Source organism: Porites lutea, chromosome 6, assembly GCF_958299795.1.
Source record: "Porites lutea chromosome 6, jaPorLute2.1, whole genome shotgun sequence".
Lineage (NCBI taxonomy): Eukaryota > Metazoa > Cnidaria > Anthozoa > Scleractinia > Poritidae > Porites > Porites lutea.
Window position 1 is genome coordinate 7,976,203 of NC_133206.1, and position 143,144 is coordinate 8,119,346.

Sequence of the window (143,144 nt, forward strand, 5' to 3'; positions counted from 1 at the left end):
AACGAAAAAAACACGTCAAACGTGATTTCAAATAACACGTGACATCGCTTCGTCAATGACGTCACAAAACACGTTTTCCTAAAAGGGGAAGGGTTGCAAACCTTAATCTTAGGAATTTTCACTACCAAAATGTTACATAAACAGTGTAAATCGTAAATCTGCCTTGAATGATTGGAAATGTTTTTTATCCTATTAGCTATTTAACTAATTAATAAGTCACGTAACCCTTTTCCCTTTATTTACCGATTCCTGTATAACGTAAACACACATACAAGGCGAATTTATAAGAACCTTTTTAATAGCCTCTGAAATGTACCTAAGAGAACTTTTTGCTCTTTCATTATCCTTTCCCCATTTTAGAGCAGATACTTTGCCCGTCAATTCTCAATTATCAGTCACGTGACGAAAATTTGATCTTCTAAAATGCTCTCATATTGCTAAGGCCATTAAGCTACATTTGTAGTTCAATTTTCAGGATCTTTGATAAAAGTAAACCGTTCTAAATAGCATTTTATCAAAATATGCATATTTAATTAATAGATAGTCATGCCTTAAGTGGCCTGAGTACAAGGAATGCATGCAGATTTGCACAATCATGCAACTAGGAGAAGCAACGACCTGCACCCACCAAAGCCTAAACGTAACATGGGCAAAAGAACTTTTAAGTATGCGGGGGCTATTTATTTCAATTCTTTACCCAATTATGTTAAAAGTGCCACGTCTGTAAATAGTTTTAGAAAGATGCTGATTGAGTATTTTACCTTATAATTTAATTTCTTATCATATTGACCCAGCTAGATTTTTTACAGTATTATTGTTTATTTTAATCATGTATATACCTAGGAATTTTAAATAGTATACTGTTTATTTCTCAGGGCCCCTATGGATACCAGCCTCGATGCTGAACGGGCTACCCTGATTAAATTAAGTTACTTACTTACTAGGCTGCAGAGAAAAAAAAAGAAAGAAAATTGGTCCAAAAGTGTTCGGAAAACAATTCAAGAGGCTTTCACGCGCGTCGATAATTTAAGCCTCTAAAACGATTGAAACTGAAACGCCACCGGACTGCATATATGCATTTCCCGACCTCCTTTCCGGGTAAACACTTGAACTAAGCACGAAAGTTGTCATACCAACTATGAATATCCGTGAACAATACAGAGAAAATCTCCACGCCCAAGAGTCCTCCTGTCAAGCTTAAACATCTGTCATGTTTTTGCTTATTTTTGCTTTCTTTCTTTCTATTGGCTCGTAAATCTCGCTTTCGGTCATATGATCGCTGCATGACGACATACAATTAATGTTTTCCGTCAAACCTGTCTAGAGCAGCCGTTGAAATTAGAGCTATGGTATTGGACCAGGAGCTCATCAATGATTAAACTGAAATGCATGGGCACCTGTACTGACCGAGATTGTCAGAAAAGAATTTGGGCTAACGCTTGTGCTGATGAGGTAAGTGCAATGTTCAACATGTATGTCGGGTATTTTCATACAGTTTTGTTTATATAACACTAGGGTACGTTACACTAGTATAGGTCCAGTAGATACGATCTAAACTAAACTTTTTAAGCTTTCTCGCAATCTTGTTAAACTGTTAAATTCACATTTTAGTATCATACCGAATGAACTCAATTAGGTACATGTTAATAATTAATTCGTTGAAATATTTTGTAGCAAATATATATTAACCGAAGACTCGTCGAAAAGCGAATACATTTCAGAGTTAATGCCAATTTATCGAAAGATCGTAGTTCTCTAAAGTAATAATTTCTAAATCTTGGCCAACGCTAATCATGACAGCAATAGAATTCCATATCTTAAATTGTTATGACCCAGTATTTTGCCATCACCGCAGTGAAATAGCGGTGGATATCATCGAGAAAGCTTGATTCAACTTTTTGTTTTGCACGTGCTGATGTTTTACTTTCGAAAGCGGATTCAATTCGAATATTTTAGCGCTATGAAAAAAAATGAAGTCAGTTTCTGTTAAAGTAAAAATGTCTATATTATCTTTGAAACAAACTAGTTTAGGAATCAGTTACTATGTTTGTACAATGAGTTTGCAAAAAATCATTGCAGAAGAGATGACTCAAACCGATTTAAAATTGTGTTTCAACAAGCAATGGAATACCTTATTTTGCAATTGGGTAAAAATCTAAACGGCAATACTAGAGATATCACTGGTCAAAGCTTAATTGAAAAGGTACAAGGTATGAATCTAACACCCCCAAGGTAGCAAGGTATCAGAAAAAAATATGCTTAGCGGAACACTTGGTAGTCAAGTGAAAAAAAATTCAACAATCTCTTGATATAAATGTACAGCGAGTTTGTGACGAGCGTCTTGACAAATCAAACACTGAATATAAAGTCGCCACCGTGATTCGAAACTCTGTACCTTGAAGGAAATAATTGCTAAATATGGCTCTTAGGTTGCTTCTCCGGCCAGTGTTTGGTATACTGTTAGGATAAGCAGTGACAGGAATTTTCGAAAACTTGATTAAAAACGACACTTATATCGGTTCATTGATTCGCTCCTTAACTTGTTTGCAGTGCGAAACAAAGCTCGTTGCTTTTGTCTTTGGCTGTATTCTGTATTAGTAAAATCCAGCTAGTGGTCTATTATCAATGCTTCGTTCTGACTGGTTGCTACTGCTAGGCTATATGTTATAGCCCACTAGTAGCGAAAAGCGAGGGCTTTTTGGCTGCAAAAAAGGATTAAAGTCTAGCTTTAACTAGCTAAAAGTTTTTTATTCTCGATATTTTTGATCGACTAGTTGGGTTTTTTTCGGCCTTCGGCCTCATGTGCTATTGACTCCGAGCCCATTCGGGCTCGAGGAATAATTGTTAAGTATACGCAAAACAAAAGTCGATCCAAAACAACTGGCCTAATTTTTGCGTTTGGTCTAAAAACGATTAGTAACATCTTTTAGGTGATGACCAAAGTGTGCATGGCGCGAAATACTTCGTGGCCTGCCTCGTGAGCAGACGTCTCTCTGTCTCTCTCTCGATGAAAATTTGCCCGCAAATGAAGGCGAGAAGGGAGGAAACGGGCTTCGCCTCTCCTCTTCCTCCTTCCCATGGTCCCTTGCGCTTCGTTACCAGTCACGCCCGTCTAGCGCTCGCCTTTGTGCGAAATACGAAGCGCCCACGAAGCAAATTCGTGACACATTCGTGTTACCTCGTGGCCTCTCTGGACACGTGGTAAAATGGCTGACCTCGTTATTTCGAATTTTCCCCATTTCAAAAAGCATCTTGAGGATGGCCTTCATAGTGTCAGACCAGGCGAAAATGTTGAGGCCCTTCTTAAAAACAATGCAATCTTTAACAAAGAGAATTTGCCGTTGAGGTGGAAAACGTGCTTCCTAAAACCGACAGAAGGAGGCCTCTATGGTTATACGCCAGTATGGGAAAATGATGGAGAATTGCTTCGTTTGATTCAGGATACTGTTTTGTTCGGTCATAACATTCTTCAAGACACGGGCCGGGTTGAAGCTACTTATAACTTTGAGAGATGCATTGGTGTCTATTCCTCCTTTAGAAATGGAATTGATGCGACTGAAGGCTTCAAAATAAAACCAATTTATACAATAAAAATGGTCTACATCCCGACGGAGAGTGAAGATACTATCATTGGAATATCAGCTTATCCTTCGTTCGATCCCAGGCAACAAAACCGCTGAAATGACTTTACGATAATTGCAACTTTGTAGCTTTGCAAACACAACGTTAGACTGTCAATGTTGACTTTCTGCCTGGGAGAAACAGCGTAAGAACCAATTTGCATAATGCACAGGATATCCTAAAAATAAGAGGAAAAGGAAAGAAATAAGAGTATGCTCGTTGCTAGATCCAAATGCTTAGCTGTTACATCTTATTGTAGATGAATGGAAAGCATTGTGTAGTAATTTGTTGTAATCAGAAACAGTTGTAGCTTAATATTGTCTGTAGTCCTTTCAAGATTAAGATTGTTAAGAACAGCTTGCCTATAAACCAGGCTGAAAATCCCTTCTGGCTTACTTTACTGTATCCGTTATGTAAAATGCTAGGGAGGTAAACTGAGCATCTAATAGATCCATGAATTTCGTAGGAAAAACATTATTCAAGCCTTCAAGAAATCAGTACAAGAAACCAGTGTTTTAAACCTAAGGAATGCTGCCCCTACAAATGCAATGCTCGAACCACTTGATAACTGTTAAAAATCTTTTGACACTTCATGAATAAAGTAGATGTAGTATATGTATGTAGGTTTCAACTATCAATTTCGATTCTGCAGTGTCCACATTGATTTATTCGGGGTCTTGTAAGTGGTTAGTAGGGCAATCCAATTTAGCTTATTCTGAGGTACAAATTATCGTCTGTTCAAGTAAGGTGATCAAATGCAGAGTGAGATGGTTAGCTTGCTATAATAACAAAAAAGATGGCACGATCATGATCTGGTGCATGAATACTTCCGGGAAATAAGCTGTAAGGATATTTTGCAGGTCCTTCAAACTGAAATAAAATAAATAGACAGGTTAAAATGATTTCACAACAAGTGTTACAAAATGTATATTGCAAGGGCCACATATTTGTATACTGTCATTCAATTATTATGAGACTTTCCTGCAGTTAATCATTCTTTTGAAATGCTTAAAAGAGGGCATATTACCTTCATCGGCTAGTCAGTTCAAATCACAACAATAGACTTAAGTAACCGTTGGAGTTTTTGCAATATTTCAGCATACTGTATTTCGGGAGGTCAAAGTCTGAATTTCGTTGGATGACAGTAGTGCCTTAGGTAATAATTTCTCTGGAAGGTGTTCACAAGATAGCCTGGTACAATTTGGCAGTTTACTTCATATATTAAGATGTGTATGTTAAAGAAATACTGCCAGATCATAACTTTTTATCTGACAAAAAGTTTCTTATCCACTGGCAATGTAAATAGGCAAGTTGGGAACATTGAACAGAAAGAAGTGTTGAAATTATCTGCAATATCAGTAGACAGTGAATTAGATTTTTGCAATCGTTTTAATTGTGTAAATGAGGAAGATGATTAACGAGTGATGTACTATCCCCCTTAAATAATCTTGTACCTGTTCCAACTAAGCTCATAATGTTTTAAGGGGCTTTGTGAAGAGGATATTGAAGTTTGAGGTCAATTCTGTGCTGAAGTCACTACTTAGTTCACTTTCCTCGCAAAACGTCCCTGAAGAGATATCAAGAAGATATCAAACAAATTTAAGCAAAGAGCACTCACCATATTTTCTTTTGGTTAATTTTGCAGGCATGTAGTATTACAATTAGAGTCAGAGTTGGCCAAACTTTTTTCAGTTTCAACCTATGTCCATCATTGCCATCCGTAGCAACAGACGCGACAAGAAAAAAGTTCCGATGCTTAAATAGTCTTAAGTATTAAAACTGGATCATTTTCTTGGTATTCAGTTGATGCAAAGACATGTTTCAACAGTATTTTAAAACATAGCAAGTGGCGTGACATACGGGTCTACAGGGTTCACTTCAGTAAAACTCGCTTTACAAGTTTGATTCACTGGCTATTCTTTTCAGACCCAAAAATAATAGCCACACTTTTAAATTCCACTTGCTAATTTATTTACCAACTGACCCTTGAGCCCAGTTTTTCGAAGGCCTATTAGTGCTTAACCTGGGGTTAAAATTAAGCCTGATTTCTTTTTCTTATTTCAAAAGCATTTTCTCGAATAATTTTCTCTGTTGTTTTTAGAACTTCCAGTCATCAACTTGTAGACAAAAAGAATTAAAACAGAAATACTTTTTAAGCTTTCAAATCTGAATTCAAATCTCGCACTAACCCCCAGCTAGGCCTTTCTCGATTATGCTGGTAAATGCTACTTGAAATTCTCGCATAAAGCCAAAAAAATACTAAAATAATGCCTGATTTCTTTAAAAAATGCCACTTGAATTCCAAAAAATGCTTTGTTTTATTTCAAACAAAACGTACAAACTCTTACATTATATGCTCATATCAACAACAGGTGATACTTAATAATTGTTTTTCATAAAACTTGGGGTCAGAATTAAAACTTTTCCAGCCAACAGCCACTAAACAGTCATATTTGAAGCACTACCATGCGCTGGGTACACACAACCTAGACGAGCAGAATTCTGTTCAACTTCTAACTCATATAAAACGTTTACGTTTCAGTATACTGTAAGCAGTTGCAAACGCTTATCGCTTGTTGTATTGTGCCATCACACTGGCTTGAATGTAATCGACGAGAGCGCAATCTTGCTGCTCATTGAATGAGGCTTTCAGGATTGAAAACACCCTTCTGAGTGCTGAAATCTGGATCACAGTCATGAAAAATGACAGAAAATGCTAGCAATTCTTTTTCAAGAAAAAACGAAAACAAAATGCTCGTTTTCCTAAAAAATGCCGAAAAATATGCTAGTATAATCGAGAAAGGCCGACGCCCAGCTTCGAACAACTCGGCCCTGGTAGTGCTATGCCAGTCCATGCCAAATGCCAGTGTGGCCTGCAAGCCACGTGGTGATCTTCCCATCGATCTATGCGGGTGTAACCGTGCCCTAGTCCACCGCTTTATCATGGCGGATGATGTAAACAATGTTGAAAAATTCAGTGAAAAATTCACTGGTTTGTTGTTCATTTTAAACGCCTGCTTGGCATAATTCGTTGTAGGCTTATTGGTTTCTTTATGTTCTTATAAGCTGGGAACATAATGACTTTTTTGTCGTAGAGGACTTGATCTCTGGTAAGGTACTGTGTAACTTATTTAACCACCAAACTTGCAAACCTTAGTTGTACATGTTTGCTTTAAGCTTAGATCAGTTGAAATTGATATGACTTATATTTAGATATGCTTTGTATCCATGGTCGTTTTGTTGCAGGAGTGGCTGTATCTGAGCACTAATTTATGTTCTTCTGAAGATGATCTGACTGAAATTTCCCTGAAAGTGTCTAGTTTTTCTAGACACGCGTTCAGAGATCGCTCGAAAGAAACTTGAATAGGGCAAGCAGCTCTTGACTAACATTTTGCTTACCCGACCAGGGCCACTTCTTGCTCGTCTTAGTTGATGACTTTGTTAGAGGATGACTTTCCTGGACCCTCTCCCATTGGGTAAGAAGGCTATGAAAGTTACTTGCTCGGCACGAAAATCTAGCTATGAATTTGTCCCGGACTATCAGACGGGACTTTTTTTGGGCACAGCGTTACACTCGGACCTCGCACTGGAATGAACGTGTTTAATGTCCTGATCCAGTGAGTCCCTCATGCTTCACACTAGTTTTTCACCATTGTACGGATTTTTGTCCACACCGGTGAAATGCTGGGAGATGGAGTAGAAATACTATCGAAACAGGTAGACTGTTTTTTTGCAGACACGCAAAACAGTTGCCTCTGCAGAGAAACATATTTGAATTAAGCCCACATGATCTATCCCTGATGCCTCAAATGCAAGCATACGTGATCGCATTCCTTCATATTCCTGAGAATTAAACAATGGCAGGCTTCTTCATAAACAAATTTCACAATTCTTCATCAGGAATAAATTATAAACACTCTAATTTATTCCTTACGATTCGCATGAGATCATCGAAGGTAGACACCTCATTTTCGTCCGCTGTAATTAGTTCACATCAATCTTCCAGAAAAGAAATATCATAGAACACTTTTAGCTGGATCATGTTGTATTACTAAACGAAAGCAGCTAAGCGACGATAGACAGCACAAGCAAAGAATTGAGAACGAATGTTTTCATGTGCGTTTGCCCTTGGAGATAACATCTCTTTAGACAAGTGACCAAAAACGATCACCTTTGTTGCTAACGGCAACTGTTATGTATGTCTGCGAAAAAAAAGTCTACCTGTTTCGGTAGTTGGCAGTCATTTTTTCTCCACAACTACAATAAGATGTAGTCGCTATTTGGCACTGTTTCCACCAATCCCCACTTTAGTCTGACAGTGAGGGCACTTTTTCATTTTCAGTCACATGGCAAACTTTTGCCTCTTCATTCCCACAAGCTTTTGAGATGTTGTGACAGCAACAACACGATAGAAATAGAAACCAATCTTTTCGATACAAAGTTGTTTCAATACAAATTCGATACGAACTCAACCAGTGAAACTGTACAACAATTGCCATTACTTCAAGTATAGTTTGTGTCAAATGAAGAATGATCCTTGCAGTTGTGAATGCAATTTATGCAACTGCATGTGAAGCCTGAAAAAACTCAGGACTTCACCTGGATTTAAACCCGTGACCTAGCTTATAATACCGCTGCAACGCTCTAACCAACTAAGCTATGAAGCCACTGATGTTGGGAGCAAGTCAATTATGTGTTCATATGTTCCTGTGAAAGAGATGAATGTGACAAATGCATGTTAATTGAATCATGTATGAGGTGTGTTAAACTATTTACACCCTGACTGAATCAACTTGTATCAAAACTACTTGTAGCAAAATGACTTTGTATCAAAAAGACCAATAACGATAGACAAAGTGCATGCAACAAGGGATTCACACTCTGCAGTGCTGCTGATGATGTTTGCATAACCACTGTGAGCTTGTCTTGATTGTGTCTTTTAGTTGTGACCAGCTTTCAGCTTTTTGCATTCTATGCAGTTTCTACTCCTGGAGTTCAAATTACTAACTATGTCCCATACAAGGGTTTTTAAACTCCATTCAATAGTTCACTTGGAATTTGAATGTATATTCCAGGCAGCCTGTACTCTAATTTTTACTTTTAATATTTTCATTGTCGTAACTTATTTTTGAGCATGAGCGAGTACAAATAAAGATTGTTGTTGTTGTAGCCTACACTAATGATGTCTTTTTGTCAGTTATGGCAGTTTTTGTCAGTTATGTCGTGTCTAAATAAGACCCCTCTGCTAAATATGAAGCACAGTATGCATAGAAGTAGGAGCTTACTGCAGCATCATATGTTAATTAACTCAATCCTCTAAATAAAGCAAAGAGTTCAAGCACTATGAAATTACAACTAATGTGTTCACATAAATTTTGGGAAGGCTGTGGTTATGTAACAACCACTGTATTATTTATCTTTTATTAACTAATTTATTTATTTATTTACCAATACTGCAACCCCTCGAAAAGAGGATCATTAGCCGGTGTGGTCAAACAACAAACAAAAACAAAACACAAACACATAAGTAACAAGTAACTAGTTGATTAGTAATTAGTAGCTCAATTCCGAAACAATGTGTCCAGAATCACTTCAACTGCTGATCGATGGGTGATTCTAGACACACTGGCCCAGAACTGAGCAGGATTAGCAGAAAGAGTAGACACAAGGTCAAAGTAGGGAGTTCCACTGAACTATAGTTCTAGGATAGAGAGACTGTAAATAAATCTAAAATTTTTAGCACTTAATTACCTTCATCATCGTTTCCTTCACAGGGCAATTGCATCTTATAAAATAATAAATATGTAAATAATATAAATATATAAATAATTATTATTTAGATATACACCACGATATGTGATGTGCTCCATATGTATAACATCTTGAGTCTTAATTCATTCAAGATATCCGTTTTGATGAATCTGGGTTTTCAGTGTCTGAATTCTTGAGGTCGTGAGTTTAGAAGATACCCAATAATGTTTCCCCAGGAACAGGGACACTTCCCAATGGCCCAAATGGGGGAGTGCCACTAAACAGGGTATGGTTTTGTTAGGATCTGGAATCTTAAACAGGGTATGCAATTTCACTATTTACATGTAGTGTCTGTCTAGAACAGGGATTCTTTCTGGATCGGAAGCCAAAGGGGGTGCGGTGAACATTGGCAGTAGCACGTGGTCCACATGTGTTGTAAACTTTCCATTAGTGCCATACCTCCCCCCTCCCCCCTACAGGTAGTGCTAAATATTGAGGTTTGCATTATTTTTTATCACCCAGCCTTTTTTATTAAAATCATATAATGTAATGCACTCTCTTTCAGATTAAGTTGCTTAAACCAGCACTTGCAGATGTTTCAAGCCTTTGTCAAGGCATCTTGGTTAATGTATGACAAATTTCAAAAGCATTACTGAAATTTGTTGTAATCATGACACAGCAGGTATTTTATCATCATTTTTTCTGCTCAAAATCTAACTACAGCCAGAGGGTGCTTCCTTCAAAGTTTAACTAAATCACATGTTTTTGAAAGATAAGGATTGTCAGAATTGAATTATAACAGAAAAGAAGTGTTGATGTATTAATATAAATGTAGTGAAAATAAAAATAAGAAAAGGAGCATTTCTTTGTTGTATTCTTTGTGATAAGGAAAATTTCAGTGGGTAAAGGAGGAGCTTTGTCAAATGGAGCCCTATTCACTAGTCTGACCAAGGGGGTAGGTGCTCTATCGGCCTGGGGAGCAAGGGTGGTGCAGTGCTGAGAGCACTCAATTTTCACCTCCGTGGCCCAGGCTCGAATCCATTGGCTATTTTATTAGTATGCACAGTCCGAAACATCTGTGTACCAAATCCAACTAAAAATAATAATAACTAAACTCCAACTAAATAATATCGGTGAACTGTGACCAACTTTTGCTTTTTCTAAAAAAAATGTAATAATAATTAATGATATATTAATAATAATGATAAGTAAATATCACTCTATGCATAAGACAAAGTTAAAGCAAGGGGCACACATAAACCAACCTACGGCATGGGTTGGTGTATGTGTGCCGAAGTTTGTCTTATGCATAGATTGATATGTTGGCCTGGCCAGTACCTCACGCATGCGCACAGCCGTATCACCCGGGCAGTCGCAGCCATTGGACAGTTGTTTCGCCCTTATTGGGGCTCATCAGCATGGCATAGCCGTTGGGTCAATGAACAGGGAAAATCCCCGTGTATCAAAGACCCTGGGGCCCGTTTCTCGAAAGTCCCGATAATTAACGGGCCCGGTAAGCTGTCTCCGTTTACATTAAAGATCGAGGTTTCAATAGTTTTGCATCTAGCATGATAAAACTATCAGTTAGTCAAACAAAATGGAGTAGTTTGTTAGCCAGTACCCGCGCTCTTATTCTTTATATTTCGATGTGAATATTTGATTTCGGGCCCGAAAAGTTACCGGGACTTTCGAGAAACGGGCCCCTGGCCAGGGCGCGGGTTGGTGTATGTGTGCCCCTTTTGCTTTATATTCCCCGAACCAAAATAAAGCCGTTTAAGATCGCATGTTCGGCTTTCCCAACGCTGACAACAAAACAGACCTTGTCACGGTTTTCGACGCCGTCTTGACGAGTAGGCAAATGTGTGAGAAATTGCACTGTTTGTATGAGAATCTAATGTCGAATAATTTCCGTAAAACGGCTGTTCTGAAAAAGATATCAATGGTAAACTGAAGCTACAAAGCGAAGGATTGTCCTAAAAAATTTGGGGGCGTACCTGTGCTTAAATTTCCCAGAGGCTTGCTTTAGAGTTTCCATGATTTGTCTGTAATTTTCCCGGGACTTTCTTCCAGACAAATGTACAGAAAATTTTAAAAAGTGGTTCTAGGTGTTCTAGCGCATGTAGCGCCCTCAATTTTTTTCAGGAGAATCCTTAGGAGTGAAGCTTTAGTTTACAAATCATATTTTTTCAGAACAGCCGTTCTACGGAAATTATTCGACATTAGATTCTCATACAATGACTGTAATTTCTCACGCGTTTGCCTACTCGTCACGCAAGATGGCGTCGAAAACCGTGATAAGGTGTATTAAATAGCTTCAAGTTGCTATCACATTAGTCCCCTATAATCTCTATCCCACGCTAAACTCCCTTACCACGAAGAAAAAAAAGAAATAGAGAGTTTTAAACCCATCAAAGTAATAACTTTTTTCACCCTCCGATCGCTGTGAATCCAGACTACCCTTGATGCTGGGAGGGCATGCTCACCGCCATTGTTCTCTTTTCTCGCCCCAGACTTGCCGTCTTACCTCTCAAGCTCAACTCGCCGCTCTGTGAAATATTGAAAATTGTCCGAAATATAGTCATTTGTTCGTTGAAAGAGCGGCATAGCGAAGAAAATGTAACCAAATACAAGCTATTCTCCGGTCGTAAGCATTGTCAAACCCCTTGTAATGTTTATATACTTAAAATTTACCTCATACAGACGTGGGTGGCCTGTTGGTCTAGTGGCATGATTCTCGCTTAGGGTGCGAGAGGTCCCGGGTTCGACTCCCGGACAGGCCCCTTTTTTTCGGCTATATTTTTCTTTGTTTTTTTTTATTTTGTTTGTTTGTTTATTTGTTTTGCTTTTTGTTTTCGCTTAGCGTCGAATGCGTTTCCTGATATTGGGTCGGTCGGTCGGATAGAAAAAAAATAGTACTTTATAGTACTTTTTACGAGCTAAAAAGGGAAGCGGTGCGCGGGCGCTGGAACAAAGAGGACTGGGTAAAAATTAGTTTTGGTCGCGATGGCAAGCATTCATGCATGGTTCAATTTGACCTGTTACCAACCCCCCCCCCCCCCCCCGGGGAACCCCCGGGACAAGTCCAGCCGGGGGTGGGGAATTGTTTGAAGCGGTCCTGTCTTCTCTTGCTAGACTGTGAACAGCCCAGGGGCCCCACTCACATATTTTACTGACGGGGGGGTCCGACAGAGGTTCATATTTTATACCCCAAAAAATCCCAACTTCAGGATTTGTCTACCCAAAAAAATCCCTACTCTTTTTAGCATACCCGAAAAAAATCCCTCAGTGTTTTTGCATCAGCAAATTTTATTATTTATCTTCTGGAAAGCTAAAACATGCCAACTTCAACTTTGGTTTTGGTCAAAAACCAAAACTATAAGTTGCGCCTATGTTATTTTTGATTTGAGCTGATGAAAAATACAATACCCAAAAAAATCCCTCTGTTGTTTTCGTGACCAAAAAAATCCCGGCGTCTTTCTTAGACCCCAAAAAATCCCTTTTGGCCAAAATGTCAGACCCAAAAAAATCCTTCGGACCCCCCCGTCATTAAAATATGTGAGTGGGGCCCCTGGGGTGAACAGGCCCTCTGTTTGGGGAACTGTTCGCAGGCTACATGGCTGCGGACCTCAAGAGTACGTATTTTTTTAAAAAAACGCAGGAATTTGTCGGAGAGTGGCCGGTTGGTGAGGAATAACTAATCAAAATTAAACTCTATATTTGAAGGTTTTAAAAGAAACGGATATGAGGTCGATCAGGAGCTCGGGGGTAGGGAATTGTTAATTTCTGCGTGCCCGGGGTGGGGAATAGAACTCAAAGAAAGAAAAAAAATACAAATCCCCGGGGGTATGCCCGGGGGGGCATGGTTACAAGTCAAATTAAACCATTGATGACACTACTAACTATGCACTCGATAAGCTCTCTCCTCCGCAGAAGCTCCCGTTAGGTATCCCTATAAAAACAGCAATAATCGAAAAAATAGAAAGCGCGCGGGGAACGATGGGAAGAGGGAAAAGGGGGGAGCCTCTGTAAGATGTCAGATCTCTGACAAAGATATCATGTGAGATCACTTTAAAAAACACACGAATGCGAACCATTTTCAAGCACGGGGCTCCTCCGCCGTACTTGGAAACTTTCTTCACGCATTTTCTTCCGACCCGACTGACTGTCCCTGCAGGGTCTCGATTCGCCCGCGAGGATGGGCGGCTTACTACTATAACAAAATCCCTTTTGTCTAAATTGAATCCAGTTCGAAAATCTCAGCTGAATTCATAATAAACGTTTGAGTGACCTGGGGTAACTTATTTTGACAAAATACAAAAGAAAAGAAACGAAAGAAAAGTAGGAGTCCATGGGAGGATTCGTTGTGGCTTGACCCCAGTTTTCCTCATGGATAGTAGAGCGAGCGAAACGGGAGCCCGCGTGAAAATCACCCCACGCGAGCAACGCGCTCGCGTCTCGCTCGCTTTACTTTCCCTGAGGAAAAAAGGGGAGTACTCAGGAGGGAGTCATAAACTCGTGAGCGCGGCTGTCCGATGTGCCTGGCCATCGTGACGTCACAGCAAAGTGAAGCGTGCGACGAGCAGAATTTTCGAAAATGGCGGTGTTATTGTTTTTCATGTGAACACTTTGAGCTTATTTTTTCCCGTGTCATGAAGCAGCAATGTGGTTTCTCTTTTGATCGAGGATACCATTACCTTATATTCCAACGGAAGAGGTAAGTGCATTTTGATTACTACGTGAAAATTCTGCAAAAAAGGTTTCTGAAGGGTTTAGGTGAGTCTCCAAGTTAGGAAAATTATGTGAGTGCGGTGCGACCTTTCGCTCGACAAAAACCCGTTTTTCCCTGGATAAAAAGCATGAGAAAACTTGTAGCTTCGCTCCAAAGTAGTTTATATCTCACAGAATCCATATAGCATATAATAAATGTCAGGGAATGAACCACAAAAATGATCAGTGTATTTATTCGAATCAGTTTCCTCCGTTATAATTTTGCAATCTTGTTGAAGTGAGGTTGGTTACGAAAATTTGTTATAAATGAGCTGTTTTGTAGTTATTTCGGTTCTTCAGTAAGACGTATAGAAGTATACTGAGTTGTTAAGCTTATTATGACCTCGTAAAAGCGCGATCGTGAAGAAGTTCACTCTTTTTGAGGCACTACGTACCATATTTAATCTAAATATTTGTTTAGCCCTTGTAAATTTTGAAAGTTAAATTATATATTAGGAAAGCCCCGGCGGTGGGGGGTAACACTCTTGAAACAAGAGACCAACAGGATAATTTTAAACCGCACTATCAAGCCTGCATGTGTACACGTATGTACACTGTATTTCACTTTCAATACCCTCTCAACATCTGGTAGTATAATGCATCAGTCAATTGAAACCCCGGCCTCCTGATCCTTGAGACTTAGCGGGGAATTTAACATTAACACCACTAATTTTTTTCCTTTCCCGGGCCAAGTAGTTTGTTAAAAGCACCTTATGGCAGGGAATTAGTAGTTGTAGTTCTAGGTTTGATTTAAACCGCTCTCTTCCGTCTAGTACTCTGTATTTATTAATTTTATTTTCAAACCAATGGACCTGTTAAAAGAAACTCTTAACGGCATTCCATCAAATTCATGAGAAATGTCATCCACTAGCTGAACTTTGTAATTGCTAACAGTGCTTCCAACTGTCGGTTAGCCTGAGATCATGCCCTCTCCCTATTATCCCTTTATGTCTCTCACGGGAAGATGGCATGATACATTTCTTTGTCGGATCACATGTAAAAAAGCCAGAATCTGGACTTTTTTCTGATTGGATAGGAAACAATGCGGATGATTTGCACTGCTCCAATTGGCCAAAATGCCGCCATCCGTTAGTTGTGGTTGATTTCAGTCTGCATTTTTGCTTGCGTAATGAGCAGTGAATTCACACGCGAGTTTGTTATAAAATTTCTGCCAGCTCAGTTTTCTTGAATTTGAAGAATGCGTAAATAGAAATTTCATATTTTCCATCTCATCGTATACTAAAAAGTTGCCGTCAAAAATTCACTGATGATTTGAATGCAATTTGATACCGGCTACAAGTTACAGAAACGACAAATGGGTTCACTTTTCAAATAATCAATTCATGAATGGAATCTTGACCTTGATTGACTGTAATTCCTCCTTCAGAAACCTGCGAATTATTCTGAGTGATCTTCGCTTTCACAACACCTTTCAGTTCGTAAAATATGGTGCGTCAGCCTAATTTTTTTTTCACTGCTTTTGAAGTCAACGAGCTTTAACCTGTAAATTCTTTATTATTTGTAGCTGTTAAATAAAGGTACGGTAGCTCCAGCTAGCAGTATTTCATCACAAAAACAACACATTTAAAAATTTTTTTTAGGAAGCACCATCTGAACATGGACGTACTTAAAAATGTTCTTTTCCCTAAAATTTATTTCAAAAGAGACATTAAAATATGATTCCCGTATGGTAAACGCTTATTGGCTAATAACATGACAGGTCAAGAAGACGTTACATTATGTAAATTAGGGGGCGGTTAACAGCTTGTTAAATGAATGCATCAGGTGTTATTTTTTTTCCCTCTCGAGCCAAAGAAACAAAGAAGCAAAAAAAAAATAACGCCTGATCTCAGGTTATCTGCCAGTTTACTTTCGTTTTGCAGTGTGCTTTTACATTTTAGCAGTGGGCAATTGGTTTCTCTGCTAGTCCTGACGATTAACTTCATTCTGGGTTTTCTTTTGTAGAGTAACGGCAACTCCTTGCTTTTGATTCTAATTTTGAGTGACAATTCCTGATTGCCTAGTCTAGACTAAAATCTTCAACCAATTGATCAGTTTCCTGGAATACAAACTCTCCTTATACCCTATCCTAGAGTAAAGTGCTTGAAAACCATACCCTTCAGAGTGGAACATACCTATATAGCCCATATATGGCACAACCCCCTCTCCCCTGGAGGAAACAAGGGCTTCTAAGTCACTCATATTAAATCCCCCTCTCTCTGTCCCTGCTTCCAAAAATGCATAAATTATGCACTGTTAAATCCCTGCCCATGAGCTGGCTCAAGCAGGAATTTTGTTAATTCCACTGCACACAGGGCCAGTACGTTGTTAAATATGTGTTAAATCCTGACATTGGCTGCATTAAATCCCCGCTATGTGCCAGAGGTTTGGGGGGAGGGGGAGAAGGGTTTCAATTGACTGATGCATTTAAACACTGCAACCTTTACTCGCTTACTTTGTCACTAAGAGTAATTAATCAGTCTATCTAACTATACAAAACAGTATATAAATCTTAAACAGGTTTTCAGTAGTATCTATGGTGGTATGGACTAGAAAGGTGTATTGGTAATGCTAATCATTTTCTGTTTTTTCTACAGGATTAACACTACTTAGACCAACGACGTTTCCAAGCTTACATCTGTTACATGTAAACAGAATTGGAGACTAGACTGGCAGGCCTCTCATTATTACTTATTCTCTTGGCCTCTACATCATCGTTCGATCAAAACATTTATGGTCACTCCAGAACATATCATTTGATCATCTACTTGTTCTTTTTTTTGTTATTGACAATGTGATGAGGATTTATACCTAGAAATTATTTTGGTGAAACTGCTCACAGACAGGATTTTAGAAGAAAAATAATGAATAATGTGTTTTAACCGCCATAGCCTTCAAGTCAATTCATCACTGAAAGCTTTAGCCTGAGAATGCAGACAGATTTCCAGTTGTATTTTTTAGTGACGTGAAACTACAACCCAAAATGTTTTGTTTAATTTGATTATTTTTGTCCAGCTCTAGTGCTTCTTGTACTGTCTTAAGTAATATGACCTGTCTAGACATTTTTCCTGACCTTTTCTTTTATTTAGTAAGATTATCTTGCATAGTTCCATGGAAAGTAAAGAAAAAGTGTTAATAAAAGATTTACACTATAAGTATTTTGTTGCTGGGATACTTGGGTATCAGCTCTAGAAGCATAATTTCAAGTGAGGTAGATATACTCCCACATAACAACAGACTTGGGAAATAGTTTCCTTATATACTTACCTCTGAGGAGCAAATGGAGCAATTATTATTTACCAACGAAAAACTTACACCCGAATAGATTCGGCAATCCAAGCATGTACAGTGTAGTTTAGGTGAAATGCTTGAATCTGCACTGATAGTTGGAATATGCGGACCCCCATGGAAACAGTTACTCCAGATTTCGAGCGTTTATTGACCAGTTTTAAAGGCGTCCTTATTACCATTTTTTGGGGGGGAAGATTGAACGGTATAGCTGAACCTTGACAGAATATTTGTCCTCTCATTGATAAGCGATTTGGTACCTTCAAGAACTGTCTCTTCAGGTCGTAAGCCGTTTTCAAGTAAGCTTCAATGTCGCTGTTCGGGTTCGAAGTGAAAATGTTCAAATCGCCGAGTCACTAACCTTAGCGTTCTGTTCCCAATTCTGAGATATTTTCCACCTATTTATAAACGCCATTGTTTTGATTCTGATTTTTTCTTGAAGGTATTGTTTTCAGTGGAAGGCTCCTCTAGAATCTTGCGTCAGCCCAACTGGCTATAAACGTAGTATGGGTGTAACATATTTCTTAGGCAATTTGTAGACTTAAACTGTATTCAAGCCCCTCTCAAGTCCAAACATTGACATAAAAAGATACCCTCGAATTAATCGTATTACTCGTTTCAATTCGAGAGCTTTATTGTTGGATTAACTGGCTTATTTCTCTTGCCCTTCGCGGCTGACTCGCAAGGTACCTGCGGAAAGTAGTGTTTAAAGCCACTGATCATTTTTATGAAATTGTTATGAAATTTAATTTTTCAAAAATGAGAAAGAGTTTTGACCTATGTAACTTATGTTTTTGTCCCCAAGCGCAGTATTGTGGCGTTTCTGAGTTACAGGCCATTAAAGATGATCTTGGTGATGATTTTTATCGATCTGTAGGAGCGTTTGTCAACACTTTTGAGTCTTGTCGCCAGTCTGTTTTTTGTTTTCAGGTTAGAATTGCGTTATTGATACTTTATATGATAACATCTACAGCTTCGCTTTAGTTGTTTAAATGATTTGCTCTACTGTTACTGAGAAATTGGACCGTGAACTTTTCTCGACAATCACTTTGTTTACCGTCTTTCAAACCTTCCCGGCCGGCTTGAACGTGACGTCACGATGGCCAGACACATCGGATTTTCATTCGCCAATATCTGCTCTAGTGCCCAGGCCTTAGTTTATGACTCCCTCCTGGGAGTACTCGTAGTCTAGTTGTGGCTCGGTCTCAGCTGACCAGCCTGCGTTGCAGCCGGCTCAGGCCCCAAGCCTCGTCTAGAGCACTGGTAAATACGGGTCACAGGTTTTCAGTGTCTGCGAAGCAGGCTAGGTTTCAACACATGCTGCCGGTTTTCTGAGGCCTATTTTTGTCATCAGCAGTGTTGCTCGTTCCCTGGCAGCTATTTTTGTCTGACTTTGGGCGACCTCCGAAGATTTTAAGGCTGACATTTCCTCGGATTTTTTGCCCCTATATTTAGCAGACTGATCGTTTCATCGCCTAATCATAATCCTTTCCAGGGCCAGTTACCGTCCTTTTTCTCAGGAACCATCGTATCATTTATCATCATCATATCTTGGACAAATGTTTGCCACTCCCAGGAGCCCATGAGTCATAGGCTCCTGTCACTCTCGCTTTTTTATTCGTCACCAGTACGGAGATAGTGTTACAAGTGATGTTTTTGTTTGTACAGGTATTTTAAAACAGAAACAGACTACGTAACTCTTCGGTGTCGTCAACAACCAAAATTGTACGTCGGCATACTGACCGAGTAACTTAAAACTAAACTGTAGCAGGAGCCCCTTGTTATGGGGCGCCTGATTATGCTTAAGACGTTTATCAGCTGCAGGTAAATGCTTTTACAAAGCGTAAGGAAACAAACGGCGTTACAACTCAATTTCACTCAACTGACTATTAAAAACTTCATGCAGAGAAAATCCCTTAGCTACTAAACACACCTCTTGAAAATTAAGTTTCGATGTACAAATTAAAACTAACTCATTCAACACTTCCGATGTTTTAGCAATACATAGCTTTTAAGCACTGAATCCTGTTATATATGTTGTAGTTATTTTTTTTACCTCAGGCAATTTTATTTTCCTTTGTTTCAACTTCATTAGCATAGATTACCATACCATTACCTAACTTAACATATAATGAGCATATTGTTTCTACTGTATCCTCATGCATGTCACGTTTGGGTCAAATTAACCGCGTTAAGCATATTTTTAATAAACACGCGCTAATTATTACTATAAATGCCTTAGTTTTTAGTAAATTATTCTATTGCTCTTCTGTTTGGAGCAATACTACTCAAACTAATCTGGACAAGCTCCAAGCAGTACAGAATTTCGCTTGTCGTATTTTGAGCGGCGCTAAAAAATTCGATCACATAACTCCTTTGCTAAAAGACTTACGCTGGCTACCAATCAGGCAACAACTTTATTTTCGTTTTGCTGTTCTGGTTTTTAAGTGCATGACGAGTTGTGCTCCGGAGTATTTGACATCAAAGCTCGTTGGAAGATCCGCCGTCTCGACAAGGAATACGAGAAATTCTCAACTTTTGAACATACCACTCTTCCGCACTGCCAGCGGCCAAAGGACCTTTCAATATAGAGCAACCTCTCTCTGGAATGAGTTGCAGCCTGCGCTCAAACTTAGCCCATCCGTGACGGAATTCAAGTGTTTACTCAGGCAAAAGCTTCTTAATGACTGCTTTATTTAATTAATTTAATTAATTTTATTGACCTTTGTCTTCTTTTATCATTGTTATATTCTTATTGTCATGTACTTGGTTTATAATTTTGTAATGTAAAATTGACTCTGAAAAGCCCCGTGGGGACGAGCCAATAAAGTATGTATGTATGTATGTATGTATTACCATACCCAAAAACAAAAGAAAAACAAAAATTACCTGAGATAAAAAATTAACTACAACATATATCTACCTTTTCCAAATATGGAGGCACATTTTGTTATTCCTCTCCCTCATGATATATAATTGACCCGCGACGCCTTGTTTCAAGGTAAAATTCTTTTGAATTCGGCAGGTGCAATCAAGGAAAAAGTGGCTAATTACCACAATCAATATAAAACAATATTGTTGCCATTTTGGCCTTAAGTAGCCTCCCACGCAGGCGTTTTTAGGGGAGCTCGTATTTCGTCTCCCTAAAATAAAAACGCCTAAAAATGCCTGCGTGGGAGGCTAGGAATTAAGTGCATAGGTTTTAAGTTTTTAACTGTTCAATTTGTTCGTAAGATACGCGTTAAATGATAGTAAATAACTCAATGTTGACAATTGTCCTGTGTGATACTAAAGACTGACAGTCAGATGTGATATTGAACCTGGGCGCTGGATGCCCCGAGTGCTCTCATGGTCGCCAAACCCGCGTTTCAGTCATGCCATCAAAGCTGCTAGTCTTACTTCTGTGCGAATAATAAGCGGCGTCAGCTGGAGGATTAGGGAGCCGTTTCCCTTCTTTGTCTCTTGGACAAACAACTTTGGTCCATGACACGGGCTGTGAAAAGGATTCCAAAATTATAATAAATATTAACAAAACTACGTTAGAGTGTATTGAAAAAAAGAATTTTTTTTTTCTAGAAAATACCGTGAGTACCTTGCTTGATTTCCTAGTTTGGTGGATCAATAGTTCGGTCTTAACTCTTCTGTAGGTGAGATTCAGTTGTTTTATCTCATTTACTAACAAATGCCTGCCTCACCTGTCCATTTGGCTTGCAAAGGATTGTGGTACATTTTGGTCCAGTCCTCCACTGATGGCGATCTCTGTTCACGAATTCTGATGGTGGATTGTGATTTGATAAGCTTGACGCGGACCATACCTATAGGAAAAACAAAAACACTCTCTTGTCTCACACAATTTACATCACTGGTCAAGAGAAAATGCCTTCTTTTTGTTTGTGTACTAAAGAAGAGACAAGTAAAGATAACGATGCTGAAAAGCGCAGGGATAGTAGAGAAGTAGTAGACGATCGAGAAGAAGTTTGCATCACAGAAATAAAAAGCCTTACTTGCCATATATCATATGGCAGTGAGAATTGCTGTCAAGTTTTGAAAAACCATGCGCCTCGGACGCTTATTCGATTGTCGCTCCATTTACCAGGCTAACAAAATTTAATATTATACTGGAGGCGTGCAAAGGACAGGCTGTCAAAAATTTAATTTTGTATCGATCTTTACCGTTGTATAGGTTTGAGTCTTGAGAAGAGTTTCCGGAGGAAAACGGAACAAACTAACAGGCCTGCCAGCTACATTCTGTCGAATAATAAATCCACCAATCTCTTCATCCTGTAACGAAATAATTAAAAATACATGTCACATGATGAGAAGCGGGATGTCGTCGGAAATACGTAATATGATTGATCGAAAGCTGATAAACTCTAATGCAAATAAAGGAAGTCGCAGTATTCCTGTGGCAAATTAAGGCTTTGACTCGGAAAATTTTTGTGTTTGGGAGAAGTGGGCGCTTATGGGATTGAGGTGGTCGCTCATATGAGAGATGGTCGCAAATGGAGTTTCGACTGTATTCGCTTTTAATTGAACGTTATTATCATTATCATCATCTTTACCATTAGATTAATTTTAGACTGTAAAAACCAAGATATGAAAGAATAAAACTCTTACGTGAAACAATCGGTTCTAGTTCCAGAGACCTACATAAACTATTCTCATAAAAATCCGTAAGGGATGGTTAGAAGACAAGACTAGCTTCTTGTGTACTTTACTCTAGAAGGTTGGCGCTAGTGAGTAATTATAAACACCTTTTATGTAGCTTAAGCAATTATATTTCTCTTTCTCACCATGAGGAGTTCAAGTAAAAAAAGAACACCTCTTTCTTCCGATTCTTTAAAATAAATACTGAATAAAAGTGACAAAACTGCGGAAAATAACTGTTCTGCTTGAACTCACTTTGAACTCTGAATTGTTGAAGACACGCACAAAGTCACCGTCCGGATGAACTTCTAAGGTCAAAAAATCTTCCCTCTGGCTGAATTAGCAAAAAGAGAATCAAATCTTTACCATTAGATCGAGAAATGTCACGAAGCGTTATATTCTGTTATTGGGAACATAACTGAAGGAGACATAACCGTGTGTCAAAACTGTTATTAACCTGCCACTGGTATGTGTTAAGCTAGGGTAAAACAGGCCAAAACAACGTGCAACTTGTTTTGCAACATGCCGGCATGGCGCAGAACGTGTCGAATGTAGCAATGTTGCACGTTTTACCACCCTTACGTTCAAATCTGTCTTTCAACGAATAAAGGTTGCTGCAAGATGCATGAATACTGACTTCTGACTGGACTAAATTACGCAGGAGTTGCGTCACTCGCTGCGAAACAAGCTTGCCTTGGGCCGGTAAAACGAGCAACAGGTACACAAAAATATTAATTACACTTTTGACATCAGTCACTGTAAGTCTCCACTGAAGTTCAAAAAATGTAAAGGAGTAAGGAACAAAAGATGAGGCTTTGCTTTCCTTTTTTTGCTGATGATGTCCACTGGAATAGTACTAGTATACTTCCCTCGGGAATGAATGGTATAGCCCCTCCCTGTCCTTAACTATCTCATAAGTATCTTTATTATATACATACTGAGAAATACTCACCAAAAAGCTATGTCGTAAATTTTCGAACGCAAATTAGTTCTAGCCAATCAGAGGAGCGAACGATGGTTTTCACACGTGAAAAAAATTATACGTCCAATCAGAATCGCGAACGATGTTTTTTCATGTTTTTTTGTGACCCATCCCTGCAATGGGAGTGAAATTTGCTAACCCTCCCTTTGACCTTGGCCTAAAACATCATAACCCTCCCCCTCTTGTATAAATGATAAAATCTAGTTCTTGCAATACACTAGGGTGAGTAAGTATTATGAAAGCTCAAAATATATTTCTAATCTGTTCTTTGTAATGCCATATACATACATTTTAGATGACAGCATTAAGAGTCCGACTCTGTTTCTAACAGCTGATCACTCAACTCTCCAATTTCTCCCAGTATTTTTACACAATAAAGAACTTCTTTTTTCTTCTGTGGGTGAACCTCTACATGATCACTGAAACATATTTGCATGACCCTCCCCCTTTTAACGGCCCATTTTTCATGACCCCTCCCGTTTCTGCAGTCTCAAAAAGTTGTGACCCTCCCTCTGTTTCCACCCCCCTTCCCCCCTGCTAATTTCTGACAAGTCCCTTACTCAAAGAGTTTTTCTCGCTAAAAAAGTGAAAAACTTTTGGAAATGGAGTGGAATAGTTTCGTTTGATTCACTGTCGACAAAGAAAACTGTAGAGAGCCGGCGAAACAACAGCGGCAAGGGAAAAACAGAACGAGACGTAAGCTTTTGTTGTGCTTTTCGTCGAAGCTACTTTGCCTTTCATTTAAGCTTAAGCTTATATTGAACCGGCCATTTTACTTCAATTCACTCATTTTCAATTGTGCTTTGAGAACATACAGTTAAGATTACTCATAGTTCTTGGATTACCTCATATCCTTACCGTCATTTACGTTTTTAACAAACGTTTTTACTAAAAAGCTGATACTTCGTACTTACTTGCGGTAAGTGTGTTGCGGCAAATTTTAGCATTTTTGAAAGATTTAAAATAAAAAGGCCGCCAAAATGATGAATGTCTCAGTATGCATGTAATAAACACAATACCACATGGAAAGTGCTTTGTACGGTATTTACGCACTCGTTGTTTTTGTATCAGAAATCTTATTCGTTCGCTAAGCTCACTCGTTCGATTTCTGATACGTCAACGACTCGAGCGTAAATACCGTACGCCAGCACTTTCCATGAAGTATTCTCTATATCTATATACCTGGGGGGAGGGCAAAACTTTTCGAAATTAAGAATCACTACCGAGATATCCAGGGTAAGAATACACTGGCAAAGAAAAATTTTTCCAGAAGAGACTGCGAAGACGATATCAACGTGCAACTAAGAACTGAAAGTCTCCACTATGAGTAATAAAAACCTTAAAATGAACGTTACCTTAAAGAAAAATGGCTGGGATTTTCCAAGATTAGACTTGAACTGGTTACGGGTTGTATTGCATGCTTCACGTTTGTCACAGACGATTCACCATCTACAGCTATCAAAAGATATGGTTACAATTTTATAGATATATATAAGTCATGTATACATAATTGCTTTCAGAAGTGAGTGCACTGAGATTTGAAATCTAAGTTTAACTAATCCCTTTGTTTTACTGTGGAAATTGGTAAAATGATTATTCATAGGCATTCCCGCAAGTTGGTGATCACTTTTCTTTGTGAGTTGGCCCAACAAATTTACACTGACTCCCCACAGTAAAAACGAAACTAGCCGGCTGTCCCAGGGCCCAGATAGTAGTGCAGCAGAATATAGTAGTGCAGTTGTACAGTAAAAACTCGCGGGGGCTTCCTCAGATCGCGCGCGTCTTATTTTCGCTAGGCTTGTTTTATTCTATCCTGTTTCTTTCGCGTCTTCCCCGCTATCTGAGAGCCTGGAACAGGCTAGTTTTATTTTTTGCCACGTCCCTACTTTCTGAGAGCCTGGAATAGGCTGAAACGAAAAAGACTGCGTACATATTGAGCTCAGAGTCACGTGACACGTGACCGTGACGGCGTTCTTGAGATAAGGACGTAACCCGGAAGTAGACTTTTTGCATCATTGGGCAGTGGTTTGGTTGAAACGCTCGGGTAAATTGTCTTTATCAGAGAAAAGAAACTCAACAATGGTTTCGCTTCCGGTTGACGAGCGTTGCACAAAACGTCTTTGCTTAACCTGACCTTAAAATGCAATGATCGACACAAGTCACCATTACTTGTTAAACATGTAGTATGAGTATAAGTACGACAGGGGTAAGAGAGACGGAATCCCATTATCCTCTCTTGATAGGGGTTATCACTAAAAGCAAGGTCATCTCATCATCCCATGGAACTGAAGGCAAATCAGGCCGGTTTCCGAAATCTGGAAATCTTTTGCTTGTGAAATCTGGACACCTGGGCTTTGACATCCGGAATACAGCTCAAGCGATCCGGAATCCCGCTAACAATTGGAATCCGGAATGCAAGTTCCAATGACAAGCAATCAGAAATCCAGTAATTGGAATTCGGAATCCAGTGTGGAATTCAGAATCTAAGAATGTCTTGGACTCCCCTCACCCCATGGGGCGAATCTCCCGTTTCATTCACGTCTTGACAACTCCCTATAATTATCCTTATATATTATAGGAAATGCAGTCAGTAACGTTTCACCTGATGTGGAGTTGACTTCCGTCACAGTTTGCTTGATCGCCGTACTTGTAACTGCTTGATGATGATGCGCATGCATTGCACCATGCCGGTTCGTGGATGAACCTTTCCGCATCTGACCATTGGGATGACAGAGTTGACAACGAACAGATCCAGTGGCACGCTTGTTCTCCACGGACAGATTAAGCCTTAAGAAACAGAAGTTTCACACTATATATATGTAAACAAACAAACAATAACAAAACTTTTTTATTTACGTAGAGTACAGCACAAAAGCCTTCGCCCTGAATAGCGCAAAATGCTATCATGTGCTGGTTAAAGAAGGGAAAAGCCCATTCAATTATTAGGGACCAGTCATAATTTGAGTTGCAGGGGGGGGGGGGGGGGGGGGGGTGGAGGAGAAATTGTTTTTTTATTCCAAATTTTTTCCAGACCCCCACTAATAGCACCCATGTTTTTAGGTACCTCTCCCACCCCCTCAATCATGTTAAAAGATGTAAGGGCCCCTCTTTCTTATACATAATACCAAATGGTAATAACAAATAACATTTTCTTTACTTTACCGTTCTTACTCACTGTCACTTCCGAAAGTGCCAACTAACAACAGAGAAGCACTTCCACTAAACTGAGAAAGAGATTTCACCTACAGCCTCTCAAACAGCTTATAGAGCAAGGATATATCAGTGATTGTGTTATAATTGAGATAAGACAAGCCATCGAAAGGTGAGAGGCCGACAGGACCGCTTCAAGGAAGAAAGAAGATAATCAGCCAAAGCTTACTGCTTTTTATATGAGCAGTGCATGCTCTAATCATAGCAAAAAACTTGACGGTGACACAGACAGTGAGTCCACATCAACCTCATCTACAAGTAATGATTCAGATAGTGAGATTGCATAACATGACTTTATGCATGTAATCATTTGTTAAAATGCCGATGAAATTGTTTCAGTGTTATACAATAATGGATGTTGTGTTGATGCACCTACTATTTGAGCATTAAATCTTTTTGTCAAAATGCTGATTAAATTGTTTTAGTGTTACACAATATAGGACTTTGTGTAAAACTGAATCAAAATCAGGTCCTTTAATACTCAAGCATCATGCTGCTCAGTAGGGATGCTACTTAAAGAAACTTGAAGACCCCCCCAAGCTCATCTTTTGGCATTTTATGGCCCCCCATATTCCATCCAAAAAAACTGAAGGCCCCCCAGATTCTCCTCCACCCCCCCCCCCCCCCCCGCTCCAACTTCAATTATGAATGGTCCCTTATAAGTAATGTAATGGTAAAATAACACACTAAATTACTGTTGGTCTGAACTTGTAAATATTGACCGGGAGTTTTCAGTAATTTTAAGTTTACCTATCACTGGTTTGATCAAATGCTGGGGAAAATTATTTTCTGAATCTTCAGTGTTTTTCAGTTTCAGGAGACCTTTCCAGCTCAATTCATGAGATAGTGTTGTAATTGTATATGGGAAGTTTATGAGAATGTACAAGTAGGTTTCACGAGAAGTCATCCTCGGAGACCCAGGGGCAGATCGTACTTTTCTTCGAGCCATATTTTTCCCCCCGTTTAGACTTTCCTTCGCCCCCACTATCAGCCCCTCGGTCTCCGAGGATGACGAGAAGTAAGCTGATGTTGAGAATTTCTGATCACAAAAATTTTTACTCGGTGGCAATCATTACACTAACACAGACTCGGAGACGTAAGGCCAGGAGCATATATGCTCGTTATAAGGGTCAATACTGTCGGGATCGATAAAGAAAGCTCATAAAAAGACGAGATCTGATGCGCAAACTATTATTACAAGTCACATCTTGCAGACTTATACTTTTCAACTAAATTTCAGTCTATGTATTGGTACCTGCGGAAGTCGTTTTGGTAGCGCTTTTTTCATCAAATCGTCCGTTTTTCAACGAAATCATCACATATCAAGCAACCACGACGGCGACAGAAACGAAAAAACAACAAAAACAACGATAACAAGGTCTAATAAGCAAAATCGATTTCCTTGCCTTCATCCCACGACTAAGATGAATGATCGTTTCGATCATCCGAAAAAAAATAGCGATCGTCGCGACTTCATTTTTATCAGAAATAGACATAGAGACTCTCCACGTTACTCTACCTTTTTTCCTCGGCTTCCAGTAAAGTAGCGAAGGCCTCTACCTCTAGATTCACAGGATGACGAGTCTTAAATGTGACACCAAATTGTCGCACTTGATCCATCAGGGCTTTGTCAGCTTCTCGCAGCTTGATCTCAAGATTCTTTATCATGCTTGCTGCCTGCTGTCGCTCCAACTTCAGATTTTTAAACAGCTCTGCTTTCTGAGCTTCTAGGCTGGCGCACTTAATTAAGTAACAACAAAAGGGCTTTTAGAGACCTGTTAAGTCAGTTTTACATTTTTCAGTGCAAAAATAGTTTAGTACGTTATTCCTCAATAATCATCATCACCATCACTTTAAGAATCGCCATCATTTAATTTTTCAACACTGCTGTTGTCATATCATACCGTCTCAAGCTTATTTGTCTAATCATCGCCCAAGATCGAGAAAACGTTCATCTCTATATATAATCCTTTCACACATAGGTTTATTACTACTGGAATAATTTAATGACACGTTTTCTTACAGCTTACCAACTTAGGCCAAATTCGACCTTGGCACAGGCCGGGGAACTCCCTACAAGGGTCATTACGACGAGGCCCCGTACGAAAAGGGTATCTTTTTCAGGCTTCGGATATATGAGAGGGTATGGATTTTACCCTGTTGAAATATATGGAAAAATTAGGGGAATCTGTCATTTCGGTCTGTAAAAGGGCCCAGAAGGGGCTAACAGATGCATTTAATGGTTGTGAAAAAGTGGAGAACACACTTTTTGATTTATTTATATTTTAAAAGACAGTGCATTTACATCAAATAAAGAGTTCTAAACAAGGTATGTGAAAGGGGTGCCATTTGTCAATAGACTCAAGGGCGGATCTAGGGGAGGGTGTAGTGGGTGCGCACCCCCCCCCCCCCCCCTGAGATGACCTGCGGTTTTCTTATACAACTGGTATTCTGCAAAAAAAACTATGTGGTTTATTGGTGTTGAAGTAGAGCAAGAGACGAGTGCACCCCCTCTAAAAAAAATCCTGGATCCGCCCCTGAGACTGTATATGAAAGGGGTACGTTTTCTGTCAAAAATGGTAAATAAAAGGGTAAGGGAGAAGTTAAGGGGGGTTGAACTTTGGAGCGGAGCCTTCCCGTATATTACTTTGTTGAGTTTCCCCCGGGGTTTGACGTACCTTGGCTCCGAGGTTGATAACTTTGGCATTTAATGCTTCAGCCTCAGCCTTAAGATAAACGTTGTCATCTCTGGCAGTTTCAAGGCTCAGGAATGCATCATCCAGCTGGATTCTAATCTGCCTTATCTATGGCAAAAAAAATTATTGTATTTCGACTGTTTTTAGCTACTCTGAAGAGAATAAAAAACGTTTTCATTTATGTTTTTCACCACTTTCCAGTCGCGGTTTGGTTGAGCTCATTCGTCCCTAATGTCCCTTGAGAAAATTTTCAGTTTCGTGACTTTCCTTGGTATTCTTAAAAATATATTTCCAAACTGATATTGAAATATATGCTAGCGTTTTGCAGGATGAAATGCACTGAAACTAGCACTATCCACAAAAAAGTGAAACTAGATTGGACCATTTTGTCGCGTAATGCCTCAAAAGGTAGCTAAGCTAGCGCTCACTTATCGCACGCCCATAATAAGTCGCAATTTTTTGCAGTTGCATGAGAAAACCAAAAGTATCGTTGTCGTCGAAAACGCATGAATCGATTCGCGTCCGCACTACCGTTATGCGTCTTCGACTGTCCACACTAAAACGTTCAAGAACCATAAAATTGCACGTTTTGGCGTAAGTTGAACTCAATGCGCATGTTACAAACAAACGCGCCTGCCATATTTTCGGTCATTGTTTTCATTTCGATGCGTTTTCGACTGTTTTCGACGGGTAGTGACTAGAATGGATACCTCAAAATCAGGTTGGAGACCTTATGTTTATTAACAACGCTATACTCTATACCACGTACTACTATATTTAGGCGAATTTACTGGGCACGAGAACTTTAAGAAAAGCTGGGAAATCAGAGTAAGAGACAGTTGTGCACCGGAAAGAGTTGAATACAGGGTTTAGCACCGAAGTACAGTGATTACGGTTATGCACGGTTTTAAAAACAGTTAGCTTTCAATAACGTAATGATCAACGCCATGCAAAGTACGTTAAAATTAATCAGTCTCGGCAGTTAGCCCTTGATGGTGTAGTGGATACGGATGTGGATTATACCGTCAAATGACGCGGGTTCGAGTCCTACATATCATCTACTGTTTTCTTCTGTTTTCTTTCTTCTCTTATTTACTACTTAAAGTTAAGACTCCTATCATGTATTTTGAGTGGAGATGACAATCTGACTTTGGGGTGTCCATTACAGTCACAACCGTTTTCGACGGTGGCCGAAGGCCTAAACGTATCGAAATGTTAGTGTGGACGGGGTCTGAGACTAGACTAAAAGTTGAAGAAAGCCCTGGGATTGTAGCATAAAAGGGGAACACTTGATGATCAATGCCTTCTTTTTGAAATATTTTACCCTAGAATAATACCAGGGATAATAGTAATAGAACAATTCTGTACCCCGTTTTCGTAGGCGGCCTCCGACTCTTCCTTAAACTTTTGAAACTCCGTTTCATGCCGGTTTTTAATTTTTGCTAACATGGCTGAAATTTTTTCTTCACTGGAATCATATTCCTGAGTCCTCCTTTCTACCAATTCAATGCTCTTGTTTGCTTCGTCCAGGCTACAACGCATCTCGCTCAATTCCTATCATTCGAAATAAAAATACAAATAGTTAATGAATTATTATAGAGAGTCGGATATTTTGAAGAAAAGTTCAATTTTGTCTGAATGTTGGATGCATGAATAGCAGTCTGTATGATATACAGCAACGAAAATATTATCTGTACATGTATTTTAGGTGACGCACATCAACGCAGATGGCTTCAGAATCATGAGCTTAAGAAAGACTAAATAGTACGCTGTTGCCCCATATGGAATTTTTGCAAGTGGAATCCGGATTTCTGGGCTTTGAAAATCCGGAACTCAGCTGAAGGAATTTGGAAGACAAGTTCCACTGACAAGGAATCCCTCGGATTACTTTACATCGGGCGATCAGGACCTTGTGAGGATTATAACAAACGCCGCAGTGCATCAATAAATAAAAAGGACAATGTTTTCTGTCTGTTCCACCATCCTTTTTCGTCATGATGATTTACCTTCTCAGAAAGCTGTTGCTGAAAATGGAACTTTTCCTTAAGCTCATTTGCTAGATTTTGCAATTCATCTTTTGCCGCCATTTCCACCTCTAAAGCTTGCTGAGTTCGTGTCAGAGTAGCCAGAAGACCATCTCTATCTTGTTTGGTCTCAATGTGAGCATTCTCCCGTTGGGCAGCTTCATTTCGTGCATCTTGCAAGAGAGCTTCCTTGTCTGCGATAGCTCGTTGGGCATCTTTCAAAGCTTCTTCCAGCTTTTTCCGGATATTCGCCTCCTTCTCAAGCCTTAAAGTGTTCATATACATGTATAGTAAGAAGAAGTAATTTCCGCGATACCGTCAAATGAGTACAATTACCCCAGAACACATACCGGATCAGACCCAATTTAATTTTAGCAGCTGTCACATTACTAAATTTTCTCTTTCGCCTGGGAATTCCGGAATTTGACTTACCAAGCGAACGGAAAATAGATCCTGATCTCAGGTCAAATTTTGAATTCATAGATCTGATTACTGAGAGCGTCAACACGAAATGCTTTTATTCTAGTAAGGTTTAATTTGTCGTCGAAGGTTCGTACTTGTTTTAAAGCTGTGTATCCTTTTAAATATTAACTTGATTTTTGAAGAAGATCAAATATCTAAACTAAACTGGATAACTATGCTTAAAACTGTACCAAAGTCAAAAAGGCCCAATATCGCTATGAGTAGCAAGTCATGATCTATTGTCTAGAAAATGTGTTGTATCTGAGATGCGAAGTTATTCGTGCCTACCAATTCCGGTCGCTTGGATGATAGCTGCGCTAAGGAAAAGAACGTCTTGCCAACGAATTAATGTTGAGATTTTCATGGAAAACTGAGCTGTAATTGTTACCGGGGGATATAAATGAGTTAACTGAACTTTTGTACAGTAAAACCTCGAACGGTCAGTTGCTGTTTAATACACGCTTGACTGGAAACCAGCTAAGACAAATTACGATGGCAACAAAGCGAAATAGCCAACACACGACAAACTGACCTCAAAGTGTTTCTACCTCTTCTTGTGCCAAATAAAAAGGAAAAAAAATACAAGATCACTAAACGCCGTGCAGACACAGTGTATCTATTAAACTTTTAAAAATGGTGCATCGCGACAAAGTGAACGTTTAATAGAGTTGAAGAGAAAAATAATGTGACCTCGGACCGTTTATTTTGGTTTATAATGGTGACCGGTTAATTCAGAGCAGTTTACAGAAATTAGGGAGATGATTCCCGCGACCCCTTAACATAGCAATTCACGATCTGGAGGGTGAACGCTTAACAAAGCTTCGCTAAAAGTTTGTTTGTTGTCTACTCACCGGGTCTGTAGCTCGGTTATCAAACCAGTATTCTTGGTGGTAGCCAGCTGAAGCTGGGTTCTATCGCGAGTAATTTCTCCCAATTTGGTCCTAAGTTCTTCAAGCTGACGCTCATACATGGTTTTTAATGCAGTGATCTGATTTTCTTGTATCTTCACAGTTGACGTGTTTGCAAGGCTAACGCTATAAAGGCTACTACTCTCTCCTGCTCCACTGCCGCTTAGACTCCGCAATTGTCGCACCCGAGAAACGTACGACGCAAACCGCTTATTGAGGCTTTGAATATATTCCTTCTCCATGCACGCACACCGCGGTTCTTCTTCAAGGTGTGGGGGGCTCTCGGAAGACATGTTTTTATAGACACTTCTTGGCGGAAGACCTTTGAGCACCTAAGAAACAAGCGATCTTTGAGGATGTAAACGTAACACTCGAAATCATGAAAATTAGGGAACTTTGAACTCAGTGCAGGTTAATATACTGGGACGAGAAGCTTATAAGGAGACGATTTACAAGTTCTAAAAGCAATAATATAAAATGATATGGATGACAAAAAAAGGCCTTCACCATGTAAAGCTGGCAATCAGTATTTTCTTCTGTGGCACTCCCAGGACAAGACACGGATTTTGGCAAGACAAGAACATTTTTTCTTAGTTCTTTCATGAGAATTTCCGAGAGTTGATATATTTATTAGTCTGAAGAAAGTGAATGTATTTTTACAGAGGATTTCAAGCATGAAGTAAGTGAGACCTCTATACCCGATATTTAAGTACTCAATTCACCTGTAGTCTCAGCGGAAACTAACAGTTTTACATCTTCTTAGTTTACTAAGGAAAGTGTGAGCGAATTAATAAGTTTTTCTGGAAGCAAAGTCAAACTATCTCGTCAGGGAAATTAAAGGGAATAGACCCAAGTCACAGTTATGGTACGAAATTTGTTGCTTAATGGTTGATTTGATATGGCCAGCACAAAGAGTTTTATATCAATGTGCAGAAACAATGCAGAATAAAAGTTGGCTATGGATTTAAGTTAAAAGTGAAATTCTTGATAGCTAACTACAGCTTACCTCTATTTGTATTTACGCAGTGTTGCTACCGTTTGATTGTCAAATAAATCCAGGTGGTTAGGGAAATTAATACTGACCATATGCATTCGAGCATACAAAGTTGCCAAGAAACAAAGTTACAGACTACCATCAAAAAAGCCATAAACACGGTCGGGAGAGCAAACAAGTCTTTCCTGTTTCTACTTCGTCATGGCAACATGCATACCGCCGAATGGGAGTCAATTTCTTCTTTCCTGAAGAATTATTATAATGCCACTGGATACGCGCACACTACAAAGAACAGCGCGCTGCCTACTGGACGAAAAAATGGATTTGCACAAATTTCAAATATGTCGCAAAAATGTGAAAACCGAGGAATACATATGGAGTAAAGATGGTAAACGCCACAAATGTAGCATTTACCATATTTGCCCCAGATTTGCTCTCCAGTTTTCAGAAATTTGCGACATATTTACCCGGAGCAAATTAATGCAAATCCATTTTTTCGTCCACATAGATTTTCTGGATTTAGTTGTTTCTAATACTGCGAATTTTTCCGCGTTGCCTTTTCCAGCGTTCTTTACCACGACCCATTTGATAATTGTGGACAAGTAATATATTTGAGGATATTTGTAAATTTGAGCATTATTTTATCACACAATAGTTTGTACTCCGTAGTTGAGGGTTTTTATTTCATCAACTAAAAAACAGCCAAACGAAGCTTCAGGATCCATATATTTGCAGTGGAAAAAGAGTTTAGATCGCGGGAGCCGGGAAATTTAACAGAAACATTCAGGCTGCGGTGACAAAATTCACTGTATATTATTCATAGGATTGCACGAAATTAGGCCATGTTATAATCTATTTCTTGCTGATAAGTTTCGAGTTAAACGAGTTAAAAAAACTAGCAACGAAACAATTGAGCCTCTTTTGACGGGTGATAACTAAATTACGTTTCTAAAAGCGGCTTGTCTCTTCCGGAACAGAATGAAACAATTGGAAGTGGAAGAGAGGAAGAGGAAGGAACAGGCTACGTCATTAGGACGCTTTAAAAAAGGCGATTTGAGCTAAGCACGTCAACCGTCAGTGTGAATCCTTTTCTCTTTTAATATGCCTTTACGCTGTCAAATTTGTATTCCTATAAAGTGTTTTTTCTCCCTGATTCATAGAGATGCTTTGCCCGAAATATTGGCCAATATTGCCAAAAAGTCCACTTCCGGTTGACTTACTCCGCGTAAGACTGGGAACGAGTTTGCTGAAAAGCAAAAATGGAAAAATGGCGGTTTGCGAGGATGAACGAAAAGTTGTACCGAGTTCATCGCCATCAAAGACAGTTCAGTCGGTTAACCAAAGAGCTTTAATTGGAAAGCTTAAACGGTTTGGTGGTGGAATGCGCCGTCTCTTCGAGCTGGCTTTACTGCCACCGGATTCTAGTCAAAACCTCTTCGGAGCCTTTACCAGTGAACCTCTAGATCGCCGTGAAATCCAAACTTATTGTGAATGGAAGGTACAAACTTGCTTTAGGAACTTAAACAGAGGTCAGAGAAAGCGATCCAAACGAAGAATTATATACATTTTACCAATAGGACCCTTTCCGGAAGCATTATTGGAACCATTTCCAGAAATGGACATGACTTTGTTTGAGTTGATAGCCAACTTCGTGGGAATATTTTTCCAAGGGATGAAAGCAAAGTTAATGGACAAGGTAAATTTCATCGACATAAACTGCAGACAAAGGATTCACGCTGTCACTGGAAAACTGCAACTGTTGGTATCAGGTTAGCAAGTTGGTCTTGTTTTCTTTTATGATACATTAAATGATTATATTATGAACTGAAGAATACAGTGGAACCTCTCCTTTGGGGCACCTCTGTTCAAGGGACACCTCCTTTCAGGGGACACAAAATTTGGAAAAATCTTCCCGGAAAAATTCCCCACATAATCTTTGTATCTGTTACCTCTGTTGAAGGGACACCTCTATTCAGGGGAAATGGACAGTTTTTCTGGGTTACAAAACCCAGGTTTAACCTCCACTTAGGGGACACCTTAGTACAGTTAACTCTCACCTTGCCGACACCCTGCTACAATGGACATCCCGATAATATGGACAACAGCTAAATCCCAGGCAAAAAATAAATTACAGAAGTTTGACTGAAATAAACGCCCGCTATTAAGGACTCTGGCTAATGAGGAGACTAACTCAAGGTCCCTGCAGTGTCTGATATATAGGGAGCTTTCACAACATAAAAAATCTCACTTAAATTGATGTACTACACTTATGGGAATTTAACACCCAATATCGTAGACTAAAGTTAATCAAGATTTTTGATGCATTATCTTGCTACTTGAAATAATGACTGCAAAAGATTCCGAGGCAGAAATGGTGAATAAAAAAAAAATTACTATAACAAACATCAACCGAACCTGTGCAGTTCTCATATACTTCAATTTTCCCTTTTCACTCTGTCATGCCATTAAAAATGAAAATGCAAACCATTCAATCGAGGAAGTCCAGAATCTGGGAAATGAAAGAAGATGAATATACAAAAAGCCTTGCCAAGAATCAGGTCTGCACGATACTTCATATGCTAGATATTTGGAAAAGTGTTTTACCCAAATTTATAAAGCTTTGTATAGAGACACCATGTTGGTGTCCCTTTGGTGTACGAAATATGTCTGCCGCAGCATGCAAAGAAAGTTGTGTCCGATAGCCCGGGGCTAGTGGATTTTGGTTTCGGGCTAGTGAATTCTGTTCTTAACTTGCCTGATGGGCAAGTGAATTTTATTGGGAAATTCAAATTACAGACGGATTGTAATCAATCCTGCTAATCAAAAAGGGTTTTGGGGCTAGTTGAAATGACTCGTGGGCTAGTACATGCTAGCTACAGCTTACCCGAATGGCAGGCTGTAAAACTGACTTTTTTTGTACCCTGCTGCCGGAAACAAGGAAAAACATCTGTCTTTGAATTTTTGTACAAACGCGTGAATTCATTTCTTGAGGAACTCATAGAGATTAAAGTAATATTTATTCTGAGACATGTTTAGATACCAAAATCTCCAAAACTGGGTAATGTTTTAACCCACATAAGAGCTTTCTTGCAGCCATCTGAATGCCACATCATGCAAAAACATGGAAATTCGGGGTGTCCTAACACACATTAGTGTACTAATACTTTATTATTCTTTGATAAACTTTCAGATGTGCTATATTACTTGAAGACCTGTCTTCCTAGTGATGGTTTCTGTGTTGTTGGTCTTACCTGGGTTGACTTGTATCCAAGTGAAGAATGGAACTTTGTTCTCGGTGAATCATCCTGTTTAGATGGCTGTGCTGTAATGAGTTTTGGACATTTTGAGCCACAATCATATAGCATTAACAAGCTAAATGAAGTTCAACTTTACAGAAAAGATTTGACTTTGCTGTTCAATGGCACTGATTTTGATGATCAAAGTGGATCTGTATACATTGAGAGTGATCATAACATCAGTGCTAACTTAAGAGACTTTGCAGGCATCAAATGTGTTGATAAGCAAAAAATCTGGAGGCTTCTTCGAGTAAGTATATTCTGTAGTCCCCGCTAGTTGGTGGTAGATTGCAACATATGATTGAAAAATTGTTGATTTATGTATTTATAAGAAATAATATATAATGTAGCAATTTGAAGAGAAAGTTTGCAAAATTTATTTACAGTACTGTTTGCTTTTGTTTAAAAGTAGAGGTTATTATTAATTTTTTGACATTAATTTTTAGACACAAAATTAACTCAAACTGAAAACCATTTTTTTAAACAAATTGTTTTAACTGTGCCTCGCATGGTGGACATTAAATTGCTATTCACATTTTAATAAATACTTTTCTGCAAAGAATGATTCCCCGCTGCAGGGGCACCCCTTAGTGACTTTTCATTAAACATTAGTTTTCTAGTTTCTCATTTGAAATTACCCTGTGTTATCTTGTGACACAACTAATGTAGAGAATTTGAAATGTGGTCCAGAGACACTTACATGTAGGGCCTTCTTCTACACCCTTTATTATTTATATCAGGTGTCTCCTGCGCAGATGCTCCCACTAGGTATCCCAATGAAAATACAGTGAAACCTCTATTAAGCGGACCCCCAATTATGTGGACACCCTCTATTAAGCAGACACTAAGCTGGGTCCGGAAATTAAGCTCTTATATTTCCCTTTATAACGAACCCCTATTCAGCAGACACCTCTATTAAGTGGATGCAAACACTAAAATAAAACGTATTTGGCTAATTTCTATTGTTAAAAACCTCTTTTAAGCGGACACTGGACTGAATTGTGCCTGAGCTATAAGACATGAGACATGAGACTTTAATAAATTTCATTGTTATTATTATTATGTCAGCAATATTGGATTGCATCCTTGAAATACGTACTGTAGTGTATTAATGGTGATAAATCAGTACATTTAGCAACAGCTGTCAATAAACTGTAGATTAGACTGATATCTGGCCATATAAGTTTCATCCACGATCAAAGTTCACTTAAAAATCTTGCACAAAGTACAGCACAGCTTCCTTAGCTTCGTTAACAACATGGAACTTGATCACTGTATGTACAGAGTAACCGTTGTGTGTTAACAAAACAGTAACAAACATTGCACAATTTCTACAACCTTGATTAAGCAGACACCCTCTATTAAGCAGACACTTGGGAAGGTCCCGAAGGTGTCTGCTAAATAGAGGTTTCAGTGTAGTAATAATGGAAAAATTAAGTGCACAGGCCCCACGTGCTTAATTTCTCCTTTTCCCCAGCCTTTCTACAACACAAAGAGGTCTCTGCAGAGGAGAGAGATTTATATCTGCGATTTTGGACGATGTAGAAATAAATTAAAAAGAACTCCCCCCCCTCCTCCCTTGTCTTCACCCAATCACCCTACGTGACATCAAGGAGGATGTCAGGTAGCCTTAAGGCATGGCCTCTAATGTTATGTTGTGATGTCCTTTTGCACCTTTGGTCTTAAGACACATAATGGTCTCATAATCCATACAAAATCCCTTATTCCTTAAAAATGTGCGTAATCTGCACCAAACAACAATTTTGCAATGCTCTTTTAAGGCTATTTAGCTTTGGAAATAATACAGAGCCTCTGTAATGTTCTATTAAATTGTGATGTGAATCCTGCGAAGGTTAATGAAAGAGAAATGTGTATAATTTGCTGCATAAGAGACCTCCCAAAAATTCTGCATTATTGCCTAGCATTTTTTGCTCACTATTAAAAGATCTGTTTGCAGGGGATGGAGTAGGGGTGGGTTTTGTTCTCCATTTATTTAGAGCTCCATTTTTATTGTTGACCATCCCCTGTCAAAGTGAGGATAATAATGATGATCAGCATTTGATTGTGACATCCTTTGTTTTATTTTCAGGTGACAAGTCATGAAATCTGCCATCTTTTTGGAATGTCTCACTGTGCCTATTTTGCCTGTGCCATGAATGAAAGTAAGTCCATCCTTCAAGCAGAAAATCAACCTTTATTTCTTTGTCCTGTTTGCTTGCGTAAACTTCAAAAAGCCCTGGGCTTTGATGTTGTGGAGAGGTACAAAGATCTTTGCAGCTTTTTGAACTCTTTCATCTCTCTAAATGACTGTGGCAAGGAAACTTTAGATGGGAAATTTATGTCTGCCATTCATTGGCTTAACACCATGATGATGTTTATTGAAGATAAAAGGTGACTAAAAAAAAGTTTTCAAAACTGAATCATTTTTATGTAGGTCAGTTAATCTTTTAGGATTTATAAAAATAAGGAAGGATTTAATAAAGCGACTCAAAGCCTGAAGGTTTGCCAAACCAGATTCCTGTAAACTTTTCCTAAAAAATTTATAGCTCGTATAGTAAGCAATTCCTTGCGAGTTTGCTGAGAATAACAGAATTACTTGAGCAGAATTAACTGCTACAGAATGATTTGTTTCCAAGCTTGGTCTTATCATGTTTATGAGAAAAGATAAATCATGATTTAAAAATAATTTTCACTCCCAGCCGGCCTGAAACAAAATCTTTTTGTTCTCGATCCAAATTTCTTTAAATCTTGTAGTTCTGTTCCATTCCAATTTTCTCCTTGAATGCATCTTAATTATTCTTAATTAATTTTATCTTGGATCAATCACAATGTAGTTGACATGTAAATAAAAAATAAACATCCTGTTAAAAGATATCAAAGAATGAAATCTGTCATCAACGAAGCCTACGCATGCGTTTGTCTTTATTTACACAAGATTTCGTGGGCACAATCGGACAGAAAGCATGTTTTCAATAGTGTCGGTTATTTGGCAAAATAGAGCGCTCTTCAAAAATCAAGATTTACGCCGTTAATCTCCTGGTTTTTGTGGCGGAACAGAGCCGATCGCACGACCGACGGATAGATTCAAGCATGAAACGAACGCAATTTCACATTTGCAGTGAAATCAACCTTCCACATCATGAACACAGATTTATAATTTTAGGATGACCTTTGGCGGAAAGCGAGTTGTTTAATGCAACGATGGGCGATTTTCAAGTATGGGTCGACGGAGTGGAGCGTGTTGTTCGAGGCGCTAATGAGGAAACTACTTGTGAAAATATCTTGCTTGCTCTTGCCAGCGCCACAGGAAAGCTAGGAAGATTTGCCTTGGTGGAAAAATGGCGGGATCTAGAGAGGATTTTACCGCGAGAAGCGAAACCTCTCAAATGCCTTCAAATGTGGGGAAAACAAGCCAGTGAAGTTAAGTTTGTTTTGAAATTAATGAAAGACAAATCAACGGGTATTTTAGGCGGAGTGGCCGTTAAACAACTCGGTGAAAGTGAAGAAGAAAATTTATTCCACAAAGATGAGAACTTCCGCGGCAATTTCGATGGGAAGTATTTGGAAAGAGTTGTTGCAAATCAGACGAACAAACTCAAACGTCTTGCACGCGACTTGGAGATTTTACAATTGAGAATAGACTGTTCTGTCGAAGACGAGGAAAACTACTTGTATTTTACCGAAGAGGAAATAACTGACGACCGAATAACTAGGCTCGGACAGGTCTTGAAATTGCAAGCTAAAGAGTTAGAGATACAGGAAACATGTGCCTTCGAACTCGCAGAGGAACGTACGCGACAAGAAAAACTTCAGTTCGAACTTAAAGAGCATCGAAGTAAACTTAAAAATTTAGACGTTCACATTTCGGATTTAGAAAACGTTGGTAGTAAGATATATTCAATGCGTGCTCCACAAGACATAAAATCAGACAGTGTTCCGAGCTTAAGTGGTGATGACAGATCTGAACTGGATGAACTTGCCCAAGAAATAATGGTTACGCGAGAAGAATTGTCAAAGCAGAGGGACCTCGCTGAGCGCCAAATTGAAGAGGTTAAGGTCATGAAAAGGTCTTTTGCGGAACTAGAAATTCTCTCTCAGCAAAAATCAGTGGAGTTGCTCTCTTTGAAAGGAGAATCTTCGCCGGATCCAAGCGTATACTACGATTTGGACAAGAATCTAAATTTAGACACGGAGCACGACTTGTCAGCAAGCTATGTCACTGGAAATCTCGATTTGCGTCGCGATAAACCCAAAATGGTGATCCCTGATGTCTATCAATCATCATCCAATGGTGGGATACCCAGAGATCTTTCATCCCCTGGTGCTTCAAGGTCACGTAAATCTGAAGCGAGACAAAAATTTTTAGTTGATGGGCTTGATGGCATGGATGATCCTGGAGTGTTTGTCTGAGGAATTAGTGAGGTACGTAGGTCTTTCCAGTTTAACTGTTGAAATGATTGCAGATATTGAAGTAAAAAAAAAATCTTAAATTTCTCCGACGGAAATTTCTGAAAAGGATGAAGCATCAGTAAATAAAATCGTTTTTTGACAGTAGGCTCTATTTTCACTTTGATTCTTTTGTTTATTTCACTTCAAACTTAAGAATAAGTCCACTAAAGATGAGCTTTGCCTCGGGGAGTTTGGGTAATTAAATTACTCGATCCGTTTTCTTTTGATTTTATAAACTTTATTAGTAAATGCATGAATGGTTTCCCAAAGCGGATAACCTTGTTTTAGGGAGACAAAAAGTGGGATAAACTAGTACTGTTTTGTCGTAAGCAACAATAGAAACCAGGGCGGATGGGGTATATTTTGTTGCTCAATTTTATCCTTTGTTTAAATTTTGTTTCCTTTGTTTTGCTGAGGCTGAAGTAGAAGAAAACCATAAATTTAATTTAGGATAAAATTTAACTCAACATATTTATTCATAAAAAAATTGTAGGTTAAACTTGTAGAACATCTCCCAATATCACACCTTTTAGTTTCCCTTCTGCACAGTAATGCATTATTGTCTGGTCTATCTATGGGACAGGATACCCCTGTACAATGAGAATCTAAGGTTGGTCCCTTTTGCTCTTCAGTCATAAATTTAACTCTGTACAAGGTGGGTATCCTTCTATAATATAGGCAGTTAGTGTGAGAGAGTTAACTGTAGTAAATACAAGTTTAGTTAGTGGCATAGCCAGCCATAGACCTGTAGACCCACGCCTACAAATGTTTGGTAATAATTATAGGTTGTTGGGGTGAGCTAAAAAAAGGGGAGTGTGTACTAGTCCTGAAGGCAATTTCCAGGATAAGTGAAAGTCAGACAGGCCCACAACTAATCGAAAAGCTGGCTACGCAGCATGCAAAGAAAGTAGTGTCCGATAGCCTGGGGCCAGTGGATTTTGCTATTGGGCTGGTGAATTCTGTTCTTAACTTGCCTGTTGGGCAAGTGAAGTATTTTGAGGAATTCAAATTACAGAAGAACTGTGAAATCAATTCTGCTCATCAAAAAGTTTTTGGGACTAGTTGAAATGACATTTGGGCTTGTATATGCTAGTCTCAGCTTGCCCAAATGGCAAGCTGTAAAAATGACTTTCTTTGCACCCTGCTATGCCCCTGTTAGTCCTATAGTTGGTTCCTCTATCCTTCAGACATTAAATTTAACTCTCCACAAGGTGGACACTTTTCTTTAATACAGGCACTTAATACAAGTTAAGTCGTGATCAGTTTATTTCTTATAACAGATGTTAATGTAAGTCACATGGATTATTTTGTTACTGTTACAGATCAAAGACAGGATTCTCTCATTGATACACTGTATGTTCAACAAGTTTTGGACTTCTGATGAGAGGCATACAAAATCATGCAAGTTAATATTTTTTAACACATTTTTGGTATGTGTCATTGTTTACTTTAATGTTTACACAATCAGGCAACAGTTGTTTGAACATTGGATAGTGCTATTCACCAGATAAATTACTATGCAGCATCTAAGTATAAGCAAAACTGTTTCTGTTATCCACATTTTGAACAAAGACCAGCAGGAGGTCATTTTTAAATGCAGTGGAACCCTGCCTTACAGCCACCATGGTAATATGGTCATTTCTTATTACGATCGTTTTTTTTTTTTCAGCCCAGCTAAATGGCCATACATTTCCTTATAAAAAGCTCCGTGAATGCGGTCACTCGTTAAAATCCCAAAAACTAGCATCTCTTATAATTTCACCCTGTTAATACAATTTAGAAAATTAAAAAGCCTGTGACATGTCCATTTTATTGACCTAGTAATCTGAACTTATTCTTGTACTGTTTTTAGACTACAGTACACTTGAAATGCACTTGTGGTGATATAAAACCAAATTTTAAAAGAGTTCCATGTACTGAAGGAAACTTTATGAGATTATTCAACTACTGTACGCAATATCTACATTCCGGTTAATTATTAATGAGAACAGTACGGTGAATGTTATGTAAGGTGTATTTGTCATTACAGACCTCAAGTCATTAAATTTGAGCCTGCCCTGGTAATATGGCCACCCCGTTTATACGGGCCTATTAGTGACCATATTCACAGCGTTCCACTGTACCATACCATTTGTGAAATACTTTGTTTACTAAGGGTTGATGGCTGTAATCTTGATAATTGTTACTTGCTAAAACATTAATTATTCGTGAAGCGTTTTCTTGCAAATGCAGGTTGTTGCAGTTGGTGATCAGAAGCTAACTTGTCATCACCACCCTGATCACCCTTAACACCAGTGCACCCTGTTTTATCGGTCATCCTCTTACAAAGAGATTCCTTGTGATCCAGCATCACTGTGTTTCAGAAGGCCAAAAGGCCCTGGTGGCACCTATCTGCTCTCAAGGTTATGGGGATGAATGACTGTTGGTTCTTTAGGAGCTCATCATCCCTTTTACCAATTTTGTCAGGATTGTAAATTTTAAGTGCCCTAATCTCCGATGACACCTGATGATTCTTATTATTGTAAAAAAATCTGCAGGTAGCTAGAAAGTCAGCCTCAAAAGCAAAGTAATGCGTTACATTTTTCTCGTTTCCTTTCTAAAAGTGAAATCTATTTTCTCTTTTAGGGGAAAAGTACCACTGGAGAGGCCCAATAGTACTTGAGGGAAGAAAACTGCGAAAGAGTTAGATTGTCTAATCGTTAAAGCTGACTTTTCAAAGGAGATTTTTGGCTTTTATAAGTGCATCATGTAGTGAATAATATTATTACTACTGCATAATTTGGTTAATTTACTAATGTACTCTGCTGTTATTGAAGCAATTTTATCTCCTCAAGAATCCTGGCAGTTATACAGTGTCTTCTTGTCTTCATGATTGTTCATGACATAGTTGCCAAATACGGTAAACACCAGCATACAAAAACAAGTAGTGGATTATAAGAACATCAGGCTGAAATTTGGCCAATAGAGCATATAATAATATTATATTAGAACCAAATCAGGCTGATAAATAAAACATGTTCGTACAGGAAAAAGAAAGAGAAAGCCAGAACAAGAAAACAACTCATATGTTTAGTTATATTTGCAATTACAAACAGTTTTCATCTATTTTTAATTTGAGATTTATTTTAAGAACATTTTCATGCTGATTTCTCACTAAGGACCCAGTAAATAAGAACGTAAAAATTCTGAACCCCGAAATCATAGGGTCTTATAATCGATGCGGGCGTTTACTTTTATGACGTGTGTGCACATGTTGTATGAAAGCCAACTTTCTTCTTATTAAATATCTGAATCTGTCACTTTTTCTATGTAAACATTCAGTTAAAATGTCCCACTTTTGCATAATTTCTAACTCGCAGTTTTTAAATTTTATCTTATTTTAATTTTGATACTACTTTTGCCTGGTTAATCTATGCAAGAAATAGATATTATAATAGTCCCAGAACGATATCTGTAAAAGTTTAACTTTGCCTGTAGCTCCCTAACCAACCTTACCTGCTATAAAGCACTTATAGCGCATAACGAATAGTGACAAAAAGTGCACATGCTGGTTAGAAGTCGCTACTTTTGTGACTGTCTTGAAGAATGATTTTGTTTTGCAAGCATGTGGTTTTGAACTTTCATTGCCAGTAAGCTCATGTCCTCTCAGAGGACTATTTGTATTTTTTCTCCCTGAGTGTGCACATGCGTCCTCGAAATTTCTCCCTTCACCCTAAAACACTGGAACCTGCTACGTAGGTGTACATGTGCATCTAGATGACCACCATTAAAGGTGATGCAGTGTCTTTTAGATAGTAGTGAGAACTATAAATGTTATTGTCACCTAGATGACCCATGTAAATGCTAATTAAAAGTTGTCAGTGTTAGTGAATTTGTTTTTTTAGAACTTGTCCCTTTTAGGCTTGAGTGACATTTCGGCTTGATAGCTTCAATCCTTTGTGCGAGTTTGACTATTTTTCTATTTATTGAGTGGCAAATGAACATTAATAACAGGTTTTATTTTCAACCAAAAAGTTATTTGAAGATTGTTGAAATAAGAGAGTGATATGTAACGTTAAATTATTGAAATTAAGTTTAATTTATGGTATTGAATAACAATATTTGAGATGTTTATTAAGAAAAAAATCCAGAGCCTGGAGCATGCAAAAAGATAACAAATGTTATTTATGTTTTGAAGTAATTTATAATAAGTTATTGTTACTCATAATAAGATGTATGCTTGTTTTAATAATAAAAGTTTAAAAGCCAATATTGTGTAAGCTGAGTTTAACTCCGTAAAAACCGACTTAGTTTTAGATCAATGTGAGCGAGGAGAAGTGGCTGTATTTGCAGATTAAAATAAAACTATACCTGCGTTGAATCCAGTTTTTGGAGGCCCTTGTTGTTCTAATTTGAAGAATTACGAAAAGCAGTTCTTCTTGACAGAGAAGACAAATTCCCTATACCCCGTAAGCAAGCTCTTGGCAGGGGGTGGGAGTGGGGGTAGTGTTTTTGGAAGGAAACAGAGTGTTCTCTCCTCATCACTTAGATCCATTTGAGGTAGGACGGTTTTGGTCCCCTGAATCGTCCTCTTCCTGAATTTTAATTGCTCATATTTGTATTTATTGGTGTTATTTGGGAGAGGGGAACAGCATAGAAACGGCTGTAAGTTCTCGGCATTTTTTAAGAATATTTCTTCGTAAGATTTATTGAAAGTCTAAATGAAGTCGAAAAATACCCAAAGTTCAAGAATTTCACTCGGCTCACTTTCTAGCCGGTAGCCAAGATTTTAGTCCAGAAAAAATTCCCAGCCTCCAACCGAAACTGCAGTTTTTCATTTTTTAGGTGGATAAAGAATTGTGATTGTAGGTTGCAAAGTAATTTTTTGCGGCATTATTTTCTATTGACCCCTACTGGATCACAACAATGACTTCACGCTTTGTTAGTTGTGTGTGAAATTTGCACTTTTTAGCAAAGCTGGTTTGTGATTGGTCGTGTAAATATGAAAGGTATTGACATTCTGACTTCCCATGTGCTTTAGCAGTCATTGCCTAGAAACCGTTTCGACGCCAAATGCCACAACATTTGGGAGTCCAGACATTTTGCATGTAGATTTGAATGCCAAATGTGATTCTTCTAAGCCGGGAACATGGTTGGAAACTCTGGTAATGATTTTGCTTCCGTTCACGCGCTGATGTAAAGTGAAATTCCATCACTGGCGAGCGGAGAGGTACCATTGAGTTGCCGAGCACTTGACGGGAGGTTGAACTCTTGCACTCTCCATTGAATTGCCACGAAGCAATCTGCAGTGAAGATTCGTCGATTCATTGGAAATCTACTGAGAGCTTTAAACAAGTGGTGAAAACGGTACAAGAAAGACAAAGAGTATTAAAAGTCGCTCGTTGTTAAGTTTTAACATTCCATAGCGACGACTTTTGGCGCAATTGCGGATAATCATATCACCTACGGGTTACAAATTGTCGAATGGTAAAAGCTTTAGTTATTTACAGCACAAACACGCGAAATCATCTAATGTGGAAGCGATCAAATTGTCCTAACTTCGCTGGGATTTTATAAGCCGGGCGATCGCAAACTGGATACAAAGCGTGCGAGTGCAAACAGCGGTTAATTAATGTTATTTTATGCAGGGATTCCGCCGTTGTTAACAATCGTCTTTAATTATTAAATTTGTTTACTCGGGAGATCCTTGGTTTATTTAACGACTTGAGTACTTTAACCATTCAGTTGCCAAGACACCAAAGAGTTAAGTACAAAAGATGACTTCAAGAAGTTCTCCAATACTTATACCTCGCTACATGGAGAAAGACTACCTCCAAAGTCTCAATGATCGATTCGCTTCTTATGTTTCTCGCGTGCGGCAAATGCGAGAACAGAGCGGTCGAATGGAGACAGCAAATCTCATTAACACGACCAAGATTCTAGAAGACGAGATCATTGCTTTAAAAGCCATGTACGAGCGGCAGCTTGAAGAGTTGAGGAACAAACTTGAAGAAATGGCACGCGAAAGAACCCAACATCAACTGGCTGCGGCGAAGAATTCTGCTTCTGTGGCTGAGCTGCAGGACAAGTGAGTTAACATAATTATAAACTTTTTAAGAATGATTTTTCTCCCTATTTCTCTTTGTTTTTGCCCTTATGTAAAAACTTAAGAGAAGGAACAGAGAATTTATTTTCATTCTGATCTGTCACCAAATTCCCACTACCAGTAAGCATAGGGTATCAATTTTAATGATTAACTTTTGACTAGTTGACCCAAAAGTTCTTCATAGGACAGCTAATCCCTGCTTCAATTAATTTCCAAGAAACACTGTAAAAGTACTGTATTTAAGACTTGCTAACAAGCAGTCCCTACAATGTACTGTTCTTGCACCTCCACCCCCACCACTGCCTGTGTCAGAATCAGATTACAAGATTTAAGAGTTATTCGTGACTGTTTATGGCCTAAATTATAATTGTTCTTAATTCCATCAGACTTGCAGAGGAGACAAGTGTGCGTAAAAAGACAGAGAATGCTCTGGCAGATGCCCAGCGAGTTATTGCAGACAAGGAAGCTCTCCTGCAAGATGCCAGAGTCACAGCCACCCAACACCAAAATGCCCACATGGACACCAAGCGAGACAGAGATGGACTCCAGGCTGCTCTGACCCAAACTCAGCAAGCTCTAGATGTGGAAGTGGCGGCAAAAGCTGATCTGCAGACACTGGCTAATCAGCTTAAAGAGAAGCTTGCCTTTCAGCAACAGCTTCATGAAAAGGTGCATTGTATAAACTGTGCAGAGAAAATTTTTGTTAGATTAGTGCATGGTTTCACCCACAACTGAATAGTTTATGCATGTTTCTTTGGGTGAGCTAGTTAGTAGACAAAGGAATTGTGACCTTAAACCTGGTGACAATTACCATAAAATTCCAAAAATAATCCCCGGGGCTTATATTTTGAAAGGCCCTTTTTTGAGGGGCTTATTTTTGGAGGGGCTTATCTACGGAGGGAAATTTGTCTTTCAAAATGGATTGGGCTAGCCGTATAGTTGGAAAAAAAATTTACCGTTTTTGCTTTGTGTTACTTGGTATTTGAGGGCAATTTTCCAAGTACAAGCCCCCTGTGGGCTTATATTTGGAGGGACGATTTAACAGAGGGTTTTTTGCGTTACCAGTTTGAGGGGCTTATATTTGGAAGTGCTTATTTTCGGAATTTTATGGTAATTACAGCAATTGCTATAGCCTGTGTCACAGACTTAATTTAACCTCAGTAACATCTGTGAAGCAGCACTGATATCCTTGTTCTAGGCCTCCAACAGACTCAACGAATTACTGGAAGAACATTCCAGGTAGGAGCCCAGAACAAGGATTTGGCGCTGTTTCACAGACCGACTTAATAACCAAAGTTAAGTTTAGTCTGTGGTTCAGGCTACAATTGCTATGACTGTCTCTCCACTGGAGGCATCTGAGGGCTTGCCTGGGAATATTTTTGATTTGGGGAGCCCTGAAAAGGGAATTTCTGTGCATTTAATTTACACAAACAGGGAAATTATTTTTGGGCCATTAGGAAGAAGTGCTGTGAAACAAATACAACAAATTTATTATCCTGCATTAATAAATAAATAAAAAATACCTCATTTTCTCTGAGTGGCTGGTACTTCCATTAAGGCTAGACAGCAATTTTAGCCAGTCGCCAGAGCTTCTGGAGAACCCAGGGATACATTACCTCATAATTTGTTCTTAGGTCATGGCCAGCCGCTAAAAAATACACTGTCTGAATCCCATTATTTGGGAGTCAGATTTAATTCTAAATTTATGATCTCCTATTTTACCTCCCATTTTTTGTTAATTGTTCTTCAGGAGCTGTATGAGATGCGTTGTCGCCTGGATGAAGCTGACAGGACAATTCTGTTGGCCGAAGAGAGGCTGCATGAACACAACATCATTGATGAAAATTTGTCTGCCATGTTAGCCAAAGTAAAGATGCACAGTGAAGCAGAGCTAAGAAGGTTCAAGGAAGAGTCAGAGATCTCCTATCAAAATGGGGTTAGTTATCATATTTTTGCGAGTGCTCAGTACCAGCCTCTTTTGGAAGAGTCAATACAAGCACTTGCATATCTGACAAAGTCATCTAGACTTGCTGAAAATCAGAGCTTATTATTAATTGTTATTTCAGTCTGTTTTCCTAACTGGGATTATACTCCTCTCTGTAATAATAATGGGTAATCATACCAGTTTGAGTTCAGTTTGGAATTTATTTTACTGCATTTTTCAGAAAGTATCAATATTAATTATGGCCAAATGCAATTTGAGCTTTTTTCCAAATTGAAAAAAAGGCTTATATGATTATTGTATAACAAAATTACCCTAACAGTCCCGCCCTGTCAAGCGTACCCCATTATTTGAAAAATGAATCCGTCAGTCGTTGGCGCAACCGGTATCTTGGGGGGGTACACTTGACCTCAGTGGCTTGACTGCAATAATATGCATGGAATTATTTACACGCATGGCTTTCTTTTGACACTTTCCCTAAAATATAAGGCTCGTAGAACAGTTGTATCCTTTGTCTTTCAAATGCCTGTCCAAATGTGTCATCATATATAACTTTAAGAATATCTAGCTTGTAATTATCCCCTAGCCTTGCTTGTTTATAAACTCAGCGTAGAAGTACTTTCAACAGTTTGTTGAGATCTGCAGGCTTGTAACTCGCAGTTTACTAAGAAACAGATTGAACAATCATTGCACAATAATGCTGAATTTCTCCAATAATTATTAATGTTGATGGCTCAATGATTCCCCCAACCACTTAACGCTGGGAACTTTAAGTTTAATCAGTATAATTATTTTTTTTCCCTCTTGACAGATGAATCAAATTAGGGTGCAGTTGGATAACGAATCTCGTAATCTTGCTGCTGCAACAGATGATAACATTCGATTGAAAGCTCAAGTAGAAGCCTTGCACTCCAAAAACATCAATCTTGAAGCTAAGGCAAGTGTCTTTTTTGTTTGTCAGAGCAGTTTCCTTTTTGAAGGGTATACCTAGGAAAATTGTCGAAAATCAGTTTATAAAGAAAAATAACATTTGTTGGCTGACTAGGTAGACAGTTGCTGACATGATTGTGAAAACCTTTTGTATACCCTATAGTGTTCCAGTCTGGAATCCCAGAATGCAGGATTGATTCAGAATCTGGAGATGGAGCGTCAGCAAGCTGCAAACAGCATAAAGAACCTTGAGGCCAAATTACGTGAACTCCAAGAGGCTCTGATGGCAAAAGTGCGAGAGCTTGGCCTTGCATACAATGCTCACTTACCCCTGGACCTAGAGCTGGATGCCTTTGCTACTTTGTTGGAGGCAGAAGAAAGAAGGTGAAGTTTTTACCCAAGATTTATCTTAATTTACATGTTTTTTCTTTCCTCTAGCTGAGGCTTCAATGACTGTTATAAAAAATACTGGTTATATGTTGATGTAGCATGTGATGGCATCATGTGTCTCTCTTTAAAAAAATTGACAAAAAAATTGTTTCTGAAGAAATAAAAAAATCGAAGGACCCCTCTAGATCTAAGGTCTTCAGTTGTCCAAAGGACATGTGACTAGTCTAGGGTCTCTCTCTGTCTCTTTCTTACTCTGTGGTACGAGTGGGAAAGGACCCTGGGAAGAGTTGCTTTTGGAATAAATTATGAATTAATGTCTCATCAAAGTCCTAAGCTTTACATACTCTGTGGTACAAGTGGCAAAGGACCCTGGTAAGGGTTGCGTTTGGAATAAATTATGAATTAATGTCTCATCAAAGTCCTAAGCTTTACATACTCTGTGGTACAAGTGGCAAAGGACCCTGGTAAGGGTTGCGTTTGGAATAAATTATGAATTAATGTCTCATCAAAGTCCTAAGCTTTACATAAGGTCTGTCATTAACAGCTGGGGCCAGGGATTTTCCCTGCCTATTATGAACGTGAGCCCCGCCTACTTTAATAGGAAAATAGAAGAAAGTAAAACCAAACAAAATCCCCAGCTGTTGGATTCCCCACCTACCTGCAGGGACCGCGGAGGGGGAGGGGCTGGTAGGGCCACGGCCCCACCACTTTTTTGCGCCCCCGCCCCCACTTTTGGTAAATCACATACTATGATTTTATTCCTTTTTTCGATTTTCAATATGAAAAAATTATTTTCAATTGTCAGCCCTCCCACTTTTCACCTTGTTCCGCGGTCCCTGACCTGTATCATTAGCTTGGCAACTTGAAATTTTAATGACAGCCCTGTTACATTTTGATGCTCTGATTGATGAAAACAGCAACTTTTAATGATCAAATTCAAAATGTTACTATTGTATTTGTTCTTTTTCTCTGTGAACTTGAAAATCATCCAGCAGGCAATTGTGAATTAATAACAAAGTGCAAGGGCTTGTTCATTTTAATCACTCCAAGACAGATAAACAAAATGGGACAATTTCAAATAAAAAAAATAAATAAACAAAAACAAAACAAAATAAACAAATAAACAAAATTGGACAATTTCAAACTAATTCATAAAAGATTCAACATCTCCAGTGATGACAGCAAATGACAGACAAGGCTCTGCTCTAAGAAAAACTCAAAGGAGCCTAGTGCTCTGAACCTGTGAAATCCAGGGTGCCCAGCATATGATTTCTAGGTGGCTAGGAGCAAAAGTTAGACCCCAGTATTGTCATCTTTCCCTAAAATGGATGCTGTAAAGTCAAAGAGGTATTCATCTTATAAATAGAGGTGTCTCCTTTAGGGATTGAAAGTTTTTTTGTCTTAAGGTTTTCACAGAGGAGAGTCAACTATAGCTCTGCATCACACAAACTTGTTTGACTGTGAGAAGGGGTTAAACATAAGTTCAGCAATATTCTCAAGACAGAGGTGACAAATTATTCTGAGAAACAGTTGTTGTTAATGAAGTGTGGGCATGTAACAGTTGGTCTTGTCCCATCTTTGTTATCAATATTGACTAGTTTTCCCATGTTGAGAGACTTAGAATTTTTAGGTGTGTGCTAAATCTCTCATAAGCCCTTAAACACACTTTGTTTTATATTTAGCCCAAGAAGCATTCAGTCTCTTATAATAGCCTCTTTTGTCATTGTGTGGTTTACTTCTTCATACCATTGTTCAGTGAAAGAAATTTTTGTTTTAACTTGCATTGTTAAGATTAAACCTCGCTATGGAGAGCAAACTGCCAATAGGGCCTGTCCGTTCTCGGACTTGGCATCCCACCACCTCTGAGAAGCTCATTACTCCAACAGTGAAACGTCCAGCAACCACCCTGGGTATCACACACCCACCTGTTATTACCAGCACAGTGATACAACGGCCACTGACACGACCAAAGACCACCACAGGTAACAAGAATTGATCAGTCAGCTCAGTCTTAAATTATTCTTTCACTGATAAATGTAGTATCTTGTGGTAATGTATATTGTCGCTATGAGCGCACGTGAACAGCTTTAGGTAATTGCTTGATTTTAGAGTTTTCTTATGCCATACATCTTTTATTGTATTTCGTCTCTTTCTTTTGCCATTAGTACAATTTTATTACAAATAAGATGCCAGATCTCTTGTTGGTTGTCAAACCAGTAACTGATTGAAGAAATTTAATTTCTTTTGGTCAACTTCCATAAATCATAAACTTTTTGCCAAAACTTAAGTACAGAAATTAATGGTTAGATAATCAATATGCAACTAACAGATTTTGTTGAAAATAAACCCGTTTGAATATTTTTTGTTGGCATTGTACAATAGTCATGTAACCGTTTTATAAAAATTTATGTTATAAGCTGTTCAATGGTTTTAGTACATTATGGATTATATTTTTTGGTTACAAAAGCCAGGCAGGTCACTTCTCAACTATTTTCTTTCTGCCAACAGGTACCTTGGCTGCCAGTAAAATAAAACCTGTGGTTGAGCCCATAACCACTGTCAGTCCATACAGACACACCTGGTCATATGTTCCAAACTTTGTAGACTACCACAGCCCTACTTCAAGGTAATAACACAGAAATGCACAATTATTTGTTTTTTCAAGCACATCACAGTAGGGGTAGTTCTATGTTTAGGAATTTGAATCTAATGGGTAATTTGCAGTAAGTGTTTACTTTTAAAATATACACAAATATTGAACAAGTGGCAATGGATCTAAACAGAAGTAAAGAATATACACTTAGTGTCAGATCCTGGGGAAACAGTTAGTTTTGTTCTCCCGAGAGTCCTGATGTTTCCCGAGACAAAGTTGAGGGAAACATCAGGACTCAGGGGAAAGCAAAACTAACTGGTTTCCCTGAGAGACCTTAAGGGACATCAAGTGTTTTGTTATATTCTAGACTTTCACTTTAACAGCGACAAAAGAATACGCTTAAGTGCAGCGAATCAAAACAGGCGACTCGGTACTTATAAGAACACAAATTTAATTCTCAAAACCACTGAATGAATGATTTACAAAGTACTTTCCTTATATTATCTGCCTCGTTTTCCACCACTAGCTGCTGTCTCTCTTCTGGGATAACATTGAAAATCGTTGCTTTTTAGCTTGTTTGTGTTGTTGTGTTCATTCATGAAAAAGAAAACTGGCAGTGTTTTTCCCTTCTTCTGTCACTTCACTTTCCACCATGCTTTGATCACGTGCCATGATGTATCCCGAGCGGGTACATTGCGTAATGTATCATGATCAGGATACATCATGATTTTAGTCAAGGCCATGTGGCCAAGAATCAGCCAATGGCTGTCCCTGTTTAGTTGAGTGAAAGTCTTGAAATATAACAATTATTATGCTTATTTATTTAGGGGGACTTGTCAATATTAATGCATTGTTTTTTTTCTCCATGTGCTTGACTGTGACTTCCTTTAATGAAACAACTTTGTTGTTTTCAATGTAACGTCTAGCTTTGACAAGTTGCTCTGTTTTTCTGACTGATAGGTTGAAATAAAATATTGAATTCTTCAATAGCCTTTTGACTTAATATACACATTATTCACCTAACAATTTTTTATTCCTTCGGTAATGTTTCACTTATCGTAAAAAAAATGCCAAACTGAACACTACTCATTTCCCTGAACATTTTATGCATGTAATTCTAGCATTTCATTGCAGCTGTTTAAGAGAAGACTGTCTTTAAAACTATTTTATTTTGACAGGGTCCTCCTGATCAATGTATGCTTTAAAAAAAAGTGAAATTAATAAAATTTTAGGCCTCTCAATGTCATTTTAAATCTATTGAAAAATCAATTCTCAGCGATAATGACTGAATCAAATATAAAGTTTTGGTCTTTCTAACCTTGCAGTTAGCCATTTTTTAATTACATGGCACTGAATGTAATGGAACACACACTGCTAATACTTTTTCCATTCTGGGCCAGTATTCAGAAGGTTGTGAATTGTATAGGCATTTGTAATATGGATCAGTAATCTTCCATTAAAATGTCTGATTCTTATGATGTATTGACTTATTCACCAAAAGAAACATTTAAATTGGAAATGTTTTCAACTGGTAACATTTGCTGTTGACATCAGTGGATCGTTTTAAGCTGGGAAAATCTTCTTGTTAATGAAAACAAGTAAAAGACCTTGATTGTCATTTTGCCCAAACCAAATAAATAGGGAAAGAAAAACGAGAAAATTCCGTGCATTTTCCTCTAGCATTTATCAAATAGAGGAACTGTTTTCCTTCAGTATTCCAATTTTTCCGCATAACATTGAAAATCAACTTATATGTTACTATAGCTTCTGCATAAAATGATTTCACTTGTTGCATTGAAATTGGTGAGTTCAGAACGAAGTGTTACTTGGGGAAATCTGCAATAAAACTAATATTATCTTTAAAATTGTATGGAAAAAAAAGAACATGAAAATTTTAGTTGAAATCTGACTCTGGTTTTTCTGTTTCTTTTGGAGGTATCGCTTTCTTCGAAGCCTTCCACGTACACTGGCCCAGTATAACTACTTCAAGGTTTATCCCTGAGAAACTAAACAGCAAAGCTTCCTCTTTCTAAATTACTTGCTAATGTAGATGTAATTTTTACCTATTTCTTTTTATTCATGGTTTTAATGAGCAAATTAACATTTAACACACCAAGAAAGAATTACCAAACGAGCAACAGTTCTATTACTGAGTAGGAAACTTTCTCATGGATTGTAGGTTCTAAGCTGAGATTTACAGGAAATAATTATTTAGAAAATTATCTTGTCATAAATACAGTAAGTGCAGATTTATGTTATACAGTCAAATGGAAAGCAAGTTTTATAAGTTATTTGAATTTAAATGATTCTTTTATTATAGAGTCTTTTTACTGTCAAATTATTGTGAGAAATATTACACATAGTTGGTCACAGAGAAACCAGTTGTGCAAATTGATGAAGTTAATTATAATTGAAGCATAGTCTATTCACATTTGTCATTCGTAAAGTTTTATTCATTGTTGAATTATCATAGGAAATGTTAAAATAATTTTATCCACAAAAGTTGATTGCAAAGAAATTATTTTAGAGGTTTATATTTGATTCATTCATAATTACTTTACTGATTCAAATATTCATTTATAATTCTATAACTGATTCAAATTTGTTGTAACCATTATAGCACACATCTGCTTTTCATTATTTTTTTTCTTTGTTGAGTAATTGAAGGAACTGGGACATTTAGTCAGTTGGGGACCAAGGAATTTGTTTTACATGATTCAGATTTATCATTGTCATATATAATCCATTCAATTTAATTATTAATATAATTTTAGCCCTTGATTTTACCTCTATCATTCCAGGCTTTATTTATTATTTAATTTTCATGTAATTATAAGAAATGAAAGAAAGATGATATTTATGCAGTTGATTACCAACTTAATAATGTATTGCTGTTATGATGTGAAGTATATGAAAATAATTAATTGTTAATCAGTTATCAAAGCATATATACCAGAGAATGACTATTCGGGATAGGATAGGACGTGATTGTCACTGCAAGTGACTGAGTCAAATAATTATCGATTTATTAAAAACGTTGATGAAGGTTAGGATGATTGACTTTTTTTAATTTCGTAGATGACGAAAATGAACAGTTCTGGTATCACACATTATGTAGTCACGTTTTTTATCACTTAATGCACAGTAATAACAAATCCGTTATCTTGTGATTAACTGGATGGATGCTTGCAAATATTGGCCAATTTTTTCCATTTTTTAAAACTGTTTCGTTTTACTCTAATTTTCTTTTCACAAGATGAAAATATAAGTGGATTCGAATCATTTGCTCCCTTACAAACCTTAATTTTAGACTACGGCGTTGAATTGCTGAAATATACGAAATACAGATGAATGAAGGGATCAAGGAGAGAGAAATGCAAAGATTTAGTTTTATCAAATGAGTTGTAAGCGCCTGTTTACATGGAGGTGGGGGACCCCAGGAAAGCTGCTGGAACGTGAGACAACCCGCTTATGAGGGGTAACCCACCTATCTCATTTCAAATTGAACACGTTTACATGATAGGTGGGGTGGTCATATCAGAGATTACATGGACAGGCGGTTTATCCCACCTAAGATACGGGTAATGTTTAAAATTTGGCACAACTATTTCTCGTAAATGATCCTACTTTTGCAAGATAAAAACGTTTGTTATATATTCAAACTTACCGTTCTCTTTTGCAATTTGCAGAATGTTTTAATAACTTTTTTAATGAAAATAATTATCTCAGTTAAGTGTCCTATAAATGTCTTAGTCGTCGACATATTTTGGTTGGTGATTACAGCGTAAATAGCAATACTCAAACTTTGGGCATGTTGTTACCCAGAATGTTCTAAATTGCATGATGTTCGCTTTGAAAAACCTTTTTTTTGTTGTTGTCACTTTAATAATATTAATGAACACACTAGCTTTTCCAACTTAATCTTTAATCACATAAACTATAATTAATAAATCTTTTGTAAACTTTATGGTACTTTCGTAAGCAAATCACATCAATAAAATCATTTTTTAACTTTGCCTAACTTTTTCTTTGGTTTACGGCCTGGCTGTGCCTCGAATGTTCGAGGCATTATCTTTTTCCTCCTTTTTTGGACACCTTTTCCAGTTTAAAAAACTGTTTGGAAAATACAAGAAGTATGCACAAGTTTATGATGGCAAAGAAAGTTTGTCAGTATGTTCTAGGCTAAAGAAAACATGTCAGTTTCTGAAACCTTGTATCTATGGTTAGTTTTAAAACTGTTGACAAATATAACAACAGCGTCCAAAAAATAACAGCTATACCACTTTTACACCTAACAAACCACGCAACGCTGTTGTTTCACATAAACAGCAATAAGCATTTAGGGCTCTCAGCTCAAATAGCAACATACCAGATTATCTTGAAATTAGAGAAACCACAAAACATGACCTTGTTAAAAGAAGTCGTAAAATAGGAAACACTAATGTGCTAAGAGTAAAGTAGTGTAAAGAATGATCAACAATCTATTTTATACACTCTGGTTGTCTCCCCACCCCCCCTCCCCCGTAATTTTTTGTTGCTTACGTTATTGTTTTCAAATACTCTTGGAAATATTTATTCCTCCTAGGAACATTTGAAAACAATGGCTTATGCAAAATATGGGGGGCATATGGGTACTGGGTAACAGAGAATGGAGGAAATTCTCTTTATTAACAATTGAAATTCATGCACCATTTTTGGTGGAATTTTTCAAGATGCAGAAACAGTGGTGTGCTTTGTTTACTTAGGCAGCATTGACCCTACACTGCACGTCATCGCAGAGCTACAAATAAGTCACCATTTTTGGTGGAACAAATTAAATGTGTTCGGACTCAATCCAGGACGCATTATGCGTCGTAAAGGAAATTGCGCATGGCCTTAGGCGCGAAATTCGGAGGAAGACTACTGCATTGTCAATATGTCGTTGGTACGACAATTCTCATGCGCTCAAAAATGAGGCTTCGTTTAAAACTTTGTCGAGACATCATGGCCAGCCTCAGGTAATATAAGATCATGTAGGACATTGTCTGATGATCGACTTCTATTTGCAGCTCTGCCATCGTGTACGTAGCTGTAGAGGAAGCGACACAATTATTCTAAGTTATATCATTCTATACCCTTTCTTCAGTCATACAGGTAATGTTCGAATCTTGGAGGTTAATCCTGATGGTAACTATGTCAGAGTCTTCAACACTTCAAGCTTTAAAGTAAGTTAAATTGTTTAAATGGATAGTGGAGATCCGTCTCGTTCAAAGCAAAAAAAGCTATTTTTGTTTATGTATAAGTTTAAAAATCCATGGTAGGGACGGTTTTCTTTATATGTGGACAGCTAACATGTAGCGGTTTGACGCATCGATAACAAAGACGGAATAAATTGCAATTTAAAATATTTTGTGGACAAAGTGATGTTCAAGTTCAGTGCTTCTAGTCTAGTATTTGGGTCGGTAGGTTTCATAAGAGAAAGAATAAGAAAAGTTGTTAAATATATTTACCAAAATGACTGTAACTTGTTTCCTTGTGTATGCCCTTTTTTAACGCAGTGAGGTAAACCAAAACATGAAGCTTTTTTACCTGAATCTTCCTATCCATACTCAACATGACCTGCTCGCCATTTTGCCTTGAATTCTATTAGGATGAAGAGATTGGTGGATTTATGATCCAACAGAATGTAGCTGGCAGGCCTGTTACAGTGTTCCGTTTTCCACCAAGGACTAGGCTTAAGGCTTTGACCCATGCGACAGTAAGTTTACTGTACTGTGTTTCAACAACCTAAATACTGCGAAGAAGGTCACGGAAACTACCTACTTAACTTCAGAGACCATGCATGGGGGACAGATGTCTCGTAACTGCATGTACTTTCTAGCTTGTTTATCCATTTTCGGGCTTAGCTTTAACTTTTATTATTTTATTTGAAATTAGGAAGGCGGAATAATTGCTGTAAAGTTGTTTCAGTCGACCTCCTGAAAATTCGCGAAGTGACCTCAAATTTGACGACTTCTCAAGATCAAACTAGTCGACAAATAATACTGACTGTTATTTATAGGTTTGGTCTGCACAAAGCCTAGCAAGACACAACCCTCCTTCAGACTTTTTGTGGAAAGATCAGCATAAGTGGGGGACTGGACCTGAGTGCACCACAATCCTTTGCAAGCCTAATGGACAGGTGGGTTCCTGTATGGATTCTCTTGGATCTTCTATGTTTCAACGTAAACACTGTCACATATCCGCGCTTATTTCAGTGTTCAAAGTCCAATTTGTCTTCTACTCTCTGGTCAACATTCGCGGGTAACTCGCTGACGACATAGTTTTTGCAATGTCGCTCTCTCAGAGATTTTCGGCGGGGAACACTTTTAGTGCTAAAAGCTAAGTGACCCGAAGTAGCCAATGAGAGCACATGCCGTTGAGGAAAAAATCGTGATGCACAACTCAGGGCTGTCACTAAGAGCCGGGTCCGGGGATTTTCCTCGGTTACTATGAGCGAGAGCCCCGGTTACTTTCATAGGAAACAAAAGGAAAACAGAACCCAAAGAACTTCCTAACTGTCCAATTCCCCTCCTACTATTTGCATATACCCGGCAACTTGAAGTTTAAGTGGCAGTCCTGCACAACTACAATAAAATATACGGTGTAAGACACCGCTATAACGTGCCCGTATTATTTACCTCTCCTTCGGCACTTGATGATATCCATGCAGGCTCTATAGTAACCTTGGACCGCTGGAGCTTTTATTTCAACTTTGCATGTGAGGCACCAGTTTCTAGTTAGCAGCCCGTTACCCAGTTCTAGTCATAGCATTGTGCTCGTCGGAACTGATACTTTTATCGTTTTCGAAAATCGGGAAATTTTGTCCTGCTGTTATCACATAGCCTGTGTTGCAGCCCAGCCACGCATAGTCGAAACTATTGGTATACTCTATACAGGCGGTTTGGAATGTCTGCGATGGTATTAAGACACGATGTTAATTTTAATCATTTACTTCACCGCGCTTTAGGCTGTGGCATGGACCACCGCTGCTTACCCATTCGGTGTACCAAACCAAATTCCCACACGAGACACCGGACCAGTTGTCCCTCCAGACGGGGGACTGGAAAGAGAACGTGTCAAGGAGAGGACGTCCCCTCGCTCTCCTAGGTAAGAAACTCTAAAATCTGAGCACTACAGTATATCGTCGTTGTCACTTTCTCTCACGGAGTAAATGATGCATTCGTGAGAGGAAGTTTTAACTTCTGAGACTGTGGACGAAATTTTGCAATGTGACCATTCAAATGAAACCTCTTCAGCAATACTTTCACATGGTACTATTTATTTAGTATGTAGTTCTAACTTTTGATTCTGTGGATGAAATCCAATGGTGTGACCATTCAAATGAAACCTCTTCAGCAGTACTTTCACAAGGTACTATTTATTTAGTATGTAGTTCTAACTTTTGAGTCTGTGGATGAAATCCTAAGGTGTAACCATTCGAAGTAAACCTCTTCAACAGTACTTTGACATAGTTTTATTTGTTTACAGATTTTGTAAAATTTTACTTCTGGCCTCTTTTGGAGGGGTTTCAAAATAAGGATACTTATAGGATAGATCCAAGTGTGTAACGTGAAGGGGAAAAGGAAACCAACCTTTGTCATCACGAACCCACTTTCCCCATCCCTTTTCTGCTGCTTGTTACGTTAACTAGTTTTTATTTCTTGAAAGAGTATCTTGGTCTGCTTAATTCTTTGCTTTTGCAAAGGGATGGGGGTATGGTATGATTAATTTCGTAGAAAAACAAACTGCATCCGTTGTTGACAGATTTTTTCCTTTGTCATTCTAACTCTCTCAGATCGAAAATCCCAGACCCTATACCGAGGGAGATAGAAGGGAAACCTTTCTCTAATCCCCCAACTGATCCTCTTCATCCGCACACTGTTCAAACCAGGACCAAGATCGGCGGCCATGATTCCATGAGCATGCACCCTCAAGCGAGGTCACAAAGTGAAAGGCCGGATCCTGCTGGGGCCAGTCGAACTGGAGGAGCTCCCTTAAGAAAGTTCACGGGGACTTCTTTGCCCAATAGCAAGGTTAGTGACAGGTTGATCAATGGCCGTGATATTCCTAAATTTGCAATAGGCCATTTGCACGATGGCGTCATTTTACTACTACAACCAGAATCCTTTTCGTTTTTCTTTTCATATTCAAATTTGGTAATCCCAGCGAGATTTAAATGACAAAAGCCGTAATTTGCAAAAGAAAGGAAAACCCCGGAAGTATTCTGGTCGTAGTAGTAAATGATGTCATCGTGTAAATGGCCCATTCTGTATCGTTTTCTGGGCATCAGAAATAATGATAGTGATAATGATAATAATTGGCTTAATCAAAGAAACACAATTACTGGTAACCGAGCAGTTTACATTGTGGCCCACAAATAATATAAGAAAAAGGAATTGATAGAAATGAACATGACAAGTATGACTCCCAACTGGCCAACGGGCTTCCGGTTTGGATTATTCGCGCGGTCACGCTGCCCCAACAACCCCAGTGGTATAGCAGGGCCTGGTTACTCGCCTTTTTATTCAGAAAACTTATTAACTTGCCCAGCAATACCGGTTGGACAGGTTGTTAAGTTATTTTTAAATCGATTAATGGCTTGGTTTTTGATTGGTTGATTAAAAATAAGTATTCATTGGCTTGTTGTCGAAGGTGGTGGCAGTGGGGGTGGAGGTAGTGGTGGTGGTGTAGGGAAAATAGAAAAAAAATATTGTTTAGGCGTGAAATACTAACTTTGTGGAGTAGTGGGAATGGGAGTCTCACTGTTAAATTTTATTGACCGCAGAGCTCAAGTCCAAAGAATGGTCATGGTGGATCCATCCGTGTCCTTCCCGCAACCGATTTCAGTTCACCATCAGCAAAACATCAGGACAGATTAAGCCAAATCAACAGTCAGCAGAAAGTTGAGTTTCAGCCGCCGATGCCTCGACCCTATTCTGTGACAGCGCGCACATGGTAAGATCTGGCCTATTGCATTTCAATTTTACTTTCGGAAAGCTAAGGAGCTCTACAAATGTGAAAACTTGCTCTTGCGTTAGTGAAACTGAGCGAAACAAAAACCAACCAACCAACAAACAAACTTAACGCCATATGGCCTCGAATCCAGGTCCTGATCCCCTTACTAATCTAACCTACTCTTCGGTACGTACCTGGGAAAATATCTTGTCACCGCGATAACTCTAATCTGTTCAGGTTTTCTGCTAACGCGCATCTTAGCAGAACAAAGAGAAGTAAGACACAATTGTTGTCAATGAGATAAACCATCCTGTTACGTGACTGTATTAATAGTCATCCAGTGATAGTGATGTAACATGTTAATGTATCGTCATCATTTTTTCCATTATTATAGACCAAATATTATAGAAGTCACAAAGAAGCCAACACGATTACAAGTGGACGTTAGTGTCTGTTAGTAGAGTGGGGAAGTTTTGGAAGAAGACATAAAAGCATTGCACCAGAGCGTATAATTTATCCTCATTTAGTTTTGCTGGAATTGCGTCATTTTTAACGCCAACTGCCAGTTAAAATCTTGATAACTTGAACCAAATACAGGCTCATGTACTTTTACCTGGTCATGCAATTTCAGCTTTAATAACTCGTGGAAGGGTGTTGATCAACTTAGTTGGCGGAGAGAAGCGCAACCTATGCGTTCTTTTTTACATACAAACCTTTCACCCCACCCCCCCCCCCCCCCGCTCCACCCCTAGCCTTGCATTAATTTTGGGACCTTTTCTGAAACATTTCACCCCATAATAGATCTTCAATGAAACAGTAATAACCTACAAGCGTCACAATGGAAGACTCTAAAAAGAGTAAACCCCGGTCAAAAATTGGGCTTGTAGTAAAGTCTAACGTTCTCGTCTTGTCCTTTTTGAGGCATAAACTCTTTAAAGGATCCTGTCCACTGTTCAACCCATGCAAGAGCCCGGAGAACAATACATCAGTATGCAAAGCAAACCACACCCTCTTTCACCTCAATATTGGGGGCACAAACCGGAGATGGCTTATGTCATCGGGAATCTTCTGTGCCAGTTTTTCAAATTGTTTGAAGGGAGCTCGTCTTAGGGTAAACAACTCTCCTAGAAATTTTTCAGACGCAAGATTTTTCAATATCAGGAGGAAGTCATACACTTGAAACGCACTTTTAAAACATTCGTTTCGTGTGGTTATTAACCAGAACAAAATTAATTGTCAATTTCTATATAAATGAACTCGGAAGAAGCGATGTCTAAACTTGTAGTCTGAGAAAGTTTTCACCTTGTGAACTATTGCGTACTTGAGTGTGTGACATTGACAAAGGTCACTAAATAATGTACAATTTAATGTCATGATGTTACTTTTCAATAAAAATTGCACACAAACAAAGGAAAAACAGTGTCTCTGACGGATACTCGCAGAAACGTTTATTAAACGGACAGCATAACGCTTTAACGGGCACGACCGTTAGAAAATCCCACGTCTTTCTTCCAGGGGCGTAGCTACCTGTGCGCGGTACGCATGTGCGTACGAATTTAATAGATGTACCGTATTTTCTCGATTAATCGCCGGATCTTGAAGGGAATGTTGCGAATAAAACCTCAGACGTTTATTTGTAGTACGTTAAACTTGCGCTGTTAAGACTAGAAACACCTGTGTCAAGAAAAATGACCAAAAAACTTTTCTCTACAACAAACTGGAGACTGAAACAAACGCCGGGTTCACAAGACCAAGTTTGAATTAGACGCCAGGGGTGTTTCATTGAGAAAATACGGTAATTGGAGCCCGCGCTCCTCTCCTGAGAGGAGGAACGAGTGACGGAATTCGAGCCCAGCCATATAACAAACAACCCAGGGGAGAGGGTTGAGTGGTTAATGGTTACGGAAATGTTATCCTGACTGTAACATACACGACAAACCCGAAAGGAATGATGGGTAGGGTAGGCTTAGGGTTTCATTTGTTGTAGCGCTGTTGGTCATTTCGGCATTACATAACCTGAATTACGGACCTTCCTAAGAAGCAGGGATTCTCACAGTCGGTTAGTGCGCGGCCTTCCGTGCGGCGGGGGTTCTGAGTTCAATTCTCAGGTTTGAGCTCAAATCCTTGTTTCGTCCTCTTTTCTTTCCCTGTGGCGTGAAACGGAGCAGTAATAGAGAGAGAGAGAGAGAGAGAGGGTGGGGGGAACATGAGCGCACTATGGGCTTCAAGTTTGGCATTAGTGAGTTACCGTTGTAAAAATAAGAACCTTTATCTTTTATCCTAAGGGGTTAGGGAGGGGGATATTTGAAGGGAAGATGGGGCAACGGATTAACCCCAACCAAGATGAAAAATGTGCGTAAACTCACCACTTCATTGGATACATTATTTTATTCTTTCCATGAAAAGGACATACTTCGTCCTTTTCTTCTTTTTTATTCGATTCAGTAACTATTACTATGATAATCGTTAATGAAAGTCGCTTGTTCAATAGTTAAATATATCATTTGTCTGCACGCTTTGTTAGCCCGATAATCACCGATATTTGTTCAGCAACTATTTATTCATTTATTTATTTAGTTATTGATAATTCTGCCATTTATTTTCCTTAGATCAGGGCCGGTTTACACGCCAACATTAGTTCCCTGCACGATCTATCTGCCCAGTGCTAATTGTACACGCTACTATTTACATGCATGGCTGGCCTTTCTATCTAAAGGAAAACGCAAATCAGCCTAATGTGTACCTATTTCAAAAATCCGTAGTTATAAGATCCCTATGCTATTTAAGGTTGTTTCCGGCACTGTTCAAAGTCAGTTAAAAATCTGTTTAAGGGACGGACCATTAGAAAAGTTATGGGGGGGGGGGGTTGGGAATTTTCGAGCCGCAGGAATTTTTTTTCGTTATCAAATTCCTTGAATGAAATTTTTTTAGACCGTAGCATGAATATTTTTTAGGGTTAATTGGCGTGCATGAATTTTTTTCATTTAATTTTCCCTTGCGCGAATATTTTTTTTGTACTCCCCCCCCCCCGCAAAAAAAAAAAGTTTCCTAATGGTCCGTCCCTAGCCTATAGCGACCCAGAGTAGGTCATTAAGCCTGCAGAATAGAAAGCCATAGGTGTCCACTTCAGGAGGACCATGCACTTTCCGGGACATTATTGTACCAGTCCTATTGTTCGATCAGCAAAGAAACAAAACTTGCGCAATAGAGTCTTTATCAACCGACTTTGAGGTGCCGTTGGCTAAGGCTGGAGTTGTAAAGATGCCACGACGGCGAGGGCAACGATAACGTTAAAATCGAAATAGATTGAGGCGATGTTAATAATAATAATAATAATAATAATAATAATAATAATAATAATAATTGACACCTATATAGCGCAATTTCAATAAAAATGCTCGATTGCGCTTCACAGAAGTTCTAAAAACAATAAAATAAAAATAATTCTCAATATATAAGCATATACAAGTAAAAATTAAGAACCTAGTCATGAAAAAACTTGGGAAAATAACAATGTTTTCAAATTCATTTTAAAAGTTGATGGATTTATGGTCGTCCGCATGTCACGTGGTAGGATGTTCACAAAACACCGGACGAATTTTCGACCGGCTGCTTTGTTCAAAGGGAACCGCTTGATATTTAATTTTCGCTCAGTTCATACCGAACTTTGAACGGCTAGACGTCTTAAGTTTCGTACGGGTAAGATGGTTTCGTGTGAACAGAACAACTAAGCGCACGAATTTTCAACCGGTGGAAATTCGTGCATTGCCATGTGAACGCAGCCTAAATGTCAAAACAACAGCTCTGTACGTCACTGCACAACTACGACGTGAAATGCCTAATTTCAGGTGTACGTTGTAGAAGACGTAAATAAGCTACGACGAAATTTTCTTGCTGTATTTCTGAATTTGGATATGGTTCTAAATCTCAGGAATGCAACTCCGAAAGAGTTGCATTCCATTTGACAAAGTAAGTGAATTGGAAAAATCGCATTCACATTTTAAGTGACGTTTTCGCCCACGTCGCCGTGGCGATCGGCATCTTAAACTCCCTACTGTTTCGAGTGGAGCCTCCCAAATAGTTAAAAATTTATACGTCAAAATTAAGAGCAAAAAGTCACTAGAGTCTTGAATATTAGGATAATACATCCGGATTTCAAGTCACGGCAGTGATGTCAGTACATTCTGATAATCAGCGTCTTATCATTTTAGGGGCAGTAGGAGAGTGCTTTTTGGAAAACTCTACGTGCCTTGAAAATAGTTCTGGTCGGCTTGTTCTAGCACCGTTGCCACCTTTCTATTAGCTTCTTTATCAAGGAGCTAGTTTTCTTTGAACCGTTTTTCTCGATGCCATATTAAAAACTGATACAAATTTGGAAAAACAAATTATTAAAACCCAGTGCTAGCAGATAGGTCGAAATCAAAGAATCCTTTCGGTGTGGCGGAAAGTTCGAATTAAGTTTTTTCGGATTCCATTTCTGGAGCTGTTTTTGATTTACCACGATGTACCTCAACTTTAGATTCAGGCGATTTTTCTCCAGTGGGTTTCTCACTGCTTTGAGCACCCGAAGTATCACCCTCGTGTGTGGCTGCGGCGTCGTCATCTTGGTTTTCCTGTAACGATGTTGTCTTTCGATAGGAAACTTGCACGCGAGAACGATGTTCATCTTGGTTGCTGGATTCATGAATGTAACACGAACAAAATCCAACGCCTACGATTATCTGGAAAGCAAATGCACTATATTTTGGTTCTATTAAAACTAATGAAATAAACATGGTTTAGGAGATTGAAAAGCAACAATCTTTAACTGGCTTACTTCGGGACCCTCTAGTTACTGTTTTTTACTGGGAATCAGCACTGGCGCCATTTTCACAATTCGGGTTTACTAAGCCTCGCTTGGACTTGAAAATTGAGTCCAGAGAAGCGGTTGAAGAATAGGAACTACATCGACGTATAGTTCTGGTACTAATAAAATTTCCGCGTACACATTTTCTAGAAAGGAGGCAGAAGGGATCTTCTTGGTTAGGTAGATTTAAGTGTGTACATGTATTACTATTTAGACTTCTTAGGGTTTACAGATCACGTACGTTGCATTGCTCTCCTGGATGAATACAAGACGAAATCTCACGCCTCATCATCAGACTTCTTTTTGAAAATGTGCAATGGAATTCATATGCGGATACGGTGTTCACGTACCTGAATTATGGCAGCAACAATGCCTCCAATACCAATAACAAGTAAATCTGTATTCATCTTATCCACAGCAACCTTTAAACAACCCTGACAATAAAATTAAGAAAGAAGAAACAATATCATAACCATAATTATAATCATAATCTTAATTATATTCATAATCATAATCATAATCAAAATGAAAATCCTAATTATAATTATCATAATCATAATCACATACAGGAGCAGAAGGAGGAGGGGTATCCTAAGGAGTGAGAAAGGGATTGCCCGGACAATTATCCAGGAACTTCACCGCCCATGGTACATATCGAAAAACTGAAATCCAGAAATATTAGCTACACAATTTTTAACGTTTAAAACGCAAAAGTTCAAATAGCTATCGAGATAGTTTAGGCTTTTCAATCCGTTCTATTATCGGCACCCTACATATTAGTAGAAATGACCTGGTACACAGTCCCATTAAGAAATCTTTCTTCCATTTATCAACGATCCCAAGAAAGGCATTCTTCTGCGAAACACTGAGGGCCTTGAGATTGAAAAATTGATGGTTTGCAAAAGCTAATTCTCGTTAATTCTAAACACTGAACCAATTGGCAGGTTTATTTTATGGCACTGGAAACCCCCTCAGTCGAACAGTACCACAAATCGAATAAAACAAAACAAAACAAAAAAGAAGAATAAAAGAAAAGATGACGGCAATAAAAAACAAAGGGAAAAAAATTCATGATGTTTAGTCATGTTACAATTCACATCACAACAATCGAATATCGTACCTGACGTTTAATCTTGCTTAATTCGAACTCAAACCCGCAAGAATGTTTTTGTTCGAGGCAACAGCTGTCTGGTACTTTGTCATATCTGTGACCTCCATAAATAGTGTTTCGCCAATCAGCATAATTTATTACCCCACAACACTTGTCCTGAAAGATAAGATAACATTATTTGGAAAGCGAAAATGATAAAAAAATAGGTAAAATAATAATTTTAAAAAAATAGTAAAGGCGCTAATGAACCAAGGGCTCAAACGGCCGGAAGATGAGGCATGCTAGGGAGTATTGCTACTCGCTGCTGGACGGGAAACTAGTTCATCGCAGGATTAACCCCCAGCGGTATATCGCCGGTACCCATTTATACACCTGGGTGAAGAGAGACAAAGTGGAGAAAAATTCCTTGTCTAAGGAAACAACGTGACAGGCGAAGCTTGAACCCCGGACCTCCAGATCCGAAGTTCGAGGTGTTAACCGCTCGGCTACACACGCCTCCACATATGACCGCCCATATTTTCTGAAGTATAGCGTAACCTTAATCAGGCCAATACAAACCGATTTGTCAGTCCGTGAGTTTTGGTATTAAAATTATATATCTGACCCCAGGATGAACCCCGGTCCTCCAATCCAGATCCAGAGTTCGAGGTGTTAACCGCTCGGCAACAAACGCCTCCACGATAAAAAAATAGGTAAAGATAAAAATGAAGACAAAACAGTGTAATCATCAATTATTGCAAGGCCATCATGACAGTTTAAGAAGAAAGAATGAATCATAGATCCCAATATCTTCTCCTTAACAAACTTTATTGTTCTCCCTTGGTCAGTCGACGCTCTCGTAAGCGACCACCTCAGAAATTCGAAAAAGTGATTTCCACTCTCGTAAGCGACCGCCTGGTGAAAAAATAGAGGGTGGTCGCTTACCAGAGCTTCAGAATTAACTCATTCATAATTCATAAAGGAAAAAAGAAATTTATGTTTGATGAGTGCCTTCATATCTGTAGACACGGCTAAACTTTAAGTTCAATTTTTTTAGACCAAAATAACACAGTTAAAATCTAAAAATTAGTGCATGAGTGGATCTACATCACAAGATTTTTGAAGCCGTTCAAAAAACTCACAGTTCGTGTTTTATCGGGTGTTGCTTTATATGAAGAAGACTCTGAGTGGTCGCTTACGAAAGCGTAAAAACCAAGGAAAAGTCCGGTTGGGTAATCTCAAAAGTGGTTCCGGTCGCTTACGGGAGCTTTTCATTGCAAAGTTCAAATCACAGCTCAAACGGGGTTGCTGAGAAGGTGGTCGTAACCACAGCTGGTCGCGTGCGAGAGTAGTTGCAAGGTGAGCTTCGATTGTAATGATGTAATTTTACGAGCAGAATCAGGAAAAAAACACATTACTATAAACTATCCAAGATCAACTCCATGCAAGACAGGGACGAGGCAGCTGAGCTGTTTTGGTCTTTAAGCAGTGCTGACTGCTGAACTCAAAATAAATTGGGCAAAAGATGCACAGCTACATATTGGAAGACGAAATAGCCAAAGATTGGCTAAAATGATAGAAAGAAAACGCAGAAACACCGTTCGATAGATATAAACTGCCTTTTGAGGAATGTTCACAAAGAAAAACAAAACACTGAAAAGGATCTGTTCAGGAAATGTTTTGAAAAAACCTTCCTGAAAGTATTTATGTTTTGAGCTTGAGAATATTTCAAATGAACGATAAAACAGTTTTTTAATGGGGTTGAGTATTGATGTGAGGAATTATGCCAATCGATCTTTTGTAAGGCGTAACGGTCTTCATATCAATCCCTGCGAACTCCCAAATGCCCAACAAATGCCTCAGGAACAGAGTTGGGGGAAGGCTTTGAACTGCCTGAGCATTAAGAATGAAAGCTGGACGAGTAAATTCATTATCAACTAACCTCCTTTTGTAATTTGTCGACATTAACCAACGTTTCATACAGTCCCGTCCTTCCATACACTCCTATCTTTTCCTTTAAGTCCTCTTTAAACTTACTCTTCAGCTAGACAGAGTTGGTTAAAATTAGTAACAAAAGTTACATCAAATGTAGGAAATAAAAACCTTCCTTCTACTGTAACAGTGTAAGCGGCTGTGGGTGAATTATAGATTCACACAGACAGGTTCAGGGTCGCTACCAAATTCGATTCCCATTTAAAAGGAATTTTGTATTGGCTGATACCCAGATATATGAATTAGGTTAATTTTTCTGTACCCGTTCTACATTTCTATACCTCTCTTCCCTAAAGTTTACTTAGTGTTTAAAAATGGTGCTGTAAGTGCCAGGGTTTCCCTAAAGCGGCTAAAAAGGAAACGAACAAAGGTCGAGCGAGTTAGTTTATGATATCAATTTTCACTGCTTATGACCGCGCATGACAAAAACTTGCTCGGGTTATGAAGACGGAATCCACCAGGAAATTAAGTGGTACTAATTTTAGTTTTCAGTGGATAAAAACCTTGTACCAGAATAATTTAAAGAAATTGCATTCTTTTTAACATTTTTCATGGGCTAAAGGTGTAATAAATCATCTGTAGTGAAACCAAAGAAAATTTCTCATGGAAGTCAGAGAAAATGAATGTCAAATTTCACACGAATTGTGATTACACATGCCAGGTAAAATTATGAAAATTTCATGAGTATCATGTAACTTTTTGAAATTTGACATTCATTTTCCGGGGATCCAATAGGAAATTTTTCTGGGTTTTACTACAGATGACTTATTACATCTTTAGCCCTTAAAAAATGTAAAAAACATTGCAATTATGCTTTTAATTATTCTGGTACAAGATTTTTGTCCACTGCAAATCAAAATTACTCAATGTCCTGGTGGGTTCCGTCTTAAAGTGTTAGGAAGTCAAACTGCAAAGCGAAATAATGGGTACAGTATGTTGCCCAGTATCCGGACACTTCAGTTTAACATTGCAATAACTTTCCTTTGTTAGTCGCATGAGCTCTGAAATTTGGCCCAGAGAAAATCTAGTTAGTCCTTAATATGACGAGAGACAGTTTAACTTTTTTGCCTTTGTTTCCATTGCAAAATTAATATTTTTGCAGAGCTCCTATGTTGCCCAGTATCCGGACAGCTGGCCCAGTATCCGGACACAACAATAACAAAGTAATTGTACATAAATTTCGACAGGCAAGCGACTTATAAGCTTCTCTTGCACTTGCAAAGTAGTCTGGCAATCGATTCCAAAAATATAACCTACAATAGCATCCTGAAATAAAACATAACAAATGACTGGGGTATGGTGGGGAACGCGAGCGGTTGTTTTAAAAATGGTATAATTCTCACTTCCTTGTCTACGAACTTTTTCACTGGTTTAAGGAAGGCGTCCGTGGACATACCGAAGCCGGAGTTTGCAAGCTCAATTAGCCAATCTGCAAACGACTTTTTTTCTTCATTTTTTTTTTTTTTTTTTTTTTTTAAAAAGCTTGGGGAAGGGACCTCAATCCGACGGTCAAAGGTCACTCTCCTATTTAGTCTGACCTTCAGTGTTGATTTCTTCATGCTCAGTCCCAACAATAAGCCTGCTTTTCTAGCACTAATTGCTCCTTCTTTCACATCTCCCAATCCCTTTGTGACATTTTTCAGACCGTTACAACCCCATTCTAGCAGTCACAACTGGGGAAAGTATGAGAATTCCAGGTTCAACTCAGACGCTTTCGGTTATATATAGAAAATGCAGTCACGCGAAACAAGCCGTGCTCACGAAATCACGTCGCCTCTGAATGAGTGAAGAAAATTTCCATACGGAGTTGAGTAGAATTACATTGTACGACTATATCATATATCCTAAGCTTTAATTATAATTACTGATATGAAATAAATCTTATCCGGATAATGTACACAGCTAATTCATCAATTCTTTACAGCAAATGAAAAACTGTCCGGATACTGGGCACCTGACATCAATACTTACTGAATGTTTCTGGCCTCCGTTATTCCAAACAAATCGAATGTCAAGAAGAATTAATAAACTTTCTGAAAACCTGACTTCCTTAAGTATCTCCACTTTAAAAATAAAACAGTTTCTTTGAAAATATCACACATTACCCTCCTTTTTCTGAGCAGCACTAATTTCACTGCGCAGTAAACAGCGTAAATATTAGCCATAAACAGTCTACTCACCTGAACAGAAGGGCGTCTTCTGCGACTGTTTCGCAAACTTTCAAATCGCCAAAACTTTCATCTTAAAGCTGAAGTGTTCAGCTTTCATCGGAATACTTCGTTTACCGAGAACTGAAAAGGGCGCCTCAAAAATTGAGTTTTTGTTTCAAGTGTCCGGATACTGGTACCGTCCGGATACTGGGCAACATACTGTATTTAGAATTTTTACGGAATTGCAATCTGAAAAGAATGATTTTTGACTTATTCTTTGCTTGGTAACCGTCCTGGATTTTGAAATGAATTGTTTTTTGGCGTTTTCTCGTTAGGTAACCGGGCGACGTTTTTATGTCCGTTCATCGCCATCAGGCATGCCATTTTTCCCAGCTCTGCACTACCGACTGTACGATTGACAGAAAAAGTGACAAGGCGCGGCTGCTCAGCTGGTTCTCGGAAAATGGCGCAAGCACATCTGTTTGACATGTGAAGAAGTTTAGTGCGAAAACGAAAAGATAGCAAGAAAAGCGAAAAAAACGACTCGAAGGATGACAACTGCTACACAATCGACTAATATTAATATGCCGTCAGATCCTGACACTGCCGAGAAGTTGGAGGCAAAAGTTTTGAGGATGGAAACTTCACATAGAGGTAAGTTTTATAATATGCGCTTGGGAATATAGGACAAATAAAAAACACACAAAAAAGTTTGCATCTGCAGATGAAAATGTTTTTAAAGTTGATTTGTGGCTGTAAGTAATGTCTATTTTGCCGTAACCAGGATCTCAGCATCTTTGGGTAAAATTCGCGGATTTTACAATGGTAACTGTCAGCTAAGGCATATAAACTTAATAAAATTATCCGTACCCTAGCTTTTCAAACGTTTGCCTCAAGAATTAGTATCGTAGTTAATTGTCCTCTGAAAACAACAATTTTCAAAAACTGTATATTACTCTAAGGGGGTGTTTACATGAGAAAACTCGCACCGGCACGAGTTTCATACCGGGATGACTGTTTTGTTTTGTATGGCGTATACATGATGACTGGGTCATTTCACATCTCGTTATTTGAAGGTATACTTCATGTTCATTGATAAAATACACGTAAGATTCAAAATCGCAAACGTTGCGCATGCGCTACCCATTCCAGTCTACGGGCACACCAATTTTCACACCAAAACGTGTGGTCGTTTCGCCTTTACATGATATGGTTGTGAGATTTTGTACCGGAGTGAAATTCTCGCCTCGTTACAACAACCAGGGTGAACTCACACCGGAGTGACTTGCGCCGGTATGACATTTTGTGGTGGTATCATGTAAACAAATGTAGAGCCATGAGAGGGCACGGGAGTGAACTCACTGCTGTGCGAAAGTCGCCCTGGTGTCATGTAAACACCCCTTCGATTATTTTATGCAAACATCACTTAATCCTGGTAACTAAAAGTCGCAAGTTTAATTTAGACATGTTTTACCCTTTTGGAGTAGTCTACCCCAAGACCTCCGGCAACCAATGCAAGAAGAGCTGATGCTAATAGTAGGGCTGTTAACTAAAGGGATAAGGAGAAACAACTCTTTAGTAACATGATTACCGGTATTTTAAAGTTTTCCTCCCATCCCAAGGTCCTGCAGGAGAATATTATTGTTTGTGTTTATACATGTAAGGAGTGTAAGGTTAGGTGTTTGTTGTAATATACATGAAATGGCTTAGTTTATGCAAATGTTACCATATCTGTCAAGAAACAAAAACTGACAACAACAACTAAAATACAATGGGTTGCAGTGATGAAGTTATGTCGGTTGTGTATTTGCTGTGGGACAGCTGGAGTTTAAGGGTTATATCATAATGCAGGACTTTTACAATTCCTTGTTCCTAAAAAAATTGTGTACCTCCTCTAGTTCTATGCCCAAGATACTTCCTGATGCACAAGGAAACCTTTTAAGTGCTGGTAACCATGAAATGGTTCAAGTATTGCTAGTAATCCAGGATTATATAGGAAATACCCTACCATAAATTTTGATGTGATGTTCAGGTGGTACATGTAACAAGAGTTTTTTTAAAATTCTGAACTAGCCTGTGAACATGAGGCTCTCAGGTGGGGTATAGAATTAAGAGAAACTCTTGCTCTCCTAGAAGTCTACCATATCATGAATCAATGAATCAATGTTTCGTTATAAGGTCCTGAAAAAAAGAAATAATTTTCTTACCACTGCTACTGTTTTCTTCAGGTCACAAAAGTTTGCATTTTTGATCCAGCAGCATAACAGAACAGCCCAAACAATTCCGTCAATCAAGCTTAAAATTCCAGCCACAAGAAGAACAATAGGGGCTCTTTGTATAGGTAAGCTGGTAGAAATTGTAGCATGTGTTTTTTCTTCAACAATCACTGCACTACCAGCACTAATCATGAAAATACCAGTCAGCTGCAAAAATTGTTGGCAAAAAATGTAAGAAGGATGCTGTCTTTCTTAATAAAGGCAGCATCCTTCTAATATTTAATTGTAGAGTAGACCAGACAATACTCTAATTAACAAGCCTTAATGTCCTGTTGGCTTGAATTGTTCTTCAAAAAAATAATTCCAGCAGCAAGTAACAACGTACACCTTCTTATAATAAACTAAAGACATTGCTAAACCTCTTCCCCAGGGCTTTTCCCTTAATAAATGGGTGGGGATGGCCCGTAGAAGAGGCTACTACTTTAAGAGCACGGTTTTTTTTCTGGGGGGCGGGGGTTCAAGACCTCATTTAATACGATCTCTTATTAAGAAAGATGGCCCTTTGTACCCCTGCCCCACTCCCCAGGATGATTGCCCATTCAGTTTACTCGTACACTATACTAATTTGTTCCGGTGTTTCAAAACATACCAGTGCACAAACAGTCAGGCCTGGAAGGCATTTTTTTTTAATGAACCTTTCCTGGCTATCCTCTGCTTCCATTTCAATCATATGAATGAACTGTGGTGGGAAAGATATAGAAAAGAGCAAATTAAAATTAATTGCCAGGTAGTGCATGTAAGGTAGTCCGGATTCTGAAATGCGAGAAATTTTTTGTTTATAAAATCTGGAATTCTTGGGTTTGGAATCCATAATTCAGCTAAACAACATCTGGAATCCCATTAAAGGAATCCTAGTTCCACCAACAAGGAATCCAGAATCCAGTACCTAGAATCCGTAATCCACAGTATTGAATCTAAAATCCAATACTACCATAGTCAATTCGGTCCGTTGTCCGCTTAATAGAGGTTTTTAACAATAGAAATTAGCTAGTTACAATTGATTTTAGGTGTCTGCGTCCGCCTAATAGAGGTGCCCGCTGAATAGGGGTTCGTTATAAAGGAAAATATAAGACGTTAATTTCGGGACCCGGCTTAGTGTCTGTCCGCTTAATAGAGAGTGTCTGCTTAATTTGGGATCCACTTAATAGAGGCTTCACTGAAAGTGCCGGGTAAGGTGGGCACGTAAATATCCGAAACAAAAATGGGGCACGAGCTCAAATTGCTCAAACTAAATGGAGAGTAATTATACTTAGTCCGTATCAGACGAAACTATACCACGTAATGAATAAGGTTGTGTCAAATTCCACGCTTTTTCCTGTTGCATGTAAATTTCAGTTTGTATATCAATAAAGGATAACTGAAACCAACATGTCTTGACAAGAGGACGAAATGAAAAGATTCATTTCCCCAACGTTCTATAAAATGTAACAGATTCATTTATACAACTTTCATTTATATATAACCCTAACATTAAAACACTGACAGATGATACGAGGTAAAGCGAAATCCTATATAAGGCATATCTCTTTTTTAGCGCTATACCTCTTAGCAACGCTTAGTAATTTATGACAGGCGACATGGACACAAGGAAGTATTTGCCATTAGAAACGGAAAGTTTTTACGAGCCCAACGATAACACCGAAATCTTTTTGCCCGGAAAGCTTTCTCGAATGATGGAGCAGAAGCTTGCGAATAATACTAACCGGTCACAAAGGATCTGCTGCCGAAGGAGAGCAGATCCTACGAAGGTTGCACGATGCTTCCTTATATCTGTTATCTTTCAAATCGCGTTTCCTCTCATGGTATTATGACTCTCCAGAGCCTAATAGCGAAATATCCAGGCAGCTGATATTGATGCTAGGAAGCCTTCAGCTATATTCAAAACATCGACAGACAAAGAGTAATATTTTCAGGCGATGTTGACTCCGAGCAATCGAGTTCAGATCAAACTGTTGACAAATTCTTTTGTTGCTATCAACTTTGACTAAGGTTATCAAATTTCCGTATTAACATCTTCGGTGAAGTGTCATGTCATGCGCCCGTTTTTCGATGACATTATGTTCCTTATCTTGTAAACATTAAAACTAAAGAATATAACGACTCTTTTAATAAACGCACGAAACGACCTTGCAACAATTCATAATGCACACCATTCACCCATTCCGGCATCATTTTAAGATGTTGATACTTCTCGAAGGATTGCGTGATTCTTCGGACTGTGACCGTTGTACTGTGTCTCAACAAAACATAGCGATAAAATGTATAATAAAATAAATCCTTTCGGAGGTTGTTTAGGTGCTCATCGTATAAAGATGATTTTGTTAAGAAATCACTAAAGTTCAAATTTTTCTTGCAGAAAGCAGAATCATAAAGTGGGCTCCTTGTTTAGATCGTTCGCTGTATTAAAGATGGTGAGTCGCGTGACCAAGTTTATCAATTTGCTATGGTACAAACAAGCTTGGTTCACGTCATGTAAATGTTCATTTTTTTTATTGTCTTTATTTTTAATGTGTACAAATCTGAATCTGTTTATACAGACCGAAACTGTGGCTTGACTTTGGTGTTAAGTGTAGACAAAAAAACACTCTCCGATCTCGTTTTCATAGATTTAAGTTGAAAATCCCATGCGCATAACCACACCCTATTAAATAAAACGTCCTTTACTCTAAAGTGTATACTAGCTCGTACATGTAATTTATCTAAAAGCGCAATGAAGTCAATCCTTGCTTATACCGCGGAAACAACACTTAATTTCGCTAGGACTGTAATACTAATCGTCGTGTTGAAATTAGCTATCATTTGAATACGAACCCGACTACAGTATGCTATCAAAATCATGAAATAAATAATACTTGTTCCATACCTGTAAATCTTTCCTTGCTTGTAATCAAACAGCGATTCCTGACACGACATTAGTCCGTTTCGGTTCGATGACTTACTTGAGCCCTCATATTTCCGCTTTCTCTAGCTCTGCCATTCCCTGTTCTGAATAATTATAATCACGTGTCTGGCGTGATAAGTTGAAAGCGCATTGAAAAATTTAACTGGGCTGTAGGTTGGACAGGATATATAGCATGTAGTTAAAAATATGTTTCTTAATATATTTAGTAATATGGTTCGAGTTTATAACGGGTAAATTCGCGTAATTTTTAACCAAGAGAAAATGAATTGTATTTACCGATACGACAGTGACCATACGACGAACGAACAGGCATATAGTTAAAAATTACTAACACATATCAGGTGACGTCACGCAATACACCGAGCTGAAGGCTTCAGCTGTCCGTATGTTCGGGTATAGGATGCTGCTAGCAACAAGATTTAAAAGACAAGGAAGCGTTGTGCAACCTTCACAGGATCTGCTTGTTAGTATACAGGTACGTTAATTTCGCAAGCTTCTTTTCCGTGTATAGAATAAGTAACATGAAGCCATAGGCAGTCAGACGTAATGTATACCGGTAATAACTAACAATACAATATCAGGATTATAGATTGACAAACGAGGATCAGAACTGAGGAGTCGGAGGTAGTGAATAAAGACTTATTAGTGTATACTACCCGCGAGAGCAAAACTCGGCAAAATGCCATTGAAACCGGCCAGCGAAGTTAAGGTGATTCGCTGGTTTTGCACTGCGCATCTCTTACTGCGCATAACAAGATGGCCGCCGTGAAAAAGAGCATTCAAAGTAACATTATTAAAATTAAGTTGACTGAAGAGAAACGCTATAAGAATTTTAGGTTGTGGTTGATTCTTGCCGAGATGAGACTCAGTGGGTTGGGAATGTGCATAACGTAAGCAGTACGCGTGTTACTGAGTTCGACTTTCTTACGGAGAACCTCGATAGTGGACATCAAACGTGTGCTACCTCACTTTAATTTCCATTTAAGCGCCCTCTTTATCACATTGCGTCCTAACTGTGATATCTCGATGTAAAATCTGAAAAAACGGATTATTTAATGCCTCCTTCCCCCTTCCACATACATGCCGTTTTGAAACTCTCCCTAGTCCTCTCTCAATAATCGGAGAAAATGCATGTGGTGCGCACTTTCTGCAGCTCTGCCGCAAAAACGAGTACGGTGGCCCCATTTTTTATTTCATGATTTTAGTAAGAACAGTGCTTCCTTTCAATGAGAAGAAAATTGGCATAAATCTATGTTCAGTTTTTTGGCAATTTTACTAAATTGTACGGATTAAGCTACAACGAATCGAAAAGCTCGTGTCCAAATTAAGTCTACTTTGGAGCGTAAAGTAAAAACAAGGGCATAAAAAGGTATTTTTCTGGTACGTTAGTAGATAAAAATTACATTTAAATCAAATTCTGTGCGATACCACTTGCATCATCGAGAAAATCTGCCCTTTTTGTCTAGTTTTGGGCCGCGCGCGGTTTTTGCCAAAGGGTCGTAAATAGCCGTATTTGTCAGCATTGTGACGTCAAAACGAGCACCGTAACCGACACTTTTAATCGCTTTTTTGTCATCTTCTTGACTTGTTGCATCAGTGTACCAAGTTTCATCTACAGTCTATGTTAGATTCTTTTACTAAGGAATCGCCTAAAACGTGAATGCGAGCTTTGTTTTGAAATTGACCAGGACAAATCAAAAGACCATGGTAAAGGGCCGTAAAGGAATACTTAATTGGAACTAATACATATTTTTTTTTACCACTCTTCAGTCGAATATTGAGCTCCGGTCCTCTTTTGTCGATCACCGGAATTGACGGGCTGCCTGTGGAATAGAGTAGGTATAAGCAGTTCCGGGCATAATGATTTCGGTATTATCACCACTCATTTAGTAACAGTCTTTGTTGTTTCCGAAAGAAAAATACCCCCCTTTGCGATTGGTCGCTTAACAATGGGCAACAATTCTCCGTATTTGCCTGTAATCATCCTAAACCGCCACTTGCCTTGAAAAAAGGGTGACATCTGTTACTCTCTATTAGCCAATCAATGCGTTAGATTCAGACCCAATTTCCATAATTGGGCACATTGACGAAACCCGACAGAGAGGGGTTTGTTGTTTGTTGATCTATGCACAAGAAACTTGGAAGGGCTATCACGATGTGGCTTCGTGTTTTTGAGCTTTTCGTTGTTTTCTCTATCAGTAGGTAAGTCAACTTGACGGAAATTCGGATTCTATGAACACTAGATGTTTTGTTGATCCTGGCAAGGGCGATTTTGTTTTTAGCTTGTATATACTTAGCGTTATTTGTGGTTGACAAGCAGCTCTACTGGCAAACGAGCTCTTTCTGGGTTGAATTTCAAGTCACTGGTTTAGTTGCCTCAGTGGGAAAAAGAACTTCAAAGTTCGAAGTTTTCACTCTTCGCGTTCCTTTGTGTAGCCCGTAAAAAATAACCTCATTATCATAGAAAAGTACTTTCGAAGTAAACAATGCCGGTGCTAAAAATTAAATTTCATTTTGATAACATAATATCTTCAGTACGCGACCAATTATTGTTATAAAAATACATTGCAATACAAAAGAAAGCCTGAAACATTCAGGCTTTCGGGGACAGTTATCACAACTTGACCTTAGTTTCAATGTCATCATCCGGCCCTGGCTACCATAGGTAGCTACGCGCCACATTTTTTGTACTGCAACCTTTCCTGGGTGAGCGTTGCCTTTCAGAAGCTGTTGCTGGCCCCTTTCTGGTATGCCACACGTTTTCACTATATAAAATATGTCCATTATATGTGCTAAGTTTGTCTCCCTCCACATAATGTGACTCAAGGCCTTTATACGGGCATTTAATACCACAGCAATGTTGGACTCTTCTTAGGACTTTCTGTAACACTGGGTCTGAGGCTGTCCAATCCGTAAGGTAATCAGCACCCACTGACATAGCTTTCAACCGTTCAATTAAGAGTTCTGTTTCCTCAGGGATCTTCGCTATGTTATCCGGCAAAGGTAACTGATTAAGGCCATCGGCGTTGCTGTGATTTTTACCCTCTCTGTAAACCCGTTCCTAGTCGTAGGCTGCCAGAGGTAGAACCCACCTTGGAATTCTTGGTGTAAGAGTACTTCAAGAGCCTGGCTAGACTTTCTCAAAAGCCCGACTTGTGGCAAGTCTAGAGCCTGGTTAAGGCCTGGTTTCCATGGTCATTCTGAGAACGAAGGATAACAAGGCTTACCAGGGATACCGTAATTAACCATGCGTTTTGCACATATGGTAAAGCTGGTAATCGTAGTTTGAATACCAGAAAACCCTGGCTGGTTGAACCAGGCTTGGATCCCGGTTAACCCTGGTTCAGCCATGATTTTGGTTGGAACAGTTTTCTCTCTTAAACAGACCTTAAAACGGCTGGTGGCCTGTAATCGTCTTGAATTTCTGTCCGTAACTTGTTGAGGCTTAGTATAACCGCAGCTCTCCCCTTATCTAGTTGGGCATGGTTTCGTTCTGCAGGACACAGAGTCCTCAAGGCGTACGTTATGGGCCTTTGTTCCATCAACGATGTGGGACAATACTGCCCCCAGTCCGTAAGGTGAGGCGTCATTAGAAAATACAAGTTCTTTTTTGGGGTCATACTGGACTAGGAGATCTGAGGAATTTAATTACATGCACTATTAACTTGGTTTAATACTTCCACCTGGCTTTCATCCAATGGCCATTTACAGTCCTTGGGAAGTAGTTTATGTTAAGGAGTCAAGATTACAAATTTGGCAAGTGAAGAGTATAATAATAGTTCGTTTTGGAAGCTCTGTTTTCCGGCAGGTTGTTGGTGTACCAATGAGCACCAACAGTGCACCTTTGTTGGCTGATCTCTTCGCTCAAACCTTCGAGTACGATTTCATGGTCAAGACAATGAAACAGGACATTACAAAAGCCATCCAGTTCAGCAACACCTTTCGGTGCATCGACGATTTATTCAGTATTAACAATGTGGACTTTGGAATTGGAACTTAAAGACACGTCTACATCATCTACTGAAGTGTGATACCTCGACACGAATATCAAGACTGGCGACATAAATACACCTTTCCTCATCAGCATCTACGATGAGAGCGATGACTTTGCATTCCGGATTGTCAATTTTCCTCATATGGACAGCAACATCCCCGCCAAAAAAAAAATCCAGCTTACGGTGTTTATGTATCTCAACCGGTGAGATATGCTAGAATTTGCATGTCCAAAGTTGACTTCATAAATAGACTCCGCGGACTTTCATTACGTCTCAGACATCAAGGCTTTGAAACCAATCTACTTCAGAAGTCATTTAATAAATTCTTCAATCGCCATGGTCTTATCGTCAAGAAGTATGGTGCATCCCTGTGGGAGATGAGATTAGCAATCCAGGCTTGAATTGCACCATCGTATCCTTACATCACTTATTTATTACTTAGATTTGTCTTTCAGTTGTATATTGGTACGTGTGCGCAGACAGTTTTATTTTGTGCGCGTGCATTATTTATTTATTTAATTGACGTGTTCATTTAGTCCGTTAAATAACGTCTTAATTTTACTTTGCGTTATTTTCCTCACTTATATGTGTTGTCCGTAACCGTGCTCACATTGTGGGTGGCTCTTCCTAAAAACGTTATGCAATTGATATAGGATTTAATGGAGCCGAAACCAATTGTGAAATTGCACACATTTTAGGCATCCTACCGATGAACAGTTACGACACGTAGATGTATTTTTTAACAACTACCATAATTTGCAGTCTGTCCACTTTGAATAGTTCAACATCCTCAGAAAGGCTTGAGATTTCTGGACATTACTTGGTGCCGGGGCTCTTGGATGGATCTCACTTTGCCTTCTGTGGATCCTATACCATCTCTGTTTAAAGAAACACACTTCTTCAGCTTAAAGGATTTGTGTCACAAAATTCATCGAACATTGGGAACTGCCACCAAACAGAGTAAAACTTAAAAATAACTGATCAAGAAATGAAAGGAAGGTATAAATAACACAGCAAATACAAAAAGGGAAGGGATGGACAAACTTGAAGAAGAGTGAAATGGATTGTAATTGTACATTTTTGTTGTTTGTAATGTGAACGCTTTCAGTCAGCCCATCAAAAACCAAGCAATTCATGGACTTAAAAATAACTTACAACCTATGAAATCGGTAAACAGTATAAAAGTAGACCATGAGGTAAATTAATGAAATTTTTTATTCACAATGAAACTAGGACGTCATCGACTTTAATGTATCCCGCTTCATACCAACGAGATTCCACTTCGAAAATAGATTGCTCTCACCCCTACCTTACGACTTGCATAACGTTACTAGTGCTTCGTTTGCTCTAGTTGGTGGGATATTTCGCCCGTGTTTACGTTCATAGTCTAAGGATGAAACGCAGGATACATTCTTTCAAGCCGCTCAAATAGCTTCAAATGGTGCTAAACACCGTAACAAGACTGAAAAATTAGCCTGTTCTATTCTGGTGGTGTGGATGTATTTTGAGTGATTCTATGCACTCTCTGTTTTTATGTTTTTATACAGTAAGGTACCTGGTCCTCTTTACATAGTAAAAGTGTGTTTCCTAAGAAGCCTTTGGCTAATAGGCTCCTGGTCTCCTTTTCCTTTAGTAGGAGGTCTAATGTTAATAGTTATATGGCTTAGTCTAGGAAAGGAACTTCGTCTGTAAAGTTTCCCTTGTTTCGGCATCATGTTCCCAAAGGCCGCTATGATACCTTCTTTTGCGAGAACCATTGGAACTACAGACGCTACATAGCAAATGGTGTCTCAAGGTATTCCATAGGAAACCTGTTATCTATTCACCGGCACATGCTGTTGGGGGTAATACATTACACACAATCGAGAAATCGAGGTCCATTTTGATAGCTGTCATGAAGATTGTCTTATTTCCATATTGCGAGTTAATTCTGTGACGATAATCTCTTGATCTCTTATCGTATACTTATAGGCATATATATTCCGTCACTCTGTTTGGCACGAACAAATGAGATCTTTGTCTTCGCTTGCCGTTGAACTGCCTTCTGAAAATCTGTTGTTATTGTCAGTAGTACTTGTCGTGCTAGTTCTGCAACTGTCGTCTTCAATAACAGCTTTACTAAGGATTCCTGCTAACTTGGACTCCCATGTGGATCTATCGGTTCTCCGAGTAAAGTCTATGTAACTCCTATCTAGTATTGGAGCTGGTAGTCTCTCAATGCCTGCATTGTCGAATTTAATCACTATTAAGCAGTCGTCCCTGTTAGTCATGAGTCTTGTCATGGCGTGTTTTAATTCAAAGTCACAGGTATTACTGCTCACAAAATGGCTTGATACGACAGCGATAATCTTGAAACTGTTGTACACGCTTTCTACGATACTTTCTGCAAAGACCCTGCCAGGTAAAAAGTCCTTCCAGTGGATGCAACATCTGAAACCATAGCTTTCAAGCGTTGGAACAAGGGTTGTATCGACCCATTGTGAATCAACCATACTGTAGATTATAAAAGCGTGGTATTTGAAACCTGTGGAATAAAAAGAGTGATTGAATTACCAACATAAACGAAGAAAAAAAAGTTACATAGAAAGGTTGTATTGGACAAGACTGCTTGCCCGTCCGTGATTTATGGTGTAACACCAATCACTGGGGAAAACACTTGCACTTACAGTACACTCATGTTAAACTGTTAAAGCGTTGTTGTTGGTTTTCACATGACGTCACTAAGATTCAAACAACAAAACTATCGATCCTACTGAGATATTACTTTCATGGTGTATTAGAGCGGCTGAAAACTAATTTTCATACAAATTTTCGCTTCAAAACGGATTTTAATTTTGTAATAGAGTACCCTTGAATTTTTAGGCTTTTGCGTGACGGCATTTACATGACGGCCGAGAGTGCTGTCATGTAGGTTAAAAAAGTGACGTATTTCGGGGAATTTTGCTATCTAAACAGTTTATGGATTAGAAAAAGTATTACTTTAATGTTTATGAGTTCCTCGAGGAATAAATACACGCCTTTGTACCAAAACTCGGTAACAGAAGTTTTTGTTGGTTTCCGTCCGCCATGTTGGTGCCCATCCAGGTGGGCACCAGCATGGCGTCTCCATACAAATCTCTATAAATTTGGGCAAACCATTTCTTCGGATATCTCGTATACGGGAAATTCTTCTGGCCTGAATCTTGGCGAGGAATTTGGTATATTTACCTCCTTTCATTTCCCAGATTCCGGACATTATCGATTGAACGGTTTTGATTTTTATTTTGATCTATTTTGAATGGCGTGACACTGAAAACCAGCAATAGCAGCGCGTTAAAAAAAGAACAACAACGACGACGACTAATCTAGACAAGCACAAAAATAAATTACAATACTGCAATTTCTTGGTTGAAAAAAGGAAAAATTTTTAATATAATGTGGTAATTTGAGAACCCATAAAATAAAAATAAATTAATGAAAATTAATGATCTAGATCTTAAGAAGTTAGGGAATCGTTCACGCGGGGAGCGGGTGGCACAGCAATAAAAGCTTTGAGCGAGTGGCGAAGCCGAGAGTCGAGTGTTGTTGGGGAGAAAGGGAAAATAATGCTTAAGGAAAAATTGTGGGGCAAACAATGGGGAATATTGAGGGCGGTGCGAAAGAGGTGGAATCCAGAAGCTAAGGCATTAGGGGTTCTGCCGTTTCGAAGAGGAAGCTACCAATCCTCAAATACAGCATTTTTGAATATACTCCTGTAGAAACCGATGCACATTCCGGTGACTTTTGATATCTATGATGTCAAGGTTCACTTCTTTGATGGAAGGTTAAATATTTGACGGTATCTCGGCTTTGGCCAAAGAAAGTGGTGATGGGATGGAAAATAACGAGGTCATATTGCTAAATTATTGGTGATTTTTGTCCCTGATGCAACTCCTTTAAACCCTTACTTACGTTGTGGCCCTTCACAAGGCGTTTCCTTCAAAGTTTGTCTATTCCACCGTCGATAAAAAAATATCACTGCCACTACAATTAAGACACCAGCCACGCCTCCGACAGACAAAAACACAGTTTTAACGATGTCGTGTTTTACCCCTGTGGATAAAAAGGAAAATTTTCAATTTCCAAAACAATTATCTGAAAGGGGTTTTCATTCTTAATGTGAATTTGGTATGAACTTTCACGTAAACCAATTCAAAAAGAATAAGGGCCTCCTAAAGAGAGGTTAAGTGCCATTTTCCCAGCCTAACTTTTGTTTATATCTCTGTGTTTCCTTCTGAAAGTTAGAGTGCCTAGAATCTCATTTTCCTTGTTTCATATGTACGAGATCGACGCCACTTAATTTTATTGATATGATAAACCCGCGTGATCAATTTTAAACGTATCTGAGCCCTCTACTAATTTAAAGGCGATGTGTAGCAAGATATGAACTTTGAAAAGCTGCTTTTAAGGCTAACTAGTTTCTAGTCCGTTTTTCAGTCTTCTTCGGTATATTCCTTTCTTTTGCATTTTACTGGGTTTTCAATGTTTTAGTACTGGTTCCTGATTTATGTGTCTCGCTCAATGTTATGGTCAGTTCCAAGTGGCTAGCCCGTTCTGATTAAATGCCTTTAGTCATTTCTCCTTTAACCCTATTCAGAACGGGCTTTTTAAAGATTTCTAGGGGCGGGGGGCGTCTGAGCCTCTCTCCATAATTTTTAAACTTCTCCTGATACAGCCACTAAATTTACACAAAATGATATCATTATTTTCAGTATCCAAGTACAGTTTAACTTGCACTTCTTATCCTTGACAAAAGTAGTGAAATAATGATGATATCATTTCTAATAAATCCGCATATCCGTCATCTTGGATGTGTCATTTTGAACCGATTTAAATGTATCGCGATGTATTTATGTTGCTTAAAATCCTTAAATCAAGGCACGTGAGAAAAATAAAACCCCGACGTTTGTATCAACGGATGTTTTAGAAGCAAAAGAAATCTGACTTCCTGAGCAATAAAATTCCATGCGAAATAAACAACGTTGAACTGAACTCAATATATGTCATTTAATACATATATATATTTTTTTCAAATTACGATCTTAAAAGCCTGGATAACATTCAGTTAAAATAAATTTGGGAAAATGTTTGCATATCCAATTTATTGTCTCGCATTTAGTCAATAAATTTATCAATCCTTTATCATTAACTTATCATAGCGTTCGTTAGAATACTTACCAGCTGAATTTGTAGATACCCTTACAGTGGTCACTATAAAACATTATCAGAAATAGTTCAAATTACTACCTTTAAAGGCTGGATGACATCCAGTTATAATAAATTTGAAAAACTAGTGCTAAAAAAGTGTAAGTTAATATCTCAATCAGGAAATCTAAAAATATAGCTCCTTCTTTTTTGGGAAAAGGAAGATTTTGCAGTACACGGCGGTCGAAAGAAGGTTGACATGGCAACGTCAATGTTGAAGTACACATTACGACGACTTGATGATAATGGTAGTCTTTACACTAGAGCCTAAATAAGCTAAGAAATATTTCAAGACAAGTAAATTTTAAATTCTCCAAGTAAAAGAAAGCTTCAAACAGAAACCTATCTTTTTTACTTCATGTTTACTTAAGCCTATTTTCCCACGTAACATAATTAAGATTGATTGACATGCTTCGCCCTTCTCAAAGCTTAGAAACCGCAAGTTTGCTAAGTTCCCAGATGAGTGGAAAATATATTTTAGAAATTTCACCGAGTTTGGCGCTCGTGAGTTTAGAAGCTGGTCAACTTTAAGTTAGGGGTAGGCCTCAAAGTCCCCCAACCCAAGTCTAAATAGGGTTAACGATATCATTTCCCCACTGTCCAGATATTGAGAACTGTGCAAAGAGAAGTGAGCGGGACTGGACTCCAGTCTGGGTTAACAAAAAATCAAGTTGTTCAAGACGTGACGTTTGGAACAACTTGGTTTTTGTTAACCCAGACTGTTCCACATCAAAAGGTTTATCAATCCCTTATTATATAATCGTGTGTCATACGAAGTTTGCAAGAAAACTTACCAGTTTGCTCTGTGGACACCGATGGAGTCACTATTAAAAAAAGAAGGAGATAGACCCGTTTCAATCAGTGGAGTGAAATTGGTGAAAGCGTTTTCATATCTAATTTCTTTTTTCCCATTTACAAAAAATATTATTTTTGCATGTAGTTAATTGTTTCAGATTTGACTTATCTAGTTAAAAAAATGAACTTATGTAATCATAATAAACTTCCGGGGACGCGCAACCCGTTCCGCCTCCTAGAAAAACGCTTTTAAGCTCGCGTCAACGGAAAACGATCTCGTTTTCCTACAGCCACTACTACCTCTGTAAAGATTTCGTTCATTTATCCAATCATTGATCCTTTTGAATGCCAATTGCCAAACAACGTTGTCCTAATGAGGATGTTTTTTTGTAGGACCATTCTGATTCTAACTCTGTGGTAGGGAAGGGGCAGAGTTATAGAAAATGGAGGTTAAAAATGAGTAGATTGTGAAGGGATAGTACAAGTTTCGTAGTATATACCTGTAGGTCCACATGGCTTCGATGGAAAAATGTATCTCAACTCGGCTACTTCAAATCTCGGACGAGGATATGCCGTTACCTTAAAAAGGATGAAATGAAAAAGCCAATTCATTTGTCAACAGACCACCCAGCTCTCATATTGTTGAAAACCCTCTTCCATTATGCGTCTTGCACTTGTACATAATCACATGTCCATTAAAGGGGCTGTGTCACGGCTGCCTAGCTCATCTGTGTATTTAAGCAATAGACCACACTTTCTATGGGTTTACTGGCGTGATAACAACGCGGGATGTTGGGAGAACACGAGAAAAGCTTATAAATCGCCAGCCGAAGGCGAGTGATTTACAAGCTTTTTGAGTGTTCTCCCAACATCCATATTAGCAGTTAGGTGTGTGATTTCCATGAATACAACAGAAAAGGAATGTTTTGAATTTGTTTCGCGTAAAAGCCTTTCTGATAGTCTGAATGGCCATTAACAAGTTTAGTTTGTAAAAAAAAGTTTATTTTAAATATTTATGTAACAGTTTATTTTGTGTAAGGGCCTGTTTACATGGAGGTGCAGGACCCCAGGTAGGTTTGGTAACATGTGGCGGGTCACCCTACCATAATGTGAACTTGGTCAAATTAAAATGAGAGATTATATGGACAACCGGGTTACCCCACCTAAGCGGTTTGCCTCACCTACCTGGGGTCCCCCCACGGCCATGTTAACAGGCCCTAACTCTGGCAGATATATTTACGTTACTTTATGTCACTTACATTGACAGATATTGATGAGCATGGATGTTTCCAGCCACTAGAAGAGTCCACAATGAAGTGCGTTTGGTTCTTAGCAAGAAAAATTAAAAGACAGATTATAAAGATTTGTTAGTGGGCCATCGCAGCTTAATCAAAAATAAAACACAAACAGTGCCTATTTTCTTAATCTTTTTTCCAGCCCCCGTATCAATTTTGTATAAATAGTTTTGTCACAATATTTCTGTAACGGTCGCTTTGGGTCAAATTGAAAATGAACTAGCATAGGAAACGTCAAGTTTATATAAAATTGTGGAAGTTCAGAATGATTATCACCGCTTTTCAAGAGAATTCAGGGATGTACCTTTCACGGCTGTCGTTTGTAACACCTGTCATGGCGGAGCTAACTCAGTGTTGTGGTGCCTTGCTGCATGTACCGATATAGATTATGTTAAAGCAAAAGCAATAATGGAGCCAGACAGTAGAATCTCCTGAAGAGACTCCCAAGTGACCATTGGAGTCACGTGACTGGCGTAAGGACCTTCTTTCATACGAACCTTTGCTTTGCGGTCAATCCCTCTACCATGTCAACAAAAACCCGCAGCGTGGTTTGATATAATGCTTGGTTCCTGGTGTTTGTTTGTCTTGTTACTTGCTGTTTTTTTGGTTTTGTGTTGTTTGTTTGCATGTTTGTTTTTGCTTTTGTTTTTTTTTTGCCTGTGTTGCTGTGCTGGCACATTTAGCAAGAACCGTGTGTTGAAAGCTGTCGACGTATTATTAGAGAGCTCACACTACCCTATTTTTCAGTAAGATCGCTTACTAAAACGGGCAGCCATTTTGGTTTGATTGTAAGTGTAATCTGGGAAAAGAGTATCATATCTACTCTATATCAACAGGCCCCGACGCCCACCCCCTTGGTGCATATTAAACCAACATGGCCGCCCGTTACAGCAAGCTCTCGATCTCGTCCATTTCACGGTAAAAGGGAAACTGCAAACAGTCTAACTAGTGGCTTTTCCTTCCAAGCCAGATAATGAAATAATTTGGCCGGCACGTTAACATATTAAATCCCTTTTCTTGACACTTATATTGATATAGTTATACCTTTGGTAAAAGGAAACATCTCATGCGAGGGGAAGAACCCTGTGCACGGATGTCACCGATGAAGAGGGAAATCATGTAACCCTTCCACGTGACCGTGGGATCTGTAGGATGGAAATTGAAAATGCTGAGTAAGATTTTTGCGATAACTATCACTAGATATTTAACAATTATTCCTCGAGCCCGAATGGGCTCTGAGTAAATAGCCCATGAGGCTCAAGGCCGAAGGTCGAATAGGCTATTGACTCAGAGGCCATGAGGGCGAGAGTAATAATTATTTGTAATATTAGTAAAATTCAACTAGTTGGTCAAAAATATCGAGACGAAACAACTTTAGCTAGCAAAACACGATGCAAAAGCCATTGTTTTGCGGCCCTTTTCGCTACTAGTGGGCTATATCCTATAGCCTAGTAGTAGCTCAACCAATCAGAACGCAGCATTGATAATAGACCACTAGTTGAATTTTACTAAAAAAAATACCATGCCATACTTCCCAGACCGTTGGAGGACAGAAAATGTGGTAGCATAACATTTTGAACAGGGTGAAGTTCAGGGAAAATCATGCTGGCCATTAGCCTAGATTTCTGTCCCTAGTGTATCACTAATTCGATTCCTTTTGTTCTTTATTGTAGAACCATCGAAAGACTTATTGATGGATAGGTTTGACCACATCTTGGCTCAACTGTCACTCGTATGGTACTTCATGGTAGGGAAGGAGATGGGGGAAATTTGGAAATTTAAAATGGATGGATACTGGAGGCAAAAAAGGTACAAAACATTTGTGGCACTTTTTTGCCTCCAGTTTCCATCATGGCTTTTTGACTGACATATCTCCAAATGTTGGCTATTGTAATAACAGTCTGAGTCAATCATACCTGTTAATGGCGACCACGATATGTTCACATAGGAAGTGGTGTTACTATGTCCTAAAAAAGGCTTTGCTTTAATCTTATCTGGGTACCACACAAGCTTCCCATATTCGTTGTTGCATTCTAGACAGACGGAATTGAGGTTGTATCAGTTAAATTAAGGAGGTCACTGAGTAACTTCCCTTACCGCTTTTTTAACACAAGCAGTGTTTCAACGGCATAATTGTTTGGAAAACTTATCTTCTGTAAAAGAACTGTTTCAACGCAGTGTTTTACACTAACCATTGAAGACGGGAAGAGGCCATTTACTTTGCAACAGGTCGGAGGGAACATTATAGAGAAACATTATACTATACGCCCTATTCAGACATTTAAGCGATGTCCACACTGATACGGGATCGCTTTTCGTGCCGGCGCAAATGCTATCCGGTATAACATGAACGTAACTTTAGAAAGGGTCATCTTACATCTATTTTTTTTGATGTAGTCGTAAAAATAAATGAAAAGAAATTATCGTATTTAGTTCGGAAAGCATATTTAAGTTGCGGTATAATGTTTTGAAGAAATAGTTCGTACGGTTTGTTTGACCTTTTGAAGGCGCTGCAAAGGAAAATAGATACATATATTAACGATAATGAACATAACGATGAAGAAGGAAGGAAGGAACCAGCAAAACTCTGAAATCATTTACCAAAAGCTATAGTTCTTACGGTTTGTTTTACCTTTGGTCTTAGGAGGTTTTGCAGGCGCTGCAAAGGAAAATAGATACATATATTAACGATAACGAACAAGCCGTATTAAAAGAAAAAAAAGGAGCGCATTGTTATGAAGAAAGTACCAAGAATGTCTTTAAGTATCCGCGTCTCGAAATAAACTTTGTAATAAACGGGAATGAATTTAAATTTAAATTTGCGTGCATATTTGAGCGTCGGGAAAATCTTGTTTCAAATTTCACCTTACTCCATTCAAGTTGATTTGCGAGATGGACTGAAGCGATAGGTGGGAAAACACATAAGGTGTCATAAGGAAGCTACAACGTAAAAATTTAAAAGAAAAAAAAAAAACGTATTCAAGTTTTTTAAATGATGGGAAAAAAAGAAAAGAAAATTCAAAAGCCCATTCAGTCGCATAACGATGAAGAAAGAAAGAAGGAACCAGCAAAACTCTGAAATCATTTACCAAAAGCTATCCATGCCTTTCTCTTGGTATTTTAAGTTTCCTATAAACAACAATGCTATGGTGTTTGCTTAAATTAGCTCCTTGTTCCGTGGGATGCCTGTGGCACTCCCACGGTAAAAATCCGGTTCGGTTGTACCCAAAATTGCAAAGCCAGCCAATAGGATTGCCTAAAATCTTTATCGATTATCTCTTCTTCCAAGCCGACCAATCAGATTGTACAAAATCTGTATCGATTTTTAATCGATTTGCTTCCTCTGAAGAACTTTGAAATCAGAACGTTCCTTGCCAAATTTGTCGCCCTTGAGTTTTCCCATTCTCGTGGTTTAGGATGGCTTGTTAACCAGCGAAATCCTTCAGGATACTGGCAAGTCACGAAAGGCGACCTAAGCCAAGTTATTTCTTCCCTTCATGATTCTTTTTTGCTTAGGCATAGCTTTTTCATAAGGTTTTAGTAACGTCTGGTTGCGGGCCATGATTTCCGATAGATTTTTCTATTCGGACTTCGCCAGTTTTTGCCGAGCATAGCTAGAGTTCAGTTTTTTTTTTTCTTATCGAAAAAACCTTGACGATGGGAGGTTAAATCGCGTAAATTTCAACTCGTACCCTTGACGATTGGCGGTGAAATCGCAAAAATATTGTCCTCGTCGATCGACGACTCGCTCTTGGCATGGATTGGACTTCTGGATGGGACACGGATCAGGACCTTAGCAAACTTATTATACCTCGGAATCAGGGATAATCATTGGAACTGTGTTAACTTTGAGACCTTGGAAACACATTGCAATTAATTTTTAACCGTATCAAGAGCATCTTGGAATATTAAACATTCATCTTGGATTAAAACATTGGCACTTTATCGAACTTTGTAACCCTGGGTTCGACCGTGGATATTAAAAAAGGCAAGCGGATGTTTTGTTTTGTTTTGTTCCATTAACTTAAAACTAGAGAAAATAGGGAAAATAGTAGAGAAATAGTACCCTGCCACGCAGGCTACTATAAATTCAGTGATGAGCACATTAATCCAACCCATACAGGTAACCTACTCATCGATGCTCATCACATGACACATCTTTCCGATTTCCCTAATTTTTCCAAATTCAGATAGAGCGCCATTATGCATCCATAGACCAACGCATCCCACGGAAACGACTTTAGGCGTCTTGTTGAAAAAAATTCGAATGCAGAATTAATGTTTAAAATAACTTAAAATGCTACACTTACGGAGTTTTGGTGGCAACATCCTTTGAGCATCTGAAATGTCTGCACGATATGGGAGGGCAAGAATCTAAACATACAGAAGGAAATACAAGTTATTTGGCATAGCTTTAGTCCCTGTTCATGGTCATTAACACTTGTCACAAGTGAAATGAAAATCGCCTACTTGTTATTGCAATGTGATATAAACAAGTAGCCAATTTTCATATCAAGTACACTTGATATACTTACGTTTACGAAAATAGCGTCTGGATATTGGTAGCCAAATGAAGAGATATTTACTCTGAGAAATGTTTGGTTCTACAAGAAATAAAAAACAACGTCATACGTTTTGAAATGTGCCTTTTCTTGGCCAAGAAAACAATTGAAGAAGAAGATTTTCTTCCTAAGTTAATTTGACCTTAAATGTGAAAATGAATGTTTTTCTGTTGCTGCCCGTTTGGAAGCGGTTATTCTACAACGCTAAGCAACAGTTGAACAGAGGCAACTTGCAAGTAGCGGAGATCCGTGAGTAAGAAAATTTGGTAACCTATGCATCCGAGAAAATTTGATAGCCACGTGACCGTACGCCCGCCAACCCGACCGACCGACCGTCCGTCCGCACCACGGGCATACCAATGTAAAATAACTCAATCAACATACAGGTATGGCAACTTGAGGTTATTTTGGCGGGAAATCGCATAGCCATCGGCGTCTTGTGTAAGGCAGAGACAACTAAAGATCGAGTCAATAAAAACGAAAACGGAAAGCGGAAATTGTTTCTGTTTAAGTGTTGTCAAAGTATAAGCTTAGGTCAATTGTCATGTCTACAAATTTGAAATACAGAGAAAGAGAGAGACAGAAAAAGGACAACAAAGGCAACAGGCCAGAGAAGCTCAACGAGAAAAAGAGCGACAGACAGCTAGAGAGAGCGATAAAAGGCCAAACGAGACATTTTTTTGTTGGAAGAACAACATAAAAATTTTGTAACGGCGGTGGGAAATTAGGAAATGCTAGCGGCCACCAAGGTGAAAATAAGCGCCAGTGACAAAAGATGAACAAGAACACGTACGACATTTCCTCCATAAAACGTGTGACCAGGAAGTTTCTGGAAGTTTCATGTTGTTAGTCGTGCAAAACAAATTACTAATTAGACCTACTGTTTTTTTTTTCACCGGTCTTGTTTCCCACCGCTTAGCATTATTATATATTTTGTTTCAGCAAACTATGAATATTATAGAGAGCTAATTAGCCCTGGCTAGGTCTGTATTACGGAAGGCAATGACACGTTTCCAGTCTTACGGGTACAATTGACAAAAAAAACGACTGGTTATTAAAAAGAATCCGAGGCTTGCTGAGAGACGCTTTATGTTAGACCTCCCAGTCACCCCGTTTTAGATATAACTGAGCCGTTTAAGTAGATATGGATAGATATATATTTTTTTATTATTCCAGCCTGTGCTATATGCCTTCTCGAATTTTCTGCAGTAAACAGTGTTGAAATAATAATTCAGTTAGTATGGTTTTCGTTTGAGTGTCGTAAAACCAAAACCAAAGTAATTACTCTGGCCAATCACATAGGACACAGACAATACATTGAACCAATCAAAACTCGAAGTAATTACATGTGGCTGACGCAAAGCGCGGGAAAATGCATGCGAGCGCGTCACAATTGGCTTTGGTTTTACTTCTGATTGGATGAAAAGGTGGCGCGAATCTTTTAAGCCAATCGCATCGTGCAGAAAGTGCAAAACCAATTACTTTTCGACACTCAAATGAAAACCGCTCTAATTATTAATAATTATGAGGCAAATAAAAACGGCTAGACGCCGTTTTAATAACTGTCTTTATTTGACCTTGCAAAGAGTTTGACTTATTGTAGTCGACGCTAGAGTGGCGTAGTAACACATCCATTCTTACCGTTGGAAAAACAAAACAGTTTGTAGGGACCGGATTTCCATCCTTTAACGATATGATAACCATACGAACCAAGATGCCAGTCCGGATTCCAATGGTGTCTAAACATTAAATATAAAATCAAAAAAGGGCCAAGTTAATCAACTTGTAGTGAAATATCAGTTTAATTGATCCTTTACTTTGGTGGCCTGAGGGTAAAACTAGAACTAAAGAGCTTAATCGCAAATTCTACCAGTCATGTAGAAGAAGGTGCAGACAATCAGTCAGCTAGTTTTATTGTAATTTTTGGACTAAGGAAAACTTATAATCTATCTGACTAATATTTCATTATTATTACATATTATCCAGAAGTAAAATAATAATATAATCTGAATAAAAATGATGATAATAATAATAATAATGATAATAATAAATAATGATGATGATGATGATGATGATGATGATGATGATGATGATGATGATGATGATGATGATAATAATAATAATAATAATAATCGACCAATCTTTATTCTCCTAAGTAAAAAGCCATATCTTAAGTTGCATCAGCAGTTGGGAATCTAAAAATACAGAAGACATACTGTATAATTTAAATTAAAATCCTATTTACAATTAATTCGCTTAAAAAAAAAGAAAAAACTATTCATTCAAAAACACTATTTACAATTTCTGTCGATTTAAAAAGCACTTAATTTAGCTTAAAAAAAGTTAATTTAACTAAGAAAAATTTTTTCGAATTCAAAAACATTTCATTTCAATAAAAAAAAACTGTCAACCTCTAAAATTCAAAAGTTTCTTTCAACTGCTAAAAAACAAAAAAAAATAGTAATAATAATAATGAAATAAAAAGATATATGATAATAATAATAATAATATATAATAATAATAATAATAATAATAATAATAATAATAATAATAATAACTATAATAATGATATCCTTAAGTTGCCATTTAATTAGATACGTCGACTTATAAAGGTCCCAGAGTAGACCTAATAAGACTCTAATATCCTCCATTCTCCATTAAGGTCTTAGTTTAATGATACTACATCTAACTAGCTTGCGGAATGAGTTTTGCTGTAAGTTTTTTGTTAAGAAAATGATAATTGGTGTTGTGCTCGGAAAGTCGGAAACCACACTTGTTACTCTTTAATTTAGGCATTGAAAGTATAATGGAAAAGGGTTGGTTATCGTAATACGTGACAACGGCGTAACCGTGATTTCATGTGGTTACAAGGGCTTTCTAAGTTGGTCATTCTTCGCTTTGCGGTGTGTTGATGAGAGTCAAGTAGGAATCTTAGTTTATATTTTACTTTTAATTATTAAAATTGTAGTTAAATAACTTTTCAAAAGGGCATCTGCAAATAAGGAAAGTCTTACCGTTCATGGAACTCCAAGACATATTCACGTACCAGGAGCTTGAGTTTTCATACTGTCCAAAGCTTGCAAAAATCCTACTAGGAGTCCAGTCTAAAACTGATTGGTCTTGCGTGGAATCTGGACAGTCTAACATGTTAAAATGTTACTATGAGTTCGCTATGAGCTTATATATTGGGGCTAAGGGCGTTTAAGATCACTAAGAAAATAGTGAACAATAATTCTCTCTGTATAAACTTCATGAATAAAAACCGGCAACATTAGTGAAAAAACAGAATTTTAAGCAAGCAAAGTTTGCCTTTACCCTGGGTGCTAGAGACTTTTCAAGTGTTCGTGGTTTCCGATTTCGGTCATAAGTCTTCATAGCCACTCGTTGCTTCGGCCTTTGCCCGAAGATGCGTCGGCATTGTGACCGATACCGAAGCATTCCGAGACAGAGAAAAAACCTCTGGTACCCAGGGTATCGAGCCCTTGGAATTCTCTTAAAATGTTTACCTGTAGGTTGAAGGATATTATCTCCGGGTGAAGGGGATCGGTCGATCACTGAAATATTGTATAAATCAATAAGTAAATAAAAATAAGTTTCAACATCGAAGACACAAGGTGAAGGAATTCGTGCCAATAATCACCTGTTTTCCTGTTCAAGCATCCGCGTAAACACAACTGCGTGGGAGGAGTAAAAATGTATAACAATCAATCATCTTATAGTTTATTTATCTACAAGTCGCCATCTCCAGAGCTGGTTAACAGTACATCTGTACAAGCGTGCCGTGATAATAAAAATAAAGTTAAATCAGAACTGATTTTTAACAAGAAAAGGTCATAATGCTTTCGCCTGATTTGATAAAAAATTAGTGGTTTTCTAGAATGAGGTGACGTATTGAATTATTTCCCTTTCCTTTTCCTGCTAACTATAGCTTTGTTTTAATAGTTGATGTTCTTCATTCCACTGCAAGTTTTTTCTCTCATTTGATAGTATTTATTGTCTTAGATTTGGTTATTAGTTCTCTCACTCAGCTTCCAGAGTCAAATATATGGCCTAACTTAACTTCTGTGTCTAGATAAAATCCTTCTTGGCGAGGCCGTTCAACCGGAAACCTCTGATGTTGTTTGTTTTTCAGGTTTTTGCAAAAACATTTGGAGATTTTTCGCTTTAAAGTATAAGACAAGGCCACTAGTTGATTAAACTTACTGAAAACGAGCAACTGTATACAATGCATTTACTCTATTTTTACTTATTTCCGAAAAGTAAATTTGCATTTTTAGTAAACCTGAGTATTCATGTCAGCAAAACACAAAGTCACGATTCGCTTTGCTAATTGATCAGTAATATTGTATGCGCATTTCAGTCAGGTCTTGCGCTCATTCCTATATTTTTGACGGCTTTCCGAGGGTTGTCAGCCGCAATAAGGGGCTGACTGAGTATGCCATTAAATTTCACTTAGTTTTCGAAAATCTCACGCAAGCAGCAAAAATTCGTCTACAGTCAACGTAAGACAAAAAACAAACTCGTTTGTTGTATGGTGCGATAATTTTAAGTACTCCCGAGACCCATTAAATTCTACTTTGTTTCCGAAATCTCACACAAGCAACAAAAACTCTTATCTGAAATTAGTTTAAGACAAAATACAACTGATGTATGGTAATGGTGCAATAATTTTAGGTTGGTTATATCAGTCTATCTCCTGAGTTGTCTTCGTTTCATGTAACGTAAAGATGTCCAATTATAATATACGGGTTCCCAGAAAAATGAGAGAGCTCAGTTCAATACTTAGGTAGCACTTTGCAAGAACTTAATCGAAGTCCGGCGAAAGGTTTTAAGTGCTTATCCAAACGCTCATAAGTGTTGGTTAGCTTTGTGTTTTTAGGGACCCTCATCAGTAGACAAAAGATTGTACGATTTCTCTACAGTTGTAAAAGCCCTGACTTCTCATTTTAAACAAATTTAGGTCGGTAGAGGAATAACTAGGAAGAATATCATGCCTGTCATAAACGTCTACTAGTTGTTATAGACACCTTGTATCAGGTAGGCAGATAAGGAGTGATATTGCATTTGTATATGTATGTAAACATGAACCCGCTTGTCTGCTTCGGACGTTCTCTGCTAATCAAATTTTCTAAATCAGATCTTTTATGTTAATCGCTGCTTTCTTAGAAAATGGGAAAATGTGTTGCAGTATTTATCAAATTCAACATCATCTTAACTACGAAACACTGGTTTTTTTGACGGCTTAATGACCTACAATTACAAAGTATGCTGTTCAAATGTTCTAAACTTAAGTTGTACACAAGTTCCTCTAATTTTCCAATATGATTGAATTTTATCTGTCCAAAAATCTAATAAAAACCTAAATGTTATGATTTTTTGGTCGGTTTTATCCGAAATGCTTCGCATGACGAAAATAATTACACGTAAGGGTATTGAGCATAACTTGCAGTTTGAATTGTTTCTTACAAGAAAAGGAATGTGTTAAAAAATGCGGTCGCATTAAAAGAAGGCATATCAGATCATAAGGCTTTCATCTAGCAAAAACGAATAAATTCAACGTACCTCTTGAGTAGAAGTATTTGTTCGGGCGACATCGGCACATTTCCGTTGACATTCAGAGGGAGAGTTTGTAGGAATTTGATCCGATTCCTTAACCATTGCAAAAAAGAGTAGTGTAAACAGTCGTAAAACAATGATCCTGCTAAAACGGTTGCTTCTCGTCGGCATTGGCGCAGTATCAGCTGAAAGCTGTAATTTTTAACATTGCGCTAGACAATTTATGTGGCGAAAATGTTCGACCCCGTAATAAACAAAGCGTCTTCTTTGATTAAAATGCAAATTCAGTGCGAAGAATTTAAATTGTTGTTCTGGTCAGTGACTTAGTACAAAGTACCTCTTACGCATATCCTCGATGACGGCAAATCCGCCAGATTGGGGTGACCACGCGAGGTTAGAGACCACAAGAAAATACAAAATGAGCCATAGCGATTTGCAATCTAGAAGTTTTACAATATTGAGCATGAGGGAGAAGGGTTGTTAAAGTAGCGAACATTAAAAATTGCCGAGGAAATAAAGACCATACCATCCCCTCTTTCCTCTTTCCTCTTTCTTACCTCTCCCCTCACTCGGTTATATTTCTGAGAACCAAATATAGGTTCCAAGAAAGCTGAATGTAAATTTGGATGTTAATGTAGCTGTTGTTAGTAATTTGAATACTTAAACATCAGTGATCACTGGTAACAATTAAATCCTTTTAAAGATGTTATAAAACTAATTTGAATGTCGAAAATCTACATGAAATCCGTGAATTTATATTTTTGAAAGTTATGGCACGATTTTTTTTTGTTGCCTGGTCTACATATTTTCGCTATAACTGCTGTGGCCCCACTGAAAACATTCGTATTTCATATGGAAACTAGATCAGACTTGAAGTCTATCTCCAGGGCCTCGTTGTGGCAATCTGGGCAATGATCGCATGTTTGTGCCCTCACTGCATACAAACGTCTGTAAAAATTAATTAGTAATTTTTTGAAGCTATATATCATCGCTATGTTCGAACGTACGACTTTCATAATAATAATTAAATAATAACAACAAAACTTTAATGGCTTACACGATTACTGGTTAGTCTAATAGTTTACATTATTTCAAACTTGGCGAGGTTACTAATTTAAAGCCGCTGACTCTAGCAGTGACTATGGATATTCGTTATCTTTTCAATATTTTCAATAACAAAACAAAACCGCTATTCTCTGGGATCCTTTAAGTACAGTGGTTCTAGCAATATTTGGCTGTTGAGCTCCGTACAGCAAAAAAGCACCATCTCAACATTTCCTTTATAACTTTTATTTCCTTATTCATCAATTTTTTTAAGAAAACAAAAGTTATAGTCAAGAGTTACGGTAAAATGATAAGTACACATATCATAATTTAACAAGATTGCAGTGCTTGCATAGTCTCAAATAGAATAATGCTACAAAAAAAAAATAAATAAATAAACAACGGTGATGCAGAAGTTTTAATCGGCTACATACGCCTAATTGCAATAAATTTGTCATTCGAAAGTCGAGAAAAAGAATTTTAAAAAGCTAAATAGTAATAATTTAGGTACGCTCCGTACATTCAGAGGTCTCGGTTCTGAGGAAAGAATGAAGCAAAGAACATCTTTAAAGTCACCAACTTTACCGGCTCTTAACTCAGGATATGCACTGAAAATGAGAAAGATCTGTTTCAGCCCCAAAGTGTCAATTCAGCCCTGCAGCCAAAGTCTGATTCAGCCTTTCCTGGAGCCATTTGAGCACAATTTAAACCCAAAAAGCTCAATCAAAAGGCTATTCCAGCCCACGGTAGGGCCCATTTTAGCCCTGGGACCAAATCAGCCCTAGCTAATTGGACGGTATTGCCGGCCCTGATTTAAGGGAGGCAAATTAGACCCAAAAATAGGACTGTATTTTACTCACCGAAACGGCCCTGTTTTTAGGGCTAAAACAGATCTTTCTGATTTAGAGTGTGTTCACACTATACTGGATAGCTTTCCGTGCCGCCACGAAAGGCTACCCAGGAAAGTCTGAACCCCCGTATGACATGTGACCCCAAGTTATCCGCGCGACGTGAACAGAGGCCTCGGTCTAGTATGGTTTTCGTGCCAGTGCAAAAGCGCCAATTGATGTCAAGTTGAAGTACAGTACTGTACTGCAAAAGTCGTTTTTAGGAATATAAAGATATCAAAACGTTATTTGCATGGCAAATTAATTATATTCGAGTTCAGTTTTCATAAGTGCTTTAATTTTTCGTGCAATTTTTCAGCCCAAGGATTAATTCACTTGTGCATACAATTTTCCATGGTTGAGAACCATTTGATTTCTTCCAAAGAAGCTTCTTTTGCAGTTAAAGTGACAGCACGTGTTGATTATTGAGTCATTTTGTTTGCAGTATAGCAAACTATGCGCGTTCTCTGCATATTTCACTTAGTACGGGAATGACAACTCTCTGTAAAAGGCTAATGAAGGATTCTCTTTGTTCATTATCTCTACAAATATTTTTCTGGCGAATAAATTTAAATTTAATCAAACAGTCTTTTTCTCAGAGTCCCTAGTGCTACTCACAAAGTTTAAACTCGGTACGGTTGAAAGGATGATGGATTTGTTATCACTGTAAGTCAGAACAGTTAAGCCTGGTTTCCTTATGATCGTCCGGATCGTCCCAGTCGTCTCAAAAAGGGACGATCATATGGAAACGCTACCCAGACAATCGCAAACGACCCAGACGACTGAGACGACCTTGATCGCTTGGATAGAGTTGAGTTCTATCCGGACGATCGGGACGATCGTGTAAATTTTGTAGCGATCATATAGAAACGCTCTCAAACGACTGAGACGATCGGGACGATCGAAGGCTATCCCAGAAGTCATCACTTTTATTCCAGTGATCGAGAATAAATTCGGCCCGGATGGCGCTGAAGCCGAAAAAATAATACACAAATGTTCGCCGTGCGTATGGGGGTTATTTGAAATTAGAGAAAGTCCGTGACATCAAGTTTTCGAAGAGATACTATTTCTTCGGGGAACTTTTCTAGCTTCTCAATGCCGCAAAATCAAGAGAAAAAGCAGATACCAAGGTACGAGGTTCGCTTTACAAATAAAAATCATCCATTTATGTGGCTTGCTTGCAAAACACGCGTAAAAATTCTATTATCTGACCCAGAGACAACGCTGACGACCCCGCGTCTCTTGCCTTTGAGGCGATCGAGACGATCATATGGAAATTACCAATCGCCCCAGTCGTCCGTATCGTCTCAAAAAATATGTTGAAACGACTGGGGCGATCGGGACGATCCGGACGATCATATCGAACCCCAGGCTTTAAAAACCGTAGATATGATTTTGACGTACGATTCTGACAACAAAAAAGCAACAACAACTGCCTTGTGACTCATTAGGGCCATTTATACGAGGAAAAATAAGACGCGTCTTGCATACGAGAACTGGACCATTTAAACGAGCATGTCTTATCTAAGACGAGAACAGCTCGTATAAATGGTTCGCGTCTTATTTCTGTTCTTGACTCGTTTTCATGCGAATGTTGCCCGTAGCAACGGCAATCCAACGTGGCGCGCCAAAAATTAACACGTGCGTACTATGCGTGCGCGTCTTATTTAAGACGCGAAGGTCATTTATACGACGTTTTTCTCGTCTTAGCTAAGACGCGTCTTATCTAAGAACAGGTGTTAAGGGCTGTTCTAAAATAAGACGCGTCTTAGCTAAGCCACGTCTTATTTTAGACGAAATGTGCCGTTTATACGGAAAGTTCGCGTCTTATTTAAGACGCGTCTTATTTTTCCTCGTATAAATGGCCCTATTAAGACGCAAGCCAGTGTACAATTTGCAATATCATAGTTTTCTCCTATCATCGTGGTACTACTTGTTTCCCACACACACAATAAATCAGGTCTCAGCTGTTTAAAAGGTGGATGGCATAACCCACTACACGATATACCTCTAGGCTCGGGTGAAGCATGCTACAGAATCAGGAATGTACTGGGAAAATAAAAAAAAGAGCAAAAAAGCGAGCGAAGGTTTTCCACAAGCATGAAGATGAAAAGCTGTCGTGATTGTGCATTTTTTCCTATTTTGGCTGCGGTTTGCGTAGTTTGTGTGGTTTAACCACTAACGATACCGCATAAATATAAACGGCGGACCATAAAAGCTACGAACGCATTAAACACTGTTTTCGGTTATACCTTATTTCACATTGTTATTAACAATTAACATTTACATGAAGTCTATTTCCGCCCGCAATTAGCAGGTGCTAGTCGAGGCTGGCGTAGATACAGGGGTACACTACAGCAGTCAGTGATAAATTAAAAATAAATAAAATATATATATAAATAAGTAAATAAAGCTTAAACGTAAATAAATAACATTTACAAAATCAACCACTTGTAACTTGCGAAACGAAACTAAGCTGTCTATACTGTATAAATTAAACTTTATAGTTCGCTATTTTTTGAAGCAGAATGGGCGCTTGATCATAATCCTTCTCAGCCTCTAATAACGAAATTAACATGTCACTGATATAAAGCTGTCTTGTGGAGTTGACGAATTTCATCGCGAATAGAGTTCCAAAGCTTAGCTCCGAACCTAGCCAAAGAACCTTGGTTTTGATTCAGTCAGAAACATGTAAGACTGTTTATGGTTAGGGAAATATTGGATGTCCTAGGAAATGTGTTGGCTGTGCCAATCATTTTCGTTTTTTTTTAAAATTAAAATCGGTATTCCCTTGCTTTTTCTTGTCTAACCATGATAGTTGTGATCACTTCAGAGATGTTTAAATAGACTGTTCCGAGTTGAGGGCAAAAAGAGAGAGATCAAAGGAGGTCAATTGAGATTTGTGTTTTGAAACGTCTTTTTTGCTCACGGCAAAGAGATTTAAGGCAATTGTTTTTCGACAGGCGAATGGATATAACATAACTTACTTATGAATAATTATTTTCAGAATATTTATTCTCACTCAGATATAAATTAATAAAACTAAATAGAGGTACCTTATATTTTTCCTAGCCGTTAAAAATGGCCTCAAACTGAAAAAATTCTGCTTCACAGGATATTACTGTCTTCTGATTTGCTGGATGAGTTCTTAATGATTAATTAAGCCTTACGTCTTACTAGTCAGTTACTTCTTTAAGTTGCAAACACGTTTAAGTTTTGAGGGCAGTGGGACCTCGATTTAATGAAGGGCCAAGGGTAGTGGCCAAGTGCGTTCGCTACAACGAGGTTTTTTTCCAAGTATTTTGCTATAACGTAAGTAGGGAATGCGGTATTGTTCGTGATATTGAGGTTAACAAGCTTGATATTCTCCAACTGAAAATTGGTATTAAGAGCGGATGTCTGTAAATATCGACCAGAGGTGGGAAAAATAAAATTTTTGAAAAATCTCAAAAAAATTATGTAGACTACCCTAGGTATTCTAGTTATGAAAATATAAATTTTAGTTTCATTGGATAAATATTTTGGCGATACGGCGAATGCCAATTTCGGGCGATTGACGGCCTCCTCCAGACCGCTTTTTCGGGCCTCTAGACCGGGCTACAAAAAGACCACGATTTTAATCGAATTCAAGTATCATGCAACCTAAAAAGCTTCTTATCGTATTAAACGGGTTTTAAGACACATTTTGAGTGGTCATGTTCTTGAATTGATTGCAACTGGAATATTTTATGAATTTTTAAATATTTACAAAATTTTAAAGATTTTACGCGAGCAAAATATTGTCAAATTTCAAAGGCCTAAAATCACATCCGATACATGATTTTAAACAGAAAAAGACATTCCACATTAAAAAGCAATCTCTAAGCTTTCAAAATATGCTTTCAAAACTCTGGGCAACATACGAAATAAATTTTTGGGAACGCAAAGTTTACGGAGCATTTAAGTGTAATTTGACCTTTCTGACTTCACAGATAAGAGGTTCGGAGCGACACAAATCAATCCTCCAACAAATGTTTCAGCCAAAATACGTTTAATTTAAGCAATCTCAAGTCCCACAGTGATACATAGATGTTTTATATACTTTAGGTGGAAAGTTTCATACCGTTTTTTTCAGCCGTGAATGAAGAACTCTTATCCTGGCCTTCAGGTGCATTATTAGAACTCGCCTCGCCAATGTAAACATTTGGGTCAATTGAAGATCTTAGCACGAAACAGCAAAGTTTTCAAAATCTGCACCAATTATCTATCTTTTCTAGTATATAATTAGGTCTACAATTTGTTTGTTTGTACCTAATGTGTCCTTGTTTGACTTCATTTCTGCAATGAAACTGAGACAAACCACAGCAAAATTCCCGCTCGCTCGACATGTCACGTGCCACGTGAAAGAGCCGTTTTAGACTCGATTGCGTTACGTAAAACATGACACAGTGATTATTTCTGATTGTGTGAAAAAAAAATTCCATCTCTAACCTACTTGTTATAGGTATTATTGAATGTGCAGACAATCTCATTTTTTTTACCATTCAGTTTTATCAGCACAGACTTGTCGGTTTCCCGACGAAACCAAAAAAAATCCTGGGACCGAAAATTACACCCGCACCGCCTCCCAACTCACCCACCGCCCCCCCCCCAAAAAGAAACGATTCCAAGTAATTTCCGCGCCGTGAAATTTTTCCGTGAAGGATTAAATGATATGGCACGCCAAAAAATGGAAAGTAACTGTTTGTTGTTGCTTTATTCATCGTACCATCTGCTGAATTAATCTTTTTTCATCCGACAGTCTGAACTGCGCGGCCAGCATTGTACCGGCGCAGTACTCCACCAGTCAGATTGTTTTGAATTTCCCTTGAGAATCCTACTTAAATCAAGGTAGCAAAAAACGTCTATATATGTATTTTTACATATTTGCCAAATTTTCCTATTGCCAAAGAAATCCCCTAATGAAAAATATCAAAACAAAAAAGAAATACCTTTATCATCTCGGTAACTTTAACTCTCCCCTCCTCGACAAACCCCCGCCTTGGGCCGGGCCCAGGGTCAAATATTGTTTGCGCTGTTCTTTTTGGTTGTTGGCAGTATTTCGGCCAGTTGTTGGCAGTATACTCTAGAGCTGAAAATAAGGAAGCATCATTGCCAGCTAGTACAATTCCGCTCGCTTATGTGCGGCGATACAGCGTACAAAAATGGACCGTTGGAAGGGTGGGTGGGGTGACTAGCGTGGTTCAAGTAATAAAGTGCGCACAAAAGAGAGCGACCGATCGGTTGAGCGCCACTTTACAGACAATTCTGCAGCATGCCATCTGACTGGCATGCGCCAAAACAGAGAAGACTACAGTCATATCCTGGGAGAAGGGCGTGTGCAATCGTTAAACTGCAACTGTTCAGGTGCACGTTGGTTCGCCGTATTGTCAAAGATGCCCATAATGTAGTTTGCGCATCGACGAGCTTATCATGGTTTGGAACTCTCGTAGGTGCCTTCTCTTGTACATCTTCGAACTCATTATAGAAGAACCAGTGTAACACGAACGAACCCCAGCCCCTGGTCCGTCTCCGGCAGGTTCATTCCTTTGTTTTGACACGCGCATAAACTCTAAACAGTAGGTCCCCTCACCGTAGCCAATAATAGACTGAGTAGCAGACGCCATTTTTTTTTTTTTTTTTTGGGGGGGGGGGGGGGGGGGGGACAAAAGAAGAAATGTCGAAGACGTACGATGAGAGAAAAGAAGAGGAGTCCTCCTCTCCCCTTCGCGTGTTCCCCTTGCACGGCCAAGCATGCCACGCAGGCTAAGCCAAACAGCGCCCGCTTTATAATTGCTAAAAAAAGGTTGTGACAGTAATAACTGATAAACTTGAGGTCGACGGTCCACTCATTTTACCCCCCCCCCCCCCCCTCTCTCTCCATCAATGCTCCGTTTTAAGGGCATTTAAATCTATAGAGTGTTTTCACATGACGTCACGGCGGCCATATTGGTGTCCCAAAACAATGAAATAGCGGCCATGTTGGTGTCCCAAACTAATCCTGTGGGAGTTGAACTCTTTTCTTATGCAAACGCTTTCTTTTGTTCCAATAAATTTGCATAGATGCTGGCCACGTGAGTGAAAACACTCTATTGTAGTCAAAGCCACACAGAAAGGAGAGAAATTGAAACAAGGATGTGACCTCGCGCACCGAAGGCCGCGCACTAAATTAACTCTGCCACCCTCGCTGATTGCTTGTGTTGAAATACAATAATAACGATAATAATAATAATAATAATAATAATGATAATAGTCAGAAACGCATTATAGAGTGAAATACATTTATAGCTCTAGCTTACAAACAACCTTCCCACGCTTTTGAACCCACTGCAGATAAATCAACTTTGGAGATAATAGGTATGCCTTATGTGCAATTGCTGGACAGCTTAAAGTAAGATTTAAAACGTACCTAGCCTGCCGGCAGTGTTGCACTCCTGAAGCGCACCTGTGCTCTGTGCTCGTGTACATGTATTTGGTACTTGTACCAAAATCGCCTAAAACTAGTCCTCCATATTCGCACGCTGTAAATATCGTCGTACAGTAAGTACAAGGGTACTAGCTTACGCCGAGAGTGCAATATCAAGGAATTGGTGTCGCAAGCGCAAGATACAACGGTAGCAAGATTTTCTCGCTCGTGCTTTTTTACTTGTAATTATAAACTCTTTGTACATGATATGCCATAATAGCGTGTTGCAGAATAACTGCGAAACGTATTAGGTGATTTCCTAAGCTGACAGATCTATCAACAAACAACAAGAAAGAACACGTTATTTACATATCGTGGTTTGATAGACACGCTCGGGGATCACAAGCCTATGATCGCTAAAACTGCATGGTAAGAAAACAAATGAGACTGTCTGCTCATTCAATAGCATACCTATAACATGTAGGTTAGGGATGGAATAGTTTTTCATACAATCAGAAATAATCACTGTGTGTCATGTTTACGTAACGCAATCGAGTCTAAAACGGCTCTTTCATGTAACACGTGACATGTCGAGCGAGCGGGAATTTTGCTGTGGTTTGTCTCAGTTTCATTGCAGAAATGAAGTCAAACAAGGACACAAGGTACAAACAAACAAATTGTAGACCTGATTATATACTAGAAAGGATAGATATATGTTAGGTGTAGATTTTGAAAACTTTGCTGTTTCGTGATACTAAGTAAGAACTTGCATTGACCCAAATGTTTACATTGGCGAGGCGAGTTCAAATCCTGAAGGCCAGGATAACAGTTCTTCAATCACGGCTGAAAAAACGGCATGAAACTTTCCACCTAATGTATATAAAACATCTATGTATCACTGTGGGACTTGAGATTGCTTAAATTAAACGTATTTTGGCCGCAACATTGGTTGGACGATTGATTTGTGTCGTGCCGAACCTCTTATCTGTCAAGTCAGAAAGGTCAAATTACACTTAAATGCTCCGTAAACTTTGCGTTCCCAAAAATTCATTTCATATGTTGCCCAGGGTTTTGAAAGCATATTTTGAAAGCTTAGAGATTGCTTTTTAATGTGGAATGTCTTTTTCTGTTTAAAATCATGTATCGGATGTGATTTTAGGCCTTTGAAATTTGACAATATTTTGCTCGCGTAAAATCTTTAAAATTTTGTAAATATTTAAAAATTCATAAAATATTCCAGTTGCAATCAATTCACGAACATGACCACTCAAAATGTGTCTTAAAACCCTTTTAAGACGGTAATAAACTTATCGGGTTGAATGATATTTGAATTCGATTGAAATCGTGGTCTTTTTGTAGCCCGGTCAAGGGGCCCGAAAAAGCGGTCTAGAGGAGGCCGTCAATCGCCCGAAATTGGCATTCGCCGTATCGCCAAAATATTTATCCAATGAAACTAAAATTTATATTTTCATAACTAGAATACCTAGGGTAGTCTACATAATTTTTTTGAGATTTTTCAAAAATTTTATTTTTCCCACCTCTGGTCGATATTTACAGACATCCGCTCTTAAGTATTTATGTTCAGTTAAGGAAGTGAAAGGAAGGAAATTTACCGCATCAAAGTACTTTTTCATGGGATCAGATCGAACAATCGCACCTTGCCTGGAGAGCCTAATTTCTTTCGCTTGCTAGATTTAGGAGTACTCGGTAAAGACTCTGCATGAATGAGATCTTTGTTGAGTAGGCGCCGCTTGCTGCAAGCAGGATACAGTCGGTTCAGCGGGCTCACTTATGACTATCGGCTTATCAATAAACGGATGCTGGTATTCGAAAAACTAGTTTGATTACAGAGATAACAAGATTGACCTGTCCAAAGGTTAAGGCTCGACGGGATTCCGAAAGAGCTTCCTAATTTTCTTCTCCTCGATCAAAAAGAAGACGAAAGGAGGTTCTGCTTGCAGGGTTGTGAAAAGGCTGTTTCGTTGCCACACCCACCAATCTGAAGCTTTATTCGTTAAGTAAATTATTATGTGATTTTACAGACTGTTTCCACTGATGCAATCCAAATCCGCTTTGCATCCTCCCGTCACTTACTGGAAGCATTACTGACTTTAGCAAAGTTCAGAGCTTGCTTTTTTCCTCAAGTTTGAATTTGCGGTCAAAATATTGAATTGGAAGGTCTTCAGGAGTCTACCTATTTGACATTTTCAGGATATGCTTTCCTCCTCTTTGCTGGAAGTATGAAACTTACTCTATCAGCTAATTGAAGTTTGTGTTGTGTTGCATTCAACAAAGATTGTTTCTAAACTACACTATTAAGGGCGAATCTGAATTGTCGCCAGTAGTACTGTTAACCCTTGCCGTTGTATCACTCCCATTTTCCCCATTGTCAGAGTGACTTTCGGCGTGAAGTGGTGATTTGAAAAACTCAAGTAGATTCTTCTTCCAAAGTGGTCTTTGCAAAATATCATTGTAGTCTATCACGCTTCTTTCCCTGAGTTCTGAAGGAAGATGGGTAAAGTCGACTCCATCAATTCTTATAACAACCAAACAGAGATCGCGATTGTGTACCTGTCGACCTATTGCTACATCTAATTCATATTTACAGTATTCGCTTTGCACAAAATTGTTTGAAAATAGGACTATGACTTTGTGGCTTTGGTAAACACTGGCGGCCATACTGTCTTGAAAATTTCTCCCAACTGGAAAGTCTCTATAGTGTATACAGCACTTTAAATGGTATTTTCCCTCCAGTAGTTTTAGGATCTTTTCGGCCCATGGCTTATCCTCGTTACTGTACGCTATAAACGCGTGGTATTTGATACCTACGAAGAGAAGGTAAATTAATAATAATGCAGTCGAACGTCTACTGCGACTACCTTTCGTAAGCGACCACCTGCTCATGGGTCGGGCGAAAGTCTTTAAGAGTGGGCGAGAGAGCCCCTGGGATGCTACCCTTAACGAACCAGTTCCATGACCCATTTGAATTCTAATGTCTCTGATTGGCCTTCACTGCCGTTTATGCCGACCCTACTGACCGCCCCTGGGTCCCCGAGGGTGCCACCTGCTATAAGCGACCACTAAATCTTTTAATTTTCGGTTACACTGTAATGATAGTAGACTGCATTCCGTAACATAAACCTAAAAAAACAAACCTGCAGGCAACTCAATGTTCAGCTTTATTGGTCGAAAGAAGTACACCAACAAACCAGCAACTAGAGCAAGGCCAACCAGGATGCCAACGGATATGGAAACTGCATAGGCATCTTTGTTACTGGAACCTTGTGAGAAATAAAAAGTACCTATTTTTTGCAAATTATTAATTTTCAATTTATCCGATTAATATTTGTCTGCAAGTCATTTTTAATTTCATTAATTTGCTCGATACTAATGTAAAGTAATTTTTTTAGAATTAGCTTTGTTATTAGTGATGCAGCCAATTGCTTAAAAAAAAAAACGATTTCATACAAAATACCGTTTCGTCCGTTGAGTGTCCATCTGAGAGAAGATTTAGTATTGGTAACTGGAAGTTCAAGACATTAGTTGCAGTGAGTAAAACGTGTAAATAACATCCTTCGAAAGAAAATGCGTGCACTCTTAAGACTCGCGATTTTGTTTGGGAGTTATGGTTGTTTCGAAAACCCATCACCTACTCTCCTTCAAATGAGCCTGAAATGGATAACGAAATCCTCACCTTAGCTCTGTGCAAGCACTATTAAAAATGGTATTTACCTGCAATTTTAGATTTATAGTATCCCAAGCAGCTGATCATGAGCGTAAGCCTTTCTGATGATATTAGAGATCTGAGTCAAACTGGCAGTAAGAGCGGTGTCTATTGGTATTTAGTATCTGCTCCAGTTTTACTAGTTAATTTATATGGGCATCTAACAATTACGTAGATGTGGTTTCTGTGGTAACTTAAGGGAAGATTACACGTCAAGGGTCAAATATATGGCTTCTTAAAAAAAATGATTTTAGGGTGGCAAAGAAATATTTACAAAAAGTAGTCATTAGTAATATAGTTGATACTCACCATTTGCACTTGTTGTTGTACAAGGGGGTACAAATGGTGTAGTCGATTCCGTAGTCGCTATGAAATAATAACAATAGTAGTAGTAGAAATAATAATAATATTGATAGTGATTATGATAATTTTAATACTTAATATAGCGCCAACATAATAGTCGCTTTTTCATCAGCGCTGAAAGCTCTAAGAATGGAAAGGAAAAACTGTAAGTTAGAATAATTATCATCGTTCAAGAAACCACGTATTCGGAAATCAAAAATGAATAAATTTTTAAACCTTAATTTACAGCAAAACTTAAAATTCTGAATTACACGTACATAACTTACAGGAATGTGGTGTAGAACGGGGTAGATCATAAACTATGTAATTAAGTCTGGATTTTGAAAAATTGTTATAGTAAAACTTAACTTTTCAAATTGCAAGTTAACTTACGAGGATATGGCGTATAACGTGATAGAGTTTCATCTGCGAAAGGAACACCAATAACCTAGAAAGGCGGAAGTAAGCAAAATAAATTCAATTACACCTCAGTAAATACTGGAATCAAAATAATCAAAATTTCATCACCATAAAAGTACTCCTTTTTTTCTATTGTTTCACATCCACTGTCGATTATATGCAATGGAATTCAAACATACCGCATCGATATATACGATTCCCAGACTGGGCCCGGGTGAGTTAAGGTAAAGAATTTATATATGACTATTTAGGAGGAAAACATTCCTGTTTAATTTTCAACATGATGACTTATTATTCCAAGAGAACTACTATCTTTATGTTTATTTTTTTATTTTTTGTTTTTTTGAAGAATTTTAAGGAACTCAATGGGAGCAGAAATCACGAAAAGTTTCCACAGTTGGGAACGGGGATCACTTCAAAGATGGCCTCAGCTCATTTTTACCATGTTTAGCCGAAATTCCTCTGCCCCCTCCTTCTCCTCTCAAAGGTTATATTTTTAACTTTTTTTACTAATTTTGGTTTTACTGGTTATATTTTTAACTAACTTTTTGGATGTAAATTTTTAACATTACATTTTAATATTTATAGAATGTTTTTAAGGTTTTCTTTAGGAAGTTTTTTTCATAGGGCCAACCCCTTATTAAACTCCCTTTTCAAAGCATTTTTTGTATATATTTATCTTTGTTTTTGAATGCTTTGAATAGACGTATGCAAGGTTTTTTTTTTTAATGTATATATATATGTATACCATGATGATTGGCTTTTGCTATAATAACCTCATGCGAATATAAATAATAACGGCGAAGGAAAACACTTAGTGTAAAGTTAACGTAATTCTACTTGCCTTTAGATAAACTGGATCCCCACGACTATAGTTATATCGTGAGGAGATGTCAATGCGGAAAAATGTGGCTGCCTGAAACAAATGAGCTTCAGTGTTAGCTAAAATCAAAATGCATATTTATTTTTAGGCTGATTATTACCCTTGCTACTTCGTCAAATAATCAATCGTACTTTCAATGTATTGAGATACCCATCTGCCATAATTTTAACTTCTTGTTAAAAGTATTAACTCCGTGCTCGTGTTAAAAGGGCTCCCTGTAGAATGCTTTTTTTTCTTTTTACTATACACCTGGTCTAAAGAGAGAAAAACATCAATTCCAAAACGAGTCCAATTATCTCTTGGTAATGCACTTTTTTTTTAAAAAATCAATCAATCAAAAGGACGCGCACAAATTGTTAGCTTATTTGAAACGTGTTCTAGCGTGAAGTCGCCTGAGAGAAAAGTGGAATACAAAATTTCTACAACTTCATTTTGCAAAAGTACTTAATTTACAAGAAAACCACTAAAAAGAGTTTTTTTTAGCAAGAATCACTAGAAATTTGGAGCAAACTATAACGAATTCGCCAAATCCGGTACAATCTGCTAGTAAGAATAAAAACGTGATGACTGTAACATAAAGCAATTATTTAGTTAGCAGAAATTACGAGACAGTCCGTAGAATTCGACCTGTCTGCATTTACTTTACGTCGTCAAATCACATTGTACAGTATGACCTGTAAAAAGAATCAGGATACTGCACAAACCGATTGGACGATTTAAACCGAATCGCCCAATATGCATCTTGGTGAATTTTAAAAGAAAACTTGAAATTAAGTAATTATCAAAGTTATACTACTACATGAGAAATTTCTGCAATTTGATTGGCTTAGAGCAGTGGTATTTCAGCTTAATCTGAAATACCTACATATGAAAATTACCAAACCTTCTACGGGTAGTAGTATAAACAATTAGTAGCATTGTACGTGATATTTGGCATAAATACCACTCGTGATATTTCAAAATTGTCTCAAATTTCTCTTGCCTAACGGCTCGTGAAATTACGTATAACAATTTTGAAATATCACTCGTGGTATTTATGCCAAATATCACTACAAATCATGCTATTACCTATAATAATCACCGTTGAAATTTTCCAGCCATGGCGAGTCTTGGTACTGAACTATTTTGGCCTGGCCTTTGTTTAAATGACAGCATAATCTTTTTGTTTGTTTGTTTGTTTGAAATAAAGTAGTTCAATTGCGCTTTCTTTCTTTCTTTCTTTCTTTCTTTCTTTCTTTCCGTTTTTTGTTTTATGTAGAGACGCACGCCCTGAACGCGAATAAATGAGTGAGCTCCTTAATTTCCTTACCTTAGACAATCTAAAGCAAACAACTGGCTTGATGATAGAATCTCCATCATTGATCTCAAGGAGAATCAAGATGCCATTTCGTTGGCTATGAGGATCTGGAAGGTATAAAGCAATTTGGAAGGTGAGATTAATGTTGGATAGTGATTATGAGTCAAGAGTCATAAGACTCGTCAAGGCATGTACTTACCCAATTGAAAGCAGTGGCGGATCCATCACAGGAGCCCGGGGGGCCCGCTGCCTCCCTCCTTATTTTTAGACCAAACTCAGGCCCGAAGGGTCGAAAAAAATTTTTTGGAGACCGGGCTCCCCGCTTATCTCAGGGTCTGGATGACACAGGGCCCCCTTCGTATGTCAAGGTCTGGATCCGGCACTGCCAAAGGCATTTTGAGTTCCATGCGGATGAGCAGATCAAGCATCTCCATATCCGGCTTGCATGGTTTTTAGTCCTGGTATTGTCGTTTGGGGCTGGGCAGGAGTAAAGAAGCCGCTTATTCAAGGGGTTTTATGACCTTTTTTATTCGCATCCCTTTCTCCCTAGCCCTCCTTCGCAAGCTAGTGTCTACTTGCATTAAGTTCATTATAGGTTTCTATTTCATTTGTCAATCATTCATATCTACATCACAGAAAGTCTTCAATGGGATTTTCTTACCTTTCATAGACGTCCATGAGCAGTTAATGTACCATTGCTCAGAGTCAACGTATTGTCCAAACGATACGTTTACTTCTGGTGTCCAGTCCGGAAGTGGTGCCGTTGGTGAGTTTAGGGGACATTCTGAAACACATTTTCAGCCACAATTCCAGCATTATTAAATCAATTCTTACCCTACTTCTAAGACTTTCTGATGATGCCGTTCAAAATCCCTCTTCCTCGATCATTCATAGTCATCGATCGTCGGAGTAAGTCATAATATTTTCACGGAAATTTTCAATTGCTCAACAAAAGATTTTTGCCTTCTAAGAAGTAGGAAGGTACTTGATCTACCACAAGGGTAACCACTTTTTTTTCTTTCTGGTCGTGTAACTAAATGTCAAAACAACGACATTCGTTGAATAAAGTTCGATCCATTTTCTGTTAATTCATTGAACTTAAGAAATGATTATTTTCCAAGGACAAGTACGCGTATTATTCTGGTGAGAGCAAGGTTCCCAGCAGAAAAAAGTGAGAACGAAGAAAGTAACACCTTGGAATTGTATAACCCTTTAGCCTAATGCATTCAAATGCCGATTGGATTGAGCATTTATTTCAAGTCAAGTTGAGGTGTAGTGAGCAGCAAAGAAACAATACTTAGAATTTGAGATCCCATTTCCAATCGAAAATTAAAGTACCTGAAGCAATGATAAGAACCTACCAGAAGATTGTGGTCCCTGGATGGATTTTCTTTTGCGTTGTTTATAAATGACGCTTTTTTTGATTAAATCATGATGATCTGTTAAGAGAAAAGATAATTTTGATTAATATAAGAGATATGGTGGTTGTAGTAAAAGTGATTTCAAAGTATTTCATCTTTCATAGTGAATAGATTAAGAGAAGAAAGACCCCGGCAGTCTTTCTTCTTATAGATTTTGAATCTGCAGTTCAAATATTCCAATCAGCTTTTATGAAGAACTGATAGAGCTGGTCAATTATATTTTCAGTTACTTACAATACGTTTCAAAAACGCGATGGCGTAGTCAAATATACCTAGCCGACATTATGCGCCCCAAACAACGGTACTTCTGAATGGATGAAGCTTCAATCAGTCAATCAATCAGTCAATTAATCAATCAGTCAGTCAATCAGACACACTTCCCAGATCAGGGTAGTGACAAGTCATCAGTATGGAATTTGTGCCCGCTTTCCTCAGACGTCATTCCACGTAGAACCGTTGGTGGCGTTGCAAAAGGTCGGCTGTTTTTCTCAAGCTATCTATAGGGCAATTATGTCGAGTACGCGTACTACGCATGCGTTCACGGTTGAGAATATAAACATTACTAAATTAACAAAACAGTAAAGGCAAAAGCGATCCTTGAGGTTTCCCGATATTTCGGACGGACCGAGCCCATAATTACTGTAAAATCATGACCTTTTATCCTCCCCCTCTTATGAATTAACAAGGTCCTGATTCTACAAAATTCCAGTTGGATTGAAATACACTCCTTCGATCCAGTTTTTATTATTATTATTATTATTATTATTATTATTATTATTATTATTATTGTTATTATTGGTATTATTTTTATTATGCATGATATTATGTAATTGATAAATAGCCTGAGGAACAAAAAGGAATATGCTCCAGCCTGCTACCCTATATTGAGCCTCAGAAGTATTGAGGAATAATGATCATTAAGGGAACCATGCTGCAGATTATGTCAAATTACCTTTGCTTCCTTTCAGACAGTCGGGACAGAAGAGCAATTTACGAGAAATCTGCAGAGCAGAATTAAACCACAAAAAATTGATGTCAGTGACAAAGAAAAGAAAGAGTCACGAACCTCACTGTGAGTTGCTCGTTAAGCACTTACTTAAAAGGAAAGAGCGCATTATCATAGAATGTCAGTTTGAATAGTTAGAGATAGATAGATAGATAGAAACTTTATTAAAGTGTCAAAGCCGTCTAGCCAGGGAAAAAAGAATCCCTTACTAATTTGGGGACACCAAAATAGAGAGAAGTATGAAGTTTCGATTTCTTTTTATGAGAACTAGAACTTGTTTTACGGATGTGGGCAGCTATATTTGTCACAAACTGAGTCAATAAGCGCGACGAAACATAAGAAAGAAAGAAAGACAAATAACAAGACATGCAGTAAAGTGTATTTTTTCTAAAACCCGGCCTAAGAGACGTTCATTAAATAAACTAACAAAGGTGATATCACAACATCTTCTAGTTCTTGGAAAACGGCGGAACATTTATGAAAATGACGTCACCAGGTAATTTTGCAAGCTTTTCTTATCTCCTTTCCACAGAGCAAGGATGCGAGTTAAGTTACTAGTTTCTGGACGGATTCTTTTAGGGACTTGTTTTCACCTTCTCCAAGTAATGAAATTTTAGCTACAATAGAAAAATTTGATACCAAAAAATTGGATTCTTATAACATATTTCGATACAGTGCAATGAGTCGCAACAGAGCCGTTCGGTTATAACCAATTAATTGCCGGCAGGTGATGGGCCAATGTTGTAAACAAGACAACCTACCCAACGGACTAAAGTGCGAGTAAACTTTGCATCACAGATATTAAACTTGAGTTCTCACGGGTTAACGTAAAAATGTTTCCAATATAAGTTCTCCATCGTTATCTCCAAAAAGGCATTTGAAAAAGCAAGACATTCACGCATTATTACACCGAAGGAATTCTTTTATTATGGGAGTATTAAAACCAAAGCACGAACAGACACGAACTGGGGTCTTTATTCATCCACCACGTCGTCCTCGCTTCGGCTTCGATAGCCTAATTTTTATTATTTATTATTTTTATAAGTTTAAACGTATATTCGAGTTCAAAACTACCGCTGAAGCCGAGACGTGACAGAAAGGAAGGCCTGTAATAAAGCAAATGGGTTTTGACTGACAGCTATAAAAACCTACTCAATAGCTCATTAGTATATGCAGCATAAACGCCTCCTTAATGTTTACTGTTAAGGACGTTCAAAATTCAGCTAATTGTAGTTTCTTACGCCTGATCCACCAAAAGTTAAATCTTAATCGTGTTTTCAGACTCTAATCATATTTCTCGCAGTTTACTGATCTACCATTTAGAATCACGTATGTACTGTTACAAGAAAGACCGAAGAAGTTTGAACTGAATAGGCCTGCGAATCAAAATATGCAAACCAGCTCATATCGTTAGAACCCGCGCTTTCTTTGTAGTCAAAGCTGAGCTTTCGTAATCAAACTCATTCCCGAAACTTTGTTTTATAGCTGGGCTCGTGATTTTCGTCGGTTGAAACTCCGATAAAGCTCCGTGGGTTTACCCGAAGCAAGGACTGGGAACAGAAAGTTGAATGTTGATCAGCAAATTGGTCGAGCTCTTACGGTGTTATCGTGCCCACAAAAAAACACCTACTTACATGTGCTCTCATCCTTGTTTTGGAGCTTTCTTCTCGAGTGAGGCGACACAAGCGTAGACAGTCTGTCTTTTGCGGAAAGGTTTCAGAAGGTTGGATTGAAACCACAATTAACCAAGCTAAGAGTACGATCAAAACGATCTTGCGTTTGCCAAACGTAGATCGCTCTCGTGTTGTAATAGTACTGGTTTCAATCATTGCTACCAAACGAAGCATTTTGTAGCGTGAGTTTCTCTGAGGCGAATGACTCCTTAACGAGCATGATAAATTCAGTTGCCCACTTTGCATTTAAAATTAACGAATGTGTCTGTGTTTAATTTTCCGCTCAATGGTGCGAGTCATCTCTGAGTAATTATTTATTTTGTATAACAAGACAACCCACTGAGAGGCTTTCAACAGAAGGCCCTTTTTAGGTTCTCGGATCATTTTACCATGTCGTATCCACTTCGCCAATTCAGTGTTTCCAGTGCATACAAGTTTTGTCGTCCAGACATAACTAAGTGCACATTAATTAGTAAGCAAGCGATATAAGTAAGTACCTCAGTCTGTCAGGAAGTACGTAAGTATACCAGGTAAGAAGGCAGGTAGGTAGGTAGGTTGATTGGTAGGTAGGAAAGCAGGTAGATAAGTAGGTAGGTAACTTACAGTAGGTAGATAGGTAGGTAGGTAAGTAGGCAGGTAGGTATGTGGGTAGGTAAGTAAGTAGGTTGGTGGTAGGAAGGTAGTAGGTAGGTAAGTGGGAAGTTAGGTAGGTAGGTAAGTAGGCAAGTAGGTAGGTGGGTAGGTTAGTAAGTAGGTAGGTGGTAGGAAGGTAGGTAGATATAGGTAGGTAGAAAGTTAGGTAGGTAGGTAACGTATTGTATGTAGGGAGGTAGGTAGATAAGTAGGTAGGTAACTTACAGTAGGCAGATAGGTAGGTTGGTAAGTAGGCAGATGGGTAGGTGGGTAGGTAAGTAAGTAGTTAGGTGGTAGGAAGGTACTAGGTAGGTAGGTGAGAAGTTAGTAAGGTAGGTAAGTAGGCAGGTAGATAGGTGGGTAGGTTAGTAAGTAGGTAGGTGGTAGGAAGGTAGGTAGCTATAGGTAGGAAGTTAGTTAGGTGGGTAACGTATTGTAGGTAGGGAGGTAGGAGGTAAGTAGGGAGGTAACTTACTGTAAGTAGGTAGCTAGCTAGGTAGGAATAAGATAATTAGGTAGCTAATTAGGTAGGAAGGTCAATTGGAGTAGTGCAATATCCAGATAGAACCCATCCTCAGATTATACGAACAGATTTATTAACAATTAACATTTACATGAAGTCTATTTGCGCCCGCAATTAGCAGGTGCTAGTCGAGGCTGGTGTAGATACAGGGGTACACTACAGCAGTCAGTGATAAATTAAAAATAAATAAAATATATATATAAATAAGTAAATAAAGCTTAAACGTAAATAAATAACATTTACAAAATCAACCACTTGTAACTTGCGAAACGAAACTAAGCTGTTTATACTGTATAAATTAAACTTTATAGTTCGCTATTTTTTGAAGCAGAATGGACGCTTGATCATAATCCTCCTCAGCCTCTAATAACGAAAGTAACATGTCACTGATATAAAGCTGTCTTGTGGAGTTGACGAATTTCATCGCAAATAGGATTCCAAAGCTTAGCTCCGAACCTAGCCAAAGAACCTTGGTTTTGATTCAGTCAGAAACATCTAAGACTGTTTATGGTTAGGGAAATATTGGATGTCCTAGGAAATGTGTTGGCTGTGCCAATTATTTTCGTTTTTTTAATTAAAATCAGTATTCCCTTGCTTTTTCTTGTCTAACCAGGATATTTGTGATCACTTCAGAGATGTTTAAATAGACTGTTCCGAGTTGAGGGCAAAAAGAGAGAGATCAAAGGAGGTCAATTGAGATTTGTGTTTTGAAACGTCTTTTTTGCTCACGGCAAAGAGAAAGGCAATTGTTTTTCGAAAGGCGAATGGATATGACTTAACTTACTTATTTATGAATAATTATTTTCAGAATATTTATTCTCACTCAGATATTTAAGCAATAGACCACACTTTCTACGGGTTTACCGGCGTGATAACCCACACGGGATGTTGGGAGAACACGAGAAAAGCTTGTAAATCACGAGCCGAAGGCGAAATAACTTCCAGTAGAATGGAGTCTTTTAGGTAAAAAATATGGTTCTAGTACCGTGATCAAGTCACGTCTTCTCTCTAAAGTCATCATAAGCCAATCATGACTCACGATTTAATAGCGTTGAACTTTCTCAAAACTCCGTTCAGTCAAACAACAAACAGCAGCACTTCAAAACACGAGTTTTTGCACTCATTACATGATAACTTATAAAAGGTGTTTTACAGGAAAAGTCAACACATATTCATGCGAACGTACAATGAAAGAATATGTTCATGGTTTGTTTACTACAGAAGTAGAAATTAATTGAACATCAGACTGTACGCAGCTGTATTTTGTTGAGTCGATCCGTAAGAATTTCATTGTTACAGACGGAACTGACAGCTATTGTAATGGAGGACTTCATTCACTTTTTACAAGCCGCAGTGGTTTAAGATCTGTTTTCTGGACTTTATTATGATCAAGAAATGCTGCGGTAACGACGTGGCTGCATTTGCGAAGTTGTCGCATGTAACTTTATATGCACGTACAGCGACCGATGGAAATATGTCAGTGGTGGAGAAAGGTTTCTTTGCCGTAGCCACATATTGGCGTTAATATTTGTCGATTCGTGAAGTCAGGTGGTTTGAGGTAGGTTATGGCATCGATATCACCGAATAATTTGTGCAAATGTTGGAAAAAACCAGCCAGAAACTCTGACATCTTTCATCATCGTTGGCAGCTTGTTTACAACCTACAGCGGCCGATTTTGTACCATATCTTGATCAGTGATCTCTTTTTGGAACAATTTCTTTCTTTAAGGAATTTAATTTTGACATAAAATAAATCAAGAGGGTGTGAATGGGGTTAACCGACTAGCGACAAACGGCGAAAAATATTACTGACTACCGACAAAACGAGTAAAAAAATACCGACTACCGACAGGAAAAATATTAACCGACTACTGACATGGGCTGACATAATCAATATTTGTTTCAGAAATAAGAGCATTTTTCATTTTTTTCCTAGCCGTTAGGAAGTAACCTCTTTAAATTTATGACTCATTAGATGGTCTAACAGAAAGAACTCCCTCTTTTGTTCATACGGGTACATTACTACAACTAATATCATAATCACAGACGACTTTATAAATTTTATTGAAACGACAAAGGTGAAAAAACTGAACGTTTCTTGTTTCTGTCCGAGAAATGCTTAGATTAATCCTCAAAGAAAATTCTTTCCAGTTTAATAGAAAGCACTATCAGTAAAAAACCACGGTACCGCGATGAGCACATACAGCAGTTTCCTTTCCAACATTTTCATGGCCGCATATATTGAAACAGAAAGTTTAAGCAAAACAGTCTTTAAACCAACTGTTTGAAAATGCTACATAGATGATATTCTTCTCTATGGGACATAAGTAAACCAGACATGGTAGATTTCTTCAAATTCTAGGAACAAGTAAACTTACTTCACCCTACTACTCTACTGGCTATAAAATTTACGGCCGAAATATCTGACACTGAAACAACCTTTTTCGACCCGGTTGTATACAAAGACACAACATTCAATGGAAAATGAGAAAAAGCTATCATTGACGTAAAGAGGCATTTTCAACGGAAACCTTCCAGTATATACATTTTCATCTCTTACGACCCACCAATTGTTAAAATGGATTTGACAAACAAGAAGCCTTGAGAATCCTACGAACTCCTCTGAGGAAGTGTTTCAAATTTCAAAAAGCGGTTGATGCTTGGACAGAGGCTGGCCACACAATTTTGAAAGAAAAATTGCTATTAGAAGTAAAACTCACAGAAGGAAAGCAGCGCTCGTGAAAAAGGAAGAAAAAGAAATATTGCCTTTCGTGAAACAATAAAAGAAGCTTTAATGAAAAAGTGTAACCTCATACAAAACCAACCACTACCTTGCCAACTTAACCCTCGGACGTACACGCAAAATCATACCCCCCCCCCCCCCCCCCCCACCATGGTTCAAGAGGATGGTAGATGGAACCCCTCCCCAGATATGTTATTTTGATATGCTGCGGTATTTCGAAGCGATTTTGCCTTCACTGAAAAGCCTTTGATCTTCTTAACAAGATGAGGTATATTTTATGAAGTGTGGCGCTGCTGGAGGCCTGTTACGTCACCAACAATGGTCGCCATCTTTGCCGCCATCTTGGATATTACAAAGAATTAGAAATCAGGTTAAAACAACGAGAAATGGTAATTGCTTCACATGAATAATAACACGTAGATAAGCACTTTGCATGATTTTAGCTACAACATTTTTCTTTTGTTGTTGAAAAAGTTGAAAAAAAAACATACATTTTCACTCAAAATGGCTTGACCACCTGCTACTTATTACTTCATACCTCGTAACCATAGAAACTGATCATCACTGAACTTGTCTCAAAATGCGTGCGAGGGATAAACGAACATCTACTGAAAACGTCAGGCGCTGATGTTTTATCCTCTTGGAAAAATCCCAGAAAAACCTAAAGGGGGGTGAGGGGGGTGGCATCCACCCCCCTCCACCCCATGTAAGTCCGAGGGTTAAAGTGTTATTTCTTGAAAATTATGGCAAAGGACATGCTTGTTAGAGCCAAAACATTAAAGGTATAGATGTGCATCCTGTCACCTCTTGCAGTTTTTCACTAAGAATAATTTAAGTATCCAAAAGACTGGAGTCCATTAATTAATTAATCACTTTTCAACCGGTAACTGTGCCCTGTAATTGACAGGGAAACCAAATTCGCATTTCCAATAAAAGGTTTGGTGATTTTATCAGTACTCATGATATCATTTAGCAAACAATGGTGAAATAAATGATCATTTTGCATAAACAAACAAGAGTTTATGAAGTTTAAGTGTAATCAAATGATGCATTCTTACAAGTTTTACTCTTTCCTTACGGATCAAAGTCTTGAAACTGGGTGAAATACATAAAAATCTTAATAATTAACAAGCGTTTTTACTTATTAACAGAGATTTTCCGACAACCGACAAAAATCAAAAAGTTTAACCGACTACCGACAAAGATCGAAAATTTTAACCGACTACCGACAAAGTACCTGAATTTTAACCGACAACCGATTAGTGGACCCCCCCATTCAGACCCTCAATCAAGAATGCTAAAACTATCCGTTTTGTTGCTGGTTGGCACATGGTTAAGTTTTCCTAGAGACTTTCTACACCAGAAATTCACACAGTTGTTGTCTTTCTCTGCGATTGGCATCGTCGTGAAATGTAAACTGTTTTCCAGCTTTGTAATTTATAACTTCTAAAGCTATTGCAGTAGCGAATTGTGAGGTTCAGTGATAAAATGTGGAAACCAACGCTTTTAACATTACGAAGAGCTGGGTAAGTAACTTGTTCTGTTTTTTAGCCTCTCTAAAATCGTTGTTTGCAGATCAATAGCCGGTTTTGTTTATGGCTCGTGGTCCGGATGCCTTTTTCTATGGGTTTACCGGTACAATAAACCATAGGTTTTTAACCAATCAGATCACGCGTACTATCTCAGTTATTTTATAAAAATTAATAAAACTAAATAGAGGTACCTTATATTTTTCCTAGCAGTTAAAAATGGCCTCAAACTGAAAAAATTCTGCTTCACAGGATATTACTGTCTTCTGATTTGCTGGATGAGTTCTTAATGATTAATTAAACCTTACGTCTTACTAGTCACTTACTTCCCTAAGTTGCAAACACGTTTAAGTTTTGAGGGCAGTGGGACCTCGATTTAATGAAGGGCCAAGGGTAGTGGCAAAGTGCGTTCGCTACAACGAGGTTTTTTCCAAGTATATTTTGCTATAACTTAAGTAGGGAATGCGGTATCGTTCGTGATATCGAGGTTAACAAGCTTGATATTCTCCAACTGAAAATTGGTATTAAGTATTTATGTTCAGTTAAGGAAGTTAAAGGAAGGAAATTTACCGCATCAAAGTACTTTTTCATGGGATCAGTTCGAACAATCGCACCTTGCCTGGAGAGCCTAATTTCTTTCGCTTGCTAGATTTAGGAGTACTCGGTAAAGACTCTGCATGAATGAGATCTTTGTTGAGTAGGCGCTGCTTGCTGCAAGCAGGATACAGTCGGTTCAGCGGGCTCACTTATGACTATCGGCTTATCAATAAACTGATGCTGGTATTCGAAAAACTAGTTTGATTACAGAGATAACAAGATTGACTTGTCCAAAGGTTTAGGCTCGACGGGATTCGGAAAGAGCTTCCTAATTTTCTTCTCCTCGATCAAAAAGAAGACGAAAGGAGGTTCTGCTTGCAGGGTTGTGAAAAGGCTGTTTCGTTGCCACAACCACCAATCTGAAGCTTTATTCTTTAAGTAAATTATTATGTGATTTTAAAAACTGTTTCCACTGATGCAATCCAAATCCGCTTTGCATCCTCCCGTCACTTACTGGAAGCATTACTGACTTTAGCAAAGTTCAGAGCTTGCTTTTTTCCTCAAGTTTGAATTTGAGGTAAAAATATTAAATTGGAAGGTCTTCAGGAGTCTACATATTTGACATTTTCAGGATATGCTTTCCTCCTCTTTGCTGGAAGTATGAAACTTACTCTATCAGCTAATTGAAGTTTGTGTTGTGTTGCATTCAACAAAGATTCTTCCTAAACTACACTATTAAGGGCGAATCTGAATTGTCTCCAGTAGTACTGTTAACCCTTGCCGTTGTATCACTCCCATTTTCCCCATTGTCAGAGTGACTTTCGGCGTGAAGTGGTGATTTGAAAAACTCAAGTAGATTCTTCTTCCAAAGTGGTCTTTGCAAAATATCATTGTAGTCTATCAAGCTTCTTTCCCTGAGTTCTGAAGGAAGATGCGTAAAGTCGACTCCATCAATTCTTATAACAACCAAACTGAGATCGCGATTGTGTACCTGTCGACCTATTGCTACATCTAATTCATATTTACAGTATTCGCTTTGCACAAAATTGTTTGAAAATAGGACTATGACTTTGTGGCTTTGGTAAACACTGGCGGCCATACTGTCTTGAAAATTTCTCCCAACTGGAAAGTCTCTATAGTGTATACAGCACTTTAAATGGTATTTTCCCTCCAGTAGTTTTAGGATCTTTTCGGCCCATGGCTTATCCTCGTTACTGTACGCTATAAACGCGTGGTATTTGATACCTACGAAGAGAAGGTAAATTAATAATAATGCAGTCTAACGTCTACTGCGACTACCTTTCGTAAGCGACCACCTGCTCATGGGTCGGGCGAAAGTCTTTAAGAGTGGGCGAGAGAGCCCCCTGGGATGCTACCCTTAACGAAGCAGTTCCATGACCCATTTGAATGCTAATGTCTCTGAATGACCATGGCCTTCACTGCCGTTTATCCCGACCCTACTGACCGCCCCTGGGTCCCCGAGGGTTCCACCTGCTATAAGCGACCACTAAATCTTTTAATTTTCGGTTATACTGTAATGATAGTAGACTGCATTCCGTGACATAAACCTAAAAAAACAAACCTGCAGGTAACTCAATGTTCAGCTTTATTGGTCGAAAGAAGTACACCAACAAACCAGCAACTAGAGCAAGGCCAACCAGGATGCCAACGGATATGGAAACTGCATAGGCATCTTTGTTACTGGAACCTTGTGAGAAATAAAAAGTACCTATTTTCTGCAAATTATTAATTTTCAATTTATCCGATTAATATTTGTCTGCAAGTCGTTTTGAATTTCATTAATTTGCTCGATACTAATGTAAAGTCATTTTTTTAGACTTAGTTTTCTAATTAGTGATGCAGCCAATTGCTTAAAAATTTATATAAAATAAATTTAAAAAAATTATATAAAATACAGTTTCGTCCGTTGAGTGTCCATCTGAGAGGAGATTTTGTATTGGTAACTGGAAGTTCAAGACATTAGTTGCACTAAACGCGTAAATAACATCCTTCATGAAACAAAATCCGTGCACCTAAGACTCGCGATTTCGTTTGGGAGTTATGGCTGTTTAAAAGCACATCACCTACTCTCCTTCAAATAACCCTGAGATGATATGGATAGAGAAATCCTAACCTTAGCTCTGTGCAAGCGCTATTAAGAACGGTATTTACCTGCAATTTTAGCGCCGCGGGTGGGCGGAGCCCCATAGCTAAGGAAATGTGGTAATCTACCCATCCGAGAAAATTTGGTAATCATGTGACCGTACACCGATCGACCGTCCGTCTGACCGTCCACAGGCATACCAATGTAAAATAACTCAATCAACAGGTATGGCAACCCAAATGCAACTCAAGTTTTATTTGGAAGGAAATCACATGGCCGCCCGGACTTTTAGAAAGAAAAACCAACAACAAAGTCGTGTCTTTTTCGGCGTTATTATTTTATGTTTACACTAACGTGGATAACAGAGGAAGAGCTAGAGCGAGTTATTGAAAACAAAGGAGACGAATTTCGTAAGGAGAAAAATATGGAAATTCAAAGCGGCGGTGAGAAAATGAGAAATGTTAGCGGCCTGCAAGGTGAAAATGAGCGGCCGTGAAAAAATAGAAGCGAACATGAACACAGGAAACAAAATATTGGGTAAACACATACGACAATTCCTCCATAAAAATGTGTAACTAGGAAGTTTGGCGTTTTAGTCGTACAAAACAGCGTTGTAGTCGTACAAAACAACGGCAAGGGAAAGACAAAAAAGGGTGCTGCACTTGCAAATTTGCTTTTTGCTAATTGGAATTGGAAGAAAAAGTGTGCTCCACGTGCAATTTGTTTTTTTGGTAATTAGATCTATTAGTCTTGAAGCCAATTTCATTGTCGTCTCCGTTTAGCATTGCACGATTTAATTTTTTTTTTTTTGTTTATAAGTATTGTTAACCAGAGCTTCGCCTTTAGCCCTGCCTAAATCTATATATTACGGTTTATAATATCCCAAGCAGCTGATCATGAGCATAAGCCTTTCTGATAATATTAGAGATTTGTTTCAAACTGGCAGTCACATGAGCGCGTTGTTTATTGCTCCTCGGTATCTGCTCCATTCAATTTATAAGGGCATCTAACAATTACTTAGAGGTGGTTTCTGAGGTAACTTAAGGGAAGATTACACGTCAAGGGTCAAATGTATGTCATGGCTTCCTTAAAAATGTTTTTAGGGCAGCAAAGAAATATTGACAAATAGTAGTCGTTAGTAATAGTTGATATTCACCATTCCCACTTGTTGTTGCACCAGGACGTGCAGATGTTGTAGTCGATTCCGTGGTCGCTATGAAATAATAACAATTATAGTAGTAGTAGAAGTAGTAGTAGTAATAATAATAATAATAATTACAATAATAATAATAATAATAATAATAATAATAATAATATTAATTGATAACAATGCTAACTATTAAAATCCTATTTACAATTAATTCGCTTAAAAAAAAGAAAAAACTATTCATTCAAAAACACTATTTACAATTCCTGTCGATTTAAAAAGCACTTAATTCAGCTTTAAAAAAAAGTTAATTTAACTAAGAAAAATTTATTCGAATTAAAAACATTTCATTTCAATAAAAAAAAAACTGTCAACCTCTAAAATTCAAAAGTTTCTTTCAACTGCTAAAAACGAAAAATAGTAATAATAATGATGATATAAAAAGATATATATGAAGTAAGGAAACACATCAATAGTCCGATTTAATGGCTTCTTCAACAACTTCGACGTCGATATCAACATTCTTAATGTCACATGGCACTCTTCTTGTCCTAGAGCCTCGAAGACAAACCAACGCAGATCTCAAGAGTGCGAATGAGGTTCTGGTTCTGATCCATGAGATGGTTTTGGCATACTGCTCCCCTTTTTTGATGGCAATCAGCTGTGCTAACGGCTATGATACTTCAAGCACTCCTTTCCCATTCCACCAGTTGTGGTGAAGGCCAAAGGTGTAAGTTTACTTTTAACACATATTTTATTGATTCCTTTCGTTAAAAAAAAACACTTAGTTTTGATTAGAAAAAAAAATTCATTTCATTAAACAAAAATTATTCAAATTAAGAACATTTCATTTCAATTAAAACAATTCATTTCGAATAAAAAAGAAGAAACTATTTTCAAGGTCAATTGCATTCTTACTAAGATAATCACTAAAAAAAATCACTAAAAAAGAGGAAAACGAATATTTGCCATTTAAAAGTAAGGAAACACATCAATAGTCCTATTGAATTGCTCCTTCAACAACTTCGACGTCAATATCAACATTCTTAATGTCACATTGCACTCTTCTTGTCCTAGAGACTCTAAGACAAACCAACACAGATCTCAAGAGTGCGAATGAGGTTCTGGTTCTGATCCATGAGATGGTTTTGGCATACTGCTCCCCTTTTTTTATGGCAATCAGCTGTGCTAAACGGCTATGATACATCAAGCACTCCTTTCCCATTCCGCCAGTTGTGGTGAAGACCAGAGGTGTAAATATTGCATGCTCGATGTCCAAGACTCTCTTTGAGTAGAGACGCTTTTTAATAATAATAATAATAATAATAATAATAATAATAATAATAATAATAATAATAATAATAATAATAATAATAATAATAATAATAGTGATAATGATAATGATAATTTTAATACTTATATAGCGCCAACATTGAATAGTTGCCTAAATATATGTGAAATATACGTCAAATATATGTCTTGGCTTCCTTAACCTTTTAAGCCCTAAGAGTGATCAGCATCAAATTTCTCCTTGTAATATCAATGCTTTGTGAAACAGAGTGCTCATGAGAATTACGGACATGATCACACAAGAAAATTTGCTTGATATTTTATCCACTTCTCCCCACTACTTCTGTGGGAAATGAATAGGACAACAAATGAGAATTCAAATTTTGATCTTAGGGTTTAAAAGGTTAAAAATGTTTTTAGGGCGGCAAAGAAATATTGACAAAAAGTAGTCGTTAGTAATAGTTGATACTCACTATTCACACTTGTTGTTGTACTAGGAGGTGCAGATGTTGTGGTCGATTCCGTGGTCGCTATGAAATAATAACAATTATAGTAGTAATAATAATAATAATAATAATAATAATAATAATAATAATAATAATGATAATAATAATAATAATAATAATAATAATAATAATAATAATAGTGATAATGATAATGATAATTATAATTATAATACTTATATAGCGCCAACATAATAGTCGCCTTTTCATGCTCAGCGCTGAAACCTCTGAGAATGGAATGGAAAAAACTATAAGTTAGGATAATTGCCGCCTGTCAAGAAACCACGTATTCGGAAATCAAAAATAAATAAAATTTCTAAAAACCTTAATTTATAGCAAAACTTAAAATTCTGAATTACACGTATGTAACTTACAGGAATGTGGTGTAGAACGGGGTAGATCATAACCTATGTGAGTCTAGATTTTGAAAAATTAAAGTAAAACTTAAAATTTCAAATTGCAAGTTAACTTACGAAGATATGGCGTATAACGTGATAGAGTTTCATTTACGAAAGGAACACCAATAACCTAGAAAGGCGAAAGAAAGCGAAATAATTATTACGTCTCAGTGAATACTGGAGTCAAGATAATCAAAATTTAATGGCCATAAAAGTGCTCTTTTTTTTTTTCCATTGTTTCACATCCACTATCGATTATATCTAATGGATTTCAACATATTTTCAAACTTTACCGTATCGATATATACGATTTCCACGTTGAGTTAGGGTAAACAATTTATGACCATTTAGGAAGAAAACATTCCTCTTTAAATTTCAACACAATGACTTATTATCCCAAGAGAACTACTATCTTTATTTTTATTTTATTTATTTATTTTTTGTTTGTTTGGTGAATATGGGAGCAGAAATCACGAAAAGTTTTATAGCTAGGAACGGCGATCACTTCAAAGATGGCCTCGGCTAATTTTTACCATATTCAGCCCAAATTCCTTTTTCCCCTCCTTCTCCTTCCCAAGTCCCAAACCGAAATAACCGCCATTTCACCATTCCTTTTCATTGGTTTTGGTTTTATTGGTTTATATTTAACTTCTCTTTTCGTTTTTTTTTTTGTTGTTTTAATTGGTTTTGGTTACATTTTTAACTACCTTTTTGGATGTAAATTTTTAACATTACTTTTTAAGACTTTCTTTAGCGAGTTTTTTAAACAGGGCCAACCTCTCAAATTCCCTTTTCAAAACATTCTTTGTATATATTTATCTTTGTTTTTAAATGCTTTGAATAAACGTATGCAAGGTTTTTTTTAATGTATATATATGTATACCATGATGATTGGTTTTTGCTAAAATAACCTCACGCGAATATAAATAATGATTGTCATAGCGGGATATAACTCGCGGTTTTTCGCCCATTCGAGGGCGCGAATTTCTCTGATCGAAGGAATACACTTAGTGTAAACATAATTCTACTTGCCTTTAGATAAACTGGATCCCCACGTCTATAGTTATATCGTGAGGAAATGTTAATGCGTAAAAATGTGGCTGCCTGAAACAAATGAGCTTCAGTGTTAGCTAAAATCAGAATGCATTCTTCTTTTTAGGCTGATTATTACCCTTGCTACTTCGTCATATAATCATTATACTTTCAATGTATTGAGATGGCCATCTAACATAATTTTAACTTACTGTTAAAAGTATTAACTCCGTGTTCGTGTTAAAAGTGTCCCCTGTAATATGCTTTTTTTTTTTCGTTTTACCATACACCTGCTCTAAAAAGAGTAAAAAATAAATTCCAAAACGAGTTCAATTATCTCTTGGTAATTGTACTCCCATTGCTGAAAATGCACATTTTTCCAAGAAATCAATCAATCAAAAGGAGCACACAAATCGTGAACTTATTTGAAACATGTTCTAGAGTGAAGTTGCCTGAGAAAAAAGTGGAATGCAAAAGTAAAAGTACTTAATTTACAAGAAAACCACTAAAAAGAGTTTTTTTGCAAAAGTCACTAGAAATTTGGAACGACCTATAACGAATTCGCCAAATCCGGTACAATCTGCTAGTAAGAATGAAAACATGATGACTGTAGCATAAAGCAATTATTTAGTTAGCAGAAATTACTAGACAGTCCGTTGTATTCGACCTGTCTGCCTCTACACATCGTCAAATCACATTGTACAGCATGGCCGGTAAAAAAGGAAAACCAGGAAACTGCACAAACTGATTGGACGATTTAAACTGAATCGCTCAATATGCATCTTGAAGAATCTTAAAAGAAAACTTGAAATTGAGGAATTATCAAACTTCACTGTTTAAATTTTTCAGCCATGGCGAGTCTTGGTACCGAACTTTTTTGGCCTGGCCTTTGTTTAAATGACAGCGTAATCTTTTTTGTTTTATTTTTTTATTTTTTCAAAAAAATTGTAGTTCAACTCCTTTTGTTTTTTTTTTCTTTTTCTAACTTTCCCCGTACATGTAACTGTTTTCTTTTAACCGACTCATATCCTGATGTTTTATAATATAGATACGCACACCCTGAACGCAAATAAATGAGTGAGTTCCTTAATTAATTCCTTACCTTAGACAACATAAAGCAAACAACTGGCTTGATCAAACCATCATCTTCCTCATTGATCTCAAGGCGGATCAAGATGCCATTTCGTTGGCTATGAGGATCTGGAAGGTATAAAGCAATTTGGAAGGTGAGATTAATGTTGGATAGTGATTATGAGTCAAGAGTCATGAGACTCGTCAAGGCATGTGCTTACCCAAGCATTGGTGGATCCAGGGGAGGGGCCCACGGGGGGCCGCCGCCCCTCTCCTTATTTTTAGACCAAACTAAGGTCCGAAGGGTCGAAAAAACATTTTTGGAGACCGGGTTCCCCGCTTATCTCAGGGTCTGGATGACCCGGGGCCCCCTTCGTATCTCAAGGTCTGGATCCGGCACTGCCAAAGGCATTTTGAGTTCCATGAGGATGAGCAGATCAAGCATCTCCAAATCCAGCTTGCATGGTTTTTAGTCCTGGTATTGTCGTTTGGGGCGGGGGAGGAGTAAAAAAGCCGCGTATTCAAGGGTATTATGAACTTTTTTATTCGCATCCCTTTCTCCCCAGCCCTCCTTCGCAGGCTAGTGTCTACTTGTATTAAGCTCATTATAGGTTTATATTTCATTTGTCAATCATTCATATCTATATCACAGTAACTCTTCTATGGGATTTTCTTACCTTTCATAGATGTCCATGAGCAGTTAATGTACCATTGCTCAGAGTCAACGTATTGTCCAAACGATACGTTTACTTCTGGTGTCCAGTCCGGAAGTGGTGCCGTTGGTGATTTTTGGGGGCAGTCTGAAACACATTTTCAGCCACAATTCCAGCATTATTAAATCAATTCTTACCCTACTTCTAAGACTTTTTGATGATGCTGTTCAAAATCCCTCTACCTCCATCATTCATAGTCATCGATCGTCGGAGTAAGTCATAATATTTTCACGGAAATTTTCAATTGCTCAACAAAAGATCTTTGCTCTCTAAGAAGTAGGAACGCACCTGATCTTCCACAAGTGTAACCGCTTTTTTTTTTCTTTCTGGTCGTGTAACTAAATGTCAAAACAACGACATTCGTTGAATAAAGTTCGATCCATTTTCTATTAATTCATTGAACTGAAGACGTGATTATTTTCCGAGGACAAGTACGCGTATTATTCTGGTGAGAGCAAGGTTCCCAGCAGAAAAAAGTGAGAACGAAGAAAGTAACACCTTGAAATTGTATAACCCTCAAGACTGATGCATTCAAATGCCTATTGGATTGAGCATTTATTTCAGGTCAATTTGAGGTGTAGTGAGCAGCAAAGAAACAATACTTAGAACTTAAGATCACATTTCCAATCGAAAATTAAAGTACCTGAAGCAATGATAAGAACCTACCAGAAGATTGTGGTTCCTGGATGGATTTTCTTTTGCGTTGTTTATAAATGACGCTTTGTTTGATTAAATCATCATGATCTGTTAAGAGAAAAGATAATTTTGATTAATATAAGAGATATGGTGGTTGTAGTAAAAGTGATTTCAAAGTACTTCATCTTTCATAGTGAATAGATTATGAGAAGAAAGACCCCGGCAGTCTTTCTTCTTATAGATTTTGAATCCGCAGTTCAAATATAGAGCTGGTCAATTATATTTTCAGTTACTTACTATACGTTTCAAAAACGAGATGGCGTAGTCAAATATACCCAGCCGACATTATGCGCCCCAAACAACGGTACTTCTGATTGGATGAAGCTTCAATCAGTCAATCAATCAGTCAATTAATCAATCAGTCAGTCAATCAGACACACTTCCCAGATCAGGGTAGTGACAGGTTATCAGTATGGAATTTGTGCCCGCTTTCCTCAGACGTCATTCCACGTAGAACCGTTGGTGGCGCTGCAAAAGGTCGGCTGTTTTTCTCAAGCTATCGATAAGGCAATTATGTCGAGTACGCGTACAACGCATGCGTTCACGGTTGAGAATATAAACATTACTAAATTAACAAAACAGTAAAGGCAAAAGCGACCTTTGAGGTTTCCCGATATTTCGGACGGACTGAGCCCATAATTACTGTAAAATCATGACCTTTTATCCTCCCCCTCTTATGAATTAAAAAGGTCCAGATTCTACAAAATTCCAGTTGGATTGAAATACACTCCTTCGATCTAGTTTTTATTATTATTATTATTATTATTATTATTATTATTATTATTGTTATTATTGGTATTATTTTTATTATGCATAATATTATGTAATTGATAAATAGCCTGAGGAACAAAAAGGAATATGCTCCAGCCTGCTACCCTATATTGAGCCTCAGAAGTATTGAGGAATAATGATCATTAAGGGAACCATACTGCAGATTATGTCAAATTACCTTTGCTTCCTTTCAGACAGTCGGCACAGAGGAGCAATTTAAGAGAAATCTGCAGAGCAGAATTAAATCACAAAAAATTGATGTAAGTCACAAAGAAAAGAAAGAGTCACGAACCTCACTGTGAGTTGCTCGTTAAGCACTTACTCAAAAGGAAAGAGCGTCATTATCATTGAATGTCAGTTTGAATAGTTAGAGAGCAGTATGAAGTTTCGATTTCTTTTTATGAGAACTGGAACTTGTTTTACGGATGTGGACAGCTATATTTGTTACAAACTGAGTCAATAAGCGCGACAAAAACATAAGAAAAAGAAAGGAAGACAAATAACAAGACATGCAGTAAAGTGTATTTTTTTAAAACCCGGCATTAGAGACGTTCATTGAATAAACTAACAAAGGTGGTATCACAACATCTTCTAGTTCTTGGAAAACGGGCAGAACATTTATTAAAACGACGTCACCAGGTAATTTTGCAAGCTTTTTTTATCTCCTTTCCACAGAGCAAGCATGCGAGTTAAGTTACTACTTTCTGGACGGATTCTTTTAGGGACTTGTTGTCACCTTCTCCAAGTAATGAAATTTTAGTTACAATAGAAAAATTTGATACCAAAAAATTGGATTCTTATAACATATTTCGATACAGTGCAATGAGTCGCAACAGAGCCGTTCGGTTATAACCAATTAATTGCCGGCAGGTGGTGGGCCAATGTTGTAAACAAGACAACCTACCCAACGGACTAAAGTGCGAGTAAACTTTGCATCACAGATATTAAACTTGAGTTCTCACGGGTTAACGTAAAAATGTTTCCAATATAAGTTCTCCATCGTTATCTCCAAAAAGGCATTTGAAAAAGCAAGACATTCACGCATTATTACACCGAAGGAATTCTTTTATTATCGGAATATTAAAAACAAAGCACGAACAGACACGAACTGGGGTCTTAATTCATCCACCAGGTTGTCCTCGCTCGGGGCTTCGATAGCCTAATTTTTATTCAAACTGTTTTATTTCCCCAAAGTGTAAACGTATATTCGAGTTCAAAACTACCGCTGAAGCCGAGACGTGACAGAAAGCAAGGCCTGTAATAAAGCAAATGGGTTTTGACTGACAGCTATAAAAACCTACTCAATAGCCCATTAGTATATGCAGCATAAACGACTCCATAATGTTTACTATTAAGGACGTTCATAATTCAGCTGATTGTAGTTCCTTACGCCTGATCCACCAAAAGTTAAAACTAAATCGTGTTTTCAGACTCTAATCATATTTCTCGCAGTTTACTGATCTACCATTTAGAATCACGTATGTACTGTTACAAGAAAGACCGACGAAGTTTGAACTGACTAGGCCTGCTAATCAAAATATGCAATCCAGCTCATTAAGCCATCATGATATCGTTAGAACCCGCGCTTTCTTTTTAGTCAAAGCTGAGCTTTCGTAATCAAACTCATTCCCGAAACTTTGTTTTATGGCTGGGCTCGTGATTTTCGTCGGTTGAAACGCCGATAAAGTTCGGTGGATTTACCCTAAGTCCTAGGAACAGAATGTTGCTTGTTGATCAGCAAATTGATCGCGCTCTTTCGGTGTTGTTGTGCGCACAATAAAACAGCTACTTACATGTGTTCTCATTCTTGTTTTGGAGCTTTCTTCTCGACTCAGGCGACGTAAGCGTAAAGAGTCTGTCTTTTGCGGAAAAGTTTCAGAAGGTTGGATTGAAACCACAATTAACCAAGCTAAGAGTACGATCAAAACGATCTTGCGTTTGCCAAACGTAGATCGCTCTCGTGTTGTAATAGTGCTGGTTTCAATCATTGCTACCAAACGAAGCATTTTGTAGCGTGTGTTTCTCTGAGGCGAATGACTCCTCTAATAACGAGCATGATAAATTCAGTTGCCCACTTTGCATTTAAAATTAACGAATGTGTCTGTGTTTAATTTTCCGCTCAATGGTGCGAGTCATCTCTGAGTAATTATTTATTTTGCATAACACGACAACCCACTGAGAGGCTTTCAACAGAAGGCCTTTTTTAGGTTCTCGGATCATTTTACCATGTCGTATCCATTTCGTCAATTTAGTGTTTTCAGTGCATACAAGCCCTTTTGTCGTCCAGACGTAACTAAGTGCACATTAAAAAGTAAGCAAGCCATATATTAATTACGTACGTCAGTCTGTCAGGAAGTACGTAAGTATACCAGGTAAGTAGGCAGGTGGGTAGGTAAGAAGGTTGATTGGTGGGTAGGAAGGTAGGTAGACAAGTAGGTAGGTAACTTACAGTAGGCAGATGGGTGATAGGTAAGTAGGCAGGTAGGTAGGTGGGTAGGTAAGTAAGTAGGTAGGTGGTAGGAAGGTAGGTAGCTATAGGTAGGTAGGAAGTTAGGTAGGTAAGTAACGTATTGTAGGTAGGGAGGTAGGTAGATAAGTAGGTAGGTAACTTACAGTAGGCAGGTACGTAGGTGGGTAGGTAAGTAAGTAGGTAGGTGGTAGGAAGGTACTAGGTAGGTAGGTGGGAAGTTAGGTGGGTAGGTAAGTAGGCTTGTAGGTAGGTGGGTAGGTTAGTAAGTAGGCAGGTGGTAGGAAGGTAGGTAGCTATAGGTAGGTAGTTAACGTATTGTAGGTAGGGAGGTAGGTAGATAAGTAGGTAGGCAACTTTTAGTAGGCAGTTAGGTAGGTAGGTAAGTAGGCAGGCAGGTAGGTGGGTAGGTTAGTAAGTAAGTAGGTGGTAGGAAGGTAGGTAGCTATAGGTAGGTAGGAAGTTAGGTAGGTAGGTAACGTATTGTAGGTAGGGAGGTAGGTAGGTAAGTAGGAAGGTAACTTACTGTAAGTAGGTAGCTAGCTAGGTAGGTATAAGATAGTTAGGTGGCTAATTAGGTGGGAAGGTCAATTGGAGTAGTGCAAAATCCAGATAGAACACATCCTCAGATTACACGTACAGATTTTTGGAGCAGACGGAACTAGAACGTGAAATTACCGACATTATATTGCTGTATGACGAAGGGTAACATTGCTAGAACGAGGGCTTTGTTTAGCACACAAAATTTTGTTATATACTTTATTTCGACCAAATCGCCTCTGAACGCGTAAAGTTACTGTTTTCTTAAGTCTCATTGAATAGTTCTCTATTGGAGAAGATAACTCATGCAATTTCAGTGTGATCAGTTATCTCTTGCGGAATTATCCTTCGGAAGCTGTGTCACGATTTCATTAAAATATCCATTTCATATCAATACCTTTGCGCTTAGCGTCACTTTGAAACAGATGTTTGGGGCAACTCGTAAATGGCTGATTACACGTCCCTATTCGCAATAGAATTAACTTAAAGTTAGCGAAAAAATACTGGAAAATGACAAAATTACAGCTTCTTGTCCAAAAATGTCTCCCAACCATTTTTAATTGTCAAACGTTACAAACGACAAAAATGGAGAAGTAGAAACCTTTTTAATCTTGTTTATCTTTGTCCATCTGTGTTAGGTATGGCCTAGTCCCTGTACGGTGTTTCCCCAGGCCTTTGAGGTCAATTCACTTCGGTGACGTATCCGAGGCGAATGGGCGGGAAACGCCCTCGCTTCTTCGCTCGCGCCACGTGACCCGAAGCGCATTGGCCGTTCGGAATAATGAGGCCTAGGGACTAGGCAATGTTTTTTATACCTCCTTTTAGTGATTGAGCACAGATTATTTTTCATGTTACACTCTCAATTTGGTGGCAGTTCCTGCTGTTTAAATTTCGATAAATTTTGTGACTGAGCTCCCTTTAAGTTCCCGCTCATATGTCATATGATACCTACCGGGTATACCTCAGTCTGCATTCATCTCTGAACTGTTTTCACTTGACTCTTTTCATCAAACGCTACAAACATCAAAAGTGGAGCAACTGCAATCCGTTTTAATCTTCTTTATTTCTGTCCATCTTTGTTACGTATTGCCTAGTCCCTGTACGGCGTTTTTCCAGGCCTTCTCGGTCAATTCACTTTGATGACGTATCCGAGGCGAGGTAATGTTACTTATACCTCTTTTTAATGATTGAACACAGGTTATTTTTCATGTTATACTCTCAATTTGGTGCCAGTTCCTGCTGGTTACATTTCGTTAAATTTTGTGACTGAGCTCCTTTAAAGATACCGCCTATATGTCATATAATCCCTACAGGCTGTACCTCAGTCTACATTCATCTCTGAACTGTAGGCACTTGGCTCTGTTAAATTAATTTGTGTCCGTATTGAGTCCGAGCTGTTTTGACATTGACATCGAGTGCAAATATTCGAAAGCTTAAGGAAACATTTTGCTGGTGAATGATCAGCTAAAAATGCGTGGCCGATGCAAAATCTCAAGGTAAAGGATCAGAACTGCACACTGGCCTAATTTCACACCACTTTTATTTTCCTCCTTTATCATATATGTTTTAAATTTACAACCTTGTTTAAGAAAATATGCGATAACCGGGTAAGTAAAGACTACGCCAGTCGGGTGAGCCTGCGCTTTGCTTTAAGTATTCGCCAATTTTCAATAACACACTAATGTATAGGCTTGGTATCAGTCACCATCTGGTAGCTGAGGGAGGGACTCAGTAGTGATACTTACTCTTTCGTCATTTGACGAGTAAGTGCTATCACTCAAGAATGCAATTGAAAAGGGTCTTTAAACGGTTTTCTTTTAAGCTGGTCCACCGTTTCAATTTCAACCATCACGCAGAACTTCCAAGTTTGAATAATGGCAGAAGGTTGCGCGTGAATGATGATCTGCCAGTTTAAGCATGAATATGAAATGTTAATTATTATTTCAAGCGTTTTGCAATTTGATAGGTCTTGTTTCAAGGAAAACGACAGCGTCCTGTGACCAGTCCTGTACGAATGTTTTGTGATTAAGCCAGTTTAGCAGGTGTCTGTCTTTCCAAAGACGTTTTCATGTTATTGTTATTGCATGTAAATGCGAATAAGAATCTTAGAAGTATGGTTTTATAAAGTAAACGAAAATACTGTGAACTAGATCTCGCTTGAAAATAGATTAGACTTCCAGGTTCAGTTCTTCATTTGGCAGACTAACAAGGGAGACTTCTGTTTTATTACTAGTCGTGCTGTTGAGCCTGTTGAAATTCTTTCTCAGTTCAATCGAGTTGAAAGACGGAAAGGCAGAACCTTCAGCTTCATTGTTGTCTACATCTTGGTTCTGTACTGCAATCGCGGATCGATTATCCCGATCCTCGTTTTGAACATCGAGAAACCTTAGCAGTTTTTCTTCCCAAAACGGTCTTTCTAGGACATTACAGTAGTCGATAAAATTTCGCTTGCGAAGTGTCCGGGGAAGTTTTTTGCTATCTGCGTCATCAATTCTTATCATAATCAAACTGTTATCCGCCCTGTGCACAAGGCGATACTTAGCGAGGTTTAATTCGTAGTTGCAATAGTTGCTCTTCAAGAAATTGCTTGACAACACTGCTATGATTTTGTAACTCTTGTAAACTGTTTCTGCCATTATATCATGGAAAGGCTTTCCAGGTTCAAAGTCTCTGTAATGTACGCAGCACTTCAAATGATGCTTGTCTTCCAGGAGAGGAAGAAGCTTCCGCACCACCCACGATGAATCTTCTTTGTTGTAAATTATAAAAGCGTGGTACTCAAATTCTAAAGTGATAAACAGAAAAATAAATAATTCAATAGATCTGGATAGATTTACTGTGTTACAACCACACCTCAATGCTAATCGTTTGCAAGGGAGAACTGCCAACTGTTTGTAGGGGTTTTCCTTATGACAACGACCTTGTCATTGACGTTAGCAGACATCTGGCCCCGCTTGTTCAAACGATGGATAGCGCTATCCACCGGACAAATCACTATCCAGCGGATAAGTGTTAGGGAAACCAATTGCGCTATCCTCTGGATAGATTTTTATCCAGTGGATAGCGCTATCCAACTTTTGAACAACTGGGGCCTGGCTGTTTTATGGAATTATTACACAACCTACTTAATGTTAGCGTTTCAGATCCATTGCGACTTTCCAACCCTCACGGTTTGACCGTGAGACTCACGGTTTGGACTTTCACTCTCGGTCTCACGATTTGGCCTACAAATCTCACGGTAAATCAGAAAATCTTGAAATTGACGGACATTTCCGGTAGGAATCGCGTATTTTCCAAAAATCTCTCTTCATTATGTATATCAATCTAATTGTTGGGGGAAACCTGATTCCCGGGTAGATTCGTAAAACTTAGATTCCCTAAGGTCTGTTGGAAAGCCTTACTGCAATCTCAAAATTGCTAGTCCCCGTCTTATCGACGTGGATAGTGAAACAGAATCTTCTCATCAGTAGTATGGTAGGGATGTTTTAGTCCTCTTTCTTGCGGTTGAATCTTATTATCGTGCGGTGGAATGTATTAACGCCGATGGCGTCATGGCCTTTTGGCCTTATCTCGGTAATAAAATGCGGAGGAATCTCATAAGATAAGGTCATGTGCTAAAAAAGTGCGGAGGAATCTCATTCTCACATTCTTTGTATTCTTAATACAATGGAAACAAAGGACTTGCCTAGGCTTGCTGAAACCGGAAGTAAAAGTATGATTGTCCTTTATGGAGGAAATGAGCGCTAGCTCGCTTGTGACTTCAAATCACTGAGTCGTAACGTAATTTTCTGCCGCTGACACTGTCCTCTTTCCGGGTTCCATGATTCTTGGGGCGTAAATTGTGCATATTAATGAGGGTGAAGGCAAACCACTTCTTTTTAGAGCGATTTTTTTATTTTATGTTTACCCTCCACCACATCGACCCCACGTCGACCCCACATCCACCCTGCATCGACCTTACATCGACCCTATATCGACCCCACATCGACTCTACATCGAACTCACATCGACCTCACATCGACCCCACATCGAACCCCATATCGACACCACATCGACCATACATCGACCTTACATCGACTTTACACTGACTCCACATCGACCTCACATCGACTCTATATTGGCCTTACATAGCTTTACATGGACCCAACAGTGACCCCACATCGGCCGGCCTCACATCGACCCAACATTGACCCCATATCATCGACGTTTATTCCTTGCACACCATGAATTAACCAGTGAGAACGTTTCGTGCTTTCCGATTAACCAATCGAAAACCAAAACATTTATCGTTCTTGAAATAACTAGAAAACCTGTCAGACCGGTTAAATCACTAGAAGAGTAACACATGACCACATCTTAATGAGATTCCTCCGCATTTTATTCTTGACATTAAGACAAAAGGCTATGACGTCATCGTTGTTAATGGGTTCTCCCCCAAAAAAGGGATAATTCGGTCCCTATCATACTACTCTCATCGCTACCAAAAGAGCAACTAGAGAGTACAACAAAGGCCACTAATTCGGTCGGAATACCATAACAACAATCGGAAAAGTCGGAATACCATGACAAAAATTATTATCTGCCCTCTTGGTTTTATGTGACACGTATTTTGGAAATCTCCAGGTTTTGGGGGACTTTTTTTTTTCAATCACTCCAGATTTGCATACTTTAGGGTTTGTAAGGTCTGGAACCTATATACCATGACCCTCTATTAAGCTTAGCTCATTTTTCTGAACATTCCGGCGATACGAGTTAACGATCAGCTTAACAGCAACCACACCTTTATAAGACACTTAAAGCATCTGATTTACTATGTTTTCGTCTGCTACGCTCCCTTAATTGGCTATAAACAGGCACACGGAAATACGTGATGTATCATTTGGTAAAAAGAAAAAAATCCCATTTTACTTAAACCCTTTCTCTCCTCAAGCATAACGTTAATTTATTGGATACATGTAATGGACAAAATCCTCCTCATTTGCCATCCAAAAGGGTAATACTATTAAAATTGAAACACTTGCAATTTTTCGGGATTCTACAAAGGAAAAATTTGGCAAGCTGGGCGGTGAAAACATGATTAAGAATCAATAAAATAAATAAATGAAATATTTATAGCACTAATGAGCAGATGCCTGAAACAAATAATCTAAATCCAACTTAACAGGGTTAAGAATACCAACTGGGCGGAGGCAAACCAGCTGGCTATTTACAAGCGTGGCCGAGGATTTGAACTCGAGACCCAACTAACGGGTAGAGCGGGACTTGAACTTGAGGCCTCCAAATTGCAAGTCCTGCTCTCGCTTTCTTGAAATCTTGTACAAACCTTCGGGCAACAAAATGGTCTTCCTTTGGCGCAGACAAGAATACTTGCGTGAAGTGACAAGACATACAAGGACCATTCCGACCACGATACCTAACGAAATCGATACGGCATAGACGACTGTGGTGTGATTTGGATCTGCGTATCGAAAATGTTAAGATATCAGCTAAACCAGATTAAGACAATATGCTCCACCGATCAATTTGTGAACAGTTTGGCAAACACGTGTTGCTTGCACAAACAGTGGATGAATCTTCATACACAATTAAAGCAATGGCGTTGTAGAGATTACAGTTTTGTTTCCCAGGGCGCCCTTCTTTTTCCTTTCCTTTCTGTTCTTTTCTTTCCCACAACTTATTTACCTTTACTTCCTTAACTGAAAACCGTTTTCTACTCTTTTTCGATCAAAATTTCTACTCTTTAATAATAGCTAATGACATTCATTGATTGGCTATCAGCTAACAGGACTACCATATAGCCTACTCCTTAAGCTACCCTTTCTCCTTAGTTGTGGGACCTTGTGGACGCTTGGTGGAAAAACTGGGAGGGGTAGAAAATACTAAACATAAACGGAATATCATATGTTAGTATTGTATGTTGATCTCTTGTAGTGTTATAATGAAATCAGAAATAACAAGACATACCATTTCGATCAAAATTTCTACTCTTTCAATAATAGCTAGCGACATTAATTGATTGGCTATCAGCTAACAGGACTAGCATATAGCCTACTCCTTAAGCTAACCTTTCTCCTTAGTTGTGGGACTTTGAGGACGCTTGGTGGAAATACTTGGAGGGGTAGTAAATACTAAACATAAACAGAATATCATATGTTAGTATTGTACATTGATCTCTTGTAGTGTTATAATGAAATTAGAAATAACAAGAAATACCAGCTTCAGAGTAAACTGCCCCAAAAGGCTGTTTGTGAGTGGAAATCATTTCCGTAGTCTTCGTACCTGGATGTACTGATTTTAGCTGGTTGAGTATTTTACGTTTAACGTCAGTCGTAAAACAACAAAAAGAAAAATTATTGGACGATTGACGCCACCTAACGATAGCGGAGCGGTGCCTACTCAGCCTTTTTGCAATATGGAGCTTTTTAAAATACTGAGCTGCAGATTTAAAAGGAGAGTACTTACTGAATTAATGATTCTAAACGCTCGCAAGGTTGCCTTATGCACTAACAGCTTTATGACGAATATCTGAAAGGATATCGGTTCATATCATCTCATGAAACTGCCAAAGAACGGGCAAATGTATTAAGGGAATGAATGTTTAAAAAATATATGTAACCTTTATTTGAATCTGGC

General features: G+C 38.3%; 8 protein-coding genes, 2 long non-coding RNA genes and 1 other non-coding gene across 19 annotated transcripts in view; 3 read left to right on the forward strand and 8 right to left on the reverse strand.

Annotated features, from left to right (window-relative positions):
* The first annotated feature begins 12,080 nt into the window (after positions 1 to 12,080).
* On the forward strand, positions 12,081 to 12,152 carry Trnap-agg (transfer RNA proline (anticodon AGG)). The gene has a single exon. It is a non-coding gene; the product is annotated as a tRNA-Pro (tRNA).
* Positions 12,153 to 21,605: 9,453 nt separating this feature from the next.
* On the reverse strand, positions 21,606 to 24,495 carry LOC140942358 (uncharacterized). The gene is made up of 3 exons (XR_012166536.1): positions 24,412 to 24,495; positions 22,330 to 22,408; positions 21,606 to 21,708 (listed from the first exon to the last, which is right to left on the reverse strand). It is a non-coding gene; the product is annotated as an uncharacterized lncRNA (long non-coding RNA).
* A 1,092-nt stretch (positions 24,496 to 25,587) lies between these two features.
* LOC140941840 (lamin-A-like) lies at positions 25,588 to 32,685 on the reverse strand. The gene is made up of 6 exons (XM_073390846.1): positions 32,300 to 32,685; positions 30,969 to 31,251; positions 30,331 to 30,516; positions 28,945 to 29,070; positions 27,786 to 28,006; positions 25,588 to 25,843 (listed from the first exon to the last, which is right to left on the reverse strand). Exons 1-6 carry the CDS (start codon positions 32,647 to 32,649, stop codon positions 25,588 to 25,590), a joined length of 1,422 nt encoding a protein of 473 aa, XP_073246947.1. The 5' UTR covers positions 32,650 to 32,685.
* Positions 32,686 to 34,613: 1,928 nt separating this feature from the next.
* LOC140940402 (archaemetzincin-2-like) lies at positions 34,614 to 44,419 on the forward strand. Of its 6 annotated transcripts, none has more exons than XM_073389373.1 (4): positions 34,614 to 35,119; positions 36,541 to 36,896; positions 38,736 to 38,808; positions 43,721 to 44,419. In XM_073389373.1, the coding sequence occupies exons 1-4, from the start codon at positions 34,618 to 34,620 to the stop codon at positions 43,780 to 43,782; spliced, it is 993 nt and encodes a 330-aa protein (XP_073245474.1). In that variant the 5' UTR covers positions 34,614 to 34,617; the 3' UTR covers positions 43,783 to 44,419. The 6 variants fall into 6 exon arrangements, 4 of the variants coding, with proteins under 4 accessions (XP_073245474.1, XP_073245473.1, XP_073245475.1 ...); XM_073389374.1 differs by lacking the exon at positions 43,721 to 44,419 and having other exon boundaries at positions 34,710 to 34,848; positions 34,928 to 35,119; positions 38,736 to 39,847; XM_073389372.1 differs by lacking the exon at positions 43,721 to 44,419 and having other exon boundaries at positions 38,736 to 39,847.
* A 1,866-nt stretch (positions 44,420 to 46,285) lies between these two features.
* Positions 46,286 to 62,644, forward strand: LOC140940755 (lamin-B1.S-like). 3 transcript variants are annotated; one of them, XM_073389715.1, is made up of 14 exons: positions 46,287 to 47,162; positions 47,567 to 47,849; positions 48,931 to 49,116; positions 49,934 to 50,059; positions 50,216 to 50,436; positions 52,234 to 52,424; positions 52,951 to 53,068; positions 58,161 to 58,239; positions 58,665 to 58,772; positions 59,076 to 59,195; positions 60,024 to 60,163; positions 60,852 to 61,089; positions 61,842 to 62,011; positions 62,406 to 62,644. In XM_073389715.1, coding segments are annotated over exons 1-14 (2,292 nt in total). In that variant the 5' UTR covers positions 46,287 to 46,851; the 3' UTR covers positions 62,407 to 62,644. The 3 variants fall into 3 exon arrangements, with proteins under 3 accessions (XP_073245817.1, XP_073245816.1, XP_073245815.1); XM_073389716.1 differs by lacking the exon at positions 62,406 to 62,644 and having other exon boundaries at positions 46,286 to 47,162; positions 60,948 to 61,089; positions 61,842 to 62,015; XM_073389714.1 differs by lacking the exon at positions 62,406 to 62,644 and having other exon boundaries at positions 61,842 to 62,015.
* A 2,233-nt stretch (positions 62,645 to 64,877) lies between these two features.
* LOC140941132 (CD63 antigen-like) lies at positions 64,878 to 77,369 on the reverse strand. 2 transcript variants are annotated; one of them, XM_073390102.1, is made up of 8 exons: positions 77,229 to 77,369; positions 74,955 to 75,044; positions 74,297 to 74,512; positions 73,564 to 73,638; positions 69,890 to 69,991; positions 67,978 to 68,124; positions 67,208 to 67,291; positions 64,878 to 66,732 (listed from the first exon to the last, which is right to left on the reverse strand). In XM_073390102.1, the coding sequence occupies exons 2-8, from the start codon at positions 75,033 to 75,035 to the stop codon at positions 66,466 to 66,468; spliced, it is 972 nt and encodes a 323-aa protein (XP_073246203.1). In that variant the 5' UTR covers positions 75,036 to 75,044; positions 77,229 to 77,369; the 3' UTR covers positions 64,878 to 66,465. The 2 variants fall into 2 exon arrangements, with proteins under 2 accessions (XP_073246203.1, XP_073246204.1); XM_073390103.1 differs by lacking the exon at positions 77,229 to 77,369 and adding an exon at positions 76,069 to 76,344.
* Positions 77,370 to 82,459: 5,090 nt separating this feature from the next.
* LOC140941841 (uncharacterized) lies at positions 82,460 to 96,301 on the reverse strand. The gene is made up of 11 exons (XM_073390847.1): positions 96,152 to 96,301; positions 94,779 to 94,876; positions 93,111 to 93,179; positions 92,886 to 92,949; positions 91,208 to 91,234; positions 90,492 to 90,635; positions 89,620 to 89,720; positions 88,540 to 88,608; positions 87,781 to 87,859; positions 85,193 to 85,333; positions 82,460 to 83,786 (listed from the first exon to the last, which is right to left on the reverse strand). Exons 1-11 carry the CDS (start codon positions 96,282 to 96,284, stop codon positions 83,248 to 83,250), a joined length of 1,464 nt encoding a protein of 487 aa, XP_073246948.1. The 5' UTR covers positions 96,285 to 96,301; the 3' UTR covers positions 82,460 to 83,247.
* A 300-nt stretch (positions 96,302 to 96,601) lies between these two features.
* On the reverse strand, positions 96,602 to 99,211 carry LOC140940078 (uncharacterized). The gene is made up of 3 exons (XR_012166294.1): positions 98,700 to 99,211; positions 96,778 to 96,811; positions 96,602 to 96,691 (listed from the first exon to the last, which is right to left on the reverse strand). It is a non-coding gene; the product is annotated as an uncharacterized lncRNA (long non-coding RNA).
* A 9,814-nt stretch (positions 99,212 to 109,025) lies between these two features.
* LOC140940076 (uncharacterized) lies at positions 109,026 to 118,079 on the reverse strand. The gene is made up of 10 exons (XM_073388959.1): positions 117,776 to 118,079; positions 116,088 to 116,136; positions 115,076 to 115,153; positions 114,376 to 114,498; positions 113,727 to 113,821; positions 112,379 to 112,450; positions 111,508 to 111,562; positions 111,082 to 111,138; positions 110,204 to 110,329; positions 109,026 to 109,873 (listed from the first exon to the last, which is right to left on the reverse strand). Exons 1-10 carry the CDS (start codon positions 118,058 to 118,060, stop codon positions 109,356 to 109,358), a joined length of 1,458 nt encoding a protein of 485 aa, XP_073245060.1. The 5' UTR covers positions 118,061 to 118,079; the 3' UTR covers positions 109,026 to 109,355.
* Positions 118,080 to 124,002: 5,923 nt separating this feature from the next.
* Positions 124,003 to 135,540, reverse strand: LOC140940077 (uncharacterized). Its single transcript, XM_073388960.1, has 11 exons — positions 135,298 to 135,540; positions 133,683 to 133,731; positions 132,704 to 132,781; positions 132,002 to 132,124; positions 131,356 to 131,453; positions 130,254 to 130,325; positions 129,297 to 129,351; positions 128,794 to 128,850; positions 127,040 to 127,096; positions 125,362 to 125,487; positions 124,003 to 125,024 (listed from the first exon to the last, which is right to left on the reverse strand). Exons 1-11 carry the CDS (start codon positions 135,508 to 135,510, stop codon positions 124,507 to 124,509), a joined length of 1,446 nt encoding a protein of 481 aa, XP_073245061.1. The 5' UTR covers positions 135,511 to 135,540; the 3' UTR covers positions 124,003 to 124,506.
* Positions 135,541 to 138,034: 2,494 nt separating this feature from the next.
* The window catches only part of LOC140941842 (uncharacterized), a 15,093-nt gene continuing 9,983 nt past the window's right edge, over positions 138,035 to 143,144 (reverse strand). Inside the window, exons 9-11 of the mRNA XM_073390849.1 lie at positions 142,577 to 142,639; positions 141,835 to 141,969; positions 138,035 to 139,296 (exon numbers count right to left, since the gene is read on the reverse strand). Coding sequence (XP_073246950.1) covers positions 138,680 to 139,296; positions 141,835 to 141,969; positions 142,577 to 142,639 — 815 coding nt within the window. The 3' untranslated portion in view covers positions 138,035 to 138,679. The remainder of the gene's footprint in view (positions 139,297 to 141,834; positions 141,970 to 142,576; positions 142,640 to 143,144) is intronic.

Coding starts and splice junctions, on each gene's coding strand:
- LOC140941840 (XM_073390846.1), bottom strand. CDS start 32,649: ATGTCTTCCGAGAGCCCCCCACACCTTGAAGAAGAACCGCGGTGTGCG. Junction 30,517..30,968: donor AGCAACAGCTTTCTGAGAAG/GTAAATCATCAT, acceptor TTCGAATGATAG/GAATTGAGCGAGATGCGTTG. Junction 25,844..27,785: donor CTGGAAGCCGAGGAAAAAAG/GTAGAGTAACGT, acceptor CTGTTTCTTAAG/GCTTAATCTGTCCGTGGAGA.
- LOC140940402 (XM_073389370.1), top strand. CDS start 39,848: ATGGGCGATTTTCAAGTATGGGTCGACGGAGTGGAGCGTGTTGTTCGA.
- LOC140940755 (XM_073389714.1), top strand. CDS start 46,852: ATGACTTCAAGAAGTTCTCCAATACTTATACCTCGCTACATGGAGAAA. Junction 52,425..52,950: donor ACGACCAAAGACCACCACAG/GTAACAAGAATT, acceptor TTCTGCCAACAG/GTACCTTGGCTGCCAGTAAA. Junction 60,164..60,851: donor ACGTCCCCTCGCTCTCCTAG/GTAAGAAACTCT, acceptor TAACTCTCTCAG/ATCGAAAATCCCAGACCCTA.
- LOC140941132 (XM_073390102.1), bottom strand. CDS start 75,035: ATGATTGAAATGGAAGCAGAGGATAGCCAGGAAAGGTTCATTAAAAAA. Junction 69,992..73,563: donor GGGTAGACTACTCCAAAAGG/GTAAAACATGTC, acceptor AACTCTGTCTAG/CTGAAGAGTAAGTTTAAAGA. Junction 67,292..67,977: donor TAAGCAAGATTAAACGTCAG/GTACGATATTCG, acceptor TTTTATTGTCAG/GGTTGTTTAAAGGTTGCTGT.
- LOC140941841 (XM_073390847.1), bottom strand. CDS start 96,284: ATGTTAGACTGTCCAGATTCCACGCAAGACCAATCAGTTTTAGACTGG. Junction 92,950..93,110: donor CAGACGCTATTTTCGTAAAC/GTAAGTATATCA, acceptor CTGTATGTTTAG/ATTCTTGCCCTCCCATATCG. Junction 89,721..90,491: donor ATCGTGGTCGCCATTAACAG/GTATGATTGACT, acceptor TCCATCCTACAG/ATCCCACGGTCACGTGGAAG.
- LOC140940076 (XM_073388959.1), bottom strand. CDS start 118,060: ATGCAAAGTGGGCAACTGAATTTATCATGCTCGTTAAGGAGTCATTCG. Junction 115,154..116,087: donor CTGTCTGAAAGGAAGCAAAG/GTAATTTGACAT, acceptor TTCTCTTAACAG/ATCATCATGATTTAATCAAA. Junction 111,563..112,378: donor GGGATCCAGTTTATCTAAAG/GCAAGTAGAATT, acceptor CCGCCTTTCTAG/GTTATTGGTGTTCCTTTCGC.
- LOC140940077 (XM_073388960.1), bottom strand. CDS start 135,510: ATGCTTCGTTTGGTAGCAATGATTGAAACCAGCACTATTACAACACGA. Junction 131,454..132,001: donor CTCATGGACATCTATGAAAG/GTAAGAAAATCC, acceptor TATACCTTCCAG/ATCCTCATAGCCAACGAAAT. Junction 129,352..130,253: donor GGGATCCAGTTTATCTAAAG/GCAAGTAGAATT, acceptor TCGCCTTTCTAG/GTTATTGGTGTTCCTTTCGT.